Genomic DNA, 116,276 nt, shown 5'->3' with positions numbered 1-116,276 from the left:
GTAAAAAGAAAAAGAAAAGACAAACAGAAAAAGTAGTGCTTCAAGTAGAAAGTTAGGAGTTCAGAGAAATGTCACCAGGTTACTTCTTAGAAACATAGAAACCTAGAAGACTGACGGCAGAAAAAGACTTCATGATGCATCTAGTCTGCCCTTATACTATTTTCTGTATTTTATCTTAGGATGGATATATGTTTATCCCAGGCATGTTTAAATTCAGTTACTGTGGATTTATCAACCATGTCTGCTGGAAGTTTGTTCCAAGCATCTACTACTCTTTCAGTAAAATAATATTTTCTCATGTTGCTTTTGATCTTTCCCCCAACTAATAAACATGTCTTGATAAACATGTCGCTGATAACACATCTGTGGTATGTGACTGCCCATATCTTTTTTGTTGCAAACATTCATATGAATTAGAATTTTATTCTAAACCAGAATAATCCAATTTCTTTTGGATTTCAATTAACATCCAACGTGAACTCACTCTGATTTGTAACTGAGTTTATTCTTAATGTATTCTGATACAAGCTGCCACCCAATTTTACCATTCAACTAGGTATGATTTTGAACTTAACGTTTAAAGGAATAGATGATCTCAGTCCTATATTTATTTTACCAGACCTTTCAAAGAATGGAGCAGCCATGTTTTCAACAATGGGACAGTACAATTCATCCAACGAAGTTTATGTAACAATAATACTTAAATGTGTCTGGAATTCTGTATTTATTTTTTTCAGATCTCTCTAAAAGAACCTCCATAGGGAGTTATACAAATTGGATTCTTGTAAACTCCTGTGTTTTACAAAAGATGCATAGAGGAAACTTTACATACCTTAACTACTACTATTAAGATACATTGAAATATTGCTTTAATGTTCTATTCACCACATGGTCCACAGAGGGCACTGCTGCTATAGTTTTATGAATAATTTTTTTCTTGCAGTTCCATTTCCTCACTCCCAGAAATACACTATTTAATCTTTTAATTATATTTCTCTATACATACAATAAAAAATATTCTACAGTCTCTTAGAAGGGTATGCCTATACAAATAAAATGCCGGATAACTTTGCCAAAATCTGTTTCCAATTTCTCATTTCCCCCCACTTTTCAAAAAAGCCTCATTTTCAGATTATTTTTGAATTTCCTATTTTTAAATTAATTATTTTTACATGCTGAATAGTGTTAATCATTTTTCTGTGACTTTTATCACTGGACAGCTTTTTCATGGCTAACAGAATAAGAGTCTTAATCAGAAGCAGCAATTTATGTCCTTGAATTGAAATTCCTGCTCCTGAGAGGATCTTTAAGCATCCAATATAAATGGCTGTTTAATCCTGGCTTTCTATAGGAAGAGATTCCTGGGAGTTCCTTGAAATAACTTCTTTGGGGATTTAATTGAAACTAATAGGTTTGGTCTATTAGAGACCAAAGTCTTCATCTGTCATTAAATATTATAATGTATGAGTTATATCAAACTGCAGGTCCATACAAACTATTCTTGAAGACATCCCATAATAAGTTAAAGAAATTTAATTTTACATTAAGAGTATGGGTATTCTTTTTCCCCTTAGGTTTTAATTTGTTCACTATAATGTTTCATTTATTAAGAATAATTGTTGTGTCAGTTTTCGTTTTGTGGATTTCTCCAATGAAAATTTTTTTAAAAAAATTAGAAAGAAGGAAGCCTTTGCAACTCCTGACTGATCATCAATATAATAAAGAGAGAAAGGCCGTCATTCCCCAGGAGGATTGGAGGATTGTTCTGGCAGAAAGGGCAATTTGTGGACCCCATCAGCCAAGGAATTTCAGATGGTGGGTTCTAGAAGAAAAGCCTTTTTTGCCATGGTTCCTACCCTTTGGAACATCTTGCCACAGGAGATAAAATCCTGAAATGCCTTAAATCTTGACTCTGCAAGTTGATCTGGAGCCCCAATAGAAGCTGGGGAAGTGCAGGGGTGAAATTCAAAAGGTCTGAACAGATTCCGAAGAACCGGTACCAGAAATTTTGAGTAGTTAAGGGAACCAAAAAATACCACCTCTGTCTGGCCCCAGACTGGGTTGAGACTTGAGATTTTGCAATATCCTTCCCCCAGGAATGGGCAAGGAATGGGGATTTTGCAGTGTCCTTCCCCTGCCATGCCCACTGTTGTGATTCAGCCTGAGGCTGCTCAGGGACCAGCTGTGTCTCTGCTGGCTCCATGCCCGGAGCAGGAGGACAGCGAAGAGGAGGGGGCTGAACAGTCGGACGGGGGAGAGGAAAGTCAGGAATGGGACGAAGGAGAACAGCATGAGAGCCCCGGAGGGGGGCTCTCCCCAGCCAGTAGTTTGGAGTCATTAGGTGATGCCGCACAAGCGGTCATTGACATGCGACAGAGACGTTCAGATCAAAGAAAGGAGCAATTAAAGAAGTATTATCAGCACTGAATTAGGAACAGCTGGGCTTGGGTGTGGTCCTCCTTGGCAGGGTTTAAAAGGCAGGCAAGCCCTTGAAGCCATGTGGAGTGTTATCAATTGGAGTTACGGTGTCCTGCTTTGTTCTCGACGTCTCTGTTCCTGGCTTGTGGCCCAGCAGTTTGGAAGACCCGTGGGAGGTGTAGGTCTGCTATCTACAGCCTCGGCTTGGCAGCAAGAATCCTGTATTGCTGCATGGACTTTTGTCTTCGTGGATATATCTGAAGATACAGCGTTTTCCTGTTTGTAAGGACATTTTCTGTTACCTGTGTTTTTCTTGAATTTTATAAACTGCCTTTGCCTTTTACCAGTGTGTCTGGCTTCTCTTTTTGGGTTGGTCTTGGCTTCTGGAGTGACCCAGAGAGAACACCCACCAAGCCATGCCCACAGAACTGGTAGGTAAAAAAATTGAATTTCACCCCTGGTGCAATGATACAGAAGGCACCATCTCTGCTCTGCTCAAGACAGTGGTTTCTAATTATTTAATTCTTATAATTTTAGAATTCTTTTTATATTTATAATTGTTCTAATATTTATGTTTTTATTGCATTGCAAGCCACCCAGAATTACTTTGGGTAGTGAACTGGGTGACATATAAATATAATAAATAAAAAAAACATAAAGCTCCCTCTCAAACACATGCAGACATATTAAATAGGTACACACTGTGTTGCTTGGAGGTAAAATTTCAAACTGACCAAATAATAATTCTTTCAGCTCAAGGAACTAGTATATTTGGTTTTATAAACTTCGTTTTATTTCCCTTCTGCTTCTGGCCAAGGTGAAGAAAGAAATAGTAGCTACCTCTTCAGAGTGAACAAGGAGTTACTGTGCTTTGTGTATCTTTTCCACTGAGCAAACCATGGCAAACCAAGGAAAGCTGTGAGCTAATATGTGTGGAAAGAAATGAAAAATAAAGAAAGAAACCTCTTGAAAGTAGGACTTTAAAACGTTAAAATGAACAGCAGTTGAAATGAATGTATTACTGTTTGTGTTTCAGAAATGTTTGACAATTAAAAATTAGGTGCAGAAAAATATTTTGGAACATAAATATTCACAGAATTCTGAATAGGATTACCTTCCTTTTAAACAGGATAGATGGAAATACCAATAAGTGCTCAAATGGTAAAAACATGATTTTGCATTTAATGAGACTTTTTCTGAATAGGAAAGGATTGTAATATGTTGTGGTTAGCTCTGGCCCAGCTCCTGCCCCAAGGACTGTGGATGTGGGGGAGACATCCACATGCTGCAGGCCTGATTTGCCCCCGGTGGAATCTGATGATGAAGGCTCCTCTGACCAAGAAGACATGAGTGGCAGGGAGGAGGAGAGTGTGGCAGACAGCTCAGAGGGAGATCAATTATCTAGCTCCTCCTTGGATTCAGAACAAGTTAATGATACAGCCAGGCATGCGGAGAGCGATGCATAGGCAACAACAACTGAGAGATTATTATAAAAGAAAATGAGGCCACCTGTGGTTGAGTAGGGCTGTGGTAATTAGTGAGGCTGCTATAAATAGCAGCCTGTGGGTTTGGCCATTGTGGAGGATTATCTGATCATTGTGTTTCGTGACTGCTTTACTGACTTTGACCTTTTGTGTACTGATTTTTCCCCGCTTTGAAACTAAACCAGGGCAAAGAGTGTTTCACTTTGTGAAAGAAGAAGGACTGTGAATTGCCTCACAGCTGCAAGCTAAGTATCACAGAACTGATAAAGGACTTGTACAAATTACCAGTTTGTTTGGAGACAAGTGCTCTTTGCTATACCAAAAGAGGGCTTAGTTTAAATGAATTTTCATTATAAAGAACATTGATTTGCATTTTCAAACGTGTGTGTGTCTGAAATTTGTACCTGTGAATTTTTGGGAGAAGTCTACCAGAGAGCCCAACAGAACATAATAAACATTACTTCTTTTTTAAATAGATCTATTTTGTAAATACATCCTCTCTACAAAACAAATTTGGTAGAATCTATCACTTCCCATAGAGCCACAGAACTGGAAGGGGTTACTTAGGTCCCTGACTCCAACTCCTTGCTTAATGCAGGAATGCCAATTAAAACATTCCAGACCTCAGCTGAAATCATGCTTGAACAAATTCAGTAAAGGGAAGCCTATCACAACTTTGGACAATTGCTTCTGCTGTAGCTGTGCTCTTTGTGTTAGGAAGTTACTTCTAACATTCAATCAGTATCTATTTTTCTGTAATTTAACTTGATTATTTCATGTTCTGCATGTTGTAATGACAAAGAACAAGTCATAGTCTTCTTTTGAGTGGAATGTATTATTTGAAGAATGCTACCGCACCATCCTTGGCTGTATTTTCTTAGGACTAAATATACTCATATCCTTCACCATCTTTTCCTAGCTATTAATTTTTAGTCACCTGATTGTATTTACTGTTGCTGAATCTTTGGAAATTTTTTGGAATCTTTGTTAAAATGTGGTGCTCAGAACTGCTGCAAAATAGAATAAAGTGGACCCTTTATTCCTGTTCTTTTGATATATTACAAAAAGTTAATCTCTTTTTCTTTCTTTCTTTCTTTTTCTTTCTTTTTCTTTCTTTCTATCTTTCCTTCCTTCCTTCTTTCTTTCCTTCCTTCTTTTACTTTCTTTCACTTCTTCCTTCATAAGGCTGACAGAGTGACTGGTCAAAAGTCACTCGAATGACTTTTGTGCCTAAGGCAGAACTAGAATTCACGGTCTTCCAGTTCCAGCTCAATGATATTCCAAACTGGCTTTTATTATTAGTTGTACCCATATAAAAATAAATGGATAATTCCTTTTTTCCAAAACCACCCAACTGCAACCTCAATGTATATAAAATCTACTATAATTCATCATCCTGGAAGTTATATCAGCTGATTCTTCACAAGTGTGATTGGTGTGTTGGGAGTAGAGGTTTTTTTTCCTTCTCACAGACTTTGCTTCCTGTATCACCACTTCATTCTCCAGGTTCCTCTCATACCTTTCCATCAACTTGTTTCCAATATTCTTAAGGAGATAAAAAGCAGAATTCCATTATTTCATTTTGGAAGAAGAGGAAATAGTCTTCCCAATTTTGTAAGTCTACTACTTTATCTCAAAATGCAACAGTCTCGCATATCCTGACTGCATTGTTCAAAGAGTGATGAGGAATGCAGTCTAGTTCTATTGTTGCTTGTCTTCCTCTTTATACAGGTAGTCCTGTGGGTTCAATGAAGATGTCTTGTTCTGCAGGTTTTCTGTAGAGATGGAGAGGGTTCTGTAGTCCAGTCTGGAAGTATAGAGTCAAGCACAATGGCCATATCTGTCAGTTTTAATCATTCCACCCTTCTCAATATAGTTAGAGAACGTTTGCTAACAACTAGTCCATTTCAATTATCTAACTTCACATGAACTAGCTAATTACTTAATTACCTTTTTTGGTTCGTGTGCCAAAAGAGGATGTGTGGATGTGCTAGCATGTGTTCATGTGCCCAACCTTACTTTCTCCCCACGCATGTGCACCCTCTACGTGCTGCCACCTACGCATGCGCACAGGACTTTCTGAAGCCCCGGAGACAGTGGTGGGTTCCTACCGGTGTGGTTAAGAGAACCGCTGCATAGGAAACCACTGATGATATAATTTTGGGTGGTTTTTTTTCTGGTGTCTCCTGGGAGGGAGCGTCTCAGCTGTGCTTCGGGCAAAGAATAGAGGTCAGCATTAAGATGAAGGTGAGCAGGTGGTCTTCTTCCGACACGGAATCACGGGAAAAAACCCACCGAAAATTGCATCATCAGTGGTTCCTACCAAAACTGCACACTGGACTGCACTAGTAGGAATCCACCACTGCCTGGAGGTGAAAAAAATCACCCATTGGACAAACCAGAGAAGTGTTTTTCCGAAATTCCAGTTTGTCCATTAGGTGATTTTATTTTTCTCTCCGGGACTTCAGGGAAGCTTCTCTGAAGTGTCCAGAGGGCGAAATGGCCTTTCTCAAGGCCAAAAATCCACTGGCCAGCACGCGCATGCGCACTGGAGCTAACACAGAGCAACACCTCACTTGCCTTCTGATATGGCTCTGCGTGCCACCTGTGGCATGTGTGTCTTAGGTGTGTCATCATAGATCTAGGCTAGAGGTAGGCAAAGTTGGCTTTTCTATGACATATGGACTTCAACTCCCAGAATTCCTGAGCTAGCATGATTGGCTCAGGAATTCTGGGAGTTGAAGTCCACAAGTCATAGAAGAGCCAACTTTGCCTACCCCTGATCTAGGCTGTGTCATGAGACTGTATACAGTACTTACTTCAAGATCATTAGTGAGTTACCTTCGAGCTAATGTGTGTCTATATAGCACCTTTCTTTCCTGCAGTTATATCCCACATTCATTTCTAAGTAAAACAGGTAGAGAATTGCAAAATTGCAGAATTGGAAGAAGTACAAAAACCTAGAATAAAATTCATACCCTAGTTATATATGCATTAATAAAACATATGCAAATTCCAGGGACACATGAGAATAACATGCCTACTATAATGAAAATGCCTTATAAAAGGCAGTTCTTACTGATAGGTAGAACAGAGAATGGTATTACTATATTAAATCCAGACCATCCCAACCAGTGGAAAGTCAGATTCAATTGTCTTGGGAGATATAATCAACAGCTGCATTGCCTGCAGTTTGACTAAACTAAACTAGCCTTCCGCATTTCCTCATTATCATTATGTAACAGTTGGCTTGGAGAGTGTAATTTTTTCTGGGTTTTTTTTCCAGGCAGAATAATTTCTGCCTGGTGTTTTCTATTTTAATTTAATTTAATTTAATTTAATTTTTCATCTTCAGTCAAAAACGAGAGTCTGGAAAGTCTACTGTATTTTTGCTACTACAATAATTGTTGTGATAAATGTTCATCTTATATGAACTGATAGATTGCTATTCATATATACCAAATGACACCAAAAATAGCAATCTCATTATATCTACTAAGGTATTATATTTACTCCAGAACCAACTACCACATTGCTCCTATTTTACTGGCCTTCTGAAAAGCCCCCAGGTCGTGAGAATTAATAGCTTATTTCCGGCTGAAACATCTTCTAACTGGTATGTGTGATTGTATGATTGTTTTTATGGAATTAAAGGGCTTTTATTGTTATAAATTATTAAGGGTTTTTATTGTTTATATAGGGGTTTATATTAAGGGGTTTTTATTGTTACTAATGCTCAAAATTGACTTCCTACTGTATTTTTTATTTTATTTTATTTTATTTATTGGATTTGTATGCCGCCCCTCTCCCTGGACTCGGGGCGGCTAACAACAGTGACAAAAAACAGAATGTAAAAATCCAATACTACAACAGCTAAAAACCCTTGTTATAAAACCAATCATATATACAAACATACCATGCATAAATTGTAGAAGCCTAGGGGGAAAGATTATCTTAATTCCCCCATGCCTGACGGCAGAGGTGGGTTTTGAGGAGCTTACGGAAGGCAAGGAGGGTGGGGGCTATTCTAATCTCTGGGGGGAGTTGGTTCCAGAGGGTCAGGGCTGCCACAGAGAAGGCTCTTCCCCTGGGCCCCGCCAACCGACATTGTTTAGTTGACGGGACCCGGAGAAGGCCCACTCTGTGGGACCTAACTGGTCGCTGGGATTCATGCGGCAGAAGGCGGTCCCTGAGATAAACTGGCCCGGTGCCATGAAGGGCTTTATAGGTCATAACCAACACTTTGAATTTTATTTTATTTATATTTATTTGTTTTGTCAAGTGAAGATATAATATTAAGATACATGATAATAGTAAAAGTTAAAAATTTGAAAAAATAGTATTAGAAATAATAATATTCAAATATATGCAACTAGTAAAAATAAAGAACATTAAGGAAAGGGGACGGAAGGCACGCTGGTGCACTTATGCACACCCTTTATTGTTTTAATGTTGTGAGTTGCCCTGAGTCCTGCAGGATTGGGTGACATATAAATCTAAATAGATAGATAGATAGATAGATAGATAGATAGATAGATAGATAGATAGATAGATAGATAGATAGATAAATAGATGGATGGATGGATGGATGGATGGATGGATGGATGGATGGATAGAGAGATAGATAGATAGGTAGGTAGGTAGGTAGGTAGATAGATAGATAGATAAAGAATGAATGAATGAATGAATGAATGCTATAGTGAATAAAAATATTACCCATTATTTTTACCAAATGCTGTCCAATTATACAGCCAGGGCCGCCATCAGGAATTTTGGGGCCCCATACAGCCTAAGTGTCTGGGGCCCCCCTCCCTCCCTCCTTTCTTTCTTCCTTCCTTCCTTACTTCCTTCCTTCCTTTTTTCTTTCTTTTTTCTCTTTTGGTTTTTTTCCCCTTCCTTCCTTCCTTCCTTCCTCTTTCTTTATTTCTTCTTTTTATTTCTTTCCTTTTTCTCTTCTTTTTCTTTTCCCTCCCTCCTCCCTCCCTCCCTCCCTCCTTCCTTCCTTCCCTTTTAAATTTTCAAACTGTCTTCTTCATATTCCTGGCTGAGGAATTCTGAAAGCTGCAGTCAACTGTCTTCAGCCATTGTCCAGCCCTGTGCTATGGACCCCTCCCTCCACCCCTGAAGAGGCCGGGGGCTTCTTTCCAAAGCCAGTGGCAGTGATGCCAGAACCCCCTTCCCTGGGGATGGGAGCGGGGGGGGGGGCTCCACTGGTCTCCCTCGACAAGACCTTCCGCAACACATCAGCCCTGCTGGGCAGGCCTCTTAGCCCCACCAAAGAAATGGGGGTTAAGGAAGACCCCACCCCCCACCTTGCCCCAAACACTGGCACTCTGCATAACCCATGCGGGGGCTTTGGCTTCCCCTCTGCAGAACAGAAGCTGGGGACCTCTCCCTCCACATACACTGGATCCCTATGGCCCATCCGAGGGCTGGCAAAATAGGTGTGCCCCCCACCTACTTTTCTATCTCTCTCTCTCTCTCTCTTTCTCTCCCTCTCTTTTTGTCTCTCTTTCTCTCTCTACTTTTCTTTCTTTTTCTCTTTTTCTCTCCCTTTCTCTCTCTTTTTCTCTTTTTCTCTCCCTTTCTCTCTCTTTCTCTTTATATCTTTCTCTCTTTTTTCTCTCTCCCAACCTCTCTCTTTCTCTTTCTATCTCTTTCTCTCCCTCCCTCTCTCTTTCACTTTCTCTACCTCTTTCTCTCCCTCTCTCCCCTTCTTTCTTTCTTTCTCTTTCTCTCTTTCCCCCTCTCTCTTTCTCTTCCTCTTTTTATCTCTCTTTCTCTCTTTTTTCTTTTATCTCCCTTTCTCTCTTTCTCTCTCTCTTTCTCTCCCTCTCTCTTTGTCTCTTTCTATCTCTTTCTCTCCCTCCCTCTATCTTTCTCTTTTTATCTCTCTCTTTCTCTTTCTCTCTCTCTCTTTCTCCCCCTTCTCTCTGAAGTGGGGAGGGCCGGGTTGGCACCAAGGGAGCTCGAGACGGGGTGCAAAAGCAAACTACTCTGCTGGCCCAGGCCCACATCGGAAGGAAGGAAGGAATGGTAAAAGGGGCGATCAAGAGAGGAATGGGTGAATGAATGGACGGAGGGTGGGAAGGAAGGAAGGAAAGAGGGAAGGGACAGGAACAGAGGAAGGGTGCAAAGAAAGCAAGGAAAGGTGTGAAAGGGGAGAGTAAGAGAAGAAGGAGTGAAAGAAGGGAATGAGGGAGGAAACAAGGGAGGAAGGAGAAGGAAAGCAAGAAATGGAGGGAGGGAAGGAAGGAAGGAAGGAAAGAAAGAAAGAAAGAAAGAAAGAAAGAAAGGGGGAAGGGACAGGAACAGAGGAAGGAAGCAAGGAAACTTATGAAAGGGGAGAGTAAGAGAGGAAGGACTGAAGGAAGGGAGGGAGGGAAGAAGGTAGGAAAGAGAAAGAAAAGAAGAAATAGAGGAAGGGAAGGTAAAAGAGAGAAAGAAAAAGAGCAAGAAAGAAAGCAAGAAAGAGAGAAAGAAAGAATGAAAGAGAAATAAAAATAGAGAGGGGGAATGAAAGAAATGGAAGGAGGGAAGGAAGGAGAGAAAGCAAGAGAAAGAAAGAAAGAAAGAAAGAGAAAGAAAAAAGAATGAAAGAGCAAGAGAGCAAGAGAGAAAGAGAGAAAGAGAAAGAAAGAAAGAAAGAAAGAAAGAAAGAAAGGCAACTTCAAAGGCTCACTGAGCATCTCTCACTCTCTCTCTTTCTATCCCTCTTTCTTTCTCTCTCTTCCTTTCTATCTCTCCTCTTCCTTTCTCTCTCCTCTCTCTCTTTCTACCCTCCTTTCTCTTCCTTCCTTCCTTCTCTCCCTCCCTCCCCTCCCTCCCTCCTTCCTTCCTCTCCATTTCTCTTTCCCTCCCTCTCTTTCCCTTTTCTTTCTTTTGGTCCACTTCTCTCTCTCTCCGCTTCTCCACTTGCCTCCCCCTCGCGCCTCGCCCTTCCCACCCGGCCACCCGCACGCGCTTACCAGCAGCAGGAATTCAAGTAAGCCCAAAAGAAGCCATTGGCTCCGGGCGGCGTTCATGGCCCCCCCGAACCCCCAGCCCAGCTGGAGCTCCCTCTCGCCGCCGCCATCTCCCTGCGACTGCCTGCGGCCGCTGCAGCCCCCCCTCCCACCGGGCCACAAAAGACATTTGCTGCCGACGCCAGTGAAGCTTCAGCTGGGCGGGGCGCTGCCGGTACTTCCCTCCTGGGGCTCCCGCTCACAGCTGTCCCCCGGCTTCTGCTCGATGCTGCGGTTTTCGGCGCTGTCCTGCTGTGCCCCAAAGACGGAAGGCGGGAAAAAGGCGAGAAGAATGGAGCTCTCCTTCTTCCTGCCTTCCGTCTTTGGGGCCCAGCAGGACAGCGCCGAAAACCATGGCATCGAGCAGGAGCCAGGGGACAGCTGCGAGCGGGAGCTCAGTGCAAGGAGCCGCTGACTGCGGGCCCCAATTTGCCCGGGGCCCGGTAGCGCGCTCCCTATAGTACCCGTCTATCGGCGGCCCTGTATACAGCAGCACCTAAGAGATATTAGAAGTAGGAGAGCCTTTGGATAGAAAACGCAAAGTAATCTTACCATTGTGGCATATAAATCCAAATAATAACAACAACAACAACAACAACAACAATAATAATAATGAAGTGATAGTGGGAAATTGAAAAAATGTTGAACCATCTTTTCTTCCAAAATAATTGGGGAAATGTCTTTTGTTGTACATTTCACTTCAAAAGTAAGGCAAGTATTTTAGCCTACTTTAGTAATGTCTGACTAAACTCATAATGGTACATTGAATAATTTATAATAAGCTCTTTTTCTGGATTTATTACTATTATTTATAAAAGGAGGAAGCTAACTGATTTATAACTGAAATTTACATCTGCCCCTGGCTGCCAGTAGCAGAAGCTTTTAAATAAGATATTGATTTGGTTGTATGAAAGAGGCTATTCTAGTTCAGATATCATATGCCTGATTGTGTAGAAGAGTGGAAATACAAGAGCTCCATCTGAACCGCTGGAAGCTGGGCTGAAAATCATAGATTTGTAAAACACCATTTTTCCTTCTGAGCTATGAAATAATTTCTGCTCCAAGCAAGCAAGTCAAACTGTTTGAAATAAAGGTAGACAAAGTGATTAAAATGTTGGTTAGCGAATATTTCGGTGACAGCACACAATGTATATTTACAAATAATTCTGCAAGTTTCCAAGGTTGACTGCAAATGGGTTGCAAATTATTAAAATATTAATTTTAACAGATTAAAGCCTTCTCAAACTATCTCAATCTGCCCTTAAAAATTTGCCTTCATATAGTAGCCATAATAATTTATGCATTTATTTTTGTTTAGTTGGGGGAAAGATCAAAAGCAACATGAGAAAATATTATTTTACTGAAAGATAAGTAGATCCTTGGAACAAACTTCCAGCAGACGTGGTAGATAAATCCACAGTAACTGACTTTAAACATGCCTGGGATAAACATATATCCATCCTAAGATAAAATACAGAAAATAGTATAAGGGTAGACTAGATGGACCATGAGGTCTTTTTCTGCAGTCAGACTTCTATGTTTCTATGTTATGAATATTATTAGCGATATAATATTTCTCAGACATTTTTATGCAATGTTATTGTTCATGAAACTTCGTAACACTGATCTTGTTTATACTATGACAATTCAATGTAAGAACTAAGCCAGAATGATAGCATGTGCATAGATATCTCTGATAAAACCCCCACCTTTTTTTTTGCAACTTTTCCATACATCTTGACAGGTTTTCAAAAGCCATCTTTACGGAAAAAAAAGAGAGAAACAGAATAAATATGTTGCTGAATTCAGTGAATAGGCTTTGCTAAATTCTAACCAAGGTATACAAATCACAGGAACTGGTTTAACACAAGTTCCTAAAATAAATCCAACTAATCTTTTAGAGTTTAGCGCAGCTACCATTCAGGTAGTGTGTTTTGAATATAGAGTAAGTACAGTAAGGAAGACCATATTTAGCTTTGCTATTGTAAACAACTACCGGTATATATACCAAATTTAATAGGCAAGAAGATGCTAATGACTACTATAGGCCCTTGGAAGTTTAAGCAAACTGTAATTTGCCAGCGGAAGCTAGATATTTTTTTCCAGCAAAGCAAAATGCCATTTAGAAAAATGAATGTAAAAATTAAAGAGACCTGCCCCATTATAAAGAAATTCTGGTACAAAATTTGGAAGTGGTTAGAGGAAATTATAGGACAGAAAATAATTATGAAACTGGAAACATTTCTTCTGGGAATACTGGACCTAAAATGGAGAAAAAAAATATTATTACATTGTATCACATATATTTAATGCAGCTAGAATCAGCTTCCTGCAACGTTGGAAAGAAAGGGGCACACCAACTGAAAATATAATAATTAGAAAACTCTTGACTGTGCTGAATTAGACAAAATGATGGTGGATTTAAATGAAAAGGAGGATTCAGAATATTATGAAATTTGGAACAAATTATATGATTGACTTAAAAAGAGAAGGCAAAATAAATCAGTAAATAATTAACGTAGTGTAAATATGATGATTCTTAGCTATGTTAAAATGGAATAATTATATCAATGGATAATAATTAAATGTTAATGAAAAAGATTATATAAATATGTTAATGGAGAAGATTACATAAGCATGAATTTACTATTGATATGAGTTGTTTTATTATAACCATAGAAGTTATGTAGTGTAGTTGTATGGTATTGTATTATATTGTCTATTTTTTGTATATGTGTCTTTTTTGCTTTTAAATGTAAATAACTGAATATTTTTTTAAAGAAAATGTAAAAATTAAAGATAAATTAAAATACATACAGTACATCCTTGTAAATTTAAGGTAGTTATAAACATGAGCCATGACATTGTCAGCTCTATGGGATAGAAGAATGTTATAAATTTCCTAGAATGGTCAAGACAGGGAGTCCAATTTGCATTCATGTTTTGGAATGGCTTTTACTTTCATTAATAAAGGAAAGAATACAGATATATGTCATTCAGCAGAAATCTACAACACTAAGATGTTTCCTAAACTGTCAGCCAAGTTAAAACATATGAATCTGTGGAGTATCCAACTTGGCATTTTGGTTAACCCCTGGCATTCCTGTTAGGAACAATGAAATGGTCCCAGTACAGTTTTGCAAAACAGAAAGACTTTTTAAAAAAATGTCACAGACTGAAGAATTTCTTTTTTTTCTTCATAGGATAATAAACACCCCCAAACTGATTTAATCAGGAAAATAAATAATATTTTGCTTTTCAGCAGTGGTTTGCCAAATTTGTAATGTCTTGCCATTTAGCTCCCAAAAATTTTATTACCAGCCTAGGCTATAAAACATTCAGGAGCTAAATGTCAAACTCCGAGAGCAAATCACTGCCAAATCTAAACCCCCAGCTAGAAGTATTTTCTATAATTTCAGATCTATTGCTTTTTTGTCATGCCAATAACTCCTAACAGTGCTTTCCATACAGTTTGTCCCAACAATTTTTAAACTTTTAAAATTCCAAATGGATGTTGTTTTCCTCAAAACATTCAACAATGTAATAAGAGTACACAGTTACAATAATAACAACAAGATATATAGCTATCCCCATCATATTTTCCTCTTATTAGAATGTAGATCAAGTCCAGAAGAAGTTAGAGACTGCACTGGGTGAAGTTCATTTTAGTCAAAAGAATAGTCTTAACTGTTTTTGAAACTAGGAGAAAAAATCATGTTGTCTTCTCAGGATTATATGATGTTAGTTCTAAAAAACAGTGAAGAAATAAAATCCGTCCATGAAATTTCAGGACTGATGATTATGCCATAACGGTATTTCAGTTGAATTCTTGATGTGATTGCTAATCAATATCATTCATCTTTTGATCCCTATCAATTATAGTTGGAATTCCATGAGTTAAAGAAGCTTTGCTGGTAGAGTCTTTGAATTGGAGCAGTTTGGACTTAATTTGGCTACTAATCAGTGAGCCAACTGTTTCTAAAAGTGTACTGCCAAAATACACAATCAAATATTAAATGGAAAATACCAAATAATGATCCTTCAGTTTCAGCTTTCATTTAAATAGTGAAATCCACGTTAACTCCTAGGTTGTATCATGGTTTGAAGATTACATTTCTGCAGGAAACATAAGCACTTAAAGTCAGCAGTGTGCTATAAAAGATTCTGAATGCACTCTATATATTATTTTAGACATTCTTCCAATAAATGATAATTTATACCAATATCCCTAAGCATAATGGAAGAGATTAATTGAAGTTTAGAATCAAAAGAATCTAACAAACATGAATCTATTTCTAGACAACAAGGTTACAATTATGTTAGTAGCTTATAATTGAGTTTTAAAATGAGCAGTCTAGCACTTCATTTTATGGAGGCTGTAATCTCAATACTTAATGTTCAGGTTTATCAAAGGTATAATCAGAGTTTTCTATATTGTGGCTTCCAACTAAGCCTGACATGTTTGAAGCTAGATATTTGAAGAACATAATATTAAGATATTAAGATTTCAGGATCCTGTACAAAGCTCCTGTTTTACTAAACTATACAATTATAAACTATATAATTCTTCTCTTAAATCTATTTCTTTCTGATATGGCTTTGGATTTTTAGTCTTGAGTTTGGAATTGAGAATATCATACATTCCAGATACTTTTAATATTTGTTACAATCAATTTGAAAAAAAATAAACTACCATAATTAAATATTTTTGAATAATGTTCAAGAAGAATTCCTTATGTCCTAATGAATCTAGGAAAAATAAAACTACTCTTATCAGTTTAATTTTTTATTGTTGTTGATTAATTAATTAATTAATATTTACTTAAAATATATGTACATTGTTTTTTGTTTCCCCAGAACAAAATATTTTTAACTGAGCTAAATTGTCATTCAAACAAATATCCAAACTCTCATCTCCCCTGCTATTTTTCTTTTATTTTTCAATGCCTCCCACCTTGTCACCCTCAACCTGTATTTAAAGTACAACACCAAAGGTTATTAAATCAACTTTAGAACATTAAGGCCACATATTGTTATATATCCTAAAGTTCCATTGGACTCAGACATGGTATTGTTAAAAAAAAGGAGAAGTAAATGAAGAAAAATTGAGATGGAATAAAAAAAGAAAACAATGATCCCTTTCATTTTATAAACGCCACTGTAGACATGAGTAAAGAATGATTCACTTCAGACACCACAGACCTATTGACTTCTCCCAGATATGTTAGATTCTCCATCTGTTCAAATAATTTTCATAGCACTAAAATGAGGTAGTGTGACTTCAGAAGACATGCTTTCCTGTAGTTCTATGTTTCTCTTTATATTTCTACTGATTTAACATCAGTATTCACTCAGAAACATAGAAGATTGACAGCAGAAAAAGACCTCATGGTCCATCTAGTCTGCCCTTATACTATTTCTTGTATATTATCTTAGGATGGATATATGTTTATCCCAGGCATGTTTAATTTCAGTTACTGTGGATTTACCAACCACGTCTGCTGGAAGTTTGTTCCAAGCATCTACTACTCTTTCAGTAAAATATTATTTTCTCAGGTTACTTCTAATCTTTCCCCCAACTAACCTCTTGTGTTTACTTTCCTATTAAAAACACTTCTCTCCTGAACCTTATTACCCCTTTAACATATTTAAATGTTTTGATCTAATTCAAAATGATGGCTTTGGCCTGACACCTTTCTAATTCCAGTGAGGGGAAATGAATATGCTTCCGCAATCATTTTACTGAGCTCTATTAATTTTATTAATTTTATTTGTTTGGTACCATTTTGAATAACTTTCACAGGTGTTACATAAGAGTGATCTTTCTCTGTTATTTCAGAACCCATAAAAATCATGGAAGCAAATTGTATTATTCCTTGTGTAGGTCTGAGGTCACATTGTTGGGCAAGCCCGGATGTGTTCCTAGTCACATAGGGATGCTTTGTCACTTTATGCTGTTAGCATAAGTTAGCATAAGTTAGCATGAGTTTTGAACTCTAGGCTTTGCAATTCTGGCCTGGGGAAATTCTAGCTTGTAACAAAATGTAATAGGAGTGCATTTTCTGACACCTCAAGGCTTACTGCCAAAATATTTCTAGATTTGCCCTTGCATTTTGTAACATCATGAATGCTTATTGTTCTGTGTGCATGAATGACCACATCATGTAAACTGTGCATGTACATAGTAAAAGTTGCATAGAGATAACGTTCCTATAAGAAAGCTATCTGGGAAGAAGAATTATGGGGTTGAAGGATTGCTGGAAACTTTTGATGCATTTGCTCATGGAATAAAGTTGGCATCTTCTTCTCCTACGATGGCCTCTGCTTATCTTTGAAACTTTTCCCCGATGCTACAGCAAATTTGGATGTGCACTTATTAAATTAAATTATATTATTAGTAATTAGAATCATGTAAAGTAAGAAACAGCTGTTTCAGATATGAAGTCACATGGTTCACCGAAACATGTGTTTCAGTCTTGTTTACAGCATATTTCACATTGGGAACCCCAAAATACTTTGGGAAACAGGCCATTTTGCATTTGAAACAGATTTTTCTAGTGAGAATGAGTCATCTGTTACTTAAAATAGTATTTTAAATTATCCTTCCTATGCAAATAAACTTCTTTGGTTTCCTGTATATTTTCTTCTTTAATCAAATGGGGATTTCGCTGTCTTATTTCTTTTCTATTGCCACTAACTATAATTATAGTAACTATAATATAGAGTTCTCAATGGTACACACACAGGTGTTGCCAGAATTAAGGAGGCTCCAGATAATACATCCTCTGAACTTCTTCTGGATTTTCTATTTTTCAGTGCTCACTCTACAACATAGGTTTCTTGATCCAACTTACTGGCCACATTTCAGATACTGTAAGTCACAGGATATCAAGTGGTGATAACTAGAAGATGGGCCTTTTCTGCTGTAGTTCCTGCCTTCTTGCATTTTCTCACCTCAGAATTTTGAATGACCCCAACTCTATTGGTGTTTTGCAAGGCTTTAAAAACCTGGCTGTGTACCTGGGCCTCAGGCTTAGAATATGTTAATGGTCCCTGTTAGTTGATTAATCATCACAGATGCTATTTCATTTATAGTATTTTTTGCTATAGAAGACAATATTTTTTTGTGTCCCAAAAGTGGGTGGAAATGTGTGTGTGTGTCCTCACCCTTCAGAGGTTTTTGGCCTCCGCATTCTGCATTTTAGGCCTCTGTCCACCTCATTTTTTGCCTCCATGTGCTCTGTTTTTAGCCTCTGTATACAAATCTTGTATATAAACTAAATAAACAAAATCTGACAAACAACCCCCGCGCAGTAAAAGACCTTGGAATACTAATGTCAAATGACCTAAGTGCCAAAGCCCACTGCAACAATATCGCCAAAAAGGCTTCTAAAATTGTCAACCTGATCCTATGTAGCTTCTGCTCCGGCAATCTCACACTACTCACCAGAGCTTACAAAACTTTCGCCAGACCTATCCTCGAATACAGCTCACCTGTCTGGAACCCACACTGAATTTCAGACATCAACACCCTAGAAAAGGTCCAATGATACTTCACCAGAAGAGCCCTTCTCTCCACCACTCGAAACAGAATACCCTACAAAACTAGACTTAGAATCCTGGGTCTAGAAAGCTTAGAACTATGACACCTTAAACATGATCTAAGTATTGCCCACAAGATCATATGCTGCAACATCCTGCCTGTCAACAACTACTTCAGCTTCAACCGCAATAACACAAGAGCACGCAACAGGTTCAAACTTAATATCAACCGCTCCAAGCTTGACTGTAAAAAATATGACTTTAGCAATCGAGTTGTTGAAGCGTGGAACTCATTACCAGACTCCGTGGTGTCAACCCTCAACCCCCAACATTTTTCCCTTAGACTTTCCACGGTTGACTTCTCCAGATTCCTTAGAGGTCAGTAAGGGGCGAGCATAAGTGCACTGGTGTGCCTTCCGTCCCCTGTCCAATTGTCTCTCCTATATTTTATACATCTTTTCTCCCATCCATATGTCCTTCCTCTACTCTTCATTGATGTATTCTATTCTCATATCTATTCTTCTATCTCTTCCCTGATATTTACTACTACACGTTTTTATTCTCCTTAACTTTCAATTTGTATTGGACAAAATAAATAATAAAATAAATAAATAAATATGTTTTTGGCCTCCATGAGGATTGGCCACCTGGAGGCCAAAAACAGAATGCATGGAGGCCAAAAATGGGATGCACAGAGGTAAAAAATGGGGCACATGGAGCTGAAAATGGGACACAAGAGGCCAAAAATGGGATTCATGGAGGCAAAAAACGGGACATGCAGAGGCCGAAAATAGAGTGTGTGGAGGCTGAAAACAGAAGTGCATCTTTTGGTCAGGTGCGTGTTATGGAGCGAAAAATATGGTATTTATTTTCTGGATGCTTTTAATACTATTAATTTTTTTTATAATTTTAGAATTGTAAGCCATCCGTATTCACTTGGTTTTGTTGGACAGCTATAAAAATTCAAAAAAAAATATGAATAAAATAAAACAAAATATTATTTATGTCTATACTTCCTGCCGACTCCTCTTAAAATCAGTAGTAACAATAAACAATAAATCCAAATAAATGATAAAGAATATATATCTCACCTTATCTTTTCATTTCCCACAATGAAACTAGGCACTGCACAAAAGCTATTTTCTAAAAAGGAAAAAAGATACTACCTTTTGCTGATACCTTTTAAGATAGGAGAAAATGGCTATTAAAAGCAAGTTTTATTGCAAGAGGGAAATGGAAGAAAATTGAATGGACTGAAATTTGATTTAGGGTAATACTTCCCCAGTGACCCCTGCACACATCATTTTTTCCATCATTCAATACTTCAGTGGCTACAAGGTATATGATGTGATACAAATCTTTTCTTTGTAAATGTTCTTAAGTGAACCTATCTTAAGATGAAAGCCTTTGCTCCATGTGTCAATTTTAAGTTAATTGCAAGAAGAGCAATTTCTTCAAATTTGCAAGCAATGAAATCTAGATAGAAATGGGTTTTCACTAGAGTCCCTCCTGCCACTCAAGAATGTGTATAGGGCTAGAGAACAAGGTCATCCCCTCCCATCCTTGGAGACTAGCTCCACCTACCATGAAGAATATATGGTTCACAGTGGTAGAACACATAATCATCCAGATTAATATAAACTGTTAGTCTCCTGTGGGCTACTTTGGTGGTCTAAGTCCCTATTATAGAATCTACAAATTTCTTCAGAATCATAGGTTGAGATAATAGTAGAGCTGACTTAGCCATTCCTTATTCAAAACTAAGCATACTTCCCAGGAAGTTGAGCACATTCAATTTTGGAGGAGTTATTTAAGAGCATGTTGAAGATAAGAATTTTGAGATGCTTAACAAGAACCAGCTTCATAACAATTTACTCAAATATAGAATAGTAAAGACCTTTGCACTGCAACTGCTTTTCACTCTAAAATGCTCTTTACTTAAACAATGTAAATTTGTGTGAAGGAAAAAGGGAGAAAGGGAGGGATAAATTGGACAGATTATTAGTGGACTTTCCAGTGGTGCTCAACAGGAATTGAGGGGGGGCATATAAATTCAATAAAATAAAATTCAATAAAATAAAATAAAATAAAATAAATAAATAAATAAACTTCTACTCGCAGACAACCATCAAATACCACAGTACCCAGATTGACTTGCTGGTTCATCTTCCTGTCTAGATACAGCTACAAGCTGACCCACTGCCTAGGGAAGAGCATCGGACATGCAGATGCCCTAAGTTGCTATTATTATTATTATTATTATTATTATTATTATTATTATTATTATTATTATTATTAATTAGACTTGTATGCTGCCCCTCTCCGAAGACTCAGAGCAGCTCACAACAAAATACAAAGCACAAATCTAATATTAAAAACAATTATAAAAATCCATTATAAAAACAGTCATACTATCCAAACAAAGCATACATAAAATGAAATAGCTAAGGGTCAATTAGGTCCCCCAAGCCTGGCGGCATAGGTGGGTTTTCAGTAGTTTGTGAAAGGCAAGGAGGGTGGGGGTGGTCTGTGTTGCTGTGTTGTACTGACATAATAATAATAATAATAATAATAATAATAATAATAATAACAACAACAACAACAACAACGAGTTGGAAAGTACCTTGGAGGTCTTCTAGTCCAATCCCCTGCTTAGGCAGCAAACCCTACACTTTGCAGTCCTTCTTCAGACAAATGGTTATCCAACATCTTAAAATCTTATAGTGTTGGAGCATTCATAATTTCTGGTGGGTTTTCAGTAGTTTGTGAAAGGCAAGGAGAGTGGGGGCAGTCCTGATCTCCGGGGGGAGTTGATTCCAGAGGGCCGTGGCCACCACAGAGAAGGCTCTTCCCCTGGGTCCCGCCAGACAACATTGTTTTGTCGATGTGACCCAGGGAAAGCCAACTCTGTGAGACCTAATCGGTCGCTGGCATTCATGTGGCAGAAGGCGGTCCCGAAGACAGAACATATGGCAGGAGACAAGGTATTGTTCAAAATAATGAACTGGGTGTTAAGGGGATGGCCACAGGAAGAGGAAGGGGAAGAATTTAAACCATTTAAAAACAAACAGATGGAACTATCAGTGCTGAAGGGGTGTTTACAGTGGGGTGAGTGAGTTGTATTACCCAGGAGCCTTAGGAAAATAGTGTGAATGAAAGCATTGGCAAGAAGCTACCTATAATGATCAAAACTGGATCAGGATATTATTGAGTGGGTGGCACCATGCCTGTCATACCAAGAGTACAGGCTGACTCCACCCTGTACCACACCATTGGAATGGGAGATGACAAAAGCATCATGGTCAAGGGGCCACATTGATTTTGCAGGACCTATGGCAGGCCAGACACTTCTAATACTTGTGAATGCCATTCAGTCCTGCTAGCAATAGTCAAGCGGAGAGAATGGTGAGAATGACTAAAGAGACTTTAATCAGAATGGGCCCCAGGAATTGCAAGAACGGATCAACCAGTTCCTACTGGCCCAGGATATCATGTCCTGCACAGCATCTAACAGAAGCCCCACAGAAATGCTGCTAGGATGGAAACTGAGGTACCAACTGGACAGGCTGAACCCGAATTATCACTCAGAGACACCCCTAGGCTCCTGTAGACCAAACTGGACTAACCATGGGCAAGCTAGTGGTCACACAGAAATTCACAGAAGCTAAATGGGTGAAGGCCACCATGATAGATATCACCTGTCCAAAGTCAAGCTTGATGATGGACGAGTGTGGCAGAGACATATTGACCAGCTAAGAAATAGACTGGGAGATTCCTGGTTTTGCCAATTGGAGACAGCCCAAAAGTCAGATACTCCGCCAGCAAGACAAGACCAATGAGAGTCTTTGCCCTGAAGGCCGTACAATGTGAGCAACCAAAACGAAGGCAACAGAAGCTGAGCCTGCCTACAAGTAACCAACCGGACCTGTTCTCAACCCTGGAGGAGTGTGAGTCCATACCAGTTGGCGGACGAGTCCAGCAAGATCACCGGGGACTGGAGAGGAATGGCGCTGAGTCTTCAGCTGCCATCCCTGATGACCAGTTCCAGATCATTCCAAGGACAGATGGAGGAGCAGTAACAGGCATGACCACACCCATTAAGGACTCCTGAGGACTGAATTGTGCAGGCTCAATGGGACTGTCAAGCAGGCTGCATTCTTACAGGACTAGATGACCTATGTTGGATTCCAATTTGGACTTTGCACAAACTAAGAGCGGAGGGGTGTTACATACTTCTGTACAGAGTATGGATTTGCATGACCTCTGCTGATTGGTTGATCAAGCAGCAGGAGAAATAAACTGCTGTCAGTGGCCAGCAAGCTTCAGGGAAGCCTTTAAAATTGGCTTCCCTGGAGCCTGTCAGCAGTTTGTATTACTTTCAACTAAGGAGAAATAAAGGTGGTGAACTGTTCCTACATCTCACCTCTTCATTCCTTTGCAAATCAAATTCTTTCTTTCTTTCTTTCTTTCTTTCTTTCCTCTTTTCTTTCTTTCCTTCCTTCCTCTTTTTCTCTCTCTCTTTTATTTCTGTATCCTTCCTTCCTTCTTTCATTCCTTCTTTCCTTCCTCTTCCAGTAGACAGAGAGTTAACTTTCAAACACTTGGTTTAATTCACATAAATCAGGCCTGTTTATCAAGAAGTTCAGGAAAGGAATGTCAGCGCCTGAGTTATTTTCCAAGCCTGGAAATCAACCGAAGTGCTTAATTTGCTTGCTGTGCTATAAGAGGAAGACAACAAACAAACAAGGAAGCAACAAGAAACATTTTGTGTTTGTCAGTTGGATTTTGTGCCATGAACCCACAAAGTTCTCATGACACCATCCATTTCAATGCTACCCTTTTGGGAGTGATTCTCGGGAAGAAAGACAAGAGACTATTCTGCAGACTCTTATTCACAAACTGAACGCAGTCATTTACTTAAATAATCTTTTACAGACCGCAATTTCTTCACCACTTTGGCTGCAGTGATGTTCTGGGGTTCTGTCCAAAAGAAATCCCTTGCTTCTTTATTTCTTCCACCCATGCCTAAAATGAGACACCACCCACTTTCCTTGTCATGGATGTGGTTCCCATTGTTTAGTGTGAGTGGTCTTCTGTTGACCTCCCTCCCCCTTTCCATACTTGATACATTCCCATCTGATGTAACCACTGGAGGATGAGTAAAAATAAAGATAAAACCACATTTTTACTCCTATTTGTAATATTCAGTTTGAAGAAGAAATTGGTAGAACTCTTACCAATTTTACTTTGTTTTAAAAGGAAAAAAAAGGAAATACCTGCGATTACATACCACATTATAAGTGGGTTGCTAATGGTGCAGAAGGTGACTGCACACCAATAGTAACTGCCAGATTTCACAATTTGCAAGCAACCGTTCTGGTGCAGATTCTTCAGGTGCTGCCATCTTTTTTCTTTAATTTTGGGATTTTTTTGCTTCCTGCACAAAATCTCATGAAGAGATGCTCTCGCGCGTGAGATTTTGGCAATTTTTTGCTTCTGCGCATGTGCGGAAGCAAAAAAAAAATCACTGAAATCTCACATGCCTACACATTTCCTCACAGGCATGTGGAGAAGCAAAATCACGTTGGGCACAATCCCCATATTTGCACGCCCAGCAAACCAGTAGCAGCAGGTAAGAGCAATCTGTCCGCGCTACTATTTCACCATTTCTCCAAAAAAAAAAAAAGAAGAAGAGTATTTTAATACAGAAGATTCTTAAGATGAATTTAAAACTGAAACCAGAAACTTTTGTTTTAGGAGCGCTGGGCAAGGAACTTAAAAATGATCTGGAATTTTATTATTTGTATATGCTGGCTGCAGCAAGAATTCTTTATGCACAAAAATGCAAAGATACAGCAATTCCCCTATAATGGAATAATGAATGGAAAAACTGGTGGAGCTTGCAAAGATGGTTAAATCAATTCCTTTAATCAAAGAATCAGCTTTGTTTCTATTTGGAAACGACTTCTAGACTTTGTGCTCAGGACAGAAAAATTTAAGTCTGACTTTCAGACTTATTTGCTGATAAGTCTTTTATCATAGAAATGGTAAAAGCAAAAAATTGAAGCTTAAGCTATCGTTATAACTATTGTTATTCTACTATGCTGAAAAATATTGGAAGTTAATATTTTTTCTCCTTTCGTGCTATTTCACACTTCTTCTCCCCCAATTTCCTTCTTCATTTCCCTACAATTTTCATTTTCATTTGTATTTTTTAGTATAGGATTCAATTTTTAAAAATGAAAAAATAAATCTCAGGGTTGGAAGGAAGTTTTATTCACTGACAGTTATACATGGTTTCAACCCACGTCTAGCATTTGAGTAGGAGAATGCTCAAACGCTATTGATTGTTGTGTCCGACAGCTCTCTATAAAAGGGTTAGCTGTCAGACTACAAGTTGCTGCTTCTCTTGAGCAGTTGCCAAGTAAAGTTATTTTAAAGTCAGTCTCCTGTAGTCATTCCCACAATCTAAAAGTGGCTACGAGGGCTTGGGACCAGGAGAATGAAGACATAAGCACTGCAAACAGCAAGGCAATCTTCCAGAGGAGCCATTGATGTCTCAACAAAAATGTCAACCTTTCACCCAGCGGTGCCGTTCAACCCAGCTAAAGAGAAGTGGGACTTGCATATGAGATAATTTGAATGCTTCCTGGAATTAGGTCTGACATATATAAAAAAACCAGCTCTGTTCCTCCGTCACTGTGGCCACGAGATGTTTGACAACGCGGAGTTACTGTGAGACCCAACCCTGGTACACACCGTTGGTCCTGCAGGCGATGTTAAAAACTAACTATGCTCTCACTCTCTCTAAAGTTGTCCACCGCTAGGAATTCCGGCAGCGATTGCAGCAAGAGAGTGAGACGAAAGGTCAGTACACTGCAGCTCTCCACAAAGCTGCAGGATACTGCGAATTGAGGGACATGAATGACATCCTGCTCGACCAGCTAATCTGTGGCATTATTATTATTATATATTATTTATTAGATTTGTATGCTGCTCCTCTCCGAAGACTTAGGGCGGCTCCCAACAACAACAATATAGGTTATGACCTATAAAGCCCTTCATGGCACTGGACCAGATTATCTCAGGGACCGCCTTCTGCTGCACGAATCCCAGCGACCAGTTAGGTCCCACAGAGTGGGCCTTCTCCGGGTCCCGTCAACTAAACAATGTCGTTTGGTGGGACCCAGGGGAAGAGCGTTCTCTGTGGCGGCCCCGGCCCTTTGGAACCAACTCCCCCCAGAGATTAGAATTGCCCCCACCCTCCTTGCCTTTCGTAAGCTTCTTAAAACCCACCTCTGCCGTCAGGCATGGGGGAACTGAAATATTCTTTTCCCCAAGGTCTTACAATTTACGCATGGTATGTTTGTATATATGTTTGGTTTTATAATAAGGGGTTTTTTAGTTGTTTAGTATTGGATTGTTATATGCTGCTTTTTATCACTGTTGTTAGCGCGGAGAGGGGCGGCATACAAATCAAATCAAATAAATAAATAAATAAACAAACAAACAAATAAACAAATAAATTAAATTAATTAAATAAATAAATAAATAAATAACAATGTAACAAATCTAATACATTAAAAGAAGTCTAAAACCCATTATTTAAAAACCATACAACACACTCATACCATACATAAATAATATAACGCAGGGGCTCAGGTGATGAGGGTGTGAGGGACTGTGAGCATACAGCATACAGGGCATCTGCCTTTGGCGCCGGCTCCTGGCAAGACCCAACCTAACTGTGGCTGCCACTCTGGATTATGCCAGGGCAGTGGAATTATCGACAGAGACTGGCATGAAATGTAATGAGGGAAGCAGTCAAACAGCTTCTACTTGTGCTATGGAAAATATTACTTTGGTGCCACAACAACTTTTCTGGCCGAGACCACACTTGGAATATTACGTCCAGTTCTCTGGTCACCACGATACAAAAAAGATGCTGAGGCATTTAGGAAAACTAAAGAAGAAAAAGATGACAAAGGGTTTGAAGGCTAAACTGTATGAAGAATGGTTGGGAGAACTAGGCAGGTCTAGTCTAACAAAGAGAAGAAAGCAAATTCTGAGCGTCGAAGTCCATTCAAATACTAATATTAAAAATAATATTAAAAATAATATTAAAAATAATATTAAAAATAATATTAAAAATAATATTAAAATAATATTAATATTAAAAATAATATTAAAATAATATTAATATTAAAATAATATTAATATTAAAAATAATATTAATATTAATATCAGCAACAACAACAACAACAACAACGAGTGGGAAAGTACCTTGGAGGTCTTCTAGTCCAATCCCCTGCTTAGGCAGGAAAACCTACACTTTGCAGTCCTTCTTCAGACAAATGGTTATCCAACATCTTAAAACCTTAGTGTTGGAGCATTCATAATTTCTGGTGGCAAGTTGTTCCACTGATTAATTGTTCTTTCATGAAATTTCTCCTTAGTTCTAAGCTACTTCTGTCCTGGTTTAGTTTCCACCCATTGCTTCTTGTTCTACGCTCAAGTGCTTTGGAGCATAGGTCGACTCTCTCTTTGTGAGAACCTTCTTAAAGTTGCTAAGGGTGAGAAACGCTATCATTCTGCCTTATTGCACTTTTTTGTATCACAGAGGTAACCAAGCTGCTAAAAAGTAACAAAACCAGAAAAAAAATAGATTGTATCACCCCACGGCTGCCCACGTCAAGAGTCCCAACAAACCTCATTTTCCCTCCCGCAATTGTACGCGGTTGGGGGGAAAAGCCGCTGGAATAAGCAAAGGGGCTCGATTTTCCTCAAGCCAGCATTTAGAGTCCGGGCGACGGCTTCACGTCTCTACTGAGCATGTGCACATATTTCACACATGCTCATTTAAGCGCGCTGGATGTTCCCTTCGCACCGGCTCTGTGAAGTGCAAAAATAAAATAAAATAAAAGATAAAATAAATGGGGGGAGAGAGGGGGGAAAGAGGCCGAATACAAGAAAAAGAGACGCTCCTCGCCGCGAGCCAATGGCTGCATCTCGCAGCTGCTTCTCCGGGAGCTCCGATTTCGCTTCCCTCAGGTCTCCCTGCTTGCCGCTCCCCTCCCACTCCCGCCTGGCGTATAAAAGCTCCAGCGAGCCTCCCGCGTGCCCTTTGCCTGCCGCCTCAGGACCGAAGGGAAGAGCAGCGGAAGGTAGCGGCGGTCGCTCCATCCGTGCGTTTTGACCTGCTTCTTCCTCGGAGAGGGTCCTCCTTTCCCCCAACTCTTTTCTAAGGAAACCCGAGGAATTTCCCAAGTCCTACTTCCTCTCCCTCAGGGAAACTTTTCCACCCAGAAACCATTTCCTTTCGGGAGTTTGGAATGGCAGCCTCCCGGGCTTGGCATTAAAAGGAAAAGCGGTCGAAAGGATCCCCTTTGAGCCAACCAGCGAATCAAAAGCTGAGAGAGACCCAGCCGCTGATTTTTGCTTTGCCGGAATGCTGAACATGGCGATGGGGACCGCTGGATCCCTCGCTCTCGTCTTGGGTTTAGCCGTCCAGTTCTTCCCTCCGGTCCAAGTCTCTGAGCAGGAATCCTATCAGTCGCCCCTTCCTGCAGGTAACTAACCTTGTTCTAGTTCTAAGGCCTCCGCCGAGTTCTCGGAGAGGGGCGGTATACAAATTATTGTTGTTGTTGTTGTTGTTGTTGTTGTTATTATTATTATTATTATTATTATTATTATTATTATTATTATTATTATTATTATTATTATTTATATGCGTGCTACAGAAGGGGAGATTGTTCCTGCCCTACCCTAGGCACATTGTCAGACAGATTTATGACAGGATGATTAATTTCTGGGACGTGGAACTTCGTTTTGTTCCCTAAGAAATGCTTGCCTCTCTTTGAACGAGATAAGTCCAACAGTGGATAAATGGATGAGAAGCTGAAGTCCCTTTGAGAGGTGGCTGGGTGGGGAATCCCAGATGTTGCCAAAGTTGATCTTAAAAGGTCTGGCTTTGCACCTTTGTATGGAGTTTAATTTCTGGGTTTTTTAAAAAAATGTTTTTTATTAAATTTCTTCTTTACATATATCAAACAAAAAAGACAATATAATACAAAAATATAAACATCACAAAATTAACAACAACAAACATTTAAAAATAATATATAAACTTATACTTTCTGGTTTTGTCAAAGAAGCAGTTTCGAAGTGTTTTTCCTCCTTGTGTTCAAGAGACCAAAGTCCTGTGGCCAATCTGGTCCCTTATAATGATGATCCAGGATTTCATCATTCCTATTTCACACACACCCCTTTCTTCTTGCTTCTCCATTTATATAGAACCTAAATAATTGGTAAATGCTCACCTAGATATAAACTGAAACAAGTGTTACTTGTTAAAGCCTGTGGTTTCTAAATCCATATATTCAGGATAAAGATGGTATTGATTAAAAAGAGATGTTAATGAAAGCGCCTTTCCAATATTAACTGCAGGTCACATCTTCCCTATCGAAGAATATTTTGAGGATTTTTAAAAATGGAAATTGTGTCTCGGAGGAAAATTTAAAAGAAATAGAGATGTACAAATGCAACTTTCTTTCATAAAGTTTATTTCAAGAGCGTCAGATTTTTAACTATGTTCTGTCAGAAAGATTTATAGTTGTTTTTAAAGCCTTCAAAGTTACAAGGGTGTCTTAGAAACAAAATTAAGGGAAGTAGAAGCCATTGTTTTTGAAAGAGATGTCATTCAAAGTCTTAACATGGAATCTGTAGATTCCCATACATTGTTTATTGAGAGTAATTTAAACACCAGCAGCTAGGTAGGGAGTGGGGAGGGGGAGGTTGTAACTTATCAAATGCACTTAAATGGCTGTCATGAAGAATTTCTTTTCACTCTGAGGATTCCAATTTCAGAACCCAAGTAGCAAAATGTAGAAACCCAGTTTAAACCTAAGAGAGAAATATTTTCTTTTTCTTAGTCAAAAAAGGAAATGCTGTTTTCTTGGCATCATTTCATTTGGTAACAGACTTGGCCTGAGGAGCAAGAATGGGGAAAATAATTTATTCAATTTAGTAACTGTTATTTTTATATCCTCCTGTTCCCCCAGCCAGTTTTCTCAAAACGGGATGAATTTGTGCCCCAGTCTTGCTCATATTCTGTTTCTTGGATCTTACAAAGTGCTTGTTTCTAAGAGCTGGAAAGCAGTAAGAAATTCAATCCCCAATGTGTAAAGCAGAAGAATAAAAACATGCATTTAAACCTGTTCAAAGAAAAGCACTTAAGACTTCCACTCAACTACGATAATGGGTTTAAAACACACATTTAGTTTGCCACATGTTTTTTTGCTTGGACCTGGAGTTAAATCAGACTTTTTTCATACTCTTACATGTATCTTGCCTTAACACTCAATCATTATAATAATGCACTTGGGGAAAGGGAATCCTCAGTCTGAGTATTGTATTGGCAGTTTTGTGTTAGCAAAAAGTTCAGAAGAGAAGGATTATGGGGTAGTAATTTCTGACAGTCTCAAAATGGGTGAACAGTGCGGTCAAGCCGTAGGGAAAGAAAGTAGAATGCTTGGCTGCATAGCTAGAGGTATAACAAGCAGGAAGAGGGAGATTGTGATCCTGCTGTATAGGGCGCCAGTGAGACCACATTTAGAAAACTGTGTTCAGTTCTGGAGACCTAACCTACAAAAAGATATTGATAAAATTGAATGGGTCCAAAGACGGGCTACAAAAATGGTGGAAGGTCTTAAGCATAAAATGTATCAGGAAAGACTTAATGAACTAAATCTGTATAGTCTGGAGGACAGAAGGGAAAGGGGAGACATGATCGAAACATTTAAATATGTTAAAGGGTTAAATAAGGTTCAGGAGAGAAGTGTCTTTAATAGGAAAGTGAACACAAGAACAAGGGGGCACTATCTGACATTAGTTCGGGGAAAGACCAGAAGCAATGTGAGAAAATATTATTTGACTGAAAGAGTAGTAGATGCTTGGAACAAACTTCCAGCAGATGTGGTTGGTAAATGCATAGTAATTGAATTTAGACATGCCTGGGATAAACATACATCCATCCTAAGATAAAATACAGGAAATAATATAAGGGCGGACTAGATGGACCATAAGGTCTTTTTCTGCCATCAATCTTCTATGTTTCTATAATGTTTAATCTCCAAGTGCTGCCGCTATGTTGGCTGAGGCAGACAGCATTCCCTTGGTACCATTTGCTAAGGGTCAAGGGAAAGAGAAGGTTTTGCCTTCTTTTTCTGCTCAAGATCCCCATGTACAATTGGTGGGCCACTGTGTGACACAGAATGCTGGACTCGATGGGCTTTGGCCGGATTCAGCATGGCTCTTCTTAGGTTCTTATCTCCATCCTTGATAATAATGCAAGAAACCTATACACAGGCATATACTTTGGGAAGATAAAAAATAATACAAACTAATATAAAGTAAGAAAAAGAAAAAACAGAAATCATCAATGAGAGTTAAATGCAAGAGGCATTTGTTTTTGACTAAATTCTTTTAATTTAGCAATAGCAGTAGCAATTAGATTTATATATCACTTCACAGGGCTTTACAGCCCCCTCTAAGCAGTTTATAGAGAGTAAGCATATTGCCCCCAACAATCTGGGTCTTCATTTTTTCGATCTTGGAAGGATGGAAGGCTGAGTCAACCTTGAGCCTACTGAGATTCGATCTGCCAAACTGGTGGCAGCTGGTGATCAGCAGAAGTATGTAGGCTGAAACTTGTTGCTTGTATCCTAAGATTTTTATTAATATTGATTGTTTCTTCATTGCTATTTGACCCCCTATGACAATCATTAAGTGTTGTACCACATGATTCTTGACAAATGTATCTTTTTCTTTTATGTACGCTGAGAGCATATGCACCAAGACAAATTCCTTGTGTGTCCAATCACACTTGGCCAATAAAATTCTACTCTACTCTACTCTATTCTATCTTGCGGTATTGCATTCTAACCACTGCACCAATTTGCCTATTAATATTTCAAATCCATTTAAAGGATCTCCCAGAACTAATACAAAGAAAATGTATTACTCTCTCCAGAGTCTAGAGCTACATTTAAATTAGCAAACAACTACCGGTACTAAAGAGAATGCTTTATTTTTTCATAATATGCTTAAAAGTGTAAGTAAGTTGTTTATTCTATACAAAGAACATGTGTGCAGAACAAGAAACTATCTTAAGATTAAAGGCTGTAATGGATACACTTTCTTCACCATAACTCCTATAGTTGATGACTTTCACTGAGGAATGGATATTCACATTTCAATTTAGACTTAAATGAGTCAACAAGATTATCATCATGAAATATTCTGCTCTGGCTCTAGAATGTGACCATGTGTTGCAGCCCGGCATGAAGGTATTATTTTGACATATTTTAATTTCCCCCCACCCCAAGCAGCCAGATATCATCTTAACATTTTAACATTTCACTATCAGGTATGTGAGAAGGGTAAATTTAATAATATTGGAAATAGACTAATTCTGCCTTTTTGGCCCAGAGTTAATTAATGTTCTGATTCATGTTCTATTGCATTGCTCATTTTGTGGAACTATTTATATTACTCTTTTTTGTTGAACAGACCAGATAGATCAATTTTTTAAAAATCAGATGACAGCTGTAAATATTATGCTTTGTATGGCCAAGTTTCATGCTGTAGCTTGTTGAGTTTGCTCAATGGAACTGGGATTCATTTTGAGCTATTCAAGTTCTAAGCTTATCTAAATCTATTGCCATGTGTTTTTTTTCCTACTAGTGATTTTCTTTTGGATGGTCAATGTTAAAAATCTGATCGTTGACTGACAGGGTTTCTGTTGACACAATGAAATACATTTTCCCAAAACAATAGTAATTCCAAAAAGACAAGTTGTTCTCTTCTAGATACTGGACAGGCAAAGCAGAACCAAAATACTGTACCAGTAATTCTTTTTGTTGGTTGGTTGGTCTGAAAACCATAAAAAGTTAACTCACAAACTGCCCCATGGTGAAAAGATGGCAAACTACACTGAGTCAGCATAGAACAGTGGCTCTGACTAGAGTGCAGCAGGCATGAAGAAAAAAGATCTACAGTTGCCAGGAATGAACTAAACCACGGAGGAATTATGAATGATAACAGGAAAGAAGAAAAAGAAAGTCCCTTGCATCGCTTAAATTTGGAGGGGGGAAAAAGTTTGGAAGACTGATTCCTCAGTGTTGAATTAAGTCCAACCATTAGGATATACAGTTTGCCTAGAATATAAGAAGGTATTCATTGGACAGAGGTATAATGTGTTTGCACATCAGTTTGTGTGTTCTGCTGGATAGAATTATATAAGCCATAGAAAGTCTTCACCATAGTACAAGACTTCACTATGAGTTAAATGATGTTTCCCTGGCAGTTCTGCAGCTTCTTGAAGAAGAGGGAGGCATCTTCTGTTCCAGTTAAATTTTGGGGTAGCCGGGATATTAGTGATGCAGTTGAGCACAAGAATGTCATGGATTTTTAAGAGAGGATTTTCTATTTTTCCAATTTTGAAAGAGTTTTGTTGTTTTCTTCTATTGCTGTAGTCATCTTTTTGTGAGTCTATTATTACCAAGTCATCTTTTTGTGAGACTACGGTGTGTCCCTGAAAATAAAATCCTGTCTTATATTTTTTTAACCCTGAAATAAGTGCTTGACCTTATTGCCATGCACTCAAAAGCCCAATTGGATTTATTATCAGGAGATGTCTTATTTGGGGTAAAACTGGGTATTATTTTTATGAGTTTCTTTGTTTAAAGAATGATGGGGAATAATGAAAATAATTACTGTTAATTTTCATCAATGCATGACCAGATTTCTGGAAAAATCTCAGAATTAGGTAAAAAGGGGAGGGTTTTGTAACCTTAGGGTTAGTGGTGATCCACTTATTAAATCTTTCAGTCCTTCGAATGGGACCTGGAGGGAGCTGCCCTTCTGCATTGAGTGGAAAAAGCTGAAAGGATCATGAATAAATAGAACAATGTCTCCTTTTGCAACTATTTGCAACCCATAAGAGTAATTATTGAATATAATAAATAATACTAACTGTTAACTTGTTGCTGTACTTGTAACCAACATTTAAATACTATGCATGCTATGTTTGCTAAAATGCACTGCCAGGAATGGAGCTTATGAAGGACATATGCACTATGGAGCATATCCCAAATTTATTGGCTGCCCAAGTCCTGACACACTAGTTATAGTTTAGGTTCCTGTCAAAACAAATTATTCTGCTGGACGGTTTTTTTAAGCCCTTCGTTCATCCTCAGAATAAATGAACTTGTATAGCACATGTTTCTTTTGTTTAAAAAAATCCCCCAAACTATAATAAATGTGCCTTGTGTTAGGAAGAGATGTGTAGCATGAAACAATTATTTGGGAACTTTAATAAAAGTAGGGAAGTATAGAATGCAACATTTTAATTTAATTTAACTTTGTCTTGTGAGAATGTTTTCTTCTACAAAATAATTTACTTTAGGCAAGTAAAATATGTGGTTAATAAACCCACAACTACATGCAAGCATATCACTATTTGTTTCATTATTTTTTGCAAATGTTAATTTCTTGGATTAGCAATATTATGTAGAATTTGAAAATTTATTTATTTATTCATTCATTCATTCATTTATTTATTTATTAGATTTGTATGCCGCCCCTCTCTGAAGACTCGGGGAGGCTAACAACAATAAAAAAGACAATGTGGACAAATCGAATATTAAAAATAATCTAAAAAACCCCAATTTAAAGAACCAATCATACATACAAGCATACCATGTATAAATTCTATAAGCCTAGGGAGAAGGGAAAATTTCAATTTTGCATGATTACAATAATTTGTATTCTCATCTATGGAATGTTCATACAAGTTCTATAAGTTTAGTATATCATGTGGTTTTGTTAGTATATAATAAAATGCAATATATACTAGTATTCCTAGGGTGAAGTAGAGGAATTGATAAACAAAGGAAGTCAAGTGTCATGGAAGAGCAGTAGCTATGTCTGCTCAAAAAGTCAAAATATTGGATGCTGGACAGTAATATAAAACATTCTCTGGGCTTTTATATTTGCCTGCTGCTATTTAAACAGCTGGCCTTGTAAAAAGAGTGTTTAAGTATAATAAACGTTCTCTAAACTTTTCTCACTTTATAACTGAAGCCAGTTGCTAAGTGTTTCCTAAATGCTGAATCACTGAGCAATAGTGAAATGTATTTATACACACCAGTTGGGAATATAAAATACTACTGTATTTGCATCCATCTGTATGCAGTGGAATGAGAAAATAGACTAAATGGGAAATAGTTGCTTTTTATGACTTATCCATCAATATGCCATATCTTTGTTCTGTTCAATGAGTTGGTTGAAAACTCATCACAAGCTCTGAATTAACTATAATCTTGAAAGATGATCAGAAAAATAAACTGGTTTGGCTGTTTGTAGGCATATACCATTGTAGGCACACTTCTTATTCTAAAAGAGTACATTGTTGTGAGCCGCCCTGGTCTACAGAGATGGGCGGCATACAAATCTAATAAATGAATGAATGAATGAAAGAATGAATGAATGAATAAATAAATAAATATGCAAATGTTTGCAAATGAGGATGTTTCTAAACTCTACAGTATATTTTACTTTGATGCATTTCATTTTCCCATTTATATATTTTTTAAAATCAAAGGAGCAACAATTAAGGAGATTAGAGAAATGCGTAGTACTCCCATTGCCTGCCTCTGATTTACGGTAGATGGATTGCTTTTCAAAATAAATTGTATTAAAGGTTTTATGAGGAAAATAAAACTTAACAAACTAGTACAAAGTGAAGGAAAGGAAGAAAGGAAAGAAGGGAAGGAAAGAAGGAAAAGAGGGGAAAAAAAGCTTCTGTTTTTTGTTGTAGGAAATATAAGTACAATTATCAAATTTTGTACCCTATGATTACAAAGAAGCTCACTTTTTTCTATTATCATTTTTTCCTAATTATAAAACCACAAATTATAAGCACATTTTTTCAGTTCATGCAAAAAAGTCTATAAGCAGCTCCCAGTTAGCCATAAATGTAGATATTGTTGGCCATAAGAACAGATATTTTCTACTTTAGAGGGATTTATTGTAGGAAATTTGGAAGAGAAAATGGAACTGCTTCTGACCAAGTGGCATTTTTTATAAAATCACTGGTGGTTCTCTCTTTCTAACTAGTCTTCTCTGTACTGCAGAAAATTACAGTGCCATAAATACAAGAACTTGGATTGTCAATTGGCAATGAGAGAAAGGATCCTCCCCTGTTTTTCATCTCACAGTTCTTGTGCTTGTCGGGAAACCTATGATTGTGTTTGTCTGGAAACCTTAGAGAAGGCTGTAAAGCATTGTGAAGCAGTATATAAGTCTAAATGCTATTGCTATTGCTATACACAAGTTTGGATCAGATCTGTCCCTCTGTTCAGTATTATAATATTCTGGAAATAATCATGCAATATCCGATGACATATTTAATTGATATTGCCACTCATCAGAAAAATGCACACCTTATTAATAGTGGAAATTTGTTTTTCTAGTTGACAGTAGCTTGATGAATGCTTCAGGTCTTCGTCCATAGAGAACTTTTTTTTAAAATTTCTGTGTTATTTTTTGTGATTTTTATGAATGTGGGTTTTGAAAGCACAAAGGGTTATGAAAACACATGCTTGCCACTTGCACATATGGATTTATTCAGTTCAATTAGAGGGAGGATGTACATGCCTATTATGTGGACTCTAAATTGCCAGCTTCTAAGTAATTTCAGTGTACATTTGAGAACTCAAGGTTATTTATTTTTCTTTAACCCCATACATTTACATGCCTCAGAGGGGAAAGGCTGTCTCCTTTCAAAAAGACACATTGACCTTCTGAGTTCAGCCGTTTATCTCAAGAGTTGGCTGGCACAGTTTTTCCTAATAGCCACTGGTCAGTGCCAACAATCTTGGGTATTTCCCCCCCCCCAATTACCTTGATCTAGCACAAAGAATACTTTTGCTAGTACTGGTATGTGCATAGGATTTGAGCCAGTTTTAAAAATCATGACTTGGATAAACTTCAGTATATTCATTATAGTTTATGTACATATTTTTTAATTTTATTTTAAAGACAGCAGATTATAAAAGAGCCAGCAATCATTTGAAACCGATGGAGAAAGTAACAAAGGTGTGCAGGGAATGGGTTGAATAGACCCATGAACATGGCCAGGTTTATTCCACAGGACAGATGTTACTTTGAAGAAAGCATCCTCGCTCATATTCTAAACTGTAAACAGTAGAATAGGACCAGAAAAAGGGGGAGGGAGTGAGATACATTTTTAAAAGGCCTCTCCAAAACAAATTTTACTTAGGAATTTTCATGGACATTATAATGGGCTGGGAACTAGAGGGATGGTCAGCCCACAGTAGGAAAGAGTTGGCTAAAGAGTTTCAGAAGGGACCTTCCTAGTTTATGGGGAGGCAAAGACAAGAGTGGGGAGTAGTGCTTTCAGACTAGCAAGTTTATTTTACTGTAAATCTTGCAATAAATGTAGTAGTGCTCATGGTTTTAGCTTTCTGTCTCAAAGAGCTGGCAGACATGTTCATATTGTGTTTTTAGCAAAAGCAAAATGGTTAAACTCAAACTGTTTAGAATTTTATACACTAATATTAGTACTTGTTCTGTCGGGCTCTCTGGTAGACTCCTCCCAAAAATTCACAGGTACAAATTTCAGACACACACACATTTGAAAATTCAAAACAATGTTCTTTATAATGAAAATTCTCTTAAACTAAGCCCTCTTTTGGTGTGGTAAAGAGCACTCGTCTCCAAACAAACTGGTAATTTGTACAAGTCCCTTATCAGTTCTGTGATACTTAGCTTGCAGCTGTGAGGTAATTCACAGTCCTTCTTCTTTCACAAAGTGAAATACACTTTGCTCTGGTTTAGTTTCAAAGCCGGGAAAAATCAGCACACAAAAAGTCAAAGTCAGTAAAGCAGTCACGAAACACAAGGATCAGATAATCCTCCACAATGGCCAAACCCACAGGCTGCTCTTTATAGCAGCCTCACTAATTATCACAGCCCCACCCAACCACAGGTGGCCTCATTTTCTTTGATAATAATCTCTCAGTTGTTGTTGCCTATGCATCGCTCTCCACATGCCTGGCTGTATCATTAACTCTTGTTCTGAATCCAAGGAGGCGTTAGATAATTGATCTCCTTCTGAGCTGTCTGCCACACTCTCCTCCTCCTGTCACTCATGTCTTCTTGGTCAGAGGATCCTTCATCAGCAGATTCCACCGGGGGGGGGGGGCAAAACAGGCCTGCAGCATGTGGATGTCTCCTCCACATCCACAGTCCTTGGGGCAGGAGCTGGGCCAGAGCTAACAACAACAGTACTCGAATATGATTATGTGACTGATTGCCAGTTAGTGTTAGATGTTTTAGTTCGTTTTACCACTACATTTTTCAACAGTTGTAATTTCTGTCCCAGGGACCCATGCATTGTATTAACCTAATTTTCAACAATTGGATTTTTTAAAAAAAGAAACTTCAGAAAGAATGGGATGAGAAGTAGCGGAAAACAAATGCTAATTTTAGATTAATTTTTGAATTATGGCTTGCCTGCTGAGAAAGCCGGATTAGTGTCAAAGTGCATTTAATATTGGTAATCATTTCTATTGTACCTTATAATATTGCCTAAAAATCTATATTCATAACATTATCTCTTACTGTTCCCAGATTGAATACAATCTATGGAAATAGTTATTTTGCAGCATTCTGATTATCCAATGTAAATGCATTGTGTTATGGAAATGATCACAGAAAAACAGCTTTTAAATCTAAATCCATACTCCTGGCAACGGAAAATCCTATGTACATATTGGACAAATTGCTAGGCTTTGTGAATGCCTCTCTCATTCAGATTTCTTTAAACCCAGCTTACAAAAAACATCCCTTCCTTTCAAAATAGCTTGGTTGTGTGTAACCACAGCGCCTGGACGACATGTCATTTGGTATAGTGGTAAGGAGGAAAGGTTGGAATGGGAAATGTATAAATCCTTTTACTCTTTGTGAACTGGCTAGGCACTAGAAAGACATTTGAATATTATATTAATACAGTAATTTTTAATTTACATTGTGTGCCAGTAATTGCTACTCAAATGAGCAAGTAGTTTAACAATGGCAATTAAAGGGAAAGAAGAATTAGAGTATTATGTATAGGAGCGTTTTTATCATTGGATAGAAGATGAATATAAATGAAAAGAGATATGGTATTAAATAAAAAGAAAGGGAAAGGTTTTGCTAGAAGATAAGTTTAATGGAATTGTAAAAGTAGAGTTGTTTATACAGTATATTAAGAAAATAGTGGTTAAAAAAGATGTTTTTTAAAATGTTGTACCCAGACCGCATACTGTGATTGATTACGTGTTGTTTATTGGGATTTTTTTTAAAATAAAAATAAATTAGCAAGTAGTCTTATCAATACAGTGGTACCACTACCTAAGAACGCCTCTACTTAAGAATTTTTCTAGATAAGAACCGGGTGTTCAAGATATTTTTTGCCTTTTTTAAGAACCATTTTTTACTTAAGAACCCGAGCTCGGAAAAATTTCCCAGGAAATTTGAAAGAGGCACGAAGGCCCGGCCAGTTTCTTGTCATTTCCCCTTTAGTCCCAGCCATCTTGGGCTTTTTTGGGCTGCCAGAGGAGCCTTTCAGTGGTGCTTTAGAATGTTTTGGCACTCCAGATTGAATGAAGCATTTTACTTTCTCTGGGCACTTGGAGAGGGAATAAACATCTGCCAGCACCCAGAGAAAAGAAACATTTTCTTTTCTCTGGGTGCGTGGAGACAGAATAAACCACTTTGCTGTGGTGACTCCCTCGCGCTGCCTCCCATACACCTGGCGTGAGGTTGCCTCCCAGAGCATTTGGCCGTGGAAAGGCAAAGGGGGGCGCTTCGCTGCAGCTGGATCAACTCTGCTTCAACCAAACCGAGGTGTCACCACAGTGAAGGAAAGGTGCTGGCTACAAAGCTAGCAAGCAAGAGGAGAGGAGAGCCCTTCAGCATGAGAAGGAAGAGGAAGCAGGTAGCACCAGCAAACACCGTTTGGTCAAAAGAGCGGGAGGTTTTATATGCCACCCCACCTCGAGGACTCAGGGCGGCTTACAACATATTTAAAAAACCCAATATAAATATCTTAAATCCAATTAATTTAGACTAGTAATCTGTTTATTTAGATTTGTATGCCGCCCCTCTCCGCAGACTCGGGGCGGCATAACACCCCCAGTAATATTAAAAGTCAACCATGCCCATACACACTACAGACATATATTACATTAGTTGGCCAGGAGGCTAGGGCTTAATGACCCCAAGCCTGGCGACATAGATAAGTCTTCAGACTCTTGCAGAGGGTGAGGAGCATGGGGGCAGTGGGACTCTCTGGGGGGGAGCTTGATTCCAGAAGGCCGGAGCCCTCACAGAGAAGGTTCTTCCCCTAGATCCCACCAAATTACATTGTCTAGTTGATGGGATCTGGAGAAGGCTGACTCTGTGGGACCTAACCGGTCGCTGGGATTCATGCAGCAGGAGGCAGTCCCACATGTAATCTTGTCCCATGCCATGTAGGGCCTTATAAGTCATAACCAACACTTTGAATTGCATCCAGAAACCAATCAGCAGCCAGTGCAGTCCGCGGAATGCTGGTGAGCCATGGGCATACGTAGGAAGGCCCATGACCGCTCGCGTGGCTGCATTTTGCATGATTTGCAGTTTCCAAATACTTTTCCTCAACCTGATGACTTCTTTTTCTTCAGTTATATATTTTCTAGTGTGAAAGCCAAAAATGCATGAAAAGGGATGGTGCTAACATCTTTTTTAAAAATTGAAGTTTGTAAATTATTTTTTTATATTTTTTCTGGATATTTTTTTTTCTGAGTACAGTGGTACCTCAAGACACGAACCCCTCGTCTTACGAACAACTCGTGATACGAACCCAGGATTCAGAAAAAAATTGCCTCTTCTTACGAACTTTTTTCGAGTTACGAACGCCAAACCCGAACTTCCGGGTTCGGGAGGCTGCTGGGAAGCCCCCTGGCTGTTTTAAAAGGTGACCGCTGGGCTGGGGGGCTTCCCAGCAACCCCCTGAACCCGGAACCCGGAGGTTCAGCAAAAGTTCGGGGTTCGGGAGGTTGCTGGGAAGCCCCCCAGCCCGGCGGTCACCTTTTAAAACAGCCGGGCGGCTTTCTAGCAGCCTCCCGAAGCCGAACGCCAAACCCGAACTTCCGTACTAATGTATGTCTAAAGTTTTTGGCTGGGGGGGAGGCAGGAGGGCGGGCCACCCCACCCCAGTGCTTCACCTTCCCCCCCCAGCCAAAAAACCCAAAGGTCCCCACAACAGCACCCACTGCAGCCAAAATGACAAAGCCGGGCAGTTCCCAAGCTGCCGAAGGAGACTTAACACCGCCCCTCTGTCCCACCCATCGCCCGTATCCCCCCCGCCCCCGCCGCCCTGTTTCAGCTCCCCATTCCTCCAAGTCACTTCGCTCCTGTCCTGGCTAAACCATGCGGTAGCAAACAGGCTTTGGGGTTTTGGCTGGGGGGGGGGTTAGGAAGGTCCTACTTCTCTCCCCAGCCAAAACCCCAAAGCCTGTTTGCTGTCCCACCCATCGCCCATATCCCGCCGCCGCCGCCCGCTGGCTGCGAGCGCTCTGCCAGGCGGCCAGGAGGCATTCAGCGCGTGGAGGAATGGGAAGCACAAACGCCGGTGGCTTCAGCTTCCCATTCTTCCATGCACTTGGCCCTGAACGCTTCTTGGCCGCCTGGCAGAGCGCTCGCAGCCAGCGGGCGGCGGCAGCAGCAGGGGGATACGGGCGATGGGTGGGACAGAGGGGCGGGGTTAAGTCTCCTTCGGCAGCTGGGGAACTGCCCGGCTTTGTTGTTTTGGCTGCAGCGGGTGCTGTGGTGGGGACCTTTGGGTTTTTGGCTGGGGGGGGGAAGGTGAAGCACTGGGGTGGGGGGGCCGGCCCTCCTGTCTCCTCCCCCAGCCAAAAACACAAAGCCAGGCAGCCGCCAAAGGAGCCTCCTGATTCTCCCCGCTTCTCTGTCCCGCTCATTGCCCGTGTGCGGCAGAAGCTGCTGCCCGATTGCTCTTAGCCGGCGGGATGCAAAGTGCTGGGGTGGGGGGGTGTCCTGACAGCCCCCCCACCCCAATGCGAGCGGCAGGGAGTCGCCCATGGCCGGCAGAAGATCGCTCTTGCTGACCTGATGCCTCGTGGTGAAGTTGGACAAGAGCGATCTTCTGCCGGCCATGGGCAACTCCCCGCCGCTCGCCCATGGCCGGCAGAAGATCGCTCTTGCCCGGCTTCCCCGCGAGGCAGCAGGTTAGCATCCTGGGCAGGCAGGCGGTGGGCGAGCGGCGGTGAAGCCGGCGGTTGTGGCAGCTGCTGCAAGAGGCTTCCCCGCCTCCTCAAAGCAGCCTCCCAAACCCGAACTTTCGCTGAGAAGCCCCGCCGCCCGGCTGTCACCTTTTAAAACAGCCGGGGGCTTCTCAGCAGCCTCCCAACGCCGAACCCGGAAGTTCGGGTTTGGCGTTCGGGTTCAGGAGGCTGCTGGGAAGCCCCCCCTGCTGTTTTAAAAGGTGACAGCTGGGCGGCAGCGTTTTTTTTGTGGTTTTTTGTTGTTGCACGGATTAATTGACTTTACATTGTTTCCTATGGGAAACAATGTTTCGTCTTACGAACCTTTCGTCTTACGAACCTCCCCCTGGAACCAATTAAGTTCGTATCTTGAGGTACCACTGTATGTTCAAAAGCTAAATTTCTGGCACTGCTTTTGTCACCATCTTGCTTTTGGCTTTTTTTTTGGCTTTTTTGAGGGGGGGGCACTGTGCATGAAGCACAGCCTCAGGCCGTGGGAGGAAGCTAACCAGCAGCGAGATAAGTTAGAAGCCACCTCTGATACAAAGCTCTTTTTTTGTTTGTGTTTTTGGAAGAAGTCAACTTTTAGCTCAAAGTTGGTCTTCAAGTAATAATTTATAATCAACTTGCTTGAATTATAAAAACAATACTTTGATCTTAAAATGTCTAAAAAGAAAGCAAAAAATTACACATGCTAGCTAACGCTAAATTAGGATTTCTAATGCAATACATTCCTATAACTTGCATTTTCAAAGTGTCCATTAAGTTTCTATTTAATTCAACATGTTTGGAAAATAAAATCATTTTAATGAATTATTGAAAAAGACAATGAGAAAACCGAAATCTTGAATGGATTACAGAACTGTATTTTAGGATGTAAAAAAAGTTCTCTATATAGGCATAGATTAAATATAACATACATCTGATGAAGCCTTTGCAATTATTGTTAGAACAACGTTAATTTCTTGTAAGCAATCAATTTTCCTGCTCAAACAAAGCAGCTCAGCATTTGATTTTCATTATGTCAAATGTGGTCTTTTTAAATTACTGCATAAGTAGCATGACTTCCAGGGAAGAAATGGTGAACTGAACTAGAGCCAACAACTGCAGCAAAATGAATTGATGGCAAGAAGACCAGTTCTTCCTGAATCCTCTTGGGACCAACTGATACAGATTTCCCACAAGTGCATCAGACGATTGCTCCTCACGAGAAAAAACAGGATGAGAATTTGAATGTTGGACACTAAAGGAAACCAGAATGAGCTAAAAGCTAGGGACACTAAAGGGAACCAGAATGAGCTAAAAGCTAGGGAACACTTAGTTTAATCTCTGGCATTGGACCAGAGTACCTCCGGAACCGCCTGCTACCGCACGAATCCCAGCGGCCGATAAGGTCCCACAGAGTTGGTCTTCTCCGGGTCCCGTCGACTAAACAATGTCATCTGGCGGGCCCCAGGGGAAGAGCCTTCTCTGTGGCGGCCCCGGCCCTCTGGAATCAACTCCTCCCGGAGATTAGAACTGCCCGCACCCTCCTTGCCTTTCGTAAACTACTTAAGACCCACCTATACCGCCAAGCATGGGGGATTTGAGACATCTTCCCCCAGGCTCATTATTATTTATGTTTGGTATGTATGTGCTGTTTGGTTTTAATTATGATACGGCTTTTAGTTATTTTTAATATTAGATTTGTACCATTGTAATATTGTTTTTATAGTTGTTGTGAGCCGCCCCGAGTCTTCAGAGAAGGGCGGCATACAAATCTAATAAATTGAATTGAATTGAATTAATCTTGATACAGAAAGAAACAAAATATGTATTTTAACATTCTCATAATGAAGAATATGTTTGAACAATGGACCCAGAAGTTAATTTGAAAAGTGTCTGCCTCTGTAGATAGAACGGCATTTCAAAGATATTATGGAAGTGGAACAGGTTTGTTCTGACAAGATTGAGCTTGATTTAGAAATGACAGGCTACAAGAATGATATGGAAAAAGATGCTAAACTAGAATTATACGAGGGTCACCCAGAAAGTAATGCATCACTTTTTTTTTTCAACAATTATTTATTGAACACAATGAAATTTACACACAAGAAAGAATGCTGTTTCTTCTACACTCCCTATTTTTTCCACGTAATCTCTGTCCAGTTCTGTGGCCTTCCTCCAGTGAGACACAAGGGCATGTATGCCCTGACGGTACCACTCCTTGTTCTGGTCACAAAGCCATTTCTGCACTGTGCGAATCACCTCTTCATCATCCTTTAATGGCTCAAACAAGTGGAACAAACATTTATGAATGTTCTCAACAGTTTCTTTCTCTGCAGTGAGAAATTCAGTGACACGCTGCTTGTAATGTACATCACTTACAGACGTCATTTGAAAACACTGCTGCAGCTACACTATCTGTCTGAAGAAACGCAAAATTTGTACATGCACTCCTGACAATTCAAATAATGTATGTCTAAAGTTTCGCATTCATACCATTACCGTAGGCTGAGAAAAGAAATATGGTGGGTGACCCTTGTAAAAGAACTTACGTCTTAATAATTACAATGGGGATATATAATATATTAATTATATTTTTTCTTTGCTATATTCTTATTTTCTTTGCATTTTTTTCCTTTATAAACCATTTGTTATTTTTTCTTTCATATTGTAGTTCGTATTAATTTTTATTGATTTAATTATAACCCTTAATAACTTTTATTAAAATTACTATTAAAATTACCACATAAGCAAATGACTTAGATATATAAAAATAAACTTGCAGGAAGATAATCCACACCTATATTTGTAAATTGAGGGGAAATGTTATGGACACAGGGACTGTTGGGTGTCGTCATACAGAACAGCCTTTTATGTTTTAGTAGCTTCTAGCCTTCGTTGCGCTGCAATTTTCACTATCTTCAGACAGGCCGATAGGTCTTAAAATCCAACATAACAGAAGGGCAAACAGATGGATAAAGGATATAGAATGTTCTTGGTCAAACTGTTTTTGTAGCTTTTCAAGATAATGCCTACTTTTATCACCTTGCTCTCACATTTTGTGAAATTAGCAATATTTTAGGTTGGGTATGTACCAATAGATTTGGCAACTCTGACCCTCCAGATTTCACTGAATTTCAATTTTCAACAGTTTTAGTCAATATGGACAATTGTGAAAAAAGCTAAGGATACACTCAAAGAGAGAAACAGGTGTCTGTCTTTAGGATGACTTATCAGTGTTACAACATACCCTTCCTTAATTAATTGATGCCTAATTTATACATACAATATAACTAACATACGATATAACATGACAGAAAATATAATTAAAATATGTAAAATAATTCATACTTATGGTAAATGGACTTTATACTAGTTTTTATTTTATTTATTATTATTTATTAGATTTGTATGCCGCCCCTCTCCGTAGACTCGCGACGGCTTACAGCAATGATAAAAACAATATATAATGACAAATCTAATAGTTAGACTGTAAAATAACAATAATACATTTAAAAAGTAAAAAACAAGAAACCCCAATATATAAAAAGCATACATACAGTCATATCATAGTTTGTTGTGTTTGGATCATTTTGAGGGGTTGGGGGGGATGTAGGTGGAGGGAGTAGTCAATTAAAGTATTACTTGTCATAAAATGGCCAATGTCTTAGAATTCTGAATGCTTCATATATTTAATATTAGCTCTGTGCTAATATTTAAAATATATTGTAACAATGAAGATAAAATAAATACGCCAAAAATGTTTAAAGAAATTCTGAAGCGACTTGAGAATAACGTAGGAAAATAAATCTTTTTGCAGAGTAAGAATGTTTCCAACCTTCAGTAAGAGTTAATAAATCCCTGAATTAATATAATCCCTGTCTTGTCACTCAGAGAGGGTGGTTTCACAAATTGCAAAAGCTAAATTTTGTTTAATCATAATTTGGTAAACAAATCGCAATAACTGGGTCACAAATGGCTCTAAACAAAATAAAGCAACCACATTAATGCTTGATGAAACTTGTGATTAAATTAATTTCGTATAGGAGAATGTTGCTTGTTTATTTAGCAATTTCTTTTGTTGCCTCTCAAAATACGAATTTTGCAAGATGACACATATAAATAATATAAATTAAATTAACTCTTTCTTTTCACACAATGAGCAATACAAACTTAAAATGCCCCAATGGAATTTTATTATTAATATTTATTATTTTACTTATTATAAGCTGCAAGCAAACTATTGGCTGGGGAAGGCTGCTCTACCCACTTACCTGGGAGTAAGTCACAATAAACTCAGTAGAGCCAGTTTTTGTTTAGGCAGGCATAGGCTACTATGGTTAGGACCCTCTTTTGACATGGGGCCAGGCTAGCTTAACCAAGCCAATGTTTTGGAATCACTGACCTGGCCCATAAGTGCCACCTCTGCCGGGCACTCATAGCAAATGGTGTGGAAGGAGACTTTAAGGTGTCATTTGAAGCTTTCACCCAGTTTCAGAGGATGCTTCATCTTGTCTAGCAGCAGGTTTGCCATGCCATTCATGGCTACCGTGGCACCCGCTGAGAACAACAAGAACCCATGCAGCCCCCCTGCCCTGCCTAGCTACCTTTTCTTCTGGGCAGGGGGAGCAGTGTGCAACTGGGAAAACACTCCCCGTCCAGGGAAATCAATTGCGAGGGACTGCACACGTTCCCTGGATCACACATGCTCTCTAGCATTGCTACATTCCCCCAGGGGGGGCGCATCCGACTATCTGAGAAGGACTGATTTAAGCCTTCTGCTGCATGAATCCCAGCGACCAGTTAGGTCCCCCAGAATGGGCCTTCTCCAGGTCCCATCAACTAAACAATGTCATTTAGCGGGACCCAGGGGAAGAGCCTTCTCTGCAGCGGCCCCGACCCTTTGGAACCAACTCCCCCCAGAGATTAGAATTGCCCCCACCCTCCTTGCCTTTTGTAAGCTTCTTAAAACCCACCTCTGCCATCAGGCATGGGGGAACTGAGGTATTCTTTCCCCCTAGGCCTTACAATTTACGCATGGTATGTTTGTATGTATGTTTGGTTTTATAATAAGGTTTTTTTTAGTTGTGTAGTATTGGATTGTTACATGCTGTTTTTATCACTGTTAGCCGCCCCGAGTCTGCGGAGAGGGGCGTCATACAAATCCAATAAATAGACAGATAGATAGATAGATAGATAGATAGATAGATAGATAGATAGATAGATAGATAGATAAACTATATCTTTTTATACATTTCCATATAAGTGAAATCAATGTTTCATTCATTTGACTCCTTAAAGCAGACTATCTTTTCCGTTTTCTTCAGATTTGAATAAAAACAAGAGGAAAGAAATGGCTGCTTTAAAACTCATGTCTATTCCCGGCTCCAACCAACACCTGAGAGCTTGCGCTGGCTCCCACCAACACCTGCACATGCACAGAATCGAAAAAACAGAAATCTTGCACGCACAAGTCCTTGCGAGAGATTCAGCTTCTGCATATGCGCAGAACCTGAACTCCACGTGAGGAGCATGTCCAAATGGGCACAAAAAACTTGCAGATCATCATCTTGTATCCCACCTCTCTTCTAGCTCAGACAAGCTTGGAAATTGGTATAGCTCACGACGGCCAGGAGTGCGTTCCTACCGGTGCGGTCTGGTGTGCAGCTCCGGTAATGGCGCACTGATTTCATAATTTGGGCATGACGGCTCCGGTGCTGTCTTTGAGGGTCCGTGCATGCCGCCATTTTTTTTCTTATTTTTGGTGATTGTGTCTGAGCATGCACAGAAGGAAAATTGTCTCTCTGCACATGCATGGAAGCAAAATTTGTGCTAGGAGACGTGTGTGCGTAACCTTGTGATGCTCCTGCAGTGCAGTGCTAGGACGGTAAGAGGAATCTGCCTCTGGAGATGGCCTATATTCCACTTGATTAAAGTTAACTTTGAAATAAACGTATATATGACCGATTTGGCCTTAATAAGATTGACTTCATTTCCTTGCAACTGCAAACTCACTTTATTGAACTTTGCAAACATTTTTGATAAATAAGCAATTTATTTCTCATCTCTTCGAGTTCATCTCTGAACAAAGGACAATTCTTGTCCTGAAAAAAGTCCACAACAGTGTTAAAAAGATTATAAAAGTGTCTCACATAGTTGCTTTTTGATAGCCAATGAATATGAAGCCGCAAACGATCAAAATCTTTACCATTCTCAATACAGAGCTGACAGAATAGTGAATCATTGAGAGCATGTACTTTAATTTTCTTCACTGTAGTAATGACAGTGTATATGACTTGTGTAAGTGATCACTGAGGTTTTTTGCAACCAGATGTTGGCAATGAATGACACAGTGAATGGTAAAGACATTTGGCACTGCTTTTTTTCAAGTACACACAGTAGCGACCAGTAATTGATGATGCTTCATCAGTTTCACAAGCAAGTATATTGATACCTTGTCTTACAAACTTAATTGGTTCCGGGACGAGGTTCTTAAGGTGAAAGGTTTGTAAGACGAAACAATGTTTCCCATAGGAATAAATGGAAAAGCGATTAATGCGTGCAAGCCCAAAATTAACCCCTTTTGCCAGTCGAAGCATCCGTTTTTGCACTGCTGGTATTCCCCTGAGGCTCCCCTCCATAGAAAACCCCAGCTCCGGACCTCTGTGTTTTTGCGATGCTGTGATTTCACTGAGGCTCCCCTCGCTGGGAAACCCCACCTCTGGACTTCCGTTGCCAGCATCACAAAAACTTCCCCTGCTGGGATTCCCTTGCAGCATCACAAAAACACGGAAGTCCGGAGATGGGGTTTCCCATGGAGGGGAGCCTCAGGGGAATCCCAGCAGCGCAAAAACGGGTGCTTCGCTGGCAACGGAAGTCTGGAGGCGGGGCATCCCAGCGGTGGCGGTGGGTTTGTAAGGTGAAAATAGTTTGTAAGAAGAGGCAAAAAAATCTTAAACCCCGGGTTTGTATCTCGAAAAGTTTGTATGACGAGGCGTTTGTAAGATGAGGCATCACTGTATATTGATAAGTGGAATTTTCTTGTCTTTGAAAAACTCCTCAGCAACATGAAATATTGACTTCCCTTTAAGTATCTGTTTTTAGTTGCCCCACAAATAATTCTTGAGGAAAGCTTTCATCTTTAATAAAACACATATAAGCAAGAAGCAAAGATACAATGCCCAGTACAGTTGATTCATCCAGCTATAATGCAAAGTCTGTTGTCCTTAGTATGCTGCACAATATATTGTCCACATTCTCAGCCATTTCATCTATGCGTCTTTGCAATGAATTGTTGCCGAGAGGAATTGTCTTCATTCTATCTTGTGGTAATTTACGCAAAACAGTACTCAGAACCTCACTAATGGCTGGTAGGATGAGTTCTTCACCAATAGTATGTGGCTTTCCAAACTTAGCAATCAGCAAGGAAATGTTATATGATATTATATGTACGCAAACCATCAGTGTTTTATTGGGAAGCATTGTAAAACATGCATGGCAGTATTGGGCGCTTTTGAAATTTGTCACAAAGTGATTTTAAAAAGTTAGGTTTTTGTCTGCGCTGTCAGGATGTGCCTTCTTCAAATGTTCATTCAGTCTGGAAGGCTTTATTATAGGAAAATACTTTTTCATATAGTAAGCACCGTGGCAGCTGATCGTTTTATGATGCTGATATAAATCCATATTTCCGATATTCCACACTATATTGTCTACATTTGCATTTTCTGCTTCTGCCATTTCTGTTCTGAAAATCAGAACACTGACAATATGTGTATGTTTACATCTGATTTGAAAAGAGTTACAGTTGCAAGGGGAGGCAGTAATATAAATTATATTTTTTAATTGTTTAAAAATAGGGAAAGCTTGCCGAGGCAGGCAAAATACAAATCCAATAAACAAACAAACAAACAAACAAACAAACAAACAAACAAACAAACAAACAAAATAGAACAGCACGCACAAGGCTTAGTGTGGCTGCCAGTGTATGGTACCTGCAGGCTAAGGAGGTATGGAACCAGAACCGGAAGTTCTCAGCTGACTGGCAGTCAACAGAGCCCCAGGCAGCACCTTGTGATGGCCCACCTCTAGCACTTCTCTGCTACCCTCATTGGCTCTTAGCACACCCTGCCACCCCCCTTGTCTCTTATCACCCCACTAAGTCATCCCACCGCCTTCCAGCGGCGGTACCACCCACTTTGGGAACCAGTGATTTAACTAGAATCTAATGTAAAATAAATTCCATTAAAGAAATCTTAAGACCTGGAATTTTTTTAGAATACCAGAAATGAATTGAACATGCAGTCCATCCAAACAAAAGTTCTAAATACAATATATCAAAGTTTCATCATTTCCACAATGTTATTCAAAATGGAATGGAAGTAATTTTGTTGCTGCTGAGATATTTGTATTACTTAGTCATAGGCAATCTCGTTTTTCAGAGTACTATATTTTATTCTTCTCTTTCAAAAGCTTCATAATTCTTGCTTCTGTAAACAAAGAAGAAAAAAATAATAGTTTTATCATTGCATTGTTTTATAGTTCAAAAGGAATTTGGTAAGAATTATACTGCAACTTTTAATTCACTAGTACTTTTTTAAAAATAGTAACAATACCTGTAATTAATGCCATATGTGATAAATATTTTCGCAATGCTTAAATATAACTATTTTTCTCCTTTGGTTCAATTGTGTCTGATTTCCTAGATATCTTCTTGGCAAAAAAATTCAGGAGTGATTTGTTATTTCTCTAGAAGTGAAAGAAAATGACTAGTGTCCCACAGCTGGCGTTTACCAAAAGTGAGACTAGAACTCACAGTCTCCTGATTTCTAGTCCGATACATTAATAACTACACCAGACTGGCTCTCTATAACTAGTATTAGTTGCAAGCCATTTAAAATAACAGACTGAGGTAGAAATTCATTACTGACCAATTATATGCAGGAAATATAAAAGTTTTTATTGTGAATATGAACATTTTGAAGAATTTGGATTGGTGATGGTGTCCTGTAGAGGCCAAGTTATAAATATGGCCCGAACATGTGATGGTTCCCATCTCATGTAATTGGACACTGTAATTTCGACAGATGTTTTCCATAAGTCAACAGACTTGAGAGTTTTCATTCCAATCTTTAAAATGAAGTGTGTTTATGAATTGGATTTCTTCCTAATAATACATTATATAGAATAGAATAGAACATATAAAAATAGTTGCAAGAATTGTGTATTTCTAGTTTAATGAAAAGAAGGACTAGAGGAGACATGATAGCAGTGTTCCAATATTTCAGAGATTGTCACAAAAAAGAAGGAGTCAACCTATTATCCAAGGCCCCTGAGGGTAGAACAAGAAGCAATGGGTGGAAACTAAACAAGGAGAGAAGCAATTTAGAACTAAGGAAAAATTTCCTGACAGTTAGAACAGGTTGCCTCCAGAAGTTGTGAATGATCCAACAAGCGGTGTAGGATTTCTTGCCTAAGCAGTGGGTTGGGTTAGAAGACCTTCCCTTCCAACTCTGTTATTTTAGGCTCCAGTCCCTTAATCATCTTTGTTGCTCTTCTCTGCACTTTTTCTAGAGTCTCAACATCCTTTTTATATTGTGGGGAGCAAAACTCTATGCAGTATTCCAAGAGTGGTTTTACCAAGGAATTATAAAGTGATATAACACTTCATGTGATCTTGATTGTACTGTTAATGCAGCCTATAACTGTGTCGGCTTTTTTTGGCAGCTGCTGTACACTGCTGGCTCATATTTAAATGATTGTCCACTAGTTAGAACTCCTAGATCCCACTCACATTTACTACTGTTAAGCAAGGTATCACATATACGGAATTGTGCCTGTACATTTTGTTTTTCTTGCCTAAATGTAGAACCTTATTTTTTTCACCATTGAATCTCATTTTGTTAGATAGCGCCCAATGTTCAAATCTGTCAAGATCTTTCTGTATTTGGTGTTTGGTATCATGACTTCTCCATCTATCTCCTCATCCAAGTCATTAATGAAGATGTTGAAGAGTAATGGGCCTAAAACAGAGCTTTGGGGTATTCCACTGCATACTTCCCTCTATGTAAATGCAGTTACATTGAGCACTACACGTTTTGAATCAGTCAGTTTTGAATCCATCTGGTGGTATTGCTGTCTAATCCACATTTGTCTACTTTTATAGTAATAGATTATGGTCTACTTTTTCAAATGCCTTACTGAAATCCAAGTAAATTATATGGTCAGCATTCCTCTGGTCTATTAATTTTGTCACTTTGTCAAAGAACATTATTGGCCAATAGTAACTGGACACACAAGGAATTTGTCTTTGGTGCATATGTTCTCAGTGTACGATTAGTCTGGCATGATCTGTTTTTGACAAACCAATGTTGGCTTTTGGTTATTGCTTTGTTTGCTTCTAAGTATTTGCTGATTCATTCCTTGATTATCATTTCCAGAATCTTCCTTGGTATTGAGGTCAGGCTGATACATCTGTAGTTTCCTGGATTCCCCCCCCCTTTTAGAATATTGGGACTACATTAGCTCTTTTCCAGCTCTCTGGAAGTTCCCAGTGGTCCAGGATCTTTGAAAGATATAGTTCAGTGGTTCTGAGGATCTGTCTGCCAGTTCCTTCAGAACCTTGGGGTGTAATCCACCTGGTCCTGGTTATTTGAACTTGAGTCTTCGGAAAGGGGCGGTATACAAGTCAAATATAATATAATAATATAGTATAGCACAGCACAGCACAGCACAGCACAATACAATACAATATATTTTACACCCCTCCTTTAGCCATACATTAATGTCTGGTACATGTTGGCTTTTCCATTTTTGTTCCTTATATACTGATAAAACCTCTGTAAAGATAAGTCTACAACCTATACTACTAAGTTCATATCCCAAGCTCTGGAAGTCATTCTGCACAGAAAATACATCTTTTGGGGGTAGGTCATTTGTACCAAGATGTATAATAGCATCAACTTCACAATCCTTGTTTGATTCTTGACTATCTTAAGAATACGTCTGTTGTCTCTGCTGGCAGTAGCACCTGGCAGACACCTGAGCTCTTTCAAAACCTCCATATCATTTCCTAAATTTACATCCCTTACAATTGAATCACTAACCAGAAGATGGTTTCTCTTTTTGGATACCTTGATTTTCTTGTGTGACTTTGTGTGTGATACCTGATTCACACATATCTAATTTGTATAATTAAATAAAACTGTCATTGAGATAATGGATAATATCATATTTCCATTCAATAGTATTCTTTTATACTGTTTTAATAGCTAAGTCAACTTCTTAAATTTTGAGTTTCTAATGAAACAAATTCACTTAATTTCCTGTTACGATTGAAAATGAAATGAAGATTTGATTTATTACGTAAGATGTTGAATTTGGCCAACTTTACAATTGTTCCTTAATTTTCAGCTATCTTGTTTTATCAATCAAGAATATTTTTTCCCTTTTTCCTTCAATAGATAAGCTTTTAATTCTAACTATCGCAACCAAGGAAACAGATGGCTTCCACCGATTTATGCAATCAGCAAATCACTTCAACTACACAGTAAAGGTATTGTGTGCTCATTTGCCCTTTCACAATGTTGCAGACAATTTCCATTCGGTGTGTGTGTATACCACGTACTGTACATATATTGGGAATTTATGCATTAAGTTATCCCGGAGACCTGGTGAACCTATGTCACAGGTTGCACATGGAGACATATCTGAGGGAACATGAAGCTTGCCCCATGTCAGCGCCACATTGCATGTGCATGCTGGTGAGATGCTGGCCAGATATTTTTGTCCTTCCGGCGAGTGGGAGAAAGGTCATTTTTGTCTGTCCTAGGCTTCAGAAAAGCTTCCGGAACCTTCTGGATGGTGAAAAATGACCCAACAGACCTACCAGAAGTACAGAGGCTTCAGTGAACCCTGTGTGCATGCGTGAAGGACAGTGCAGGGGAGTTGTGCCCATATCCATGATGAGGGGGCATTGCATTATGGGTGTGGGCACATGCATGCACTATTGTGGACAGGTCCGTTTGGTATCCAAGCAAAAAACCGTTTACCATTATTGGGTTATACTTTGCTAAAATGAAAACATAGAATGAAATCATGAAGTATGTTACTGTGTTCTGCATGTGTTTGCCAGCTCAATATTATTCCCTCCTATAGCATTTTGTTAGTGTTCCTAGCTCTTAATCTTCCAGATGCTGTCTTTTACCATTTTACTAGACAGTTTCAAAGAATTATAGACTGAAATGTTGGCAAGATTTTTAACAGTTTGTAAATATTACCTCTTTCTGTTTCCACTCAATTATCTTCATGGTGCTTGCATCTGTTACTTTCCCCTTTATTCCATAATTTCATATTAACAATTTCACCTCTTGCCTTCTCAGTGCAATTTATTTTTGGCTTGATGATTTTATTCTGGCTCCTGGATTCAGTAAGATACTTGTTTCTCTGATTTAGTCAATGCACATATAATGATAATGGTCTCTTTGATTTTAGCACCATCATTTAAAAGTGAATGTTACCAGGGCATGATCTTTAGATGATATTACTTTTAATCTAAAACAAAAACCTTTTTTATCAATTAGTATTGCTGAGATATTGAAAATTTGGAGTGGAAACTGGATTGTGCTTTATGTTGTGTTGCCAGTAAACTCTTTTTTAATGAACATCTTAGGCATATGTGTGCAAAATTATGTGCTTAAAAACTTCAAATGTAGTCATGGTTTAGTAACTTTTAGTAATTTTTAGTAACTTTAGTAACTTTAAAATAAGGCAACAAATCATCACGTGGATCAGCCTATACATCATCTTCTTTTAACAACCCTATAATCCCTTTCATACCAACCTAAATACAGATTGGAAATCGGGATATTAGGTGTGAAATCCCCATTTTTCTAGTTTAACATATCTAGTTTCTGGCTTGAGAAAAAAGTTTTGTAATCACAATCGAAAAGACTAAAGAAGAAAGAAAGACCATATTTGTTCTAACGTTTTGTACCTATTAAAATCTGCATCCTGCCTCAATTTTTGTTTTAATTTCACAACCAGCCATTTAATGTCAGATTATATAAAAGTTATCAAACATCCTGCAACTTAGTATTATGAAAGTACTTTAGCTACAATAACTGTAAAAACATATTTAAGCTTTTAGGCATTTTTAGGCATTAGTGCAATGTAAAGTAATAGAGATAAATCATCAGAAACTTTTTCTTGATTTGCACAGAAAGGAGCAATTTTCCTCAGTCTACTCTTACTTTTGGTTCTTTTGATATTTTTGATATTTTTATTCCAAGCATATGTTGTAAAACTTAGTAGATATCAATCAGTTCTTTTAACACAAGTGGAGTCGGGCCAGGGGTCAACTATCCTTTCTTTTTAAAAAAGAGAAAAGTTAGAGTGAACCATATTATGCATATATACGCTCGTTAAAATATCATGTTCTCCAGAGTTAATCCATATTAATCCAGCATTTTACTACTCATAAATTTTCTGTATCCCAAACTACAGAAACCAATGACATCAGTTTTCAAATATGAGAGAATATTCTTAACCATATAATAATCCTCCCCATTTTTTCTTTCACGTGAAACTACAAATAGCATTATCTTACAGCAACTCTTAGAATAGAATAGAATATATTCTATATAATAGAATATTCCACTACTTTTCATAGGCAAATATTTTTGACATAGGCAGAAGGCCACTGTATACAGAATGACAGTATAAAATGGATAAGGATAGGAGTGTAAGTTTCTTAGACCTGGGAAAAGGAAATTGGAGACTGTTTTATTATTATTTTTCCAAGTTGATAAGATTTCTTATACCGATAGCGTATAAGAGTTATACCTGTATAAGTCTCATGACCACAAATGAGCCCAATATTTTGATTACTAAGCAAAGCAGTAAAGTGAATCATGGCCCATTTTACATTCTTTTTTTTTGCCATAGTTATTAAGTGAATCAATGTAGTTTCTAAGTGAATCATGAGATACTTAAGTGAATCTGGCTTCCCCGTTGATTTTATTTATTAGAAGTTCCCTAAGGTGGTTGCAAATGATAACCAAAGAGGCTTTGGATGCTGCAGCCATTGTAAATTCATGCCGTATGTCAAGCCCATGATTATGTGACTGTGGGTATGCTGGAATAGTCATAAGTGTAAGAAGTGGTCATAAGTCATTTTTTCATTTTGCCATTATAACTTTAAATGGTCATTAAATATTATTAAATATTTAATATTACAACCATATATATTAAACATATGGTTGTAAGTAGAAGACTATCTATATTATAGTTTTTGTCTGAATTCCACTCAAAATAGTGGGTAAATATCATTTTTGGGGAGGGATTTTTTTGGGATGGTGGTGGATAAAGTATACTTTTCTGGTAGTTTTTCATAACAGATTTAGTTTATTTATTTATTTTTATTTATTTATTTTGTCCAATACATAATACACATTGAAGAGAATAGATATGTAATAATATAAATAAAGAAAAGAATAGAAGAAAAGATATAAAAATATAGGTGAACATATTTGAAGGGAAGAAAAGATAAATGAGATAAGGAGAGACAATTGGAGAGGGGATGGAAGGCACACTGGTGCACTTATGCACGCCCCAAGGCTCCAAGGTGTCTTCAACCAGATCAATTTCAGGGTTGACACTGACACAGTCCAGTTGTCGATGTTCCTGTTAACTACTGAAATGATGGCAATATATATTTTAATAACCATTCCCCCACCCCATCCCAAAAATAAAAACCATGTTATTTCTGTTCCTAGGTCTTAGGCAAAGGTGAAAAGTGGAAAGGAAGAAATGGACCGAATTCTATTGGTGGAGGCCAGAAAGTACGTCTGATAAAATCTGCATTGGAGACATATGCCGATCAGGAAGATTTGGTGGTTATGTATGTGGACTGGTAAGAATTCTTTGTTTTGGGTTTCATATTTTAGTCATTGGAAAAGTAATAATAATAATAATAATAATAATAATAATAATAATAATAATAATAATAATAATTTATTGTCATTGTCAAAACAACGAATTGTCATTGGCAACGAAAGTCGTGTGACACCCAGAGACCAGTCCCACCATACATAAAATCAGAATAGATAAATTTAAAAATAGAATAAAAAATAGAATAAAATGTCCCACTCACTACAAATTACATTATTAGTTTTGTTGCATCAAGCTGGATCTTTTCTGCTGTCCAAGTCTCTCTTAAGGAACAGAAGATAAAATCTGTTTTCTACATCCAGTTTTTCCCCCCAAGTGGACTTAAACACATTGTCAAACACTATTGCAGCTTGAGTGATAGCCAGCGGCCTGGTTTATTGGCGAATTCGAAGTATGTTTGTTTGGCATTCTTAATTTTTGGGGCGATGTGTTGTTGTGTTATTAAATTTATTTCGTGTTTAATCGTTTTTGTTTCTAGTAGAATTATATTATTTTTGGGGTCGTTGTGGAGTGCTTTTTCGGCTTCTTGGAGAGCTATTTTCAAATGTGTGTGTGTCTGAAATTTGTACCGGTGAATTTTTGGGAGGATTCTACCAGAGAGCCCGACAGAACACCTGCCAATCAGCTTTTTTTTCTTATTTTGCTCCCCAAACACTAAGGTGCACCTTACACTTCGATGCATCTTATAGTCCGAAAAATATGGTATTAAGACTTTAGCAATATGCATTGTGCAATCTAGAACTGTACAGCTCATTCTTTTTGTATGCATCGATCCTTTCTGTCAGAAAAGACTAAGCAACATGTCTTTTTAATTTGCAATATTAAATGCACAGAATCTGTACCTAGCAATTTTCAAATCTTCTAATATTTTTGACTTTTAGGGAAGTTAAATGGTCATCACACAGTTAATCTCTGGACTAATTAAAAATAAATAATTAGAACAATTTTTTAAACAAAGGCAATGTGATATCCCAACACATTCGTGTTTGTTTGTTTTTTTGCCTGACTGCTTTGTGACTATTTTAACAAATAGTCTGGATGATTCTTTTTTGGGAAAGAGAAAGGGTAAAAGAAGCCAGCAGAATAACATTAGGTCATTCTGCCTTGTGGTGAAGAAAATGCTGTCTGGAAAGCTGTGTTCTGGGTTGCATCTGGATCATGTCACCAGCTTAACATTTCTGCTTTCAGCTTTGGAAAGAGAAAAAGTGTAGCTCTGAGCCAGCTGCCACTTTCCTCTCTCTTGCACCTTTTCTTTATTTTGCCTTGTTCTTTATCCCTGTCTCTGGTTTGATCAACTTGCCCAGAGGGCTGTTTGTAGCATCAACCAGACAGTTTTTGGAAACAGAAGAAATCTAAAAGCAAATTTATTTTGTTTCATCCTTCTGCCAAAACTTGGGCAAAGTGTGACAGTAAAAGTTTTTAGAAACTTACTCCCCCCCCTCCTCCCCCCACAAATTCCTGCCATACACTTAGAACAGCATCTGTTTTCTTTCCCGTTTGTAAAACAGCACCTCTCTGTCTGGTACACTCCTGGACTCCAAATAGGATTAGTAGCTTGTAAAAGATAAAACTCCTCAAGTCAAGCTCAACTTCTAAAAACTTTATCAAGTGCTTTTCTGGGAAGGATTACAGAAGTAATTTACCATTAACATTTACCATGAATTTTCATTTATTTGTTTACTAAACTTCTAATGTAGGTTCCTTATACAGTGGCACTTCTACCTAAGAACGCTTCTACTTACGAACTTTTCTAGATGAGAACCAGGTGTTCAAGGTTTTTTTGCCACTTCTCAAGAACCATTTTCCACTTACAAATCTAATTTTCCGAAACTGTAACCAGAAAAAGCAGGGAGAAGCCTCCTTGGGGCCTCTCTAGGAATCTCCCGGGAGGAAACAGGGCTGGTAAAGGTGGGGAGAAGCCTCCATGGGGCCTCTCTAGGAATCTCCTGGAAGGAAACAGGGCCTCCACCCTCCCTGTGGTTTCCCCAATCACACACATTATTTGCTTTTTCATTGATTCCTACGGGAAAATTTGCTTCTTACAAACTTTTCTATTTAAGAACCTGGTCACGGAACGAATTAAGTTTGTAAGTAGAGCTACAACTGTATGCCCTTTTACAAGAATCATAGCTTGTTGACATGTATTACAAAACTATTCTTTTCAATGACTATAAGAGTCAATTCTTAATAATTTGAAATGTCTTTATTTTCCAATTCTAAGTCTATTGATGTTGCATTTTCTGTTACTTATGTCACAGTTCCAAACAGCATCCGAAATTAAATCAATTTTTTATCCTTCAAGACTAGTGAAGATACACCCAAATTCAAATCCCTTTTGTTGGAAATATCAGGGCACCTTCTTTCACCCATTGTGGTCATGCCTGGAAGTGAAGAAATATTGAAAAAAATACATAGTTTGCTTCAGGAAGCAGTAAGATTGCAAATAGAATTGAACCTCAGAATTCAAAGGTATTAAAAGGACAATATGACAATAATTCTAAGTACCTGATTTTACATATCATAACTATAGCTAGGATTGCTTATGTACAATGTTCAAGAAATTCAAACACACCCACTAAAAGTATGATAATTGAAAAAGTATTTGAGAGTGCATAGATGGACAAATTAACATTAGAACTTAAAGGACAAAAAGATTCAGATTATTATGAAATACAGTATAATTGAATTGATGATAGAAGGACGAAGAGAAACTATACAAAGAAAATATTATAAAATAATGTACAAAATGTATTAATATAAAAGTAATGTACATAAGAGGCTGTAGATTTGCTTAAGAAACCATTGTGATAAGTAAAAAGAAAAAAATGTAATAAAGATATTTTTTTAAAGAAAAATGGTAAGGATATGAGAAAGGGGAAGGAAAAGTGGGGGTGGGGGGTGGTAAAGGGCAAAAGAAAAAAGAGAGAAAAATAACTTTTTTCCAGTATAATAAAATACAAGGTTAAAAAAAACATTATATAAATCAACGAGCATTCTGCAAAAAGCTGCAATGGAATTTATTATTTATCATTTTTTAAAAAAGTTTTACAGTAATCCCTCGCTACTTCACGGTTCATCTTTCACTCATTCGCTATTTCACGGGTTTTCAAAGGGGGCTTAAATCCATTAAAAATTTTAAATCCATTAAAATTCATAAAATTCTTCTACAATACTACTGTACTTTATTAAAGAAACTGGTAGGATATCACATGTAGTTCCAGCTGAGAAACATAGAATGACTGTTTAAATGTAAAGGGTGGGTTTTAAAAGTCCAAATACTCATTAAATATATAAAAAATATATTTCCTCTACTTCCCAAAATTTGTTTTTCACGGGTGGTCTTGGAACGCATGCCCCGCAAAAAATGAGGGATCACTGTATTTATTGTTTTTAATACATTAAAAAGATATGTATTTACAGATCATTTCCCATTTTATATACATTTGTAATTTGTCTTTACTTCCTTAACAAGAAAAAAGAAAACTTACTTCAGTCAAAAAGAGGTGTAAGAATAGGTGGAATTGTAAATGTATACATATATTCACAACGAACCAATTAGAGAAAGATTAGAATTAGAATACCTTAAAAATATTGATACTTGTATTTATGTAAAATCTTTTTCTTATTTATCATATTTTTATACCATCCATCTTACCTAAGAGACTGTGAGCACTTAATGGAATGTTTTTGGCAACAGACAGGAAGAATTGGGAGTGTCCAAATTTGGGATTCTTGGGAAGATTGGATTGCCATTATACAGTAGTTATATTGATAGGCTAATGTGATTTTTGTTGTTGTGTAGTTATATGTTCCATTGATATGCATCACTAGCTTTAAATACACAAATAAATTTCTACGATGACCATAGAAAGACTATGAATTCCTGTCTCTATTGATATATTCTATAGAACAGTGTTTTTCAACCGTGCCGTGGGGAAATTAAACATGGCTCCCCAAACTACGGCCCGCATACTGGATACGGCTTGTAGAGGCCATTTATCCCGCCGCCAGCCGCCTCCATCCGAACATAAACATTCCCCTCACAATCCCTCCAGCTTTCTGCAACAGGAAGAGTGGAGGCACAGGGAACGCTCACTGACCAATCACTTTCTAGGATACATTCCGACCACTAGCGATGAACCAATAGCAGGCCGCCTCTCATAAAGGTAAAATTTGCTGATCTTCCTTTGGTTATCTCTTGCCAAGGAGTTCCCCATTCTGGCCAACAAAGCAGTGTTTTTCAACCAGTGTGCTGTGGCACGCTAGTTTGCCATGAGACATGGTCAGGTGTGCCATGGGGAAATTAAACATGGGTCCCCAAACTACGGCCCGCGTGCCAGATACAGCCCATGGAGACCATTTATCCAGCCTGCTGCCAGCCGCCTCTATCCGAACATAAACATTCCCCTCACAATCCCTCCAGCTATCAGCGACAGGAAGAGTGGAAGCACATGGAATGCTCACTGACCAATCACCTTCTAGGATTCATCCCGGCCACTAGCGATGAACCAATAGCAGGCCGCCTCATAAAGCTAAAATTTGCTGATCTTCCTTTGGACAGTTTTTAGTTATCTCTTGTCAAGGAGTTCCCCATTCTGGCTAACAAAGCTATTTTGACATTAATAATAATAAGATTTGTATGCCGTCCCTCTACACAGACATTGCTCCCATTTTTAACCATGTTAGCTGAGCTTCTCAAAGTTGAGTGCTATAAAAACTAAAAACAGAGAGAGACTGAGCACTGTTGTGTGTCTTTCTACCATTTCTACCAGAATATCCCTATTGTGTTCATCGAAACAGGCCCGGGTTTCACACTAAGTGAGTATAAATACATTTAGAAACTATATTATCAACTATATGTATAATATGTACTGTGTTAGAGTGTCATTTTGTGTCATTTTGGTTGGTGGTGTGCCCCAGGATTTTGTAAATGTAAAAAATGTGCCGCAGCTCAAAAAAGGTTGAAAACCACTGCTATAGAAGACACATTTCTATTAAGTCACAGTTAGGATAAATCTTGGACTATTGTATGGATAGTTAATGAGGTAACTAATGAATTTTACCTATAAATCTTTTTTTTTTGTGTAGATCATTGCTATGATTTCCTTTGCTGATTAAAAACCCATGGAAGAGAGGAATAAGTTAGAATTTCAGAAAAGAAAATTAACGAGCAAAATTATGACTGCATTTTTGCCTTGTATTTTAGGTTCTGGAAGGGTTATGAACTTGTCTTGCACAGTTTAAACTTGAAGTTCAGAGGTTATTACTGATCCTGGGAAATAGAGAGTGGAAAGTGCCCTTTATAACCTTGATGTAAAGAAATGCTTTTGACATTCTGAAAAGAAAATAGAGACCATCACTGCCTGCCTGTCTATTATTTCTCTCTCCCTCGCCTACCCACCCCCTCCCTCCCTCTTTTCTCTAATAAAAAACTTTTTTTAAACTTTTCTTCTTCTAACTTAAGAAAATGAAGACCCTTGAAAGGTATTATTTCAAAAGTAACTTTTTATTGAGCAGAAGTGACATCAATTGATTCAAAGCAGTGTCTGAATATCCTTAGTCAAGACAAGTAGAATTAAAACAGTTTAGACAACTCCCTTCAGCCAGATGCAGATTTAAACAATTCATAGGTGTGAAAATATTATTTTTTCAACTGCCCCAAGAACTGGATAAGTGTACATTCCCATTAAGAAACTTCTTCTCCAGCAATATTGTACTGCAAACTAGGGCATACAAAACCTTTGCTAGACCAATTCTCGAATACAGTTTGTCTGCCTGGAATCTGCACTGTATATCGGACATTAATACAATTGAATGTGTCCAGAGGGAGGTATTTCATGAGAAGAGTTCTCCACTGTGTCAATTTCTTAGGTGTTATTTGGAACGCTGACACACTGTTCTGCTCACAAAAGAATGCCTTATGCCACCAGGCTTAAAATTTTGGGCTTGGACAACCTAGAACTACTCCACTTATGGTTTGACCTATGCATAGTACACAAAATTATGCTACAACATTCTACCTGACATGCTATCTGTCAATGACTACTTCAGCTTCAACTGCAACAGATAGAGATAGCAAACAATAGATATAAACTCAAGGTAAACTGCTCCAAACTCGATTGCAGAAAATATGACTTTAGCAACAGAGTGGTCAATTGTTGAAATACACTACCTGACTATGTTGTAACATCCTCAAACTCCCATAACTTTAACTTTAAACTGTCTACTGTGGACCATACCCCATTCCTAAGAGGTCTGTAAGGGGCGTGCATAAGTGCACTAGTATGCCTACGGTCCCTGTCCCCATTTATTGGTATCAATTTCCTGTATTCATGCCTTTTTTATACTTATACCCGTTCTTTCATACATGTTTTGACTGACTAACTAACTAACTAAATAAATAAATAAATTAATCACTTCCCTAAAATTAGTCATATTTCTTTCTTCAGGAACATAAATAAAATATTTAAGTATCTTATTCTAAAAAAAAAATGATTTACACTCCAATTTACAAACATTTCTGACAATGTATGTATCTTTGGAATAATATGGAGGCTGCTGTACTTTTTCATTTTAATTTATAGTAATTTCTGGAAAAGCAATACTTTAGCAATAATTTTTCCAACAAATAAATATTGAACTAGGTGTTCAGGCATAGAATGCCATACACATTCTTTAAAGTTTTTTTTACAGAAATATATATCCAGATGTGAATAGAGTTTCTGCAAAGTAATACATGTTTTAAATAGTAACATCTGTGAAACACATCAGTTTGTGTTGAAAGCTAAAGCCCTATTCAGTCCTTAGAGGCAGAGAACATCCTCTCTCCTAGGCTGAATTCATTCCAAGTATTGAGCGAAACTCTGAAAACTTTCCATAGTTGTCATTAAATTGAGGAATTAAATATGACATGGTGAATTATGAATTTATTGAAGAAAAATAATATTAACTCTTAAAATGAAATGGATGTTAATGAAATATAAATTAATGAAAACCTAGAGTATGCATTAGCCTGTCTACTTTTTAAACTGAAGGTTCTGACAAGCTATTCAAAGTGCAGACCACATCATAAAACATTTCTTACTCATATGCTGAAGGACATGTTTTCTCTTTATGTCCAAATAAGTTTACATTTTCTTTTTATCTTAATTACTAAGAATATGTTTTGGTAAGTGTAAACATGAACCTGGAAATAACTTGATGAATCATATAGCAATTTCTCAAATTGGCTTTTTCAAGGAAAAGGAGGTTAGCAAAGTTAGCCCTGGGTAGCTTTGTAGTGGTTATAATTAAGGGATTGTTATAATTTATATATGTATTTTAGTGATTAACTTGGAAAGCTTTTCAATCTTTGACATAATTTTGGTCACTCTTTATTTATAGATGAATATTCTGCCTTTATTTTTGTACAACTCAAGACAGTTGGACTGAAAAAGAGTAACTGTAATGGAAATAATCCAGCCAGTTTTTATGTATAATGTGTCCATGTTCCTAGTTCAAGATCTTAATTCCTACATTAAATCTCAGATTGATGTGTTTCTTAGAACTTGGGTGAGGAAAGCAATGTACCGGTACATGTTTAGCTGCTGTCTATTCAGGTTATTCCTTATACATATTTACATTCAATTAGTGCATTAAAAAGAATTTTGTCAATGAAAGTTACTTGATTTTTGAAATTCTTTTCAGCTTTTAAGTGAAACTTTGATTCCAATAATTGTAATAATATGATCATACATAGCGTATATATTCAATTTTAGTTCCATGCTTCTGTCTTATTTTTACTGTCTAAAAACCTAAGGCAACATACTCTTGTTTTTTGTTTTTCTGTCTGTCTGTCCACCCACCCACCCGCCCGCCCATCCCTCCCTCCCCCCGCCCACCCAACCACCCACCCACCCACCCACCCACCCACCCACCCACCCACCCACCCACCCACCCACCCACCCACCTATCTATCTATCTATCTATCTATCTATCTATCTATCTATCTATCTATCTATCTATCAGATTTATATGCCGCCCCTCTCCGAGGAGGACATTAACATTTACTCTGACGTTAACATTTACTCTGAATTATACTGGAAATAGATATAGAAAATGACCCAAATTTATGAAATGTTTGATTTGAACAGACACTCAATAGACATTTATATTCTATTTAATTTTCTTACAAGAGCTCAAGGGGATCTGTGTGTGTAGATCGATAGATCGATAGATCGATAGATAGATAGATAGATAGATAGATAGATAGATAGATAGATAGATAGATAGATAGAAGTACAGCATTAATTAAATAAGAGTGTAAATAAAAGGGGAAAATGGAAAAATGGCAAGAGTGTAGCATTAAAATTTTAGGGAAGGAAAAGCATTGCAATGGGAAGTGCAATTCTTGGAAATGAGTGACAGCAGCTAGGAGGATGCAAAAAAGGGAAGGCCATGGGATGGAAGTGAAATATGTTTCCCTGAATCATTGACTGCAGCAAAAGGGAAAGAAAAGATCTGGGATATGTTGCATTGGGAGGACAGGAGAAAAAGGATGTGTCTTGCCCTTCTTACCCGATGAGATTGTTCCAGGATCCCTGCAGTTTTTGTTTTAGCCAAAATCCAAACAGCACAAAGAGTTCTGCAATTTCTTTTGTCTTTTTGGCCAGTTGTGGCCAATGGCTAAATCAGAACAATTTGGCAGGACTTTAGAGACACTCTGTGTTTGTTTCAAGTTGAAAACAAAATTCTGCTCAAAACGTTCTGTTTTATGGACAAGACTAAGATGAAAATAAAAAAGACAGAAATATTTCAAACAGCTGGAGCCTCAGTGAGAGAATGCAATGTGAAAGATTTAAAAGGTAGGAACATTGAAAGCAGAAAATAGAAATAGGTAAATAGTATAATTCTGCACAGTCCTATTTGATTTAAGTTAATCAAGGAGAGAACCAACCTACAAGTAAGGATAAATTTTCTGACTATGAAAACTGGAACAACTTGCCTTCTGAAGTTGTGGATTCTCCGACACTGGAGGTTTCTAAGAGATTGGACAAACCATTTGTCTGGGTTGGTTTGGACTAGACTTCCAAGGTCCCTTCCAACTCTGTTATTCTGATTCGTGATTATATTAAAAATGTATCTATTTGGGGAACTGAATGTATAAACTGCAAGGAACTATGTAGATGCTGTGTTTGCATTTATAATATTTTTGTGATAATGTACATAGAGAAAAGTAGATAAAGAAGATTGAAGGCTGGCTTGTACCACTTCAATGGAATAATATGTTCATTAGTGGCAAATAGAATGCTTGAAAATATTTGAAGAATGGCAGTGGGACTATTAGGAATAACCTAGAATAAAACAGTAATTAATTCAATGATTCCATGGTTATAGATGTGAGAAATGAATGTTGTATCTTTAAGGAAAGACAGTCAGCCTCCACATTTCATCAAGTTCCTGTTGTATTAATTGAATTTGCAGAGAAACTACAACACAGGTATACAATGGTTGAATATGCTTGGGTCATTTGTTGGATCATGTTCTAAAGAAGAGGTGGTCAATTAATTTTGCCATGGGGCTGCATGAGAAATTGTGATGGTTTTAGAGGACCAGACTAATATAATTAACTCAGTTCTACCCAATACTGTATAATTTCCTCCCTTCCTTTCTCCTCCCCTTTCCTTCTTTCCTTCCTTTCTTCTCCCCTGTTTCATTTCTTTCCTCCTTCCCTTTTCTCTCCTTCCCTTTCCTTCCTCTTTCTTTCATTTCCTTTCCTTTCCTTCCTTCCTTCCCCTTTCCTTTCCTCTTCCATTCCTTTTCTAAGTGGAAGTTTCATATTTTTTTGCAAATCATTCTGATTGTGGAAAAATGAAATATAAATTATTTTAATAAATAAGGAATGTCCTGTTATATTGCCAGCACACCAAAGCTTGGCAAATTTAAGACTTATGGACTTCAGCTCCCAGAATTCAACTCCCAGCTATGCTGGCTGGACAATTCTGATAGTTAAAGTCCACAAGTCTTAAAGTTGCCAAATTTGAAGACTTCTGTTACAGAGCTTCTAATAAAAAAGAAAAACTTTTGTAGTATCATTAATCTTTCCCTCCCTTCCCCCTCTCTTCCTCTTCCTCTTCCTCCCCTCTCCCCCCCCCTCTCCCCCCCCCTCTCCCCTTTCCAAAGCTTTTTCCTGCGTGGCTTTTAACAAGCTTCCCCACCCCCAATTGGCTTTTGCAAGCTTCAGCTCTTTTCTCTTGCGTCTGTATGAACACACTGCCCAAGCCCATGCAGGGAAACTTACGGGTGTTGCAAGCCATTCTAAACTCCGAACTTTTTTCCTGCTGTCTTTTGCCTTGGAGAACAAGCTGCCTGCAGATCTCTCTTTCTCTCTCTTTCATACACACACACACACATACACACTGCCCCAAACCATGCAGGGAAACTTACCGGGTGTTCCAAGCCTCTCCCAACTCTTTTTCCTGCATGGCTTTTAACAAGCTTCCCCACCCCCTACTGGTTTTTGCAAGCTGCAGCTCTTTTCTCTCACCTATGTATGAACACTCTGCCCAAGCCCAAGCAGGAAAATTTACGGGTGTTGCAAGCCACTCCAAACTCAGAACTTTTTCCCCCTCCTTACTCTTTTTCCTGCGTGGCTTTCGGCTTGGAGAAACAGCTGCCTGCAGGTCTCTCCCCCCCCCACTCTCTCTTCTCTCTCTCTCAAGCAGTTCCAATGATCTCCAAGTCGCTGGCTGCCAGGTAAAACTGAGACTCACAGATAGCTGACGGGCCGGTTACAGACTGTGGGTGGGCTGGATGCGGCCCGCGGGCCACACTTTGCCCAGGTCTGTTCTAAAGCAATGTTTCTCAACCTGGACAACTTTAAACTATGTGGATCTCAACTCCCAGAATAGTAGGAATTAAAGTCCACACAGCTGTAACTTTAACTCCCACAATTCTGGGAATTGAAATCCACATAGCTTAAAGTTGCCCAGGTTTAGAAACACTATTCTAATGTTTCTCTCATTTTAATGAGTTTGCAGAAGAAATCTTGGCAATTTTGTAGGCTTTTTTCCATGGTAATTCTTTTTTTAAAAATCTGATGCCGTAGAACAACGTATATTTCTGTGGGTTATTTAATATCCTGACTGTAGATTTCTGCAGAGGAATCATGTCAAATTATTCTTCTACAAAAATGAGCATTAAAACATTTTACATGAAATATCTATTTAAAAAAACAACTATAATCCCACAGTTGATATTTGGGGATTGATGTCCTGATTGAAAGCACCACAAATTTCTGATATAATTGTTTGCAAACATAACGTTGAAGATGAAAAATAATTGTAAGGCAACATTCCATTGCAATTATGTTGCTTCTCAGATTCTGTAGGAATATTTTTCTTCAGAAGTTTTGGAAAGAGCACAGAAGAGTAATTTTTTTTAAATGGTTGCAGCTGCAGATTTACAAAATATTATATTACTAGTTCTCAGGTTATAACAGTAATACAACTAGAATTTCCATTACTAAATGATACATTTATAAATTGTGATGTCGAATAACTGCGTATGGATGAAAATCCCAGCATTCCTAGTGGCCTTCATTAATCAAATCCCACTGGTGATATTTGAGGTGAGATCCATCATAAACTAAGCCAATGATGGCGGACATTTTTTTCCGCAAATGCCAAAAGAGTGTGGGCAGGTGCTATCGCACATGTGTGAGTGCTGACACCCATAATTCAGTGCCCGGGGAAGGTGAAAACCGCTTCCCCCGCCCCCAGGAGGCCCTCTGGAGGCCAGAAATGGCCTGTTTCCCAATTTCTGGAGTGCTCAGTAGGCTCGTGTTTCGCCCTCTCCAGGCTCCAAAGGCTTCCGGGGAAGGGTAAAAATGCCCTCTCCCATCCCCCACAGACTCTCCGGAAGCTAAAACACCCTCCCAAAGCTTCTGTGTGAGTCAAAAATCAGCTGGCTGGCACACACATGCACGTTGGAGCTGAGTTAGGGCCCTCATCACCTCAAGATTTGACTACTGTAACGCTCTCTACATGGGGCTACCCTTGAAAAGTGTTCAGAAACTTCAGATCGTGCAGAATGTAGCTGCGAGAGCAATCATGGGCTTCCCCAGGTATGCCCATGTCTCCGCAGTCTGCATTGGTTGCCGATCAATTTCTGGTCACAATTCAAAGTGTTGGTTATGATCTATAAAAGCCCTTCATGGCATCGGACCAGAATATCTCCGGGACCGCCTTCTGCCGCACGAATCCCAGCGACCGATTAGGTCCCACAGAGTTGGTCTTCTCTGGGTCCCGTCGACTAAACAATGTCGTCTGGCGGGTCCCAGGGGAAGAGCCTTCTCTGTGGCAGCCCCGACTCTCTGGAACCAGCTCCCCCCGGAAATTAGAACTGCCCCCACCCACCTTGCCTTCCGTAAACTTCTTAAAACTCACCTCTGCTGTCAAGCATGGGGGAATTGAGGCATTCCCCCTCCCTCCCTCGGGCCAATATAATTTATGTATGGTGTGTCTGTGTGTATGTCTGGTTTAATAATGGGTTTTTAAAATGGTTTTTAAATTTATTAGATTTGTTATGAATTGTCTTATTGTATGCTGTGAGCCGCCCCAAGTCTACGGAGAGGGGCGGCATACAAATCAAATCAAATCAAATCAATAGACAAACAAACAAACAAACAAATGGCTCTTGTGCCAGCAGATATGGCTCCATGTGCCACCTGTGGCACCCGTGACATAGGTTCATCATCACTGACCTAAGCCATTCTATACTTGGTTCCTCTTAGAAGAAATGCTTATCTCACATTCAAGGTAAGAGGCTGGTTTGTAGAACTTTACAAGATACATGCACAAAGTAAAATCATCTAGCATCTAACAAGATGCACCATTGAAATCAATTCCAATTTTTACAGAGAGGGATATTTGTTTAAATTTTATTTTAATTAAACTTACATATATTATATTTTTTTGTTTCGTTTTGTTTTCATTTTAAAACATACCATCTAGTAATTTTCAAATACACTAAAGTAATCTTTCGGTCCAAAACACATATACAGTATACTTTCAGCACCAGGGTTGAAACAATTAATTAGGTTTTTTCCTCTGCAGCTGACAGAGAAGGAAAATGGACAAAATCATAGACAAAATCAATCTGCATAGGTCATAACTTTCACATTTGAGTGTCTAGGAATTTCCTATCTGGGATTTGATTGAGAATACAAATTAAAGAGCCGTGGTGCTGCAGTGGTTAGAATACAGTATTGCAGGCTTCTGCAGTTGACTGCCAGCTACTTTCAATTTGGTAGTTAGAATTTCACCAGGCTCAGCTTTCCATCTTTCCAAGATCAGTAAAATGATTGTTGGGGGCAATATGTTGACTTTGTAAATCGCTTAGAGAGTGCTGTAAAGTTCTGTAAAGCGGTATATAAGTCTAAGTGCTATTGCTATTGTTAAAGGTTAAGAACCAACTATTTTGGAAACTATTTCTTTCTCAGCATGTAAAATACAGGGCACATTATATCCAATGCCCAATGTTTTACATTCATCTTTTCCATCCTGATTTAGGTTGAATGAAAGAAAATTTGCCATTGAAATTTATTTCAAGGGGACACAATATGAAGTTAGTTGGGGAAAAGATCAAAAGCAATGGGAGAAAATATTATTTTACTGAAAGAGTAGTAGATCCTTGGAACAAACTTCCAGCAGACGTGGTTGGTAAATCCACAGTAACTGAATTTAAACATGCCTGGGATAAACATATATCCACCCTAAGATAAAATACAGGAAATAGTATAAGGGCAGACTAGATTGCCATCAGTCTTTTTCTGCCATCAGTCTTCTATGTTTCTATGTTTCAAAGAAGAAATGTTTATTTGTTTATTTATTTGTTAAATTTATTTGCCATCCATCCCACTACTCTGGGTGGCTTACAACCAAAAAAAGAAAAAAAATGATAAAAATATTAAAGTAGCAATAGTAAATGATATCATATTATTCATGTAATACCATGTAATTTCCCTGGATGGAATTTGGAGCTACAGGACGGGATGGAAGAATGTCCTGTTCTGTAATTTTGCAGCTGCTCTAGCTTCCCTACTTCCTAAAAGAATTCCTTACATGACATGTTTCGGACTAAGCCACGTAGACTTCAGAATGTGGGGAAAATTGTGTAATAGAAGATAACCGCTTCAGCTTTACCACCTCAAACAACATTGTAAACTCATAAAACATACTATAGGGAATTGAATGGAATTTCTCAGGCACATGGAAAATATGGCAAAAAACAAGGAAGAAAACTTATGAGGAATGGTGGGGGTTTCTGCACAGGACTTTCAGCAGGACCTCTCTCCCAAGGTATTCATCTAAAATTCTTTCACAAAATCTTTTTTCCTCCTTTTGGCTCCAATATTGAAAATACACTAAGATGAGGCAAAATGGCTGCAGCGATAAATGGAGAGAAGCAAATAGACAAAAAGGCTAACCTACATATTCCTTTCAATAGCATGACTTGTTTTGAATGAAAAATTGGACATAACCTGACTCTATTTAAGCTAAGTTAATGAACTGAAAAAGAAGTAGAGTAGTCACATTTTCTAAATGTAAAGCTTATATCTGTATAACATCTGATTCCTTACATTATAGAATTGTTCTTTTTTATTTCAGTGTTAAATGCTGCAATTGAAAGGTAGAAACATTTTTTAACAATAACTTTTTCTACTTTCTTCAAACTTCAGCTTTGACGTTATATTTGCTGGAGGACCTGAGGAATTATTGAAGAAATTCCAGCAAGTTAATCACAAAGTTGTATTTGCAGCAGATGGCTTGATATGGCCCGATAAAAGATTGTCTGACAAATATCCAATTGTTCGCAGTGGAAAACGATTCCTTAATTCTGGAGGTAAGAAGTATTTTTTGAAAACAAAACTCTCTGTTCTCTGCTCTTGGAAAAATAGAAGCTGGGCAAATTTATTTTCTTTGTTAATTACATTTTGAAATATCTTGAAAAGGAAATATAATTATTGGTAAGAATAATTTCAGATATGTTTATCTCATTTCTCATCTCCTTTCCTTATTAATAAGATCTGAAATAGGCAAAAAGGAAGACAAAGGTAGAAAAGCAGGAGAGAGTGTTTTTCAAACTTGGCAACTAAGATGTGTGGATTTCAATTCCCTGATACCCTATAATTCCCTGTGCTTGTAAGGAACTCTGGGATCAAAATCCACATAGCCACATTTAGGGTTGCCAACTTTTAAGACCACTGTTATAGACAGAAACTGACACACTATTTATAAAGCAACATAAGGTTGTTTTCTTACACAACTAGCTCATTTGAAGAATATTGTAGAAATTCCTCAGAATGTTTTTCAAGCAAGGAAAATTGCTTAGCAAATTTTCACATTCCTAAAAATATTCTTAACTACAAGGTATGCTATAGTTATCACAGTTAGTCTGTAATTATGTGACACTAACAATGATGATTAAATATAGAAACTACAATTTTTCTGTACTGAAATGATTCACGTTCTCATTTGTCCTTGCCTGTATTGAATTGAATTTCTTAGTGTTTCTAACATAGCTTTGTTTTGTAACATTTCGAGAAATTAAAATGATTGATACTTTATTTTTTTATTTTATTTTTCACCTGAGGTTTATTACAAAGCCATCCCTCCAACAGGCATTCGTGAGACTTTGGTTCCAGCAAATGGAGTCAGGAACTATCAAACATGATTGCCTGGAAGGAAGAAAAAAGTTTATCTAGTATATCATAATTATCCCTCTTCTTTTTAATAAAATCAACAACTAATAATTTAATCGCATGAAATATTTTTATCAGCATTCTTTTATGTCAAGGCAGAACCATATCACAAATAGAAAGTTGATGCATTTTTTTAATCTAAGATTATAAATGTGAAATATTCACATATTTCAAGATAAAGTAATGATCTTTTTTAATTCCTCAATGCTCAATACATCCGAATGTATTTATATAAGTTCTAGGTTTGGGGTGTATAATTCAAAAGTATGCTCATATATTTAAACATATTGATCTTTGCATTGTTGTATTAAGACATATATTGATATTTTTTTCTCCAGCAGAAATAATGATTAACTGATGATATCATTAGAGCAGAAGTAAGCAATCAATTGTTATACTGACTTCTGTTGGCATAAAGTTTTTCAAGAATAAATATTAGGTGAATTAAGCTCACAGGATATTTGACACACTGATTTTATTTCATTTGTAATAAGAATGATAGAAAATGGAACTGCTGTGGGCTATTTTGGTGCTTGGTATTAGAAAACAAACCATAAATCAAGAACAGAATTCATTAGGAAAGATTTGATTTTTCCATTTTGCATCTGTAGATTATCTTCATCATTATTTGCTTATAAAAACAATATTGCTTACTTGAACGGCATGCTGTAGTTTATATTTGTTGTTTTTAAATTCCTAATAATCTTTGCAAATTTTTTTTGAAGACTTTCAAGACAATTTGTGCTGAATATAAAAATTATAAATTAGTGGTGTCAAACTGGTGGCCCACGGGCCGGATGAGTCATGCACAGGCCACGCCCACCCCAGTTCCAGGAATGGGAACACGGGATGCCCTGAGTTTGATAGTTTTGTTTTAAATGATATAAATTATTTTGTTATGAAATAAGGCTGACATGCAACACTGGGTTACTACTAATGATTTACCAGAAATATATCTGAGATATTGTTAACCAGACTTGTATACTGTATACATCATGTCTTTCAATCTCTAACGCTCCCATTTAATATTGCTGAACTCTTACGCTGGTTAAGATACCAGTGGCTTACACTGGCTCTTGTATACGGTATGTATATCTATAACTATGATTCTATGCACATTTATATCTAAGAAAGGACTATGGCTCTATTATTTGTTTTGCTTTGATCATATAACATATATTTATTGCCCTAGGACCTAGGTATTCAAATTAAACTATTAAATTTTTTTTTTAAAGATTGTGGCTGCTCAGTAAAATGCAAAGTCCAAAGGAAATTTTGTAGTGAGTATATTTCACTGCATGGGAATGATGCAAGAGAAGACTTCTCTCTTGTGCTAAAGAATTAAGTCCACTTCAGAAGGTCCTTTCTTACAGATCTTTTTAGAAATGATGTGTCGGATTTGATAGCAGATTTCATTTGCTATGTATGAATTACTACCCACTGGTTTTGTGACTCGCTTAAGCCAAGTTCCAGGGAGCCATGCCATCATCCCAACTTCATTTTCTATCAAACAATAGCAGAACTTGAATGATACCTAGAATAGTGTTTCTATTTAGGAGCAAAGAAATCAGAACAAAATACAGTGGTACCTCATGATACGAACCCCTCGTCTTCCGAACAACCCGAGATACGAACCCAGGGTTCAGAAATTTTTTGCCTCTTCTTACGAACTTTTTCCTTCTTACGAACCCGCTGCCGTCGCCGAGAAGTCCCGCCATTCAGCTGTCGCTTTTTGAAACAGCCGGGGGGCTTCTCAGCATCCTCCTGAACCCGAACACCAAACCCGAACTTCCGGGTTCGGCGTTCGGGAGGCCGCCGAGAAGCCCCCCAGCTGTTTTAAAGGGTGACAGCCGGGCGGCAGGGCTTCTCAGCAGCCTCCCGAACCCAAACTTTTGCCAAACTTCCGGGTTCGGCGTTCGGGAGGCCGCCGAGAAGCCCTGCCGCCCGGCTGTCGTCTTTTGAAACAACCGGGGTGCTTCTCGGCAGCCTCCCGAACGCCGAACCTGGAAGTTCGGGTTTGGCGTTTGGGTTCAGGAGGACGCTGAGAAGCCCCCCCCCCCGGCTGTTTTAAAAGGTGACAGCCGGGCGGTGGCATTTTTTTGCAGGTTTTTTTTGTTGTTGCACGGATTAATTGATTTTACATTGTTTCCTATGGGAAACAATTATTCATCTTACGAACTTTTCGTCTTACAAACCTCCCCCGGGAACCGATTAGGTTCGTAAGACGAGGTATTACTGTAATGTATTTCAAGAAATAAATATCAAGAAATATCTAGTAAGATATTGGGCTCTCCAAAAGGATTTTTATAATTTTCTTAAACTTTAATGGTAGATGTCATAGAAAATAACAAATTGTTTTTTATGGTTTATTTCAGGATTTATTGGTTATTCACCGAATGTAAATGATATTGTACAACAATGGGACCTCCAAGATAGTGATGATGATCAGCTTTTTTATACAAAAATTTATATTGATCCACTGAAGAGGGTAAGTAAAACTTGATCAGCAATCAACCCAGTGATTGCAAATTTCGGAAGATAATGTATTAAACCTACATATTGGGGGGAAGAAAAAAAGGGACTTGTCAGAATTATCTCAAACGTTAATCATAAAAAAATTAAACAGTTTTTGTAGTGCAGCTTTCTGCACTTGAACAGCTAGTTAAATGATTATGGTAAAAAAATCTTATTGCTTAAATGAGTGATAATTATGCTGACTTATGGAACTGAATTCATTTTTTCTTGATGGAGTTGGTATGTGTAATTCCTATGCTATAGATATCTGAAGTCATTAAAAATCATTGGGAAAATTGGAATGTTTTGCACGGTATGTTGGATATGATCATTGAGATCATTCTCATGAAACTGCTCATGTTAGGTGGTTTTAACAATGCATGCTGTTAACATTTAGATTAACTTTAGACAGTAGATATAATGTCTATTCTCTATAGTAGTTAGATGCATTTTTAGTATTCCCATCAGTTTTTCTGGATGATTTAGAATATAACACATACTTGGGACAATTGACTTAATATATTCCAGGAGGAAAAATATAGTATTTTATTGAATCTTACTATATTTTGAAACTGGGATGTAGACTTCAAGCTAAGAAATGATTTTTTTTCTTCCCTATATAAAGATTTTAAAGATGGAATGGAATTAGCAATTGGTACTAAAATTATCTCATGGCTCTTTCACTGATTTAAACTAAGGCAGATCTATGGATTCTAGAAATGGACCTTGCTGTTCTTTTAGAAAATCACAAATAAGCAAGTCTAATTTATATAGCAGTCTTAACTATCCTGTGGTGTATATACAATAGTCTATTTTCAACTTTATATTCTGATCTTTTAAAGATGATAATCTGTTAGCGTTATTTGGCAGATATTCTTGTACTACATACTGCCAAGTCACTATTCTCTGAGAAGTCATGAACTTCTCTTGGACTTTGGAACAGAAAGCAAATCTCTGGTATTAGTATCATATAAACAATGTCTTAACAAAGTATATATTATTGATGAGGGTAAGTCTGGATGACATGATGAATTATGAACATGATGATATATGGAAACTTGCAAAAGAAATTCTGGATATATATTTATTTAAAAGAATTGCCAAGGAAACATCTGGTCATTATATAACACTACTGTATTTGAATTTCATTTTATACTGATCTTTATAGAGACACTTCTACCATATTTTCTCTTTTTGTAATTTAGGAGCGTATCAATATTACCTTGGATCACAAATGCAATATATTCCAGACCCTAAATGGTGCTGTTGGTATGTATGTTATAAGTACATATTAAGTGATGAAATGTTTATTCATTCATTCAACGTACATGCTGCCCATGTTTAGATGGTTTACAAGCAATACAATTGTTGTTTCTTCTTTGTCAAGTTGTAATTCTTACCCATGATATAAGGAATTCAGTCTACATGATTTTCATTTGCCTGACTGAAGAAATGGATATAAAATGATGCTCACAGTTGAAGGAATACTATTCGCCTTCATGAAGCAATTCATATAATTTCAGCTTTTCATAGTGTCTCTTTCATAGGAATCCAGAGCAATGGACGTTTTCTACCCTTTAACTATTTTAACTACGTAATCGCTACATAATTCTTGAATGCAGCACTATAATGCAAGTGCCAGAGAGTTCACATTTGCATTTTAATGTTGTAATATTCATTATTTGCTGCCACCACAGAATCCGTCCCTTGTCTTAATCACATGCCAGGTCTTTTCAGAAACTGCATCAACATGGGAGGGTCTTTTAGTTTTCATAAGTGTTTAGAGAAAATGCTGGAAATATGAAGATGCCATGTTGTATCACAAATTTTAAAGTGAAGCTCCCCCTCGAAGATTTTAAAATTTTGTAAAAAATTATTGGTCATGGATAATAGAACTTGAGATATATGCTTCACTTATTTACCAAAAATATTTCAATCTCAAGATAAGAGGGTTCAGAAGAAAGAATAGAATAGATAAGAGAAAAAAATGCTAATTTATAATTTTTCCACTTAATTTGAGAAAACTAAATAAATGTTAATTCCCCCCACTTGGAGGGGATACGACATCCAATCCCTTAATATAGAACAGTGATTGGTTTCATTCAGACAATGATGAATCCGCATATAGATGGGAAGTTGAACAACTAGTCTCATGGTATGAACAGAACAATCTGGAATGGAACACATCAAAACCATAGAAGTGGTGGTAGATTTTAGGATAAACGTTCCTATAGTGCCACCTCTTACAATACAGTATCAACAGTAGACACCTTGAAATTTCTAGGTTCTATCATATCTCAAGACCAAAAATGGATACATAATATCAAAAACATCATTAAAAAAGCTCAACAAAGAATGTTCTTTCTGTGCCAACTCAAGAAGCTCAAACTGTATCAGCTGATACAGTTCTACAGAAGAATTATTAAGTCTGTCATCTGCATTTGGTTCTGCAACCCAACAAGACAGACACATAGTTAGAACTGCAGAAAAAACAATTAATACCAACCAGTCTTCCATTGAGGACTTGTATACTGCATGAATAAAAAACAGGGCTGCAAAAATATTTACAGATCCCTCGCATCCTGAACATAAATTGTTTCAAATCCTATCCTCAAAATGATGCTATAGAGCACTGTGCCCCAAAACAACTATACACAAGAACAGTTTTTCCCAAACGCCATCATTCTGCTGAACAAATAATTCCATCAACACTGTCAAGCTATTCATTAAGTCTGCATTACTATTACTATTAATCTTCTCATTGTTCCTATCACCCATGTCCTCCCACTTATGACTGCATGACTGTAACTTTGTTGCTTGTATTTTTACAATTTATACTGATTTTTTCCTAATATGTTTAATTGCTTATTTGTATACTGTGACTATCATTAAGTCTTGTACTTTATGATTCTCGATGAATGTATCTTGTCTTTTTATGTACACTGAAAGCATAGGCAACAAGACAAATTCCTTGTGTGTCCAATCACACTTGGCCAATAAAGAATTCTATTATCTAGTATTAAGAGAAAGTAGTTGAGTTATTCATTTAGAATACTATTCTTTCACATTTTTTAGTAATTATATTTAATGCCTATGGCTCTTTAGTATTTTTTATGATATGAATGGTATTTTTGAATTTTGTAAGCAGTAGTTAGGAAATTACAAAATTAGGTGAGACTCTGGATTCTTAGGAAGTTGCGAATAATAGTTTGAGTAACCAGCAGTTGATGTGTTATTAATTTGTTGATGGATTGCAGATGAAGTTCTTCTGAAATTTGAAGATGGAAGAGCCAGAGTGAGGAATTCTATATATGGTACTCTGCCAATTACTCTTCATGGAAATGGCCCAACAAAAGTAAGTGAAAGTCACCCAATTTCAACATGAGTTTTTCCACATTAAAAAAAAATAACATAGAAGTTTATTTGTTACTAGCTTAGCAACAGTGGTAGGAAGAATCAATGCATTTCATGAAATTCCATAGCCAAATTCACTTTGTTCCATTAAATGAATAGATCTTCTTTAAAAGCATGATAATCTATTGAATTGACTTGATTGTAGTTTCTTCTTCTTTCATTCTTAACCTAGCTTAATCTCAATTACTTTGGAAATTATATACCTAATGGCTGGACGCGTGAAAAAGGTTGTGGTGTCTGTGACTCAGATTTATTAGATTTAGCTACATTGACTGTAAGTATATGCTGCATGCACTTGAACTGTGCTTATAAATGATACATTTTCCAATTGTTTATAACTTCTCTTTTTCATAACCTTGTATCCAACAATATTCTCATCTTTTTTCTATAAAATGATGGTGGGAACTGTTTTCTGCTATGTAAAAATAATTACATGAAAGTTCAGGACCGAACGTAAACTTTTCTCTCCATCAGACAATCCTGGCCTTCTATTTCTAAAGTTTACTAGGGAAAATCTTAGCATTTCAAGACAAGACTTCTGGATTGACCTCATGACAGATACTAATGGTCTCTTGGGGAGGGGTTGGAAAAGATTCCAAACCTCCACTTTGGAACTTTTATCCCCATTTCCCAATTTTCTACTTCTTTGTCAAAAAGAACAAGGTACAGTTCAGCAAAGTGGGACCAACCAGTTCCCACACATGATTAAGATGTCTCCCATTTAACTAAGATGAGGAGAATAACAAATCACCAGAAGCTTCTAAAAAACAATGGTAGATGTCTCAAAAAATCTTCAAAACTGGTTCAAGGAACCAGAATTGTAATGGATCCAAGAGCAGAAACCAAGTTCTCAGAGATTTGCAATTTTGTTTTATGGCTTCTCTTTCTTGGTATGGTAAGCCAAATCACTGAGGCACAATGGGGGAGCACCAAGAAGCCAAAAAATCTTTCTTTTGGCTGTCAAAAATATTCTTTTTATTTATTTTATTTTATTGATTTATTTTGTCCAATACACAATGAGGGTTTTAGTGGGTATATATCTATATACACATAGTAAAATACATGATGAAGGTTATAGAGGAGATACTCATAGTAAAATATATCTAAGAAATAATAGAAAAGAAGATATAGTGATAGAACATATCAATGAAAGAATAGAAGAAGAGATATAGGAATAGAAGAAAGGTATAGGAGATATAGGAGAGCAATAGGACAGGGCATGGAAGACACTCTAATGCACTTGTACTCGCCCCTTACTGACCTCTTAGGAATCTGGATAGGTCAACCGTAGATAATCTAAGGGTAAAGTGTTGGGGGTTTGGGGATGACACTATGGAGTCTGGTAATGAGTTCCACGCTTCGACAACTCGGTTACTGAAGTCATATTTTTTACAGTCAAGTTTGGAGCGGTTAATATTAAGTTAAAATCTGTTGTGTGCTCTTGTGTTGTTGTGGTTGAAGCTGAAGTAGTCGCTGACAGGCAGGACGTTGCAGCATATGATCTTGTGGGCAATACTTAGATCTTGTTTAAGGCGTCTTAGTTCTAAACTTTCTAGGCCCAGGATTGAAAGTCTAGTCTCATAGGGTATTCTGTTTCAAGTGGAGGAGTGAAGGGCTCTTCTGGTGAAGTATCTTTGGACATTTTCAAGGGTATTAATGTCTGAGATGCGATATGGGTTCCAAATAGATGAGCTGTATTCGAGGATGGGTCTGCCAAAAGTTTTGTAAACTCTGGTAAGTAGTGTGAGATTGCCAGAGCAGAAGCTACGTAGGATTAGGTTTACAACACTTGAAGCCTTCTTGGCTATATTGTTGCAGTGGGCTTTGGCACTTAAATCTTTTGTTATTAGTATACCAAGGTCTTTAACCGAGTGGGGATTATCTGTGATAATTTGATTATTCAGTTCGTATTTGGAGTTCAGATTCTTCTCCCAATGTGTAGGACAGAGCATTTGCTATTTGAGATTTGGAGTTGCCATGTGTTAGACCACTCAGAAACAGCGTCAATTTCATTTTAAGCCCAATAACTTAATACCTGGCCCTACAGCCTGCTGGATGCTTCCATGATAATTCTGATCTCATGAATTATATATAATAAAAATGGGAGAAATATTCCTCTTTGCCAAAGCCCAGAAGACACTAAATGGTGATTCTGCAAAATATTGCAAATGATTTTCTTTGCTACCTGAGATTTGTCAGGGCTTTTCTAATCATTATAGAAAATGTAACTTGTCTTCTCTCATCAAAGCATAGACAGATTAGATAGAAGTGAATAATGTGCACAATGACCTCTCATTTATGGCATAAGTTAATATGGGCAGTGCCAGACTAGTTTTTAGCCAAAGGCATAGCACTACCATCCTAAGAGACAACTGTGGCAGAATTTTGGGTTCTTTATTCTCTGAGTTTGCTTCTCTTCTTGAAGACATTTCATTAGAAAACTAGGTATGACTATCAATGCATAGGGGAGTGGTGCTTGCTGATTTGTTATAAACTACCACATAAAATTACCATACAAATGTAAATATTACATATATGTTGTTATTCTTGCTGTTATTTTGTGAATAGTATTAAGAGAGATTAAACTGAAACAGGTACAGAAAAATTCTCAACATTTCCAATGGACATGAACCTGTATTTCAAGATGAAGAATAGTGATTTTAAGATTTATTCTATATGATAGCATTATCTATTTTTTTAATTAAAAAATTTGAAATGCAATCCTAGTGGTTATACCTAAGGTCATATTTTAATTTTTGGCTGACTGATATAGCATAATGTTAGGATAGGATTTGATATCTGGACTTCTGACATAAATGCCTCATACACTTTTATTCCATTAGCCAGGACAGGACTGTACGTAAAAATCACATAAGATAAGTCTGAACTTCTGGTGAAATCTGCTTAAGGAAACTGGCCATAAAAATGATTCAGAACTCTCCTCGGAATAACAAGAATGTGTCAACAGGAAAAGAACTGTGTGATCAAAAGATGCAATTTACATTGCCTCGGGTAAACAGGACAAAGGCTTTGATAAAAGACCTTGCTTTGTGGTAAACAGGAGATAGCTGTGTTAAACAACAAAAGGTCCCAGGAAATTGGCCATGAGAGACATATGCTCAGTAGAAACTAGTTATGTGCCATATGGAGATGGGAAGGACTCGGAAGTTGTGTCATATCTTAGAGTTATGTTATTGGATGTTTGTATATCACTTGACATATACGTGTAATCATTCCCATTTGCATATCCCCCCAATAAAAGGAGGTGCACAGCTCAATACTGTGTCATTTCACCCGGAGAGAGATGTGTCCAAGTCTTCTTTCTAGGATTCGCATTCGTGAGTGACCCCCCATGGCTGGGGTTACTCTAAGTCCCTTTGAGACATCGTTCCCCTCAGGGACTTTGCAGCACCCTCAGTATTAACTTCACAGAAGTTTTCCTTTGAACTCCGACAACTTTGCTGATCTTGGTATTGGAAAGCCACACATAAAACAGTATAATCTATCCTCTCTTTCAGTTTTAGAAAGATTAAAATCAACACTTGAAATTGAGAATGGATCCCTTCTTAGTTTTATAAAACACTTGAAAACTATGCATCCATATTATTACTATAAAATCTTATACATGTCTACTAAACAGTTAAGTTCCATGAAATCCAATAGAACTTATTCCTAGGTAAATAGCAGCGCCTGGTTAGGTCCCACAGATTTGGCCTTCTCCAGGTCCCATCAACTACACAATGTAACTAGGTGGGTCCTAGGGGAAGAGCCTTCTCTTTGGGGGGGGGGCAGCCCTCTGGAATCAACTCACCCCCAGAGATTCACACAGCCCCCACCCTCCTTACCTTTCGTAAGAATTTGAAAACGTATTTATGCCACCAGGCTTGGGGGTCAGTAAATGTATAGGATGTTGTAGAGTGTATTTGAATGTTTGATTTTTAAAAAATATTTAGCTTTTTTAGAATATTTTAAATTGATTATTATATTAATTGGATTTAGAAGTGTTTTATATACTGTGTTTTTTACTTAAATGTTGTGAGCAGCTTCGAATACATGGAGAGGGGTGACATATAATTCCAATGAATGAATGCATTAATGAAATAGTTAAAGAATTTCAGACAAAACTAATTATTATAGTAGTTTATGGATGCATATGTAATGCTTCAGTTATTTGGTATAATTTAAGGTATTTGATAATGTGTGGAAAATACTAAATCAGAGAAGAGTGCCCTACATAATAGTAGTCCGTTATTCTTACAATGAAAGATTTTGAAGTCAGTCCTTTTAATGGATCTGTGCCTTTACTCTGATTGTTTTTAGGAGATGCCAGCAGTAACAATTGGTGTTTTCATTGAACAACCAACTCCTTTCCTATCCAAGTGTTTAGACAGAATATTGAATTTGGAATATGCAAAGGAAAAACTTAGCATCTTCATTCATAATAATGTAAGTATTTTATAAATAGGGATTTAATTGTAATTTTTGTAAATAAGTAAATAACTCAATTTATATTATAGACCAGTGATGGTGAATCTTTTTTTCCTCAGGTGATGAAAGAGCATGTGTGCACACTATCACAAATGCGCCAGTGCCCACACCCATAATTCAATTCCCAGGGAGGGCAAAAACAGCTTCCCCTGTCCCCCAGAGGCCCTCTGGAGGCCAGAAATGGCCTGTTTCCCAAAATCTGGTGGGCCCAGGAGGCTTGTGTTTCTCCCTCTCCAGGCTCCAAATGCTTCCCTGGAACCAGAGGAGGAGAAAATCGGCCTCCCCCATCCCCTCTGGAGGCTCTCTAGAAGCCAAAAATACCCGCCCAGAGCCCTTGTGTGGGCCAAAAATCATCTGGCCGGCAAAAATCTGCTGAGATATGGCTCCGTGTGCCACTTGTGGCACCCGTGCCATAGGTTCGCCATCACTGATATAGACTGATAGTAAAATTAAATATTTAGATTGGGATGTCAAATTGGCAGCCCACAGGCTAGGTACATTGTGCACAGGCAACGCCCATCCCAGCTGCACAAATAGGGAAAGTGCCACATGACAGCAATGTGACACAGCAAGTTTGACACTCATGTTTTAGATGATTCTGCTGTTACATGTGATACAAGATGTATAACATGTATGTTCATAGTAGTAATTTCATCTCAAATTGTGTTTCTGTTGTCTCTCCAGTGCAATGTTCTTTCAAATCTAGAAGCACTGATCCCTTTGTCTTTAGAGATTATTTAGAGATCTATGAAAGGGGAATTAATCTCACAAATACACTAACTATGGTAGTGTATTTCCAGGTGCAATTCAGATTGCTGGTTGCCGCTTTTAAAGCCCTATCTGGCTTGAGAGCATATTATATTTCTCAAGGTTATTTTAAAGTGATGGTATTTGGAGAATAGATTATAGTCTGAAGTAGAATCGACCATAAATGGGAAGAATGCAAAAGTGGCTATCTGTATTCTATGCAGTTGAGGGGCTACCGTCTTTTTCATGGGCTGTTTGTTTCTATATTTAGAATGTGTGTGTGTGTGTGTGTGTGTACAGTGTTCCCTCGATTTTCGCGGGTTCAAACTTCGCGAATAGCCTATACCACGGTTTTTCAAAAAATATTAATTTAAAAATACATCACGGGTTTTTTTCTATACCGCGGTTTTTCCTGTCCAATGACATCATACGTCATCGCCAAACTAATAATTTTTGCAAATAAATAACAAAAAAAATAATTATTGTTAATAAATAATTATGTGTATAAATATCAGGATCACTAATTGTCTTATTCAATAGTGAGTACCAGTAATAATGGTGAGTAAATGGTTGTTAAGGGAATGGGAAATGGTAATTTAGGGGTTTAAAGTGTTAAGGGATGGCTTGTGATACTGTCCATAGCCAAAAATGGTGTATTTACTTCCGCATCTCTACTTTGTGGAAATTCGACTTTCGCGGGTGGTCTCGGAACGCATCCCCCGCGAAAATCGAGGGAACACTGTATGTGTATCTGTCTGTCTATCTGCCTTTCTGCCTGTCTCTTTGTGCATATTTCATATGATCTCAATGGGTTGAACTCCCGCTCCTGTCTAAATACCATCTGAAGAAAAATCTGGCATAAAAATTTTGGAGTAGGAATAATCCATTTATCATCTGTTCCACATTTGTAGAGTTTTCATTTTAGTTTCCATTTTGTCTTCTGGTTACTTTACTGCATGTTTAGTTCTTGTATAGTTTTATTAGTTTCTCATTAATTCTCTCTCTTAAAACATTTCTAGGAGGTTTATCATGAAAAGGATATAAAAAGCTTTTGGGGAAAAGCCAAAAATATAATTAAAACTATAAAAATTGTTGGACCTGAAGAAAATCTGAGTCAAGCCAATGCCAGGAACATGGGAATGTAATTTAATTTTAATTGTTTATCCTTCCAGTGCATATATTAGAAGAGATAATGATCTTGATTAGACAATTTTAATTCACATGAATAAATATATATAAAGGATATATAGAGAATTGTTTTAATTAAGTACCTCATTTATGTGTTCATACATATTTTCTCTTTGTGGGTTTGCTTAATTTATAAGTTTGTAAGTACGTTAGAGAAATATATTGAAACAGAACAGATGGGATGCATTATTCAGCCTGTCTGCTAACTTCCTTATTTTCAGTTTATTTTATCAAATTTCTTCACTAACCTTTAAGAGGTTTGAAAGCAATTGACTTTTAAATTCAATATTCAGAAATATTTCAACAAGTAATATTAAACAGCACATTTCCCAACAAAAATAGGGAAACAATAGATATGGAATAAAGCATTCAAGAACAAAAAAAATCAAGATTATAAGTCTGTCTTAATCTGCTCTGGATAGTGTTTCATATCTTCTGCCATAAAAAAAGCCTCAGAAGATCTCTCTTTAAATACATATATGAATAACATTTATATTTAAAATTAAAGGTTTCCTTCTCAACCCATGGGTGGGAGACTGTCTTCTTCAGTCTCAATGAGAGGCCTGGGAGTTTGAGAGTTCTGCTCATTATCTTTAGCTATTCATAGCTGTTCCTAGCACTGCACCCTTTTAGATAAAGAGCTCTGATGGGATCTGTTGAGTCAATCTCCCACCTTAGAAGTTACAGTCCCAAGTAGTCCTATCCAGAGGTCGGTTGTGACTTACCTCTTACTGGTAAGTTTGCTTCCTCATGTACCACGTGGCAAAAAAAATTAAGCCCTGGAACCCAGCTTCTGTACATGCTCAGAAGAAAAAATAAATAAAGAAATCCCCACAAAATCGAACATTTTTAAAAAAATTGGGAAAAAAGTGGCGGTGGCCGGTCACCTCACCAGCAGTCTCCTACTGGTGCGCCCGCACCGGATTGTATTGGTAGGAATCCAATCCTGGTCCTATCCTCATTTGGACCACTTTTGCCTTTGCTTTCCACATCCTCTTTGGAGTGCAAATATAATGTACTGTAGTTTGCAAGATCTTTGGTGCTTTCTGTGCTTGCTTGTTTTCTTTAGGTATTTCATTCTGCAACATAGGTCACTGTTACCTAGGTCAGACAATGAAACTCTGCAAGAAAATAAGCAAGAGTACAGAGTACCCTCAGATCAATCCTAAAATACAAATATTCTCTTTTATTAGTACTGTAACTTGTACTATTTAGACGTATTAAACTTAATTCTTCCAGGAAGCAGCAGCTACATGACATCTTGGAAAGTAGTTTAATGCAATTAGGATATAGTTACAGAAGTCTGAAACCTGTTCAAAGCCCCTTTCTAGTCCAGCTGATGTACAAAACCCAATAAGTATTTTTCACTCTTTCTACTTTTCCATGATTTAGATCTTGTTTGTAATGGTTCCACATTCTCCTGACATTATGTCCCAGCCAAGAAAAGATCTAATGCAGAGACAATGTTTGAGTCATTTTCCCATTTCAAAAGTTAGGTGGATTATTTTTCAGATTACTGTGAAGGTCATCTGAATAATTATTTCAGACAAATAATTTTGCAGACAGTTGCAAAAATAATTTCTGAATCATTCTCTGGTTCATTATCAGTTCCATGAGAAACCACAATGCTTTTAACCGCTGAATGCTTCCTTTGCATTACTTCATCTAGCATATGACTTGTGACAGCTTGAGTTTTTTTATTTAATTATCTCATGCAGTATTTTTTTTTCTGAGATAGATAGATAGATAGATAGATAGATAGATAGATAGATAGATAGATAGATAGATAGATACAGTGTATTATACTGTTTAAGCTACTAAAGCTTAAATACAAACATATCTATCTGTATTATGAATAATTTGCATGTTGGCTTGTTTATAAATCCTTATGGCTTTGCTGTCTATTATATTTTTCAAGGGATATTTGTCGACAGAATAAAGACTGTGACTACTATTTCAGCATTGATGCAGATGTTATTTTAACAAATCCAAATATTCTGAAGCTTCTAATAGAACAAAATAGGTATGTTTAACATGGGAGAAATTGGTTGGATTAGAGAACATTATTAAGGTTAATCTCAATTTTTCGTTTAGATATATTTCATTTTTTTAGTTTTAGTGTGTGTTAGAAAAATTCTGATACTGCCATTTTTCTGTGACAAAGTCCAGTTCTCTGTTCACTAAGATTACTGTCTGCTAAATATATTGTATTTCCTTCTCATTAATTTTTTTTCCAGGAATTTGTTCAAAAACAATTTATACAGCTTTTGAATTTGAAAAGAAATTGTTTTAAAATATAAAAATCCATTTCATTGCAAGGCAATGAACAGTTAATAGCAACCAATCCATGTCAGCCAGCATGGTCTACTTTGACAAGCAACTTTGGAAGATTTTTCTATCTATCCCAGTTGTTCCAGTATAAATGCCAAAGTTAATATCTGAGGTCTTATATAGTACATGCAGAACATGTATTTAGCTGTCAGTTATGAAGTTATGGTATTTCAAACAATTCTTTGTTTCTGTAATGTTTATAAATTATTGTGTATGAATCCAGAATTTCCAGGTTTCTCTGGGCAAAGATATTTGAATCCTATGTGACTATCAGGATACATTCATACTGGTATCTTGTAAATATCCCTTACTTACTTATTTAGATTTATTTACCACTCAACTTCAATGTACTTTGAGCAGCACACAAAACTAAAAAAAACATAAATATAATTAAAAGCATTGAATTAGCATGCCCAGACTAAAATGGTCTAAAAGAATACCAAGAAAATAAAGAAAAAACATGAGCCATTAAATAAACAAAACAAAAATTAGACTTGGGAACAAATCCAGGTTTTCAAAGCTTTCTGAAACCCTAAGAAAAGTGATACCATACTTATCGATGGTAAAATACTGTTCCACAATGTGGGGCCAGAGAAAGCATGTTTCCTAGGACCCACAAGATGGCAAAGTTTAAGGGTGTGTGGTGTGGCTGGAGCACACACAAACAACTGGAATGTAATAGGTGGGCAGAAATTATTGGATACAAGTAGTCTCACAGAAATCAAAGCCCTATGCCATATAAGTTCTATAGGTAGTAACCTGCATCTTAAATTGCACTCAAAATCCAATTGACAGCTAATGCATCTTACTTAGCAGGAGTAACACTGCAAAATGCCCATTAGTACTTGTGCCACTACATTTTGGCTATAATTTTGGATGGTCTGTAAGGGCAGCCCCATGTAGAGCACATTGCAAAATTCCATCATGATGTGATCAGGGCTATGCTATTAATGCTATTATGTTAGTCTCTATTGTTAATTTCCAATGTAATCATATTTCCTTCTGCTTTATTTATAGAAAGATAATTGCACCTCTTGTAACACGTCATGGGAAACTTTGGTCTAACTTTTGGGGTGCATTAAGTGCTGATGGGTATTACGCTCGATCTGAAGACTACATAGATATTGTCCAAGGAAGCAGAATGTAAGTTAGCCTTATATTCAAAGATCTTAGCTGGGTACTCTATTTTTTAAAAGTTTTTGTGGTTATCTAGTATAAACCTCAGCATGCAGTGGTTCAGTGGCTAAGACACAGAGCTTGTCGATCAGAAAGGTTGGTAGTTCAGCAGTTCGAACCATGCCAGTTACAGGATATGATATAATCCCTTCTTTTGTAGTTAATAGGTTATTTATTTAAGAGTTACTAATTTGTGGAAGTTATGACAAATGCTCACTGAAAGCTTTTTAAGGGATATTCATGTAAACAATGTGAAGTTAATTATTAGCATTGTGCTTTTGTAAACTATAAATTGTAATTAATTTTAATAAGTATAATTGTGTGTCATAAGTTGAAAAGTTAAATATTCTTTATTCAATTATGAATTGCAATTAAAATAATTTGTGTTTCCCTTGGATAGTTGAATTTTCTAAAACTGTTTTTGCATGAAGCAGTGTCCTGGGACATGGAACAAATTACAGCTAGTTATGGAAATTAATTTCAGAATTGTTTACAATGTGCATTTCATTTTCATATATTCCACAAGAAATTGATTTCCTTGGAAAGGGGTTCTGTAAAATTCAGCAAGGCAAACTTTGTGGACTTCTTCCAAAGCAGAATAACAACCCTGAATATGATTGCCTTCCTATCATAGTTTTATTCCGGTTCATTGATAGACTAATTACAGCAAAAAGATTATGTTTCTAATGCAGTTTTTATATGTTTTCTATCTTCAAATAAAAGATAGAAACTGAGCATTGCAATTTGTAAAATGATATTGGTCATGCTTTCCAAAGCTTTTAACTATAGTTCCCCACTTCATATTTGTTCTGTCGGGCTCTCTGGTAGACTCCTCCCAATAATTCACAGGTACAAATTTCAGACACACACACGTTTGAAAATTCAAAACAATGTTCTTTATAATGAAAATTCACTTAAACTAAGCCCTCTTTTGGTATAGCAAAGAGCACTGGTCTCCAAACAAACTAGTAATTTGTACAAGTCCCTTATCAGTCATGTGATACTTAGCTTGCAGCTGTGAGGCAATTCACAGTCCTTCTTTCACAAAGTGAAACACACTTTGCTATGGTTTAGTTTCAAAGCAGGGAAAAATTAGCACACAAAAGGTCAAAGTCAGTAAAGCAGTCACGAAACACAACGATCAGATAATCTTCCACAATGGCCAAACCCACAGGCTGCTATTTATAGCAGCCTCACTAATTACCACAGCCCCACCCAACCACAGGTGGCCTCATTTTCTTTGATAATAATCTCTCAGTTGTTGTTGCCTATGCATCGCTCTCCGCATGCGTGGCTGTATCATTAACTCTTGTTCTGAATCCAAGGAGGAGCTGGATAATTGATCTCCTTCTGAGCTGTCTGCCACACTCTCCTTCTCCCTGTCACTCATGTCTTCTTGGTCAGAGGAGCCTTCATCAGCAGATTCCACCGGGGGGGGGGGAACAGGCCTGCAGCATGTGGATGTCTCCCCCACATCCACAGTCCTTGGGGCAGGAGCTGGGCCAGAGCTAACCACAACAATATTAAGTAGAAATAAAAGTTAAAGTTTGACAGTATTTGATCAGTCAAGTTAAGAGAAAAGCAAGGGGTTTATAGTCCAAAACTTTGCCTATTGCCTATTGAACTTTGCCTACTGAATGACTATTTCATTCCAATCATTCTGCCATTTTTTTTCTCCATAGAGGTGTCTGGAATGTCCCTTATGTAGCTAACATATATTTGATCAAAGGAAAGATTCTCAGATCTGAGATGAAGGAAATAAATTATTTTGCTCGTGAAAGGCTGGATTCTGATATGGCTATCTGCAGGAATGCCCGGGAAATGGTAAGATGCATGTGATGCTTCAAGTTGACCTTTTTTTTTGTCTTTTCACAAAAGAAAGTACTAGCCAATTCTTTGAGCTTTTGTTCAACTTGGCAGCCATTTAATTCAAAATAAATCATTTTTATATATTCTTAAACATTTGTAATTTGGCTGCCCAGTTTTGGATGCAAAATTATTTTTTAACATCATGAATCCAAAATTCATTCGATGTGGTGTAATTATAGATATTTATTTGCCATTTTATAAATTGAAATTATTATTAGCTAAAGAACTACCCACAATGCTATACGTTATATACATATTAGTACAATATTGGATTGTACTAATGCCCAAGTATTGCATTGTACAATTGCCATTAATTTTATTATTGTAAATCTGATTAAATTATATCAAACAAAAGCAATAATAGTATTGAATGGATGGTAATGTTTTAAGATCACATGTGAACATCACTGGAATACAACTGTAAATCTGTAATTTGTACTGATATTTACATTAGTTCCAGAAACATATGACAGCTATTTCCAGGCAATGTAGCATTGAAAAATAATTTTGCTGAATTGAACAAGAAAAGCTGGCAAGTATTAAAGTTTCTTCCCTTCTTTAACAAGGCATGGTTTTATTTTATTCATACTCATTGTGCAGCATACCCAGTCAATATCATCTTCTTTGCAACAGTCTATGCTTGCCATGTGCTCGTATTCATTAAATCTAACTCCATTCCATGGTTCATGGAAAAAAAGAAGAACAAAACACTCTTGTTCTGTGGCTCAGCACATTTTTTTCTTTTAATTGCAGTACATAAAAAGCTGACAGATCAAACTTTTAACCCATACAGGAGTAGCTTTGCTTGAAGCTGCATGTTGTTTGTAACAATCCTTTACCAGCTTTTGATTAAAGAATGTTGTTTATCTAACATGGCAGCGGAAATCCTAATACAGCTCTAACAATGTGAAAGAGAGCAACGAAAGGTCAACTGATGTGCTGCTTCTCCTCCTTCATTTTAGACCATACAGAGGGAAAAAGACTCCCCTTCTGTGGAGACCTTCCATATGCTCAGCCCCCCAAAGGTTTCACATTTTTAATCATTTATTTCAATACAATTGATACCCTTAAAAAAAAATGTCTTCAGCTTTCTGGCCCATGTCTACAGGTTTTACAAAATAAGTCTATATCATGCAAAGCAGTGAAAGGTATTAAAGCAGGCGGTTTACTTAATAATACAGTGTTCCCTCGATTTTCGCGGGGGATGTCTTCTGAGACCACCCGCGAAAGTCGAATTTCCACGAAGTAGAGATGCGGAAGTAAATATACTATTTTTGGATATGAACAGTATCTCAAGACTTCCTGTAACATTTTAAACCCCTAAATTACAATTTCCCATTAACTTAGCAACCATTTAGATTATTACTCACCATGTTTATTTATTAAAGTTTATTAAAAATATTTATTAATGGTGGACGAAAGTTTGGCAATGACATATAATGTCATCGGGTGGGAAAAACCGTGGTATAAACTTTTCGCAAAGTTCGAACCTGCGAAAATCGAGGGAACACTGTATTGAGAAATAATATTTAGAAACTAAGTTGAGTGTCAGGCAAGGATGAATTATCCATCTGGAGGACTCACTGAATTTTTAAAGATTTACTAAATGTTGGGGAAGAACATTTTTTCCCCCTTCCGCGTGTTAAATTTAAGACAGACACTGTATAGTTATCAAAAATGGGTTAGGGGATGTAATCAAGATATGTAGCTTGGAAATTGAAAGACACTTGGCATTCTAGAGCTCTAGGCTGCCAAAAAGTGCGGTTAACAGATACTCTTGTGATTAACAGATTTAAACAATCAACAGACATTAATTGGTGAAAAGGAACCAGTTTTTACTACTGTTTACATAGTGATATATCAGCTGGTTTTTTAAACGTGTCTTGATACTTGATTCCTCCTTTCTGATACTAATAAAGTGGTGATGTGGTGATAGTGATGCCACGTATTAGTGCTTCCAGCATTAGATTGTAAGCTGCTTACATTTCTCATCAGCCCTTGTTAATTATTATTGAGAGATGCTACAAGATTTCTTAGACAGGTGTGTTTCAGAGCTGGCTTGGTCTGCTCACAAGAACTAATTGTAAACTTCTCTGGAATCCTATAAGCTGTCTGAAAGCAAAGCTGAGCCTAGTAATCTGTTAGCAACACAGTGTAGCATGGAAAATAGAGTCAGCTGGCTTATTTCTTAAATATTTACCAGAACACCACTGAACTTAGGATACCATATATAGAAGTAAATGTTTTGGCCTTAAAATGCTCTTGGAAACTTTATTATTGCACTAAGTAGCTAAAACTACAAAAATGTGCAAATCATTTTTGTTTGATATCAAATATCTTTTTGTTTGATACAAACAAAATTTGTTTGATATAAATATCATTTGTATTTTTATGAAACTATTAAATATCTACATATTTAATATCTACAAGGAGCGTGCATAAGTAAGTGCACAAGCATGCCTTCCGTCCCCTGTCCTATTGTCTCTTCTATAACTCTATCTTTTTATTCTATCACTATATCTTTTCTTCTACTATTTTTCCTATGTTTTATATTATTCCTACATCTTCTCCTCTATTCTTCCATTAATTGATATACTATGTGTACATCCCCTGTAACCTCATTGTGTTTTGGACAAAAATAAATATATAAATAAATAAAAAATATTTAAACCCTTATTGCCAAAAGTGGATTTTCATGTCCATTTGGTTTAAAATATATATGCAACTCCCTTTTATCTACATTAAATAAATTACTTTCAATTTTAATTCAAACAGTTTTTCCTAGTTTTTGTTTCATATCATTCCTTATAAACTTACTTTAATACATACAATTCTAGAAATATCCCTAATAGTGTACTCAATTCTGAAGTAATATTTCTTTTATAATAAATTTTCATATAGGATTTTTTAAAATTGGAGGATAAATCTATGAAGTTTAGAAATCTGTTCAAATAGAAGTGTGATATACAGTGGTCCCCCGATTATTGCGAGGGTTCCGTTCCAGGACCCCTCGCAATGATCGGTTTTTCGCAAAGTAGCAGTGCGGAAGTAAAAACACCATCTGCGCATGCGCAGATGGTGTTTTTACTTCCACCGCAGCAGCGAGGAGCCGAAGATTGGGGTTTCCCCACCGCCCAAGCAAACTCCTCGCTGCTGCTCGCCCGCCCTTCGCCCGCCCATGCCGTTCGCTCGCGCCGCTTCCCAGCTGAGTCCTGAAGCCAATTCGCTTCAGGACTCAGCTGGGAAGCGGCGCGAGCGAACGGCATAGGCGGGCGAAGGGCGGGCGCGCGGGCAGGCAGGCGGCGGACAAGCTGTTCGCTCGCGCCGCTTCCTAGCTGAGTCCTGAAGCCAATTCGCTTCAGGACTCAGCTGGGAAGCGGCGCGAGCGAACGGCGTGGGCGGGCGAAGGGCGGGCGAGCGGCAGCGAGGAGTTTGCGTGGGCGGTGGGGAAACTCCTCGCTGATGCCCGCCGCTCGCCCTCCCGCCAGCAAGAGGGGGAAGACCCAGGGAAGCCGTCTAGCAGCTGATCTGCCCGGCGCCATCTACGCATGCGTGGCCATAGAAAAAAAGGGCGCGCATGCGCAGATGGTGTTTTGACTTCCGGGTTGAAAAATCGCCATATAGCCGTTCGCAATGATCGGGATCGCGATACCCGGGGGATCACTGTAATTGCAAATTGGCTAAGGAAGTACAAATTCTATAGTGTTTCCCTGAAAATACAACCTACTCTGAAAATAAGTCCTAGCATGATTTTTTTGGGGGGGGAACCCTAATATATGTCCTATCCCAAAAATAAGCCCTACTGAAGGGGGTGGGCATGGCCAACATAGGAGGCAGCTCTTCCTTTCCCTGGTTGCCTCATGGCTTCTGGGTTTGTAATCCGCAGCCTGCATATCATCTGATCCAGCGAGGGCTGGGAGATCTGTCTCTCCGAGTACCTGTAGTTATTTCCAGAACACTCTTTCTAGCCCTGCCTAAGGCGCCAGGCAACCTTGTAACTGAGGACCGCTCTGTTCTGCAGCTTACCTTGTGGCTATGGATCAAGCGGCAACCACAGTTTGCACTCCGCCAGGCCTGGAGCTCAGGTGTTGGTTAGGCTGCTGTACAATGAGACCTTGAGCAGAATGTGGGTTAGCACCCTTACCAGGCTGCCTGTCATTCACCGTTTTCATCAAGTGTGTGTGTGTGTGATAGAGAGACAAAAAGAAACTGCAGAGAGGAAACCCTTGCCAACAGTGTTGCCTGCAATTCTTGTTACTCCTATCCATCATTTTTCTTTCTTTCTTTCTTTCTTTCTTTCTTTCTTTCTTTCTTTCTTTCTTTCTCCCGCTCTCTATCTCCCTCTCTTTCTTGCTTTATTTCTCTCTCTCTCACTCACTCCCTTTCTTTCCCTCTCTCTCTTTCTCCCCCCCTCTCTCTCCCATTCTCTCTCTCACACACAGAGACATGATTACTCAAAATCGGCAGGCTGGGCTTTGCTTCTATCATAAGCACTGGCTTTCCACAATCTTCCACAGTTGCCTGTTTTTCTCTCAAGCAACAGCAGATAGGTAGAGGCTGGGTGGAGCCGATTCTGGTTAAATCACGACAATAAAGCCTCATGGCTTTCTGCCTCATCATAGCAACAGCCTAAGCAACACCAACCTCCAAGCCTGGAAGAGCACAAGCCCTACTTGCCACCTGTTTCTTAGCCACAAGGTGAGCTGCAGAACAGAAGAGCCCTTGCCTGCAAGGTTGCCTGGCATTGTAGGCAGAGGCTGAGGTTAGGAAGAATCTGCTGGAAATATCTCCAGGCACCTGGCGAGGGAGAACTCCCAGCCCTCGATGGATGAGCTGATCTGTGCAGTTAAGAGGCCCACTCGGCACCTCCTGCACCCCCCCCCCCAAAGACCTCCCTGAAAATAAGCCCAAGTGCTTATTTTCAAGCTTAAAAGAAAATAAGACTTTGTCTTATTTTTGGGAAAACACAGTTTTAAAATCTAAACCAGAGTATTTGCTCACCCAGTGATAGAAGTCAATCTATATTAAAATCATACATTTTAAGCTATTGTTCTAATAACAGCATAAGTAGGTTATTATACTCCATTACAGTGCAATTTCAATTATAAAATTCTATGGGATTTTTGGATAATTTTTCAATGAGGCCAATAATTTTTATATCACTTTTATCTGCTGCTTGAAATGCTAAATTTATCCCTCAGTTAATGAGTATGAAACCACACCATATTGCCTGAGAGTGATTGTTATTTTAAGCCCGTAGAGTGACAAGATGTTAATACTTAAAATTAACATGTACGCACAATAAAATATTCAAAATAAAATTCAAGTAGATCTCAGGAAAAGTCTAGTTTAAGAGTTTTTTATAGTTATAACTGTGTATTATTCACTATTGTTGTTGATTATGTTAAATTACACAATTATTCTTGCCAAGTTTTGATTCTGAAAACTTGTTCATCCATAGCAGGTTTCTTCCTGAATCTTGTGATATAAATTTGACTCTTTTATATTGCAATAACAGCGCTTGTAGTATCATTATAATTTTCATTTTCCATGAGACATAATCTCATACTTTTAAATACACCTATCTTAGAAGCATGTGTTACCACTGCATTTCTCCAGTTCTATGGTGATGCTTCCCATCAAAAGTAATGGAACATAAAACTGGACAGTGGTGCGGTGTATTTTTGTAATAGAAGGGTACAAAAAACTACTATTGCTTTTCACTGCAAATACATGCTACATATGAGAGAGAGAACTGAATAAGTCATGTTTATGTTAGAATCTGTGCTTGCTAACTTCCTAAGTAGTCAGTTTAAAGTATTAACTCATATGATTCCCATCAAATAAGTTGTACTAATTTAAAGTATGTAATCTTGTGCACACTGATAAGTTAAATTATAGTTAGGGTCCAACCGATTTTAGTGACCTTGATCCATATGTAGATGATAGTTTTTTCCAATATTTTAAATTATTAATATATATAATCACTAACATATTTTCCCCTGCTTCCTAATAATAGGGAATATTTATGTACCTCACTAACAGACATGAATTTGGGAGAATTATATCAACTGCTAACTACAATACTTCTCACTACAACAATGACCTCTGGCAGATCTTTGAAAATCCCCTGGTATGTATTGAATTACGAATTGAAATAGTTTTCAGATGTGTGTGTCTATATGTGAAACTATCTTTTGTGTATATTATATACATCCATATTCAGCATGAAAAATTATCTGAACATTGAAAAGCATTTAAAATAATTTATATATTGTCCTTTTTTCAAACTTTATTTTTCAGGATTGGAAGGAAAGTTACATAAATCCCAACTATTCAAAAATTTTTACTGACAGTATAGTAGAACAGGTAATTAGAAATTCTCATCAATGAAAGTTTTACAATATATTTTTAATGCATGATAAAGAGTGCTGTTGTAGATGTTTAATATGGAGTTGGCATTATTAATTTAATGATTCTTAAAACAGTATCTGTTGACATTTTGTTGTATAATCATTGTTATGTGGTTTTTCTTCTGGTCCTTAGAAATTTTTTTGAAATGGGATGTCTTTAATTCATAATTGTTTCAATTTCCCAAAAGTGGTCTTCCAAATCCCATAATATCAAGTCCCACCCAATATCTCTCTCTCTTTCTGGAGAGTGATAAGAAAAATGTTTCTATGTGCTGACAGCTGATGAAAGGAACAGCAATTCATTCTCTGGTGTGCGTTGGTTTGTTGAAAATGCTGCAACCACATGTGAATTACATATGATATACGGGAGTCTGTATTTGTACATAACCTTGTGGCATTTCAGGGAAACCAAATGGAAATATTTTGTCATGCACTGTAGTTACAAAAGTATAGTTGGTCTGAATTTGGAAAACTTAATGTATATGTTATCTTCCTTCCCGTTTCACTTAAAGCAGGAATCACATTTCTGCTACTGTTTGTTCTGCAAAACCAAACTAAGAGAGCACCAAAGGACTCTTGACAACACAATCTGACCCTAAGTCTAGAAAAATGTTGCCCAGTGAGCTTATATAAGATGTATTTTTGTTGTTGTTGTTTTCTAAGATAGTAAGATTATACATTCTTTGAAGAGCAGCTTTGTTTTGGCAACAAATAAGCAAAGGACTTCTTCAAAACTACCCTGCAAAATTTCACGACCTTCTTGCTTCGCACCCATGTTCTGGCTCCTTTGTTTCTAACTAATAAAGAAGCCTTGTTGCTTTGCACTGATCCACACTCATTGTCAGCTTTCCCCCTACAGGACTTTCCTTGCAGACGAAGGCCCAAGTGCAGCACCAACTAATGTGTTTCCATGTTAGGCAACAAAAAAGCTCCAGCAGTGAGAGAAGTGTTGGCTGAAACGACCCACCCTAGAGCCAGTTCAAGTCAGCCCTGAAGAAATTTCAGGCAGGATAACTTCAGCAAACACTGCAGTTAATGTGCAATGTGTGTGAAAAATCACACATCCTGAAAGCATTTTACTCAGCTTTGGGGTGAGGGATTATATAAAAACCCCTCATTTCAAAGCATGCATAAAAAGTGAAGTGGCTGTGTCTGTACTTGTATATGGACAAAAAGTTGCATGAATCCAGGAAAAGATACAGCTGCTTTAGTGTTTCGGAGACCACTGTTTCATATGGATTCCCATATGTTGTAAATAATCTCTTTCCAAACATTTACACAGCTCAAACGTGCAGTCATCAGGGTCACATTTCAGAATGAAACTGGTACAGATTATTGTAACTGCTGGTCTCATAGACTTAATTTAGGCTCTTGAGAAGAAAAAATTCTCTGGCTCAAACATAAGGCCAGAAAGGCTACATATTTGTGGGCATGTGAGAGGAAACTACTTCATGCAAGCAGACCCAAGCCACCACTGAAATGGTCTTTCCTTCCAGATAATTATACATTTCACACAAGAGTAATTATATAGCTGGTCTAGCGCACTATATACTATTATCTGTACATAACTATTTTATTAAATCCAACTAAAAGGCAAGAAATGACATATCTTTTCCAATTGTAGGAGAGACCTAGTAGAAAATTGTAAACAATCCATTATAAACAACCTTCTGTACTAATCAAAGATGGTGAAAAGAATATAAGTGGCTGTCTTGCCAAATAATGCATAGTGTCAAATTCTCATCCATTGTAATGTATGCACATTTTATTTCTAATTTATAGCCCTGCCCAGATGTGTTTTGGTTCCCCGTATTTTCTGAAACTGCCTGTAATGAATTAGTAGAGGAAATGGAACACTTTGGACAGTGGTCTGGTGGAAAACATCATGTAAGAATTGTTTCATGGACACTTGTAGAACTTATTTTTAGTTTTAATAGCAGCTTTAAAATTCATAAAGCCGAAATAAGGTAAGTAAAATCAAGTTAAGTGATAGCTAAGACAGATTGTGGTTAGTGCATGAGGTTAGGGGACATCCTTTTGGATTCTGGTACCCAGTTTTATCCACTTGGTTCACTGCTAAAGCCCATAAACAAAGGTCAGAGATGAAATGGAAAAACTTTGTCAAGCTCTGTGATCGTTGTGATCCACCAGCGGCTAACAGAACTGGTGGCAGACTCAAACAGTGAAGAAGTTGGGAGAAACATGGACCAGTCCTGTAGTCTGGGGGACGCTCTGAGGAGTGCTCTGTGTCAGAGGTAGAGATGGAGCCAGGGCCATCCGACAGTTATCAGCTACCTTCGGAATCAGAAATAAATGGGGCTGAAGAACAGCTGGTGCCCGTTCCCAATGTGCTCATGAACTGTCAGGAGAAGGGAACATTTTTTTTAAAAAAATGTTGTTTAAATAGGAGAAGGGAACAATTAAGGAACAGAGATAGATTCAGGAGTCAAAGCATAAGGGGATGCTGAATGGCCCCCTCCTATAGGAAATAAATAGGAGCGAAAAGGGAGTGGTGTTTGCAAGAGACAATTAGTTCATTATTTGTGTGAAGATTGGCTTATCTGAGTTGTGCTGCACAGAGACTACTTGCCAGGTATTTCCTTGCTCAGCATTGCATCAAGAAGTCCTGGCAACTATCCAAGGATTGATAAAATATGTATTTGCAACTCACCCTTAAAAGATTGTTTGCTGGGATTTTGCTGGATATGAATGCTAAATTAGCATTCACATTATTTCACATTAGCCAAATAAAAAGGTTTTTTTGGGCGGTGGGGAGATAAGAAGTCTGTTTCATGATTTGGTGATGCCCAGGTCAGAAAAGTGACATTGAGGAGGATTCAGACATGTATCCTATGTTTTAAGGTAGGCTGCAATTTTTAACTGTAAACTTAATAGTTATTCATAAGTATATGACTATCATTCATAACTATTTTAGCAGTAGTTTTGCATCAAGTTTAATCTGTAGCTGGAAAACTTTTTTCTTCTCTTAAATATTTTATACTCTCTGTAGACCAGTGTTTTTCAACCAGTGTGCCGTGGCACACTACTGTGCCGCGAGACATGGTCAGGTGTGCCGCGAAGCTCAGAGAGAAAGAAAGCAAGAGAGAGAGAAAGAAAGCAAGAGAGAGAGAAAGAGAGAAAGAAAGCAAGAGAGAGGGAGAAAGAAAGCAAGAGAGAGAAAACAAGAGAAAGAAAAAGAGAGAGAGAGAAAGAAAGCAAGAGAGAGAAAACAAGAGAAAGAGAGGGAGGGAAGGAGAGAGAGAGAAAGACATAGAGGGAGGTAGGGAGGGAGAGAGAAAGAGCAAAAAAGAGAGAAAAGAAGGAAGAGAAAGAAAGAGGGATGGAGAGAGAGAGAGAGAAAGAGGAAGGGAGAGAAAGAGGGAAGGAGAAAGAAATAGAGTGAAGGGGAGGAAGAGAGAGACAGATTTTTTTGTCCTTTTTTAGCGCTCTCCCCCCCCCCTTAATGTGCCCCAGGGTTTCGTAAATGTAAAAAATGTGCCGCGGCTCAAAAAAGGTTGAAAATCACTGCTGTAGACAGTACTGTGAGACATTTTGACTCTATGCCACTTATTGTATAATCCAGCAGTGAAATTTACTTACCTTTCCTGCTCATTCAGAAGTACACACACCACCATCATGTGTGCTTTTTTACCCTCTTTGCATGCTCAGAACCCTCTTTGTATGCGCAAAGGGTTAAAAAACCCAAAATGGTGATGTCCGGGCAGGTGGCTAGAGCCTTGTGCTACCGCTACCGGTTTGCTGAACCACTAGACCGAAACTGTAGCATTTCACCCCTGGTATAATCATGTAAGCTTTTAGCTTGATTCAGATTACATTTTCATAAAATTCATACTAAACTTTTATAGCAGCCCACGAGGGTATAGTATAAAAGTTAATAAAGAAAAAAGACTTCCTTTAAAGAAAGTTAGTGTGTCTATTAAAGGGATGATTAATAATATAAAAACTCTTTAAGCATTTAACAAGTTTATTTAGAACTGAGTGTATTGAGCTTGTTATACTGGCTATGAAACTCTCTTGCTGATTTACAATATTATATGCATTGTTTGTCTGTCTGTCTGTCTGTCTGTCTGTCTGTCTGTCTGTCTGTCTGTCTGTCTGTCTGTCTATCTATCTATCTATCTATCTATCTATCTATCTATCTATCTATCTATCTATTTATTAGATTTGTATGCCGCCCCTCTCTGTAGACTCAGGGCGGCATACAAATCTAATGAATTAACTATCAACAAGTTGAATGGAAAATTGTTTTGCTTCCTCTATTGTAGACTACTCCATAAAACTGATATAAAAAGAAACTGCCATTTGGTTGTATAAACTGAGCTATACTCTCTATCAGTGATGGCGAACCTTTTCGACACCAAGTGCCCAAACTGGAATGCACATGTGTGTCCACATGTATGCGTGCATGTGCCAGAACCTCAGAAGCTTGAAGACAACCTGGCCAATGCACATGACACCTGGTCCTCTGGTTTCCAAGGTGCGCATGCGCTTCGATCAGCTGGTCTTCACGCATGCCGGAGTGCTAGAATCCCAAAGACTAGATAGCCAGTGTGCGCATGTGCATCAGCCATCTGGTCTTTGAGGTTACGGGGCTCCAGCGTGCACATGCGCTCTGGTTTGGGCACTCAGTGCAGAAGAGCAGCTGGCAATGGCACTTGTGCCCACAATGAAGGCTCATGTGTCATAGGCTCGCCATCACAGATACAAATATATGCTTATATTATATATAAAGTAGCATTTTGTTCCTAGATATTGGAGTAAGTTAAGAGCAAGTAAGAGGATCTATGTTCTTTTATTTATAGCTATAGTAATAAAAGAGGAGAAATATTTCATATAAAATATGCTGCATTACATCTTGTTCTAGGATAGCCGCATTTCTGGAGGCTATGAAAATGTTCCAACAGATGACATTCACATGAGGCAAATTGGCCTGGAAAATGTGTGGTTGCATTTTATCAGAGAATTCATAGCACCCGTAACCCTAAAAGTATTTGCTGGCTACTATACAAAGGCAAGTTAAATTTTAAAAACGAAATTGAGTAGGACATAGTTTAAATTTGTCATATGTTTAACCTTGAACTAAATTGTTAATAATTTATGGTTGATATTTAAATATTGTGAAGGTTTGGAGTCTAGACATGCAAAGAGTGGTATCACTGGACCTGTTCCTCTTTGCCTAGTCTCTTATTTATTTTATTTATTTATTGGATTTGTATGCCGCCACTCTCCGCAGACTCAGGGCAGCTAACAATAGTAATAAAAACCAGCATGTAACAATCCAATACTAAACAACTAAGAAACCCTTTATTATACAGTGATCCCCCGAGTTTCGCGATCCCGATCTTCGCTAAACGCTATGTCGCAATTTTTCCACCCGGAAGTAAAAAACACCATCTGCGCATGCGCGCCCTTTTTTCTATGGCCACGCATGCGTAGATGGCGGAGTTTGCGTTCCCCGCCGGGCAGATCAGCTTCTGGGCGGCTTCCCTGGGTCTTCCCCCTCTTGCTGGCGGGAGGGCGAGCGGCGGACATCAGCGAGGAGCCGGAGTTTCCCCTTTGCGTGGGCGGCCGGTAAGACCCCAGCGCCGCTTCCCAGCTGAGTCCTGAAGCCAAACGCGGAAGTTCGCCTTTGCCGTTTGGCTTCAGGACTCAGCTGGGAAGCGGCGCGAGAGAATGGCATGGGCGGGCGAAGGGCAGGTGAGCGGCGGGCATCAGCGAGGAGCCGGGGTTTCCGCTTTGCGTGGGCGGCCGGTAAGACCCCAGCGCCGCTTCCCAGCTGAGTCCTGAAGCCAAACGTGGAAGTTCGCCTTTGCCATTTGGCTTCAGGACTCCGCTGGGAAGCGGCGCGAGCGAACGGCGTGGGCGGGCGAAGGGCGGGTGAGCGGCGGGCGCGTGGGCAGGCAGGCGGCGGACAAGCGGCGGGCGGACAAGCGGCGGGCGCAGCAGCAGCGAGGAGCTGAAGATCTGCGTGGGCAGCGGGGAAACCCCAATCTTCGGCTCCTCGCTGCTGCGGCGGAAGTAAAAACACCATCTGCGCATGCGCAGATGGTGTTTTTACTTCCGCACCGCTACTTCATGAAGAATCGATTGTCGTGAGGGATCCTGGAACGGAACCCTCACGATAATCGGGGGACCACTGTAAAACCAAACATACATACAACCATACCATGCGTAAATTGTAAGGCCTAGGGGGAAAGAATATCTCAGTTCCCCCATGCCTGATGGCAGAGGTGGGTTTTAAGAAGCTTATGAAAGGCAAGGAGGGTGGGGGAAATTCTAATCTCTGGGGGGAGTTGGTTCCAAAGGGCCAGGGCCGCCACAGAGAAGGCTCTTCCCCTGGGTCCCGCCAAACGACATTGTTACCCCTATAACCAATGTTGTGTGTGTGTGCGCGCTCAATTAACAGAATAACAGAGTTCAAAGGAACTTTGGAGATCTTCTAGTCCAACCCTTGGTGAAGTAGAAAACCCTATACCATTTCAGACAAATGCTTGTCCAATCTCTTTTTAAAAACCTCCAGTCTTGGAGCATTCAAAACTGATTAATCCCCTGATGACAAGTTACAGCATGCCTTTTAAATTCTTCATGCATTTTTTTTTCTCAGGGTCATGCCTTGTTGAATTTTGTTGTGAAATATACTACTGAAAGACAACGTTCTCTTAGACCTCACCATGACTCATCTACATTTACCATCAACATTGCTCTTAACAAAGTCGGAGAAGATTTCCAAGTAAGTTTTGCATCCATGCTGTTTTTTCAACCTCTAGCTCATTTTCACACAAATATTTGTAGGACATCTGCTGGAAGATTAACATAAGAAACTGACCCAACAATCAGAAAAACTGGTTCTGCACTAGACTTTTATAAAACAACTAAAGGGCAGAATATTCAACCATGTAATTATATTACGTTTTGAAATAGGTAATAAATTTTAGGGCTAAAGTTGCCACTATGAAAACAGTACTTCTAACAGGACCTGATTTTCTTGGAAGTGCCACATTAGGAAATACATGAGTAAAATTCCCCCAAAACACCTGACGGCCAGACAAGGAACAATGGATGGAAAGCGATCAAGGAAAAGGAGAAATTTTCTGACAGTGAGGACAGTCAATCAATAGAACAGATTGCATTCAGAAGTTTTATTATTTCTTTCTTTCTTTCTTTATTTTGTCCAATACAGAATGAGGGTTTTAGTGGGTATATATCTATACAGTGATCCCTCGAGTTTCGCGATCTCGATGTTCGCTAAACGCTATATCGCGAGTTTTCAACCCGGAAGTAAACTCCACCATCTGCGCATGCGTGCCCTTCCACGCATGCGTAGATGGTGGAGTTTCCCCGCCGGGCAGAGGCTTCCCTGGGTCTTCCCCCTCTTGCCCCGGTAAGGCGCGAGCAACGGCGTGGGCGGGTGGGCGGCACACGCGCGGGGAAACCCCAGGGCCGCTTCTCAGCTGAGAAGCGGCCCCAGCAACAGCGCGGGGGGTGGGCAGCACGCGCGCGCGCGGAGGAAACCCCAGGGCCGCTTCTCAGCTGAGAAGCGGCCCCAGCAACAGCGCGGGGGGTGGGCAGCACGCGCGCGCGCGGAGGAAACCCCAGGGCCGCTTCTCAGCTGAGAAGCGGCCCCAGCAACAGCGCGGGGGGTGGGCAGCACGCGCGCGCGCGGAGGAAACCCCAGGGCCGCTTCTCAGCTGAGAAGCGGCCCCAGCAACAGCGCGGGGGGTGGGCAGCACGCGCGCGCGCGGAGGAAACCCCAGGGCCGCTTCTCAGCTGAGAAGCGGCCCCAGCAACAGCGCGGGGGGCGGGCAGCACGCGCGCGGGGGGGGGAAACCCCAGGGCCGCTTCTCAGCTGAGAAGCGGCCCCAGCAACAGCGCAGGGGGCGGGCGGCACGCGCGCGGACAAGCAGCAGCAGCGAGGCGGCGGGGAAACCCAATCTTCGGCTCCTCGCTGCTGCTGTGGAAATAAAAACACCATCTGCGCATGCGCAGATGGTGTTTTTACTTCCGCACCGCTACTTCGCGACAAATCGATCATCGCGAGGGGTCCTGGAACGGAACCCTCGCGATGATCGAGGGATCACTGTATACACATAATAAAATACATGATGAAGGTTATAGAGGAGATACTCATAGTAAAATATATCTAACAAATAATAGAAAAGAAGATATAGTAATAGAACATATCAATGAAAGAATAGAAGAAGAGATATAGGAATAGAAGAAAGGTATAGGAGATATAGGAGAGCAATAGGACAGGGGACGGAAGGCACTCTAGTGCACTTGTACTCGCCCCTTACTGACCTCTTAGGAATCTGGATAGGTCAACCGTAGATAATCTAAGGGTAAAGTGTTGGGGGTTTGGGGATGACACTATGGAGTCCGCTAATGAGTTCCACGCTTCGACAACTCGGTTACTGAAGTCATATTTTTTACAGTCAAGTTTGGAGCGGTTAATATTAAGTTTAAATCTGTTGTGTGCTCTTGTGTTGTTGTGGTTGAAGCTGAAGTAGTCGCCGACAGGCAGGACGTTGCAGCATATGATCTTGTGGGCAATACTTAGATCTTGTTTGTGGGAGATTCATCACTGGAGACTTTCAAGAAGAGACTAGAGCCAGTGATGGTGAATCTTTTTGAGATTGAGTGCCCAAAAGACAACCCAAAACCCACGTATTTATCTCTGAGTGCCAGTAGGGCAATTTACAGTATTTTTGAGACTATAAGACACACCAAGATTGTGAAGACGTAAGTAAGAAAAAAGTTTTTGTCCTCCCTGGTCCCCCAGGAACACTTTTCAGGCCTCTCAAACCCTCTACAGAGCCCGCTTTTCACAAAAGTGGTGAAAAACAGGCCCATTTTCCAAAATATGGGGAACACAGAGACTTTGTAGAGTGCTTCTGATGGCTCGTGGAAGGCACAAACACTCCGTTTTTGTGAAAACTGCTGCAATAGGTTCGCCATCACGGGGCTAGAGGATAAGCTTAACAGAGAATAGTTGATGAAATGCATTTGTTTTCCATGTCAATTTCTAATGATAAAAATGCATTTGCTTTCCATGTCATTTTCTGATGATAAAAAGGCTGCCAGTTGAACTAAGACCGTTTCATTGCCAATTTTAGAGAATGCTCTACAAGTAAATTTGGACCTCTGCTGCAGCCTACCGAGCAGGTATAAACGGGCTGGAAAGTCACTGGCCCAGCAGAAATTACCCAGTTAGTTGATGGCATGTTGGGCATTTTAATTCAGTAATATCTGCAGAGCCACAGATTCCCCATTCCATAACTTTTGGGCACCAACTAGCTTGTGGCTCTTGAATTCTCTCATGTCATGGGCAAAACTTTGGATATATATTTGGAAATTTATTGGATTGATTTCTATAGCCACCCATGTCAGCAAACAATCTCTACTTCATAGGACCCTTTGGAGTGGAAGACTTGGTCTGCGCTCCATAGCATGAGCAGTAGCCTCTGTCATCAAAAATACATTTTGAAATCTCTTAAGTCAAATATATGTCTCATTGTCTAGAGCAGATAACTACCAGGACTTTTGAATTTGGGACCTTAGGTGGGCAGCCTACCTATATCTCGCTGCATTTAGGATGCCGGATAGGAGAAATTCACGGAGGAAAGGGAGTGAGTGAGTGATGGAGTCAGGGGAGAGGGGGATATTTTCGAGAGGAATTCAATGTTAACTGGCTAGCCCAGGGGTCTTCAACCTTGGCAACTTTAAACCTGGAGGACGTCAACTTCTAGAATCCCAGCAAAGCTTTTAAATCACATAAAACAAGAATCCAGGAGATTCTGACCCCGCTCTCCTTTTCTTGCCATATATCCATCGTCTCACTTTTCTCTCTTGTCCCCAGGCAGCACAAGGGAGAAACTGTGTGCATGGGGGTGGGGGGGAAAGGGGAAGAAGCAAGTGGCTCAAAACACCAGCTTCTTTCCTCTTCCTGCCCGTGCCAAATCTTTGCCAGCCAACCAATAGCTCTAAGTGGCTTTGGGTGTGGAGGTGGTCACCCCCTCCCCATTCCACTCTCTTGCCAGTGGATGGTGGTAGGCAGCGCCATCCTCTTCTCAGCCAGCCCCTCCCTCAGCTCCTTGCTTCACCACGAAGACGACAGCAATGGGAATCCTGGGACGAGCTGCGGAAGTGAGCCGCGCACTCACCCCCCCCCCATCCAAACCAGCACTGCTGTATCTTTTGTATGTTTCCTCCTTTTCCGCCCCCTAGCAATCAGGGCTGCAGCGGGAAGCATTGTAAAAGACATCAGCAAGTCAGACAAGGGGCGGAGGATAATTGCAAGTTGGCGACTCACTCTGGTGTAAGGCGGGAGGGGCAAGAGAAGGTGAAAGAGGTAGGTAGGTAGGACCTATAAAGCCCTTCATGGCACCAGACCAGATTATGTCAGGGACCGCCTTCTGCTGCACGAATCCCAGCAACCAGTTAGGTCCCACAGAGTGGGCCTTCTCTGGCTCCTATCAACTAAACAATGTCGTTTGGCAGGACCCATGGGAAGAGCCTTCTCTGTGGCGGCCCCGACCCTTTGGAACCAACTCCGCCCAGAGATTAGAATTTCCCCCACCCTCCTTGCCTTTCGTAAGCTTCTTAAAACCCACCTCTGCCATCAGGCATGGGGTAACTAAGATATTCTTTCCCCCTAGGCCTTACAATTTATGCATGGTATGTTTGTATGTATGTTTGGTTTTATAATAAGGGCTTTTTTAGTTGTTTAGTATTGAATTGCTACATGCTGTTTTTTATCACTGTTGTTAGCCACCCCGAGTCTGCGGAGAGGGGCGGCATACAAATCCAATAAATAATAATAATAATAATAATAATAATAATAATAATAATAATAATAATAAAATAAAATAAATGTGAATAAAAGCAATAGACACACATGCACAGACACACAATGCACACACGCACACACACATACACACACTCCTGCCACTCCTGGGTTCATTGATGCACGTTCAGCGCTGCTGAGGGGAGAAGAATGGAGATAGTTCCTGCTGCCAATTCTGTCCCCCCCCCCCCCCCAAGCAGCCCAAAACATGCAAAGATGCTTGGGTTATTGCTGCACGTTGAGGGCTGCTGAGGGGAGAAAAATGCCTCCAGGGCTCCAGGGAAGCTTCCCTGAAATGTCCAGAGGATGAAATGGTCTTACCCAAGGCTGAAAATAATCTGGACAGCATGCGGATGCCTGCTGGAGATGACATAGGGCAATGCCTCGCATGCCTTCTGATATGGCTCCACATGCCACCTGTGGCACGTCTGCCATAGGTTTACCATCACGAGACTAGACAGACACTTATCAGAAATGGTATAGGGTCTCCTGCTTGAGCAGGGAGTGGGACTGGATGACCTTTGGATGAGCTTTAGCCATCATTCATTCTGTGTGCAACTACTTTCTTTTGATGGTCATAAGGGGATATTTCCTCATTTTATCTCTACAAGAAGATAAGGTGATTACTAATGACTGACTCTTAGTCACCCAGTATGTTGATATAATCTGTAAGATCTCCCTTATGTATGTTGAAATTCATTGTATTATAGTTAAAAAACTTGGTTACAACTAGTTTGTATCGGGTGGCGATGGAGGAATTAGAGTTGTAAGTTAAGAAAATAACAATACTGGATAAAATCTGTATATATCATCTCATTTTAATGCAAGAAAAGTGCAAATATGGAAAGTCAGAGTAATGACATTGTAAATCATTGTAAAACACTATGGAATGGTATATAAATCTTTCAAACAAATTTACTGCTGCTCCAGAATAATATACTTTGAAAATGGGATGGTAATGTCAATCATTGTTATCACATTCAGTACATTTTACTTGGAGAGAACCTTGTTTTTATTGACTTCTGTGGGATTCCACAAAGACTTTAACGTGATATTTCTGGCTTATTTCTTACAGGGAGGTGGATGTAAATTTATAAGATACAACTGTTCAATTGAATCACCTAGAAAAGGATGGAGTTTTATGCATCCAGGAAGGCTTACCCATTTACATGAAGGACTTCCAATTTTGAAAGGAACAAGATATATTGCAGTATCTTTTATTGACCCTTAATTTTATTTTCCTGGCCATTCAGAGACAACATACAAAAAAACTTTTATTTATAATTTTTGTCCCAGAACACAGTGACAAAAGAAGCTTCTTCTAAACAGCTGCTTTATTTTGGGCTAAGGTTTTAAGGGAAACAGAACACAAAAAACAGTACTTATAAACATCTGCTTTGAGCCTTGAGATGCAACTATAATAAAACAAAAACAATTTACTTCTCTTCCTGTTTTAAAAGGAGTGGAAAGTTCTTGATGTGGTCACTCCGTAAAAGTGTTAATATGGGTTTTCCATTTGGTAATTGTCCAAATAGCAAGATGCATGTCTTGATTTCTTTTTAAAGAAAAAACATGGATAATTATTCATATTATTGTTAGGCTCAAGTTCATTATAGATAAAGGCAAATCATTGGCCCAAAGATTGTGCCTGGTTTATTCAAAGACGTTTTAAAGTGCCTTGAAATGGGAAAGAAACTCTTGACTTGAAAGTATCTTTGCTCTTTGATTGGCCTGAGCTTTTCTAAACAAACTTATTGCACAAACTCCATCCTTGACAATAGAAGCCCTCATTTTGAGAAAACTTTAGAATACCAAGTAACCTCAGAAACCAAATTCTTCACTCTTAAATAAAAAAACACTACTTGAATGTTGAATCAGGATACCAAAAAGCTGAAGTTGTTCTTAAAAATAAATGAATAAATAAATCAGGTTTTTGACTTGCCTTTATTTTTTAAGGGAACAGTTTTAAATATTTCTGCTGTGCCTACTGTTTGTAATTTAAAAGTTTCACTTGAAAAAAGATGATGAAGTCAAATCTGAGGTGCTAAAGGTGCATATATTTTGAAGTAAATAAAAATTTAAAATAAGTTTTTAGTATGTCTGATTTTTTTTAAAAAAATAGATAATACATACATGCACACGTGCATACATCAACAGCAGATGGGATGTTTTTTTGGTTTTAAAAAAAGATTAAAAGTGTTTAATTTTTCAAACATTAACAGTCATCGTTTAACAGATATGTTTGTTTCAATCACTCTATGATGATTATGGAATTTCATTATACTGAACCTCTATGGATAAGAATATTCCTACTCCATAGTGAGTAGAGGGTTTTTATGGTTCATTCAGCAACATACTTCAGATTATTCTGAGACTGCTCAAGGAGTTTGCTATTATTCAGTGAATAATATGGTTTTGCCTGTAGTTCAGGCATAAACATGTATTCAATTTTTAAAAATTAAATAAGAACTACTTCAATAATACCAAAGGGCCTCCCTCCCCCATCACTCATAGCTTTTAAGCAAAAATTAGCAAATGCAAATGAATATCAATCCCCGAGAAAACAGATAAATTCTTCAAAGAGCTGAAGGAAATAGTATAATTTATTCAAATATTTCAAGCTGAAGACATTTGTCTGAAACTGATTGGAAACCTGGTCTCTGTGCTTTCATTAATTGTTGTGCATCATGATTCTTGACAAATGCATCGTTTGTTTTATGCCCACTGCGGGAATATGCACCAAAAACAAAGTCCTTGTGTGGCCCATAAAGAAATCTATTCTATTCATAAATGAACAATAACTTTAAGGGTGTTTTAAAAGGGAATCGGGGCTGCAATTGAAGTTTTTCATAGCCAGGAACTTTGCTGGCTTTTGTGGCTGATACCACTGCAACCACACTGACCGCCACAAAAAGAATGGAGGCAGAAGAGGAGGGGTGGATGTCAAGAGAACATTGTTGACATTCAAAAAAAATGCAATATAATTTTCTTGATTTTTGCCCTATTCTGAAAAATAATGCTCTGTTTCAACAACACATATTCAGTTTACCTTCTACTGAGCCACGGTGGCGCAGTGGTTAGAATGCAGTACTGCAGGCTACTTTTGCTGACTGCCGGCTGTCTGCAATTTGGCAGTTCGAATCTCTCCAGGCTAAAGGTTCACTCAGCCTTCCATCCTTTCCAGATGGGTAAAATGATGATCCAGATTGTTGGGGGCAATATGCTGACTCTGTAATTCGCTTAGAGATATCTGTAAAGCACTGTAAAGCAAAATCTAAGTGCTATCTGGATTTTAGGCATAAAATCCCTGAATAGTGAGTGGGGTAGAAGAGAACGGGATAGGGGAGGCTTCTGTGGGGCAAGGCTGAGGGAGACAAGGGGATAAGAGAGGCTTCTGTAGGGCAAGGCTAAGGGAGAGAAAGGGATAGGATAGATGAGGATTATGTGGGGCTGAGGGAAATAAGGGGACCGGAGAGGATTCTGTGGAGAAGGGATCAGGAGAGGCCGATCATAACTACTCATTAATTTTCAAAATGTGTCAATTTATCAAGCCCGATCACATAGTTCTATAGTGTTAAATATATGCTTTTCATTCAAAATCTGCTACTGTTCTTTGAAATCTTGTTATAACTTTTTAATGTGAAGACACTAATAACTTTTTTTCAGCAGGTTTATTTCAGCCTATTCCTAAGAAGGCAAAACACTTACACACAAAATACCTTTTATAATTTTTATTTTTGTGTAAAATAAAATTTCCATCTGAAATTAGAAATAAGCTTACTGTGGGTATATGGCAAACATGAACAGAAGTGAAAGATATTTGGAGAATGACTTTCTCAGTGATTTTCTTTCCTCTAATGATTTATAAGTAAAATGCATTTATTAAATATTTTAAAAAATGGGGAAACAATTATTTAAAAAATTTAAAGGAAACAGTTTATAAATTTCCTTTTAGAGGCTCCTTCAGATTTGTATTTCTTTTAGAAAATGTAAACCATTTATTTGATTAATCTAGATTTAAAAGTATTAATATATTTTTTATTTAATGCTGCTGTACATGAATATTTTCAATGTTTGTGTGTTTTAAATATATATGTTTTTAAGACTATTAGAATGTGCAGTATCTATCTAACTTTTTAGAAATACTAAAAATAAATTTTTGAAATGTATTTTTGAATTTCTCTCTGAATTGAAAACAAATTGCTTTTGATAACTGGTTTTTTTGCCATATTTATTTAAAATCTATGTGGAAAAAACTGTGGAGCCAGGAAAAAAACCAGTACATGTCTATTTAGAGGCTGTTGAAAAATCAAAGCTTTGATTAAATTTTGAGAAGTATTTTTTTGCTCCACATAATTTTTTTAATTACATATGTTTTTCTTCCATGCATGATGTTGCAGTTGTTTATCATAGCTTAGTCTCAATAAATCTTAGTTTTAGGATTGAGAACAATTTTACTGGATTAAAATAACTTTTATTTCTTGTGAATAATTTATCTCTGTGTTCTAGGAAGCTTTTATACAGTGCTTTAGTTTTATGTCAAATGACAGTCCTTCCTCTCCAGACATTTGCTTTCTTTCAAATACCTTTCCAAGGTGGTTTGACTCATTGCTTATTTTGTAGCATCTTACTCTAAACTTTAGCCAAGAAAAATTCCCATGGCTACTTACAAATTATTTCAAGCAGGTTTCTGCTTCAGTCTTCACAAGGAAAAAACCCTGAATGTAGGATAAACAGATAGAGAGAGAGAAAGAGATAGAAGGAAAAACTGTATCTTGGTAGAATGAATGTCTTTGTAAGCTCTTACATACAGTGGTCCCTCGATTTTCGCAGGGACCAGATCCAGTTAATTTTTTATATCCGACAAACTATATTCTATATGTGCAACATATTTTTGCTGATGATGAAATGAACGAAGAGTAGTATAAATCTATCTAAATATATTCTGCTCTCATCAGCTAGCCATGCCCATATATATATTCTGTCGGATCACCCTGATATATTGAAGGAGCGTCACAGTTCTTTTTGCCTCTAGGCCCAACCCAGAGACATTTCAAGGCAGTTAATTCATTCATAGCCGACAAACTATATTCTGTATGTATCACATGTTTTTGCTGAATTTTTAAAATTAAGGAAGACTAGTGCTATCCTCACACACACACACATACATATACATACATACACTGCTCAAAAAAATAAAGGAAACACTCAGGATTGCTCAGTCATAAGCATGATTCTGATTTTCTTTTAACTTTTCATGTGGAACCTTCTGTCTGAAACATATTTATTGTCATATTGAAGTCCTATAAGTTATGTGTCCAAAAATCTTATGATAGAATTTAGTTTTCAAAATCCAATGGTCTAATCATCCAACAGAATTACCTGCCTCTTTTTTATAATAATTAAGACAGTATTACAGTTTTTTTAATAAGTGTTTCCCAATTTATTTATTTATTTATTTGATTTGTATGCCGCCCCTCTCTGTGGACTCGGGGCGGCTAACAACAGTGACAAAAACAGAATATAAAAATCCAATACTAAAACAGCTAAAAAACAATACTCACATATTTGGTAGGGAATTCTGAAAGCTGAAGTTCACAGACCTTACAGATGCCAAGGTTAATAAATATTACTGTTCTGAACTACTAACAATAATTATTTAACTATACAGTAGGACTAAGATTCTTTCCCAAGACCGGGAAAGCTCTGCTCTTATAGCTGTTTTCATTTTTGTCATCATTCTTGGACATTTCCCCAAAGTTTTCTTCGCTGTAAATATTACAAGGGAATATCAACAAAACTCAAACAAAATCATGCAAACATTAAACATAGTTTTTGCTATTCATGACTCAGTTTTGAAGTTAGACTTTTTAAGTAGCTAAATGTTTAAGTTGCCATGGTCAAAAATTTGTTATGGTTGTTACAACTGATTAAGATCTTCGTAGCAAAACAGATGGAAAGAGATGAAACTTTCATTATAAAATTACCTTTCCTTAATTTCAAATACTGTGTTGGCAGGGTCAACCATACAATCTCTTACCAAACTCCTCCTCCTGCTCCTCCTCCTCCTGGTCCCTCCTGCTCTGTAAACAGAAAAATAAACCTTAAAACATGAAAATCCTTAGCAAGGCTTAAAAAATTTAAAATTACCATCTTGCATTTGGGTATGAAGGAACAAATGCAAATGGCACTATCATGCTATTTGAAACATCATCAAAAATTTGATGGATTATATCAAGTAATCCAAGAAGCAACTGTCCAACACTACATTCTACCAACCGCACTTGTAAGATCCTGTAGCTTGTAAGGTCCTTTAGATCAGAAAGAATGGTACAATTTAATGAGAGGAATTTCTAAATGCTTACAGAGTCAGGCTTACTTGGAAACACCTTAGAAACTCCATCCAGGTATCTTCTACTTACTTCTCAAAATGCACTTAAAAGCAATGCAGTGTGTCCCATTGTTTCAAACATCAGAACCATCACAACTGGAATAATGGGTTATGAGCACTCCCAGTAGCACCATCACTAAAATATGACACAGAATTCCTGACAAAACTATATTCCACAAGAATTTCCATAACACCATTATAGTCTACCATTATATCATATTATCCATCCCACCAATATGGATTTCAACCCACCAAGGACATAATCAGAAATGGCAAAATAACTGACTATTGCCACCAGACTTTGGGCCTTTGTATTAATATATAGCTTCTTCATTTTGTCAATAACGTGTATCCGCAGATAAGTGACAGAACCATGATATTCATGTGTTCTGTCGAGCTCTCTGGTAGAATCCTCCCAAAAATGCACAGATAAAATTTCAGACACACACACGTTTGAAAATTCAAAACAATGTTGTTTATAATGAAAATTCACTTAAACCAAGACCTCTTTTGGGATAGCAAAGAGCACTTGTCTCCAAACAAACTCTATGAGTTTGTCCCTTATCAGTTCTGTGATACTTAGCTTGCAGCTGTGAGGTAATTCACAGTCCTTCTTCTTTCACAAAGTGAAACACACTTTGCTCTGGTTTAGTTTCAAAGCGGGGAAAAATCAGCACACAAAAGGTCCAAGTCAGTAAAGCAGTCACGAAACACAACGATCAGATAATCCTCCACAATGGCCAAATCCATAGGCTTCTCTTTATAGCAGCCTCACTAATTACCACAGCCCCACCCAACCACAGGTGGCCTCATTTTCTTTGATAATAATCTCTCAGTTGTTGTTGTCTATGCATCGCTCTCCGCATGCGTGGCTGTATCATTAACTCTTGTTCTGAATCCAAGGAGGAGCTAGAGAATTGATCTCCTTCTGAGCTGTCTGCCACACTCTCCTCCCTGTCACTCATGTCTTCTTGGTCAGAGGAGCCTTCATCATCAGATTCCACCAGGGGCAAAACAGGCCTGCAGCATGTGGATGTCTCCCCCACATCCACAGTCCTTGGGGCAGGAGCTGGGCCAGAGCTAACCACAACACGCATGTGATCCAAATAGTAGGGATGACCTATGGGGGGGGGGGGAGAAACACTTTTAGCCACAGCATAAAAACTGAAAAACTTAAACACTTTGTGTATAAGTTGTATCCCACACCAGACAATGACACTGCACTTTTCCTGACACTGGGTCAATGGCCGTGCACTGTAAACTGTATGTATGTAATTATCCAAGAAAATTTTGAAGAGTTATAATATGGAAACTGAACTTTCACATTTCTGTCTTGCAAATGGAAATTCTTCAAATGCTGACTTTCACTCTTAAGCAATTTCACAGCAGTGAGCATGGTGGCATAGGGGAAAAGGAAACCACATTATGCCGGAGGGGGGAAAAACTGCTATTCAGACCATGCCTGCCAGGACATGGAAGGATTCTACAGAGACATTAGTTCTCAAATAAAGGTTAGTGGATTTGGCTTCTATTTCTTTTCGAAAAAACCCCAGTTCAGACAGTTATTATTTCTGATGGCATGCGAGAGATTCATCTAGCATTATTTAACAAATCTAGACAAGTGCTGTTGAGCAATGAGCCAGTGGATATATCTGAAATGACAGAGAGGGTTGGCAAAGAAGCTGGAAGCTTTCATGAGTATGCATAATGTCTAGTTACCTCTTTCTTCTCTTTCTCCTGACAATTTCCCCTTCTGCTAAATCTATTTTTATCTCCTTTCCCCAATGTTTGGGAAAAAATAGAATAAAATAGAATAGAATTTTTATTGGCCAAGTGTGATTGGACACACAAGGAATGTGTCTTGGTGCATATGCTCTCAGCGTACATAAAATAAAATATACATTTGTCAAGAATCATGTGGTACAACACTTAATGATTGTCATAGGGGTCAAATAAGCAATGAAGAAGCAATATTAATAAATCTTAGGATATAAGCAACAAGTTACAGTTATACAGTCCAACATGGGAGGAAATGGGTGAAAGGAATGATGAGAAAAACTAGTAGAATAAAAGTGCAGATTTAGTAGAAAGTCTGACAGTGTTGAGGGAATTATTTGTTTAGTAGAGTGATGGCGTTCGGAAAAAAACTGTTCTTGTGTCTAGTTGTCTTGGTGTGCAGTGCTCTGTAGCGACGTTTTGAGGGTAGGAGTTGAAACAATTTGTGTCCAGGATGTGAGGGTCAGTAAATATTTTCCCCGCCCTCTTTTTGACTCGTGCAGTATACAGGTCCTCAATGGAAGGCAGGTTGGCAGCAATTGTTTTTTCTGCAGTTCTGATTATCCTCTGAAGTCTGTGTCGGTCCTGTTG

The 116,276-nt window shown here is 38.3% G+C and overlaps 1 protein-coding gene and 1 long non-coding RNA gene across 4 annotated transcripts; one reads left to right on the top strand and one right to left on the bottom strand.

The window, feature by feature from the left end:
- Positions 1-4,363: 4,363 nt before the first annotated feature.
- Positions 4,364-27,285, bottom strand: LOC139168059 (uncharacterized). Of its 2 annotated transcripts, XR_011559223.1 has the most exons (5): positions 27,158-27,285; positions 19,540-19,591; positions 14,934-15,022; positions 12,616-12,665; positions 4,364-5,709 (listed from the first exon to the last, which is right to left on the bottom strand). It is a non-coding gene; the product is annotated as an uncharacterized lncRNA (long non-coding RNA). The 2 variants fall into 2 exon arrangements; XR_011559224.1 differs by lacking the exon at positions 19,540-19,591.
- Positions 27,286-27,295: 10 nt separating this feature from the next.
- On the top strand, positions 27,296-109,605 carry PLOD2 (procollagen-lysine,2-oxoglutarate 5-dioxygenase 2). Of its 2 annotated transcripts, XM_070753369.1 has the most exons (20): positions 27,572-28,017; positions 53,286-53,377; positions 56,598-56,734; positions 71,492-71,655; positions 74,890-75,002; positions 76,234-76,297; positions 78,286-78,383; positions 78,615-78,716; positions 82,763-82,888; positions 84,697-84,818; positions 86,784-86,888; positions 88,214-88,339; positions 90,055-90,196; positions 91,204-91,266; positions 96,261-96,374; positions 96,545-96,610; positions 98,437-98,541; positions 101,540-101,686; positions 103,280-103,405; positions 108,594-109,605. In XM_070753369.1, exons 1-20 carry the CDS (start codon positions 27,897-27,899, stop codon positions 108,747-108,749), a joined length of 2,289 nt encoding a protein of 762 aa, XP_070609470.1. In that variant the 5' UTR covers positions 27,572-27,896; the 3' UTR covers positions 108,750-109,605. The 2 variants fall into 2 exon arrangements, with proteins under 2 accessions (XP_070609471.1, XP_070609470.1); XM_070753370.1 differs by lacking the exon at positions 91,204-91,266 and having other exon boundaries at positions 27,296-28,017.
- The last annotated feature ends 6,671 nt before the right edge of the window (positions 109,606-116,276 follow it).

The sequence above is a fragment of the Erythrolamprus reginae genome, chromosome 5 (genome assembly GCF_031021105.1).
Source record: "Erythrolamprus reginae isolate rEryReg1 chromosome 5, rEryReg1.hap1, whole genome shotgun sequence".
NCBI classification, from domain to species: domain Eukaryota; kingdom Metazoa; phylum Chordata; class Lepidosauria; order Squamata; family Dipsadidae; genus Erythrolamprus; species Erythrolamprus reginae.
Note: the sequence above shows the minus strand (reverse complement) of the source record. Positions and strands in the feature narration are given on the sequence as shown.

Excerpts from the sequence above, each read along its gene's own strand:
- PLOD2 (XM_070753369.1), top strand. The coding sequence starts at position 27,897 with ATGCTGAACATGGCGATGGGGACCGCTGGATCCCTCGCTCTCGTCTTG. Across the intron at positions 75,003-76,233 it reads ATATTGATCCACTGAAGAGG|GAGCGTATCAATATTACCTT; the intron begins GTAAGTAAAACT and ends TTTGTAATTTAG. Across the intron at positions 86,889-88,213 it reads CTTCTAATAGAACAAAATAG|AAAGATAATTGCACCTCTTG; the intron begins GTATGTTTAACA and ends CTTTATTTATAG.